Source organism: Haliotis rubra, unplaced genomic scaffold (assembly GCF_003918875.1).
Source record: "Haliotis rubra isolate DU_JTF1 unplaced genomic scaffold, ASM391887v1 Scf1229, whole genome shotgun sequence".
Lineage (NCBI taxonomy): Eukaryota > Metazoa > Mollusca > Gastropoda > Lepetellida > Haliotidae > Haliotis > Haliotis rubra.
Genome location: NW_025765147.1, coordinates 76,540 through 220,718, shown reverse-complemented (window position 1 = coordinate 220,718; position 144,179 = coordinate 76,540). Strand labels below are relative to the sequence as shown.

General features: G+C 39.6%; 7 protein-coding genes and 4 long non-coding RNA genes across 12 annotated transcripts in view; 8 read left to right on the top strand and 3 right to left on the bottom strand.

Moving 5' to 3' along the window:
* Positions 1–2,172, top strand: part of LOC124266043 (receptor-type tyrosine-protein phosphatase epsilon-like) — a 5,158-nt gene extending 2,986 nt beyond the window's left edge. Inside the window, exons 7-12 of the mRNA XM_046700853.1 lie at positions 495–630; positions 892–1,017; positions 1,187–1,259; positions 1,531–1,568; positions 1,718–1,834; positions 2,167–2,172. Coding sequence (XP_046556809.1) covers positions 495–630; positions 892–1,017; positions 1,187–1,259; positions 1,531–1,568; positions 1,718–1,834; positions 2,167–2,172 — 496 coding nt within the window. The remainder of the gene's footprint in view (positions 1–494; positions 631–891; positions 1,018–1,186; positions 1,260–1,530; positions 1,569–1,717; positions 1,835–2,166) is intronic.
* A 22-nt stretch (positions 2,173–2,194) lies between these two features.
* LOC124266033 lies at positions 2,195–4,496 on the top strand. Its single transcript, XM_046700846.1, has 4 exons — positions 2,195–2,337; positions 2,458–2,612; positions 2,990–3,125; positions 3,600–4,496. The coding sequence occupies exons 1-4, from the start codon at positions 2,206–2,208 to the stop codon at positions 3,669–3,671; spliced, it is 495 nt and encodes a 164-aa protein (XP_046556802.1). The 5' UTR covers positions 2,195–2,205; the 3' UTR covers positions 3,672–4,496.
* Positions 4,497–9,066: 4,570 nt separating this feature from the next.
* On the bottom strand, positions 9,067–21,051 carry LOC124266034. The gene is made up of 3 exons (XR_006895619.1): positions 20,856–21,051; positions 10,205–10,209; positions 9,067–9,076 (listed from the first exon to the last, which is right to left on the bottom strand). It is a non-coding gene; the product is annotated as an uncharacterized LOC124266034 (long non-coding RNA).
* Positions 21,052–31,921: 10,870 nt separating this feature from the next.
* Positions 31,922–33,175, top strand: LOC124266037. The gene is made up of 3 exons (XR_006895621.1): positions 31,922–32,318; positions 32,547–32,588; positions 33,121–33,175. It is a non-coding gene; the product is annotated as an uncharacterized LOC124266037 (long non-coding RNA).
* Positions 33,176–33,832: 657 nt separating this feature from the next.
* LOC124266032 (mucin-5AC-like) lies at positions 33,833–75,165 on the top strand. Of its 2 annotated transcripts, none has more exons than XM_046700844.1 (4): positions 33,833–33,905; positions 35,826–36,047; positions 55,827–55,926; positions 74,308–75,165. In XM_046700844.1, exons 1-4 carry the CDS (start codon positions 33,869–33,871, stop codon positions 74,684–74,686), a joined length of 738 nt encoding a protein of 245 aa, XP_046556800.1. In that variant the 5' UTR covers positions 33,833–33,868; the 3' UTR covers positions 74,687–75,165. The 2 variants fall into 2 exon arrangements, with proteins under 2 accessions (XP_046556800.1, XP_046556801.1); XM_046700845.1 differs by lacking the exons at positions 55,827–55,926; positions 74,308–75,165 and adding exons at positions 36,919–37,018; positions 37,391–37,721.
* A 13,154-nt stretch (positions 75,166–88,319) lies between these two features.
* LOC124266042 lies at positions 88,320–95,060 on the top strand. Its single transcript, XM_046700852.1, has 7 exons — positions 88,320–88,332; positions 88,814–88,999; positions 89,214–89,399; positions 91,703–91,894; positions 93,990–94,062; positions 94,292–94,338; positions 94,692–95,060. The coding sequence occupies exons 1-7, from the start codon at positions 88,320–88,322 to the stop codon at positions 94,970–94,972; spliced, it is 978 nt and encodes a 325-aa protein (XP_046556808.1). The 3' UTR covers positions 94,973–95,060.
* A 1,234-nt stretch (positions 95,061–96,294) lies between these two features.
* LOC124266035 lies at positions 96,295–97,358 on the top strand. The gene is made up of 3 exons (XR_006895620.1): positions 96,295–96,365; positions 96,756–96,792; positions 97,272–97,358. It is a non-coding gene; the product is annotated as an uncharacterized LOC124266035 (long non-coding RNA).
* A 707-nt stretch (positions 97,359–98,065) lies between these two features.
* On the top strand, positions 98,066–103,028 carry LOC124266031 (receptor-type tyrosine-protein phosphatase U-like). Its single transcript, XM_046700843.1, has 10 exons — positions 98,066–98,199; positions 99,036–99,171; positions 99,424–99,549; positions 99,718–99,790; positions 100,061–100,098; positions 100,249–100,365; positions 100,719–100,865; positions 100,986–101,140; positions 101,520–101,655; positions 102,134–103,028. Exons 2-10 carry the CDS (start codon positions 99,082–99,084, stop codon positions 102,203–102,205), a joined length of 954 nt encoding a protein of 317 aa, XP_046556799.1. The 5' UTR covers positions 98,066–98,199; positions 99,036–99,081; the 3' UTR covers positions 102,206–103,028.
* An 18,939-nt stretch (positions 103,029–121,967) lies between these two features.
* LOC124266038 lies at positions 121,968–122,914 on the top strand. Its single transcript, XR_006895622.1, has 3 exons — positions 121,968–122,055; positions 122,282–122,323; positions 122,860–122,914. It is a non-coding gene; the product is annotated as an uncharacterized LOC124266038 (long non-coding RNA).
* A 4,531-nt stretch (positions 122,915–127,445) lies between these two features.
* On the bottom strand, positions 127,446–128,546 carry LOC124266041. The gene has a single exon (XM_046700851.1). The coding sequence runs from the start codon at positions 128,544–128,546 to the stop codon at positions 127,446–127,448; it is 1,101 nt and encodes a 366-aa protein (XP_046556807.1).
* A 37-nt stretch (positions 128,547–128,583) lies between these two features.
* On the bottom strand, positions 128,584–130,494 carry LOC124266040. Its single transcript, XM_046700848.1, has one exon. The coding sequence runs from the start codon at positions 130,492–130,494 to the stop codon at positions 128,584–128,586; it is 1,911 nt and encodes a 636-aa protein (XP_046556804.1).
* Between the last annotated feature and the right edge of the window lie 13,685 nt (positions 130,495–144,179).

Genomic DNA, 144,179 nt, shown 5'->3' with positions numbered 1-144,179 from the left:
CTTTAATAGTGTGACAATAGTGGGAGAAAAGGCAGACAAAGCAGGCAATACGTTCCAAGAAGTATCGGCGAATCTTAAGGCTTCTATAATCGGTTCAACCCATGAGGACCAAATTTTATTGCAACAGATATTGTTAATATTCAAATCTAAATAAAAGTAAGTTCTTTAAACGGCATTTAGAAGTAATACACAAGGTAAAGATGTATGGATGTCACCTTCTCTGTTTTGAGGAACACTACATGTACGTTTCGGAATATATTCTTACTCCTACACCTGATGAAGGAGTAAAAACGTTAACATTCTCAGAAATGTCTTGTTCCTCAAAATAAAGAGGATGAGGTGAAGGAATAAGAATATACACCGAAACGTAAACATCCATAAATGTTTGCTTTCGCAAAACGTTACAAGAAGTAGTAATACTGCTGTTGGGTTAACACGTTGTCTAAAATAGGAACACAACCAGTGGTACAGAAATACGTTTGTTTGTCCACTAGTGCTGGAGTGGGTCGGACAGGTACTTTCATCGGTCTTGACATCTTGATGAATGAGGCGCTTGTGGAGGAGAAAGTGAACTTCTTCATCGTCGTCCTCAACATGAGGGACCAGAGGATGAACATGGTGCAGACACAGGTGTAGTAGGCATGACTTCTCCAGACAGGAACTGTGTAAACGAATTCTTCCATTCCATGTACTTCATGCTAAATGGAATTGGTTTCTGGGAATACTGGGTGTTCTTTTGCACTGACGTTCTATATCGTATGCCAACACACTGGCATAAACCATCTGATCCATATTAGTATATAATGTATTGCGAATGTTTGTGGGTGTTTCTAAATAAATAAAAGGTTCTCCTGGCACATGTAGTATTGTTGGTGTTGGTGTTTGTTCTAGGGACAGTATAAGTTCCTCCACTGGGCTGTCCTCGAGGCACTCTTCAGCAGGGATTCGCCGGTAGTGGCTAGAGAACTGCCAGCTATGTTGGAAGCAGGCAACATCGTAATCCAGGAGGAATACGAGGTGATTCTGGTGACGTTTTGGGATAAATCTATAGTGTTACGTGACGATTCTTTAAACAAATTTACTTATGTAAAGAAAAATAATTAACAAACCAAAGTATCTTACGGTAGGATCAAAGTTTAACGAATACTTGAATATGTTCTGAATGTGGATATTAATTTTATTCCAGAATTTGGAAGTTATGATGTCACTCCAGAGAGACCAGAAGACTGACGCAAAGCCAGATCCCACACAAGAAGATGGTACAACAAATTATGCCTTGCAGCTAAATTCTAAAGCCTTTAACACAATATTATCTTGGTAAACATATTTGTCAAAATCTAAAATGTATCAAGTGTGTCATCAAAAGTAACTTCTTACGGAATGACAATTTACTTGAAGAACGTTTATGTTAATATGTTGGTGTGGACTTTCATACAAAGTTTTCGGGGTTTATTGTTTCATTCCCTTCGTTCACACATATTCTACTAGTATGTCTTGAGGAAATATGTTAACATGGTTTTTCTTTTGTAGGTGATGATCTATTCAATTTCAATATAACACCTCTGCCGGTATGTATTGAGCGAATAATTTCTACAATCATTTTGTTTACTTTTCTTTGTTTTGTTTGTTATACATATTATCTACATAAATGCAGGACGAAATAAATCCAAATCTGCCAATTGTATGGATGAAGAAAATATATTATTTGCTTTCAAAGTCGTATTTCAACAAGAAGGGCTTCCTCAACATCGGAGTGGTTAAGGAGCCTTCTCTCGAAGAACTATGGCAGCTGGTATGCGGGAACAGTTCTGGTACCATCATCACCATCAGCCAGGTAACAATAATGTACATTTTAGGTCTCAAGGCATATCATGAGAAATGAAATTATCGGGTACCCTTTTATTGCTTATCAATACCAATATGTTCACTTGTTATGTCTGAGAGATTTGACAATGTGTCAATACTTTGGCCCTGAAAAACTCGATGGATATTCATACAACGAAGTCCTTTCAATAATTATTAGAAATCCTTACCACAGATAGCATCAAAATTACGCTTCCCACTGCGCACTGACATGATCAACATGAAATAACATGTTATAGCTTATATCTTAGTTTTGTAAGTGTTAGCCTAATGGACACTTGTGAATTACGGATCTCCTTGTAGATTTGATTTTACCTTCATCCTTAGAATCCTTCTGATGCCATGCCAAAGGACGTTGGCACGTCGTTGACATTTGGAGAGTTTCACGTGACCTTGAACTCCGTTGATGACGTTTCTGTAGGAGTGACGGGGATGAAACTAACCATCGAATCAAAGACGATGCAGACATTTTGGGTATGGACAATTCTTTAACACGGGTGTGTCGTTATTCTTGGCAACCCACAGCCACTAATATACTTTGTCCCACAGGACATGGTTGATTGATCATGTGTTGGTTTGGTTCCTTTGTTACAGGACAGCGGATCAGGTGTGGCGTCTATCGTCAACTACAACTTCAACTCCCCATCTACAGAACGTCACTTTGACAAAGCCAATCTCCTGATGCTCGTAGAGATCCTGACTGAACGTCAACACATCAGTGGGCCCCATCCCGTCATACTCCAGTGTCGGTAGGTCGCTGTTCTTGAATGTATGTCCGTTACACAAACGTTTCGAAAGCTCATAGGCCATCAGTTATGACAGGTGAAAGTGACTCCGTCTCTCAGGTATATTGAATAGTCAGTAGATGGTGTGCACGTAGCATATGCAGGCAACGTTTACACCTTCAGTGCATGTAGCCATTTGTTTCTGCATGACGCCATGAAAACAACACGAATTATAATTCATTATTCGACATCTGATACACAGATAGTTGTTTTCGATAAACTGTCTGCCTGATGACTGTCCAACATGCCAGGGCCCCAACAGGAAATATAAAGATTTACAGATAATGAATATGTTTGCGCCTATTATCAAATATACTGTTATCAAATATACTATACACCAGAGACGATCCCAGGAAGTGCAGCCTCTTTGCTGCTGCAGTCAGTGTGCTGACCAGCCTGAGACTGGACAAGGAAGTGGACATCTACTTGACAGTCAGGGAGATACAGTGTAGAAATGGGCAACCCATCACCTGTGTGGTGAGCATACTTTATATGTTCAGATGGAGATGTTGAACACAATATCAGTTAAACCATGGCGGTAGGTTTGACGTGAAAGAAAGCCCGAATTAAAACATATCATAGACGTTTAACAGGTTCCTGAAAACAAAAAACTGCAAATATCTGCTCAAAGCAGAATTTGTTATGCTGTTCAATATATATCCTAAGGAGATGTTAATAATTCACTATAAATTAACGACGATACCATGTACTCGAGAACAGTTGAAAGTATTCTGCACGTCGATCATATCAGCCACATGCCCATGCAAAGGTAAGTAAAGAACGCGTATGGTTTTGACAAGATCAGTGCGAAACGTGATTCAAGGACTCGATCAACTGCTTCGTGTTCCTTTAAAATCAATACTCTCATGTTTCTATGGATAGGTATAATAATTATAAATGCTGACATGGATTTGCAAACAATTCTCTTCGATCCTCTTGTTTGTTATTCAGGAGGACTACAGATACCTGTACGAGTTGGCCTGCCAGCAGGTGCAGTCTACAAACACATTCGCCACCAAATGATGGACACCACGATTCTCTTTATATGCTCATTCAGTGTTCAGTGTTACATGTGGAATTGAAGAGGAATTGGTCACACGCACCGATATATTGGAATATTTCTAAACGCGGTGTAATACCACATTCATTAAAATTATTGTTTTCCATCTAAATTATATAAAACACTGTTTGTTGTTCCAACCTTCGGTTTACTATTGCTTGTCCACTGTTATGTAACTTTCATCTTTTAGAAACATCCCAGTCATACAGGAAATACCTTCCTTGTTCAAAATTCTGTACATTCGAAATCTACTTCCAAACCTTTGACTGAAAATTGACCATGTGAATGGTAAGATAGTTTTAGCATGTGCAGGGAATAATAAAGGTATTATATTTATGTCAAAATATATTTCTGAAACATTTTCACAATGGTTATGCAAACACAGTATTTCAGATACGTAGTTGTTGTTGTATAGCGGTCAAGATATTCTTACATTTTCATAATAACATTTTACTACTTTTTATCAATTTTGTTTCACAAAATACGTTGTATACGTAAACTTTGTTTTCTGAAGCTTGTTTTAATACTGAACTGTTCACTGATACAGTCACCGCTTAAGAGGCAGTCTCCTAAAACTGAAGTTGGCTTCTTACGGTTAGTTTATAATATGATTCATTACATGTAACACATCCGTGCTTGGAGACAACGACTTCGAAAGTTAACAATATCTTTTCACCTTTAATGATTCAACGGTAACAGATGCTTTGAGATTATCTCATATATGTGTCTTTAAGTGAGTGAGTGAGCGAGTTTAGTTTTACGCCGCACTCAACAATTTTCCAGCTATATGGCAGCGGTCTGTAAATAATCGAGTCTGGACCAGCCAATCCAGGGATCAACAACATGAGAATCGATCTACGCAATCTACGCAACGTGTGTCAACCAGGTGAGCGAGCCTGACCACCCGATCCCGTTAGTCGCCTTCTTACGACAAGCATGGGTTGCTGCAAACCAATTTTAACCCGACCTTCACGGGTTTAAGCATGTAAGTACAGAAATATATGTTTGCTAAAAACCACAGAAATGTATAATGTCTTTGACCGATTGTTGTATCTTCTTTCAAATTGAGTGAGTGCCTTGGGCGCGAATGTTATTTTCCAGCAACTAATCTCATTTTTTTTTTCGTGTCATGTATGATTGCTTTGTAAACGAATAATCTGCAGATAAACTTGCGTTACAGAAAATTGTTGTTGTTTTTCCTTGTTTGCATTCATATTTTTTCATTACCCACTGCATTACCCTGAAGGTCGTTTTACGATAACATTTATGAACAAATACACAAATCGATCAATACGGATTGTCGCTATTGTAAATTATCATCTTCAGCATTTTGAAAATGCAAATAAGTGTTATCTGAAAATCACAAGTGCCTTAAATATCGAGTCCTCTCACTCACTTGAGGATGCCATTCTCGTTCAATACTATGAATCAAGTCTTGTGTCGTTCCTCAATGTTTGATTGCAGACGAGGCTTTCTGCCTCGCATTGTATACTAATAAAGATTCAGGAATTCCCTTTTGATTCAGTACAATGCATTGCGTTGTTTTCTCAGATTGTAGTTTTACAGCACCATACTCATGTTCGTTTGGTCATATCTACGTCACGTCTATGTCAGGGAAACCAGTGAAGATGCGGGTGAGATTAATCTTCAGTAACCCATGCTTGTCGTAAGAGCCGACTAACGGTAGGGTGGTCAGACTCGCTGACTTGGTTGACACATGTCATAATATCTCAATTGTGCAGATCGATGCTCATTATGTTGATCACTGGATTATCTGGTCCAGACTCGATAATTTACAGGCCGCCGCTATATAGCTTGAATATTGCTGAGTGCGGCGTTAAATAACAAACCAATCAGGGATGGCAGAAGTATGAGACTAACTTACTCTTGTTTAATACTGAGCAGAAAGGATACAAGGTGGTTCGATGTATGTACACCAAAACCTAACCCATCGACACGCGAAATCCTATCTAAATAGCGCATACAAATGCTTGTACGAATGTCTGAATCAAAAAAAAAAATTGGCATAATTGTTCTGGATGCAGCCCTTCCCTGTGTATTGTCTCTTTGCTGACAGTATGTAACCGCTAGTATCTGTCCTACCTCCTCGTAAACCCAATATCTCATTTACAAAAGAACAATATTTGCAGATCACAGAGCCTTGCATATTGTGTGGAAAAGGGTTGAGCTTAAGTGGCAGTTGATAATGTTTCACGCAGGGAATGAGTGTACTGGATTAAACGTCGTGTTGAACAACAGTTAGAGTTAATGTCTAGAGTCAAAGTGACCCCTGTACGGACTTTTTTCTAATATCTAGTCACAAAGTGATCCCTCTCAACTGCCTTAGCAGCCTCTCATATTTAGTCACAAAGTGATCCTCTGTACGGACTTTGCTCCGTCTAATATCTTGTCACAAAGTGATCCCTCACTACGGACCTTTCTACGTCTAATATCTAGTCCCAAAGTGATCCCTCTGCACGGACTTTTCTACGTCTAATATCTAGTCACAAAGTGATCCTCTGTACGGACCTTTCTACGTTAAATATCTAGTCATAAAGTGATCCTTCTGAACGGACTTTTCTACGTCTAATATCTTGTCACAAAGTGATCCCTCTGTACGGACTTTGCTGCGTCTAATATCTAGTCACAAAGTGATCCCTCGCAACTGCCTTAGTAGCGTCTCATATCTAGTCACTAAGTGATCCCTCTGTACGGACTTTGCTGCGTCTAATATCTTGTCACAAAGTGATCCCTCACTACGGACCTTTCTACGTCTAATATCTAGTCACAAAGTGATCCCTCTGTGCGGACCTTTCTACCTTAAATATCTTGCCATCAAGTGATCCTTCTGCACGGACTTTTCTACGTCTAATATCTTGTCACAAAGTGATCCTTCTGTACGGACTCCGCTGCCTCTCATATCTAGTCACAAAGCGATCCCTCTGTAGGGACTTTGCTGCCTCTCATATCTTGTCACAAAGTGATCCCTCTGTACGGAATTTGCTGCGTCTAACATCTAGTCACAAAGTGATCCCTCTGTACGGACGTTGCTGCGTCTAATATCTAGTCACAAAGTGATCCCTCTCAACTGCCTTAGCAGCGTCTCATATCTAGTCACTAAGTGATCCCTCTGTACGGACTTTGCTGCGTCTCATATCTTGTCACAAAGTGATCCCTCACTACGGACTTTTCTATGTCTAATATCTAGTCACTAAGTGATCCCTCCTTACGGACCCTTCTACGTAAAATATCTAGTCATAAAGTGATCCTTCTGCACGGACATTTATACGTCTAATATCTAGTCACAAAGTGATCTCTCTGTACGGACTTTGCTGCGTCTAATATCTAGTCACAAAATGATCCCTCTAAACTGCCTTAGCAGCGTCTCATATCTAGTCACTAAGCGATCCCTCTGTACGGACTTCGCTGCCTCTTATATCTAGTCACAAAGTGATCCCTCTTTAGGGCTGTTGCTGCGTCTAATATCTTGTCACAAAGTGATCCCTCTGTATGGCCTTCGCTGTGTCTAATATCTAGTCACAAAGTGATCCCTCTGCACGGACTTTTCTAGTCTAATATCTAGTCACAAAGTGATCCCTCTGTAGGGCCGTTGTTGCGTCTAATATCTAGTCACAAAGTGATCCCTCAGTATGGCCTCAGCTGCGTCAAACATTGAGCTGCATCTTACCTGATCTCTTGTAAAAGATATTAAAGAACTACTGTTTATGTCTGATACATATTGACCGTAACGCTATTGCTGAATGCGTTAACGCAACCTTTGTGATGGCAGATACACAACGCGGCTGTGACACTTCGAGGACTGCTGACGTCATGGAAAACAAAGGCAAGTAGAGGACAAATGGCCAAATCTGTCTCTGCAAACAACACGTTGTCCGTCCTAATCACCTCTTTGTGTCTACTACGTAAAGGGTATGTTGCAGTCAAACACCATTGTCTCTGAATTTTGATGTGACGAACGTACCATTGTCTCGAAGCAAAAGCTGGTATTTAGTCATTTGCCGCTGTGGCGTACCTAGAAAATACACAACAGTGTTCGACTGTATGTGAATCTTGTGTTTTTTTCCCAATCAACACCCCAAATCATTACTTGGAAATGCTGAAATCCTTAACAATATAACTAATTAACTAATTATAACTATAACCACAAATAGCATAATACTATGCTTAAAGGTTACCTACAGAATGTGTCGAGAAAGACAGCAAAATGTTTGTGATATCGTCCTCTTTCTTGTATGTATCTCAATGTTGTTCATTTTGTTAATTTATTTTAAAATGTAAAGCCCCAGAGTTTTTTAACATGGCCAGAAAACTTGAAAACCCGTGAACCTCCTTACATCTTACATCGGTCGTAGTGACAGGCCGTAAAGATAAGCTTACGCCAAGATATAACTTTGGTACTTAGGAGGAGACTAAGTTTGGGAACAACGAGTATATCTTTGTCGCCCGGAAAGTCATTTCGGAAAGTGTGTTAGTGAACAGTTCATAAAGTTCATCATGACCTCTGAGTTTATTACTATTGATCCTATGTATGCAATACGTGCATGTCTCATTTTGGTGCACTGGCGCGATTCATGAAATCATGTAATTACGAACATCGTTGCTGGAAGTGTAAATCAGTTGGCCAGTTCATGCGTCTGTATTGAACCAGGAGTACCCATTATCCTTATGAGCAGTGAATTAAACATCAGGTTTTCTTTACATATTGTCTGTTCCGTGGAATTTGATTGTAAGTCACAGATAGATATGTCACGGATTCGTGACAATCTACTCATAATGCTCATATGATACATACAGAGCGATGGGGTAGCCTAGTGAACTCGTCGTCCGCTTGTCACGCCGAAGACCCGGGTTCGATTCCCCACAGGAGTACAATGTGCGAAGTCCATTTCTGGTGTCCCCTGCCGTGATATTGCTGGAATAGTGCTAAAAGTGGCGTGAAATTAAAGGTTAACTCACGCATATGTTACACTCAGGGACTAATTCAGTCCCTTTTAGAAATACACAAAACATACTGCTGTTTGTGGACAGCTTTTGCCCAGTCGCCTGATGCCTCTCAATAAGCTATGCAGAGTAGTGTCTCTTTCACGAGTGGGATTCTCGTGATCGAATGCATTATAGATGATGATGTTTGTACCGATGTTTGCATGATTCGAGACTTGTACCGTGGTCATGGGTTTCACAAACCCCAAATAACTCTCTTCATAGTTACGCTCACATTTAGCTTACAAGGCGTAAATTACCTGATCTTCAGTTTAAGGACGCAATTCATCTCTGAAAATTCACTTGCTGCATCTGACAAACATGCAAGGTACACACATAATGTTTATTGTGATCTGATTAAGATATTCTCCTTGTCATCAGCTGCGTGGTGCTGGTTGTGGCCTTCTTGGTGTTCGTGTTCCTGGCAGTCACGCTCTACAGGTAAATTACATCTCAAAATATACCTTCAAGTGGCGTATCTGTTCTTTGTAATTATTCAAAATAAATGAAAACGATTCTGAAAATATATAGAGAACAATATGTGGAACACATGCAAGTACAAGTGTTCCTTTATTCATTTCCAGGTTCCTTCACAAGGTATGTATTGCAATGTGAGTGGAATTCTGGAAATATATAATAAAGGATCACTTGTACTTCCATGTGTTCCCTTATTTGTTCCTATGATGAGTATACATGTATTACATGTAGAGCAGAAGGAAGATCCAGAGATTATGTTGTTCGGCTCGGTGATTTGTTTTCTCTTCATTGACGTTTTATCGACATGACGACATGAATTCATGCTCATTGTCCCTGCTATTATGCACATGCATATGTCGAAAAGACGTAGTTGTACGTTTAAGCAAGAAGGGTAGATTTGTTATTGTGTGGGGTTTATCCGTGAAGATCCGGGTAAGAATTGGTCTTCAGCTTGACGTAAGAGGCGACTAACGGGGCTTGGTTGACACGTGATCATATCCAAAGTGCGTAGATCGATGCTCATGATGTTGACCACCGGATTGTGTGGTCCAGATTTGAATATTTACAGACCGTGGCCATACATATCTGGAATATTGATGAGGTTAGAAGTATCCAACTCACTCACTCACTACAGGCTGACCTTAGTGAGTGAGTGAGTGAGTTAGTATTTAACGTCACATCGGCAATATTTCAGCCATATCGTGACGAGAACATTTGACATTGAAATAGAATATATATAGTTATTATAAAAACCTGCCGACGAAGGACAGTAAAAATACTAGACAATCACATAGATAAATATAAAACTAGCAAACAAAGCTAAAAAATTCCAATTAAAGAAGACAATACAATGTAAAAATTGGCTATAGATCGCCAACAACTGAGGGTAGATCACCATACTAAGGCCCATGGGGACTTACATTACTTTGCTACCTGCATGGACCCTAGCTGATTTTTACACCATCCCTTCAGCCATTGGCGACAGAAGAGAAATCTAGCCAGAAATTAAAAAGCACACATATTCTACGATTAAAACCTGGTACACTTAAATTAACTTTGAAAGTTGTGGACTCTACGTACGTACTTCAGGGGACAATAATTTTACGCTACGTCAACCCCTTTGAGGGTACAGCCACTAACAATCTCAGTTACTAATATAAACTACCAACAATAAAATATTTAACTATTTACAAATCAGTCAACAAATCTAATTTTTTAAAAAATGCAATAATTAAATGAGAACTGACATTATTAAAAAGATCCTTCAGAGTTTTGATTTGAATAGATATCCCTTGTGATGGAATATTCAATGCAGTCAAGCAAGACATGCTTGACTGTGATTCTTTTCATCACAAGGGATACAAAACGGAGGATCTTCGCCTTTCAATAAATATTCATGAGTATATCTGGTATGGCCAATGCGACATCGTCGCATAATGACCTCCTCAAATGTGGGCTGACAACCCAAGTAGATGTAACCAATGTAGGGTTTTATTGCATGTAATTTATTAATACCTACTTGGGTGTCCTAACTTCTTTGCATTAGATCGCGGATGTATGTTCTAATGCTGGCTTTATAATCAGAGTATGGGATAAGAAGTGGTGTCACAGATTTGTTGAGTGCTGCCTTTAGCAGCAATATTAGCCATCGTGTTCCTGGTAGAAATGCCAACGTGGCTGGGTAACCAACAAAAGACGATGTCGCATTGGCCAGTAGCAAGTGTCATTGTACAATTCAATAATTTCTAATAAAAGTGGATGTTTGGAGTGAGTGAGTGAGTTAATATTTAACGTCACATCGGCAATATTTCAGCCATATCGTGACGAGAACATTTGATATTGAAAACAATATATATATATATATAGATATTATAAAACCTGCCGACGAAGGACAGTAAAGCAACTAGAGAATCACAGATATATATGTAAAACTAGTAATTGAATCTAAAACATTTTAATTATAGGGGACAACACAATCTAAAAATGGGCTATAGATCGCCAACAACTGAAGGTAGATCACCATACTAGGAACCATGGGGACTTACATTACTTTTGCTACCTGCATGGACCCTAGCTGGATTTACACCATCCCTTCAGCTGTTGGCGTTTATACCGAGAATTAGCCATACATTAAAATGACAAAAATACTACGATTAAAACACCTGGTATACTGAAATGCACTTGAAATGTTTTGGGACTTACGTACCCTCTCAGGAGGACAATAATTTTACAATACTTCAACCCCCTTTGAGGGTACAGCCATTAACAATCTAAGTTATTAATCAAGTCTACCAATAATTAAAATACAAATATGTACACAGCATATTATTCAAAATTCATTCATTAAGTCAATTTCTTTTAAAACCAAGAATTAAATGAGAATGAACAGTAGTAAAAAGATCCTTAACTGTTTTCACATTGAAGTATTTATCCCTTATGATGGAGAATTCAACACAGTCAAGCAGGACATGCTTGACCGTGGTTCTCTCATCACAAGGGATACAAAACGGAGGATCCTCACCTTTCAATAGGTACGCATGCGTGTATCTAGTGTGGCCAATACGACATCGTCGCATGATGACCTCTTCAAATCTGGACTGACAACCCAAGTGAGTGTAACCAATATAGGGTTTTATTGCATGTAACTTATTAATACCTACTTGGGCGTCCCACTTCTTCTGCATCAGATCACGGATGTAAGTTCTAATGCCAGCTTTATAATCAGAGTATGGAATAAGAAGTGGTGTCACAGATTTGTTGAGTGCTGCCTTGGCAGCAAGATCAGCCATGGTATTCCCAGAAATGCCAACGTGGCTGGGTAACCAACAAAAGACGATGTCGCACTGGCCAGTAGCAAGCTCATTATTCAATTCAATAATTTCTAATAAAAGTGGATGTTTGCAAGAAATATTTTTAATAGCCTGAAGACAAGAAAGAGAATCTGAAAAGATGATATATTGTTTATATTTACGGTGTTTATTAATATATTTAAGAGCTGTTAATATGGCGTTTGCTTCTGCTGTAAAAATAGAGCTGTTATCTGGTAAACGAGAAGATATTGTTCTGGATCCAATGACAGTGGCACATGCCACCGCGCCACCATCCTTGGACCCATCTGTAAATAAGGATTTGTATGTATTATAGTTATTCTTTAATTGATTATATTCTTGTTTATACTGTAATTCGTTTGTTTCTGATTTTTTAAACTTTGTCAGTGTTAGGTCAACTTGTGGCCTCACTAATTGCCAAGGAGGAGAAGAAAGAAGACGGGAAGGAGATATATTCTCCAACTCAATGCCAGCAGCAGAAATATATTGTTGGATTCTTATCCCTAGAGGTGGAACAAGTGAAGGTTTTTTATTATACAAGTCCTCATAAAGAGGATTAAAAACGCAAGTGTGAGCAGGATTGGATTCATTAGAATATAACTTTGTGATATATTGTAGGGACAATTTGATACGGCGAAGTTTTAAAGATGGCTCATCGGCCTCAACGTAGAGACTGTCAATGGGAGAGGTTCTGAAAGACCCAAGACAAAGTCTTAGACCCTGGTGATGGATAGAATCAAGTAGTTTGAGATTGCTTTTACAGGCCCCACCATATACGATAGAGCCGTAATCAAGTTTTGATCGGACCAGTGATCTATACAAATGAAGGAGGGTGGTTTGGTCCCTCCCCCACTTTGAACTGGAAACGACTTTCAACAAGTCGAGTGCTTTCAGGCATTTGGCTTTTAGATTTTGATATGTGGCAGAAAGGTTAAATGCGAATCAAAGATGAGACCAAGGAATTTAGCTTCCTTGACAACTTTGATGGGTGTGCCATTTAGAGATAATTCAGGATCTTTATGGGGTTTGTATTTCCTACAAAAATGTAGACAGTTGGTTTTGGATTTCGAAAATTTTAAACCCGTTTTCAAGACACCATTTATGAATTTTGTTGAGACAAATTTGTAATTGTCTCTCAATAGTTCTCATGTTTTTACCACGGCAAGAAATATTAAAATCATCCACGAAAAGAGATCCATCGATTGAATCACTTAAAACCTTTGACAGACTATTTATTTTAATACTAAAGAGTGTGACAGATAAAATACTGCCTTGTGGGACACCCTGATCCTGATTGTAATGATCAGACAGGGTAGAACCCACTCGAACTTGAAATTGCCTGTCCGTTAAAAACTGTGAGATAAAAAGAGGCAAACGGCCTCTCAATCCAAAATCGTGTAAATCTCTTAAAATACCATGTTTCCATGTGGTGTCATATGCTTTTTCTAAATCGAAAAAGATCGACACTGCATGTTGTTTTAATAATGGCATTTTAATAAAGGATTCTAAACGCACTAAATGATCGATAGTACTTCTGTTTTACGAAAACCACATTGAATGTCTGTTATAAGGTTATTAGTTTCCAAGCACCACACAAGTCGATTATTTATCATGCGCTCCATGGTCTTGCAAACGCAGCTAGTTAATGAGATTGGTCGATAATTCGAAGGATCAGTATGATCACGTCCAGGTTTAGGGATGGGTACAATAATAGCATCGTGCCATGAAGAAGGAAATTGTCCAGAAGTCCAAATATCATCAAAAATGTTTAAAAGGGTTTCTAAGCATGAATCCGGTAAGTGTTTCAGGAGCTGATAATGTATGTTATCAGCACCTGTAGCCGTATCATGAGCTTGATCAAGAGCTGTATGAAGCTCATGAATAGAAAACAGTTCATTGTAATCTTCCCCATTATCTGAATTGAAATTAATAGTTTTCCTTTCCTGTTGTTTTTTATAATTTTGGAATTGAGGTAAATAATTCGATGAGGAAGAGTGTTTGGCCAAAGTTTCTCCGAGTTTATTTGCAATATCAGATTGACTAGTTAATAATTCGTCTCCATCTTTCAGATGCTTAATGCTACATTTAGAACCCTTACCTTTTATTTTCTGGATCATATTCCATACTTTTGATATCGGCGTTCGTGAATTTATTTTTGAGACATAAGTTCGCCAGGATTGACGTTTACTTTGCTTGAAGGTACGCCGTGCCTTAGCATTTATAATTTTAAATTTATTCAAATTATGGACCATAGGATGGCGACGGAAATAATTCTCAGCTTTCTTCCGTGCCCTCCTAGCCTGTTTGCACTCATTGGTGAACCATGGTTTTCGTATGTGTGAAATTGCAGAGGATTTGGGGATACACTCATCAGCAATGTTAATAAGTTCATCAGAGAAATCTTTTATAGGATCAGTACATTCTATAAAGAGTTCGGGTTTAAGTCTGTTACAACACAGAGCTTGGTACAAAGGCCAGTTAGCTTTTTAAAGTTCCATCTCGAATATGGAGTAATATCAGATGGGTTTACAGGTTTTAGTATAGTCGGGAAATGGTCACTTCCACATAGGTCATCATGGACTGACCATTCAAATTCATTTAGTAATTCTGAATTCGTGATTGATAAGTCGAGAGTAGAATAGGTTCCTGTACCAGGGTGTAAATACGTGTTGGAACCATCATTATAAATACATAAATCATTGTCTAAACAAAACTCCTCCAGTAGTTTACCTTTAGCGTTTGTATTTATGCTACCCCACAGTGGGTTGTGGCCATTTAAGTCCCCCATAATAATACAGGGTTTAGGGAGTTGGTCATACAGAGTTTGAAGATCAGTCTTCTGAATGACTGAAGATGGTGAGATATACAAAGAGCATAATGTAAATGCAACGTGTAAAGTTAGTCGCACTGCAACTGCTTGAAGATTAGAAGTGAGTGTAATAGGGCTATGGATAACATTCTGTTTGACTAAGATTGAAGAACCTCCAGTGGCCCTGTCACCTGGAGGTGAGAAATAATGATAAGAATTGAAATGACGTAGGTCAAAAAGATCCGTCTGCTTTAAATAAGTCTCCTGCAGACAAAATGCTGACGGCATACAATCCTGGACTAATAACTGTAACTCATTGTAATTATGCCGTAGTCCTCTGCAATTCCACTGTACGATGGTGTTGGAATAAACTATCTTTTCGGGGGATTTACTGGGGATCTACCCCGCACTGTTTTGGAGGGCGACAAGCTTCGTGCCCTAGATTGGGACGTTTTCGGACACGTCCATATCCTCGAGTGATCCGTATTTGTTGTAAAGTTTGATTTTATTTTCAGACCCTTTTGGGGCTCTGCCACTTTGCTTTTGTGAAGAATCAGGCTTAGGTTTATTTTTTCCTCTAGGAACTTGTTTTACATTAGACAAAGATTGAGACTTTGTGGGTGGCTGTGATGATGAACTATGCACAGAAGCTGACCCTGACTGACTTAGTGAATTGGCAGGAAGTGGCTCAGCAGTCTGAGTAGATATTGCAGGTGAGAAAATCTGTGGAGAATCGGTGTTCACCCAAGTCAAGTTGGTTTGGGAACCTGAAGAAGATTTAGAAACTTTAGTGGATGGCTCAGACGGTGTTTTGGTTTTTGAAGCATATGTTTCCTGTGGGTCAGATCTTTGAACGTTGTTTTGCTTCGGCAAAACTAATATTTTCAGTAAACTTAATCCTGTTAATTTCCATCTGGTGCTTCCTTCCCAATTGACACTCTTTTAGAGAAAGAGGAATGATCTCCTGAACAATTGGTGCATTTCTTGTAATCACTGTCACAATCTTCTGTTGTGTGGGTCTTCACACCGCAGTGAGCACACACAACAGACAATGTGCAGGTACTTACACCATGACCATACTTTTGGCATTTGAAACATCTCAGTGGATTCTGGAATATACGTTTCCACTTTGATGACAGTAACCAGCGCTTGATTGACTTTGGAGCAGCTGAGAAAAAAATGAAAACAAGTAAGTGTTGGTTTGTTGAATCTGGTTGTATTTTCGGGTAGTGAAACGTTTGACGAATAACACACCTTGGTCTTCATCTCTCAGTAGAGGCAATATCAATTTCCATCATATCAGCAAAGTCTATCACGGTCTCACAATGCCTTTGCTGGTGTTAAGTGTTCGGTGGGCAGAGACTGATACTGGAATGCCGACAAAATGATTTAGTTGAAAGGAGGTTGTTTGCCTGGTGCCCTAGTGCATTCAATAAGTAAAGAACCAGAACGTAAAATCGCTTAACATTTCTCACATCTCCTGCAATGCCTTGTATGCCTTTAGATACGGCAAAAGGTTCAGCTTTAATGGAGTATTGTCAGTGGTCTAAATTACAATAAATCGTGGCCCAGTAATCAATAGAGGTGGACAGTCTTTGGTTGTTAACATCAGGATCCAGTAGTATCAAGAGGACGCTTTGATTGTTTGAGGGGGGTTCGTAAGCCATGGTAAGGTTATAGTGTTTCCGTCGTATTCTAGAAGATATTGTTCGGGATCCAATGACAGTGGCACATGCCACTGCGCCACCATCCTTGGACCCATCAGTAAATAAGGATTTGTATGTATTACATTTAGTTTTTAATTGATTATATTCTTGTTTATATTGTAATTCATTAGTTACAGATTTCTTAAACTTTGTCAGAGTTAGGTCAACTTCAGGCCTCACCCAGTTGCCAAGACGGAGAAGAAAGAAGACGGGAAGGAGCTATATTTTCAAGCTCAATGCCAGCAGCAGAAAGAAAGGGCTTAATTCTGTGCCCAAGAGGCGGAACAATAGAAGGTTTTTTGTTGTATATATCCTCATAGAGGGGATTAAAGACACAGTTAAATGCAGGGTTAGACTCGCTAGAATATAGTTTAGTAATGTATTGTAGAGATAATGTTATACGGCGTTGTGTAAGAGAAGCTCATCTGCTTCAACATATAGACTATCAATGGGAGAGGTTCTAAAGGACCCAAGACAAAGTCTTAGGCCGGTGGTGGACTGAATCTAAGAGTTTTAAATTGCTTTTACAGGCTCCACCATATACGATTGAGCCATAATCAAGCTTCGAGCGGACAAAGTGATCTGTAAAGGTGTAGGAGCGTAGCTTGATCCCTCCCACCTTGAATTAGACACGACTTTCAATAAATCGAGTGCCTTCTGGCATTTAGTTTTTAGAGATTTAATATGCGGAAGAAAGGTTAAATGGGAGTCCCAAATCAGACCCAAGAATTTGGCCTCTTTTACAACCTTGATGGGAGTGCCATTTAAAAAACAGTTCTGGTCTTTATGAGGCTTATATTTTCTACAGAAGTGTAGACAATTAGTTTTTTAATTTAGAAAATTTAAAGCCGTTTTCAAGACACCATTTATGAATTGTATTAAGACATAATTGTAACTGCCTCTCTATTGTATGCATTTTTACCACAACAAGAAACATTACAATCATCCACGAAAAGTGATCCATCAACTGCATCATTTAAAACTTTAGAAAGACTATTTATTTTAACACTGGTGACAGACAAAATACTGCCTTGTGGGACACACTGATCCTGATTATAATGATCAGACAGGGTTGAACCCACTCGGACTTGAAACTGCCTGTCTCTTAAAAACTGTGATATAAAAGGGTAAACGACCTCTCAAAATCCGAAATCATGTAAATCCTTGAAAATTCCGTGCCAAGTAGTATCATATGCTTTCTCCAGATCGAAGAAAATTGATGCTACGTGTTGTTTATTTACAAGAGCATTCTTAACATAGGATTCTAGTCGTACTAAATGATCAATAGTACTTCGGTTTTTTCGGAAACCACATTGAATATCTGTGATAAGATTATTCGTTTCCAAATACCAGACTAATCTATTGTTTACCAAACAAACGCAACTGGTTAACGATATAGGGCGGTAATTGAGGGATCTGTATGATCCCTGCCAGGCTTTGGTATGGGGATTATAATGGCATTGTGCCACGAAGGAGGAAAATTTCCTGAAATCCAAATATGGTCAAATATTCCCAAAAGTGTCAAAAGACATGAATCAGGCAAATGTTTCAGTAACTGGTAATGAATGTTGTCTTCACCAGTTGCAGTATCATGAGCTTGCTCGAGAGCAGTGCGTAGCTCATGCAATGAAAATATTTCATTATAATCTTCACCGTTGTTAGAGTCAAAATTAATTCTTTTTTTTTCTTGTCGATTTTTATATTTCTGAAATTCAGGGATATAATTTGATGATGAAGAATTTCTGGAAAGAGTTTCACCAATTTTATTGGCAATATCACACTTACCAGTTATCAATTTATCACCTTCTTTAAGATGTTTAACAGAAGACTTGAAGCCTTTGCCTTTTATTCGCTGGACCATATTCCACACCTTAGACATGGGTGTGCGCGAATTAATGTTGGAAACATATTTCCTCCAAGACTGGCGTTTGTTTTGTTTATAAGCTCGCCGTGCCTTGGCACTAGTAATTTTAACATTATTTAAGTTATGAACTGTAAGATGTCTGCGGAAGTATTTTTCTGCTTTCTTCCTACACTTTCTTGCTTGTTTACATTCATTGTTGAACCATGGTTTACGAATGTGAGGAATTACAGAGGACTTAGGAATTGACTGGTCAGCAATTTCATTTAACTGAGCTGAAAACAACTCTATCGGATCTGATACATTTATAAAATTTTCCGGCATTAATTTTTCCATACACAATGTTCCATACAAAGACCAATTGGCCTTATTAAAATTCCATCGTGATAAAGGTGGGTCATCATCTGGTGTGATTGATTTCAGGACAGTTGGGAAGTGGTCACTTCCGCAAAGGTCATCATGAACATACCATTCAAATTCGTTGTAGACATTTGAATCAGCAAGGGACAGATCAAGTGTAGAATAAGTTCCCGTACCAGGATGTAAATAAGTGTTTGAGTCGTCATTAAAAACACACAAGTTGTTATCAGATATAAAATCCTCAATAATCTTGCCTTTATTGTTTGTACTTGTACTTCCCCATAGAGGGTTGTGCCCGTTCAAATCGCCCATGATGATACAGGGCTTTGGTAGCTGATCATAGAGATTCTGACGATCAGTTTGTCGAAGGGCAGATGAGGGTGGAATGTACAAAGAGCATAGAGTAAACGCAATGTGCAGGCTGAGGCGAATAGCTATGGCTTGGAGATTGGTATTCAGGTGAACATCACTATGAATGATGTTATATCTAACCAATATAGTCGAACCCCCAGTCGCTCTATCTCCTGGAGGAGAAAATGAATGATAACAGCTATACTGCCGTAAATCAAATGTATCAGTATGTTTAAGATACGTCTCTTGGAGACATATTGCCGACGGTTTAAAGTCTTGAACTAACAACTGTAGTTCATTAAAGTTATTTTTAAGTCCTCTGCAATTCCATTGTACTAGATTAGGGGAATGGCTCATGGCGGTGTAATTATCTAAGGAGCAATAACAGGAGATAATGCTCTACCTTTCTTTTTCGGTGAGTGACCACGCGTATGGCCACCAGCGCTCACACATGTGGATACTTCAGTATCCATATCTTCAAGCAATCCATATTTATTATGGAATTGCACCGTGTCTTTCAATGCCTTTGGCAATCTGTCAGATTGAATCTGTTTTTTCTTTATGTCCACTTTAGTAGACGATTTGTTTTGATTTGACTCTGTTTGTGTTGAAGATGTTCCTCTTTGCTTTATTGGTGACTTATCTAGATCTGTGGCCGGTTTGGAACTTACTGTATTTAGTTCAATTTCTGAGAGGGATTTTGGATGTTCAGATTTCACCCAAGTAAGGTCCGTCTGACAGAGAATAGATGCAGTTGCTACCTTTTTGGCTGCTGAAGCATATGATGGACGTGTTGGATCAGGTGCAAGTAGTCTGGCTTCTTTCCTCGCATCGACATAACTGAGTCGTTTCTCAGTTTTTAATTTCTGTACAGTGGCTTCATATTTCCACACAGGACAGTCTGTTGAAGATGCCATATGTTCACCTTTGCAATGTAAGCACTTGATAGTGTTTGTACATATTTTGCCATCATGATCAGGTTCTCCACACCTGAAACAAGCTAACTTATTCCTACACGAATTTTGCCCATGGCCAAACTTTTGACAATTAAAACAACGAGTAGGGCGTGGGATAAAGAGATCCACCCTCATGGAAAAACATCCAACCTTAATAGAAGTTGGCAGAACCGGGGTGTCAAAAGTCAAAAGATATGTGTTGGACGGGAATACACGATCATCTTTACGATATGTAAATTGTTTGGCCTCAAGGACACCTTGACTTCTAAGCTGAGATACAATGTCTTCAACAGATTCATCTGCGAGACTTCGGTCTCTGTCACGGATGAGACCTTTGGAAAAGTTAAGGGTCTTGTGTGCTGAACATGTAATTGGAATGTCAGCTAATTTGGCTGACGTCATGAGGTTAATTGCCTGCGATTTCCTGACACATTCAACTAAAAGACCTCCAGACCGTAATTTGGTAACGTTTTTCAACTCACCTGCTTTACCTTGTAATCCCTTTTCTAACAAAAATGGTGAATAGGAAGCAAGTGTTCGGTCACCCTTTGCTTCCAGAACAAGAAAGCGTGGCCAAGTATCCCTTTCAGAATATAGCAGTTTAGTAACCACGTCATCTTCATCAGAGTCAAGCTCAGAATTAGGGCTTCCACGGGTACTCGAGTACTCGAGGACGAGTCGGGTGTAGCTGGACTCGAGTCCATTTTCAAGGACTCGAGGACTCGAAAAGGGGAGATAACTCGAATTATTGACGTTGACGGACTGTCTGCCATGTGCTAAGCATGAGCGGCCGTTAACGTCTATTATTACCCACGTGGTACTTCGTAAAGGGGTTTCATAACAAAGTGTTCTGACACATATGTGTCATAACACCTTCGATTGATTTGATTGGCTAATACGTGAACTTTGACATTACCGGTACTACTTTCATCACTCATTCCATTCATGTTTTTCATTCAGAAGTTTTCACACATTCTGAAAGCATGTAAAACGAGAACACTTCTATGAAATTAAATAAAAAAATTTATTTAGTGTAGTTACAAGTACAGGTGTTCAGTCCTTTAATAACCAAAATTTCTGTTCATAAAAACGAAAATAAAACAATCTAAATAAGTAAACAAATACGTCTGCTAGGACTATCGGGAGTGTAAACAAATATGGCGTCGCCCGTAAAAGTTAATGACTTGGTCAAAATTGACGGACAACTGGTTGGAAGAGTTGTGAATATTATCAGGCCATTGAATACATTCAACGTGTATGTTGTCAGGACAGCACAGGGAGAAAAGCAAGTACCTAGATACAGACTGAAAGTGTTGCCCGAGACTGTTTCGTTGGTCCCTCCCCCAAATTTGCCGATTGGCGATTATTCTGATCTGTCACAAGAACTGATTAATGAACTCTTTAGAGAAGATGAGAATGATGTAGATCTTGGCCTAGATGCTAATTTCGACACAAATGATGAAGTATGGAATAAAGAAATTGATCGACTTTCTGACCAAAAATGAAAATGAAAACACGGCAAAGAAAACAAAATATGACTTGAAAACGGTCTCATTTTATTTCCAAAATGTTCTGCAGGAACACAAATCTCTTGAAAAAATCCCCCCCACTCGAACTGAATCAATTACTTTGCAAATTTTTCATGGATGCCAAAAAAGCAAACGGGGACGAGTATGAGCCATCGTCACTCCGCGGATTTCGATCAAGTTTGGACCGCCATTTGAAGAGATTGAAATATCAAAAATCAATTCTACTTGACCCCGAATTTGCTCGATCTAGGGAGGTGTTTACGTGTAAATTAAAGCACGTGAAGGCGGAAGGGAAGGGGAACTTACCTAAAGCCGCCGAGGCCGTGTCACAATCCGAAATAAACAAACTTTGGGAAGTGGGTCAACTCGGAGAGGGGTGTCCCGATGCTATTCTTAACACATTGTGGTGGAATAATACCATGTTTTTTGGCTTAAGATCTGTCCGTCCACACAGAAATATGCTCTGGGGAGATGTCTCACTTCGAGTTGACAGTGAGGGTCAGGAGTATCTTGAGTACTGCGAGCGACAAACCAAGACCCGCACCGGTGCTAATCCGAACGACACAAGACGGATTCCCCCCCGAGAGTATGGGCTGTACCGAGTGACCCTGCCAGATGTCCGGTAGCACTGTACAAGAAGTATCGTAGCCTCCGTCCTCAGAATTTCTCTTCAAATGATCATCCATTCTACTTAGCTTCACACACAAAGGGTGTCCCTCGTGATGGCGAATCTTGGTTTAAGCGACAGCCAGTGGGGAAAAATAAACTTGGAAACATCATGAAATCCATGGCACAACACGCACACTTGTCAAGTGACAAACGCTTGACTAATCACAGTGCGAGAAAAAACCATGTTGCAAACTCTCAGTGAACATAACTTTGCACCTACACACATAATGCAGCTTTCAGGCCATAAAAATGTTGCTTCTGTGAATTCATATGCCAAAGTTTCGAATACACAACATCAAAAGATGAGCGGCACCTTGGTATCTCGATCACTGCCACTGTCAGCCGCGTCCACTTGTCCTCTCGCACAAAACGTGTGTTCTACTGCCACTGCCATGCCTCCCGTGGTTTCTCATCTAGAGGTTGATAACACTTCTCACAGTCAGAACACAATCGGCTTGAAATCCTCTTCATTCGAGGTTGTAGGCAGTGTGTTTTCAGGCCCAATTTACGGTGGAGTATTCAACATAAACATCGAATCTCGACAAGTGGGAATTCCAGGCCGAGACGAGCCAATGTCCTCCGCCAAGCGTCGCCGTATTATCTACAGTGACTCGTCCTCCGATGAAGAATAGCGTGTAAGCAATGACAACGACACTAACCACAACTATTTGAGACATACAGTTCCCTGTTATTTACATTTGGCTTCTTCAGTTGTGTGTGTCGCTCCTAATGCGTAACTTTTATCTGCTTGTTTGTGAACAATTTTCAACACGACTATCCCGACAGTGATGGCCGACTGACGTTCAGGCGATATTTAGGTCACGTAGTTAAATTGAAAAGGTTTACAGTTTACAAGTGTTTTGATGAATTACATTATTGTATTTGAAAGCAAAACCTCTAATGAAAAGAATTAAATTTTGATTACGACTTGATTCCGTCATAATTTATTTATTATCTAGACTAGTTAAAGGAACTACATTGCCTCTACGCAGCATACGTTTCCCTGGAGTGAAACGGTCGACATTCCAATCACCAATATGATATATTAATCCGCGCAGTGCGGTTCTATATAGGAAAGCAAGATATTGCTTTATTTTAACAATATTTTCATTTTAGAACGTGGGTAATAAATAGGATACAAAACTCGTTCCCCTTTCATATCAAGTTTATGTCCCTCGTGAAATAATTTTGCTTTGTCACTCGCTAAAGCTCGTGACAAACCAAAATTATTTCACTCGGGACATAAACTTGATATGAAAGGTGAAATAATTTTGCTTTGTCACTCGCTAAAGCTCGTGACAAACCAAAATTATTTCACTCGGGACATAAACTTGATATGAAAGGGGAAGCTCGTTTGATATCCTATAAATATTAAGAAAAAGATATAACTTTATTATCCCGGAGGAAATTCTCATACATCCAAACTGTCTCAAAATAAATATATACACAGTTCACAAAAATAAACACAATAATTACATGCTCAAAACGAATGCTATTTACAAATAAAACTGACATGATATAATTCAATTAACCACATAGGTAAAGAGGCTGAATAATTCTAGTTCTAAACACATCATGGTGATTCAAAATATTTGTTGCATTCACGAATACTTGATGGTATGAAAGACTGTCGCGCTCTGTTTTGAGGGAAGGTAATCTACAGCAGCGTCCAGAAGGAAGTAGTTCAAAATGGTGAGATCAAATATGTCAACTATCAAATCTAATTTTAGCTGTCTTTTTGACTATACTCGAAATACACTCCAGAAATTTTGCAAGCAGTATTAACAATTTTGAAAAGTCTGTTTTTGTTAAGATGAGACAGATCCCCATACCAACATAGAAAATTGTAGGTCAACACACTTTGAATAAAGGTTTGATAAAAAACTGTCATTACGGTTTTGTCAATACCTTGACGATAATAATGTTCAGAATCAGAAATTAGGCCATTAACAGTGGCGTCATCTGCAAATTTCACAGTAAACAAGTCATATATTGACAAGTAACAGTCATTGGTATACAAAACGAAGAGTACGGATGAAGGAACACAGCCATGTGGATCTCCAGTAGAGGTTGAGGGAAAAGAAGATTGATAGCCATTGACACTGACATACTGAGTTCTATGTACCCTGAATTCTTTAAGCCATCTGATAATGTTTTTATTAACACCTAGATTAAATAGTGTACTCCTAACACGGTGTGGCTGTATGGTATTAGTTGTTACAAGTCTGCAGATGAGAGTAAATATTATACATCGACTGAGATTTCACTTCTTAAAATGATTAGGTAACTATCTTGACAATTGATCGTTTGCTTGAAAGGTATGAATTTCGAGTACTCGGGTCCGAGTCGAGTCTCACCCCTCGAGTACTCGAGTCCCAAAAAATGGACTCGTTGAAGCCCTACTCAGAATCAGATTTGGAAAGTTGCCGTTTTGGTTTTTTTGGATTTTGTTTACCCATAGTGAATTGTATATTGGTTCATCAAATCTGGTCCCTGCCCACCATGGAGCGCCAACAAGAGCGATGTCATACGTATGCGGTGTTCCAGCAAACTGACACCAAAGGGTTACAGAAATGATATACTCTAGTTAATCCAGAGGATAAACCAGATTGGCCCATGAGCCACCGCCTTCTGGGCATGAGCTCTAGGCAAGAATATTAAATAACTTTATGAACACAGATAGTATTTAAAACAAGTGTACCGAGTCAAGACATAGCAAAAATGCATACCACAGGGCTCGGCGTGACCAGCCGATTGATTGAACCGGGCCAGTTCAACCACCCGTCTAGGTGAAGTAAGGGCCGAAGTGGTGTGTTGGGCAAAGGAACACTGTTCCTGGAGCCAGTGCCCTCAACCACCAGAATCCCTTCCTCCACCGACACAGGGGCGCAACCCACGGCAAACAGGTTGGTGGAGCTAATATCCCTCCCGGGTCCACAACGGGGGGTTGAAGGGCGCTTAGCGTTACCCAGCACCCACCACGAGGAGGTGGCCCTTCATGGGTGCCGGCTGACCTTAGTACTGTTATGCGTTGTGAGTTGTCAGGCGTTGCCAAGCAACAAACATGTACTATTAAAATGCAGATCATATGAGTGGTGATACAGTTAGGGCAGAACATGTTTACGCTTGCCTCGAAACTGGTGTCCTCACTCAGTGAATCTTTGCTATTAAATACACCATACAATATATGGAATGTGTGGTGGAACAATCGAGACTGGTGATATCTGGTGTTGTAATTTTACACTAACCCGTGAAGGTCCGGGTTAGAATGAACCTTCAGTAACCCATGCTTGTCGTAAGAGGCGACTAACGGGATCGGTTGGTCAGGCTCGCTGGCTTGGTTGACACATGTCATCGGTTCCCAACTGCGTAGATCGATGATCATGCTGTTGATCACTAGATTGTCTGGTCCGGACTAGATTAATTACAGACCGCCGCCATATAGCTGGAATATTGCTGAGTGCGGCGTAAAACTAAACTCACTCACTCACTCACTTATTTTACACTAAGATTACAATATCAATCACTGGAATGTATGGTACGACAATATTTACATACTGCCGTCATATAGAATTTATCATTGCCAGCACAGCGTTCAACAACAAACAGACATCGTCAGAGTTAAGGGTACCATCGCATGATGCTGATCTTCAGCTGTTTGTTCCAGGATGTTGTCATATTTTACCGCTGACAAGACGCAGGATGATGCGTACGCTTGTGCATTGGCAGAGACGAAAGACGATGGAGATTACGAGACCGTCATGGTCACCAACCGCCGCTCTGACCACGTTGGATTTTTCTCTGGAAATGATGATTCCCTTGATAATATTATTGAAAACACTACAACATCGTTTGACTTTAATATATCCTCGTAACAGGCCTTCGGTCGGTCAGACTCGATGTCTTAACCCAAAGAACATTCCAGCCATGTAGACAAAAGGTCATTATTAAACATTACTATGTAAAACATGTATGCATCACATGAACATTTAATACCAAGGAGAACTGCGCCTTTTCCGTACATATAAGCTTCACCTTACCGTCGCAAAAAGAGTGAAGAAAAAGCTTCGTCATGTCATTTTAGGCCACGAGGAATGACTTAAAATGATACTTTACTTTAAGTTATTGCACAGCGTTTCATGTCCATGCAATGGCTGATCACTTACCTAACATGCAACCACCAGTCAGCCTCACCGAATATACAGTATAATAACTAGCAGGTACACATAAGTTAACACTGTGTTCTTTAAGTTATGTAAGACAATTCAAAGTATCTATTATACACTGAGTGCCGCATCTGCTTCCTTGCCCCTTTCGCCGGCCGTACACTTACTTAAGCAGTAACATTAAGGATATCATAGACTTCTGGCGCTCACACGCTCTAGTCGTGGACAAAAGCACCGACAAAACAATTTAAGGAATTGCAGAAAAAATAGTTCATGCCACCAAAGTGGAAGCATTATTCGTACAGATATCTAATGCCAACTTACATTTTGCCCCAAACCATATATCATATGTATTTAATATGGCGCAGCAATCTATTACAGATGGAAATGAATATCTAGTGTTGGATAGATTTTGTGAATTGTTTGTGCATATTACAAACAGATATTTGTACTTTTATGTGAAACAGATAATATTTCACTTTTTATTAAAGTATTTGGTTCTGAAATTTGTAACCTGTTTGTACAGCAGCACCTATGGACCGTCTGCTTGCAAAAACATCTACAGCTTAAACCAACTTCCACAGATAATTGCTTGCCAGTTCCAATCAATAAAGCTAAAGGTGTTTGACTGGATATTTCTGAATGGTATTGTCGTATCCAGACTTTAGACATTTTGTTTCGTTGCTGTAAATTGTGGTTCCGTCAGCCTGGACTTGAAAATCCAGTCATTGAGATCATGAGCATCGATCTACGCAATTGGGACACTATGACAACCAGGTCAGCGAATCTACTTTGTGTTGCAGCAGCATATATTAATATACTTCCCAGAGTGTATTACCCATTAAAGCCGATGAACTGCGATATTGATAAGGAGGAGAGAGTGACTTCTGGCTTTACGCCGCTCTTAGCAATATTCCAGCAATATGACCAGAAATGGGCTTCACACATTGTACCCATGTGGGCTATCGAACCCGTGTCTTCGGCGTGTCGAGCGAACGCCATAACCACTAGGCTACCCCCTTGCTAAGGAGGTAGTCAATGCAGCTCTGCAACCTTTGTAAATTACATATATTTCGCTTTTAGTCTGTGCAATATTACTGTGATAACTTTAAAGCGACCATCCACGCCTCCATCTGGTGCAGCAGGTAAAGGAAGTGATGTATAGGTTTTGGGGGTTCTTCAAAAACGGACGAGTTAAAGACAATGAAAGAGTGCGAAATTCTTGCAGGTTGTAGTTACTGTCAATTGTAATTGCGCAATTAATAAACATTTTAAATCTCCCAATGATATTGTATTTATTGAAACAAGCAGGATTAGAGAAAGTTTATCTTTGCACGTGACATTTCAAAAGCAGGAGTTTGAGATGAATATTTATGCCATGAATTAAATATACATTTATATTGTATACTTGGCCAACACTATGATAACTGGCACTATGTCACTTCGAGTCTTTCACTCTTGTTAATCACTGCAGATGATCAAGGCCGATTTATATTGCTGACCTTTTGTGTTTGTATTGTATTGTGGGTATTATCTCACGTGCAAACCCGGCACGTATGTAATATATATATATTATACTCGCATGCACTCACATAAGAAGAAATATGTTCATCCAAAAGAAGCATGTCATTGTTGAAAAGGATATTAATGCGGCATAAAAGTGTCTATTTCACATACAAAAATTACCTGTTCAATGTATTAATGTGTAATGTGTTTTATTTCCTCGCTTGAATGTATCCTACACTTTCAGAGTCCCCCGATAGCAGGTTCCCGTTACTATACGTCATTGTCACGGGTGCTGTGGTTGCTGGTGTCGTCACTGTTGCGGTTGTTGCTGTTGTGTGTGTGAGGTATGGTGCAGCTATCAACAGCTCTAAAAGAAGTATGTTTCTGATACAAATGTGTATGTTAAGATAATATAGCATACATAAAATGCTTCGCTGGAAGATTAAAGTTCCCGAATTTACAACAGTAATAGGTTGATCTCAAATTTCCTCCCCTTTGTTATTGACAACAATAATGTCAAAACATCCTGACAAAAAGGACCTGATGCTTTTACTGGAATACTTCATGGTACTATACTTTATTTCGCTGCATATTTGGGCAGGGGAACATTTCTCAGAGACTTCGTCGACACATATAAATAACACCTATGTCAAGATGTGGAATATTTATGACATGAATACCTCTGTTCCATCAGAGGAATTTGGTTTGGTCGTTTCACCGGAACTGTTAATGGCAACGATAATGTCAAAACATCCGAACACAACGGTCCTCATGCTTTTACTGGAATAATTCATGGCGAAACTATACTTTTTTCCACTGCACATTTGGGCAGAGGCAACATTTCGTCGACACATTTAAATAACACCTCTGTCAAGATGTAGAATATTAATGACATGAGTACCTCTCTTCTATCAGCATCGGTGTGGTCCTTTCAACGGAACCGGATCTTTTAATATTGTTTGGGAGCACCATTGTAAGATCATATTCATAATTCGATGTTTCAGGAGACAGAAAGGAAAAAGGTCCCAAGCCAAGGACGCTAGAGAAGCAGTTACGCCATCTTATGAACTGTGTGTAGCTGAACCCTCTGATCACACTCAATACCAGGGCCCCGTTCCTCAAAGCGATCGTAGCGCTACGAATGTCGTAAGTCTATGTTAAAGTATGGGAGTTACGATCATCTTAGCGCTACGATCGCTTTGAGGAACAGGGCCCAGATCATACAAAGTCACAGAACACCAAGGGGATGGTCAAATCAGACATCCACTTATGTTAACACGACAGTTTCTACCAGCTATGAGAACATTAATGAAAACGAATACACCTATGTGAACAACGAATACTTTAATGATCAGAATGTGTCAACTGGAACATCATGCTATGTCAACGTTGGTTCTAATAATCAAGACATCGGTGAAGCAGCGGGAGAATCAAACATGTATGTTAATACTACTGATTTGAGTCTGTACGAAAATGCCCTAAATATCCGCACATAAGATTGCTCCCTGCTGTCATTCAGGTGAAACATAAATCGCATAGTGAGCTACTACTGTTGCAGTGTCTTCCATGAAGACCATCCTATTCTTGTACTTTGCCCATATGGGGGTTACGGAGGATGGCCAAATATGAAATGTCATAGTGACCACGTTTTCGAACACATAACATAATTCGTTGATGTATGTTTTTGGAAGTGGGATGTTTTTGTCTTTCGAATGCTCATCAACCAGTCATCTGTGACAACAACCAAGTCATTGTAATAACGTAAGGGTTGAATATTCAAATTTACAAACACCTCATAGTCAGTAGGGGTCAGATCTAGTGAGCCTTGACTAGAACACGTTTCCATATTCCGCTACAACAGCCATTACAATGTGACTGGAAGACTGGCCTGATGTAGGACACCATGTCGAAGACTGTCTCGTCGCTTATTTGAGCTTTTAATGCTACAAAACACACAGCGTTACTTTGCCCGAACTGTCCAGGAACTAGATTAGAGATCTCCGCCTGAAACCAATATTGCAAACATTGGATTGTGAACCATGATTGGCGACATTGATAAACTCCAGTTCTTTGGCTCTTTATGCAACACTAGTTGTGACATTCTCATAAAACATATATTCTTTGCTTCCATGGCTAGTACGCCCAGAAAATCGATGATCAAACTAAGGATAAGCTACAATTTTTTATCTCCCATAAATGACTCAACTGTCACAGCAGATCATGTAACAACTGATTACACCCTGGTAGCTGCTCTATAAATATCACAGGAGGATACTGGGTGAGTGAGTGAGTTAATTTTTTAAGTCACACAGGCCAAATCGTGACTAAAAACAAGTTATTACTTCATAATACACATAAATAGTAAAATAATTAGTTTATCACAGATTTCAATCTAAGACTAGTAATGATTCTAGGGACCATGAGGACACTAACAGACATGTTACACCAAGGCGTTGTTTGCAGGTCACAAATCGGTACTCATGTGCGTGGGCAGTTCGAGTCTAAATATGAGACGTCAATGTTAAAAAAATAACCAATCCTGGATATCAAACGAAACATATTCCACTGGGTGTAAACAGCAAAGTAGGAGTAACAAATATGATTAAATCACAGAGAATCAGTATAGGCATCAGGATTTCACGAATAGCACCACCACTAGCACAGGCTACTCTAACAATGTGACAGTTTTTTCCATGTTGTTGCAACTGTTACACTTCACTTGATCTTTGTGTCATAGCTACTCAACCCCGAATGGTAGTTGCATACTAATCTCGTACGTCACACGAGTGTCGTATCGCGTTGACCTGTGTCGTAACGACTTGACCTGAAATTCTAACGATTTGATTGGATAACCGATGACCTCTCAATTAGGTCACATTCTGACGTAACTATTTTTTCATTCATAACAAACATGTGAATTCATTCATTGTACAACTTAAATGCATTGTGGGAATGTAAACATTGCGAACGTTGCCGTGTCGCTGTTTAATTGTGAGTAGAACTGAGACATTATATCCGTCGAAAACCATAAATGCAATGTTTCCACCAGTGATGTTAGCCGAATAAAGCAACTGGAAACCAAGAAACGAGGTGGTACTGAGTAGTTTACTGTAGGAGGCTGTACAAGGCGATGGCAAATGACATGCATCGTGACGTCGGTTACCAAGGCAGTGACGTCATTGCACTCTGACGTCATGCACATATTGCACTACAGTACAAAACTCTTCCGCAACCTCTTTATGAAACCGGTTTCGGTTTGAAACCAAAACATAACTAAATTACGCTATGTTGTCAATTTAATGCATGTAAGACGTCGGTCAGATACCATAGGAAGGACACTCGTTTCATATAATTCGTATGAACTGAGACCTCGTGTAGTATTCTCTATATCCCTGGTCATAGGACACTATTGTACTTTCCGATATTTTGCCAACTCCCTGGGGATCATACAGCCATGCTGCCTGTTAGGCGCAATGAACTAAGCACTCACATTGCCAGCACATCCTCACGGATACCCATTTTACAGCTGGGTGAACTGAGACACTGTGGAACTAAGTATCTTGTTCAAGGATACTACGCAAATGTGCCCACCTCGGGACTCGAACCAAGGTGCCTCCACCGAAGATCGAACCCAGGCCTTCAGCGTGAAAGGCAGACATCCTACCACTGCACTATTGCGATCTACAAGCAGTGTCTACTTAATGTTTCATGCAGACATATTTATCAACAGAAGGAGAACATGATAGTAACAAATCCCCCAAAGTACCCTTTCTATTCAGAGTTGTCATATAGCTGAAATATTGCTGAATGCGGCGTAAAACTAAACTCACTCACGTACTATTGAGACATTTGACTTTGGACATTTTGTTTCGTTGCTGCAAATTTGTCGTTCCGTCAGCCTGGACTTGCGAATCCAGTCATTGATATCATGAGCATCGATCTACGCAATTGGGACACTATGACAACCAGGTCAGCGAATCTACTCTGTGGCCTTTTCTACTGAACATTTCTCATTGTGTACCCTAGGACATTGGACGCAATGTTCGATGACTGTGCACACCAGACTCTCTGTATTTGTTCCGTATGTGGGATTCGAATATATTTCCGTGAATATATCAATGCATATATGAATATCTGCCAGCAATGTGTTGAGCCATTACGCAAAAGGCTGCGAGGAAGTGAGCAGCAGGTTTGTGTAGCCCAAAGCAGGATAGAATAACTGTCACTGGTGTGGTTATAGATTCATTTCTGAACCAGCTTCTTCTCAATGGATTTACTTGTTTGGTCTCCAAGGATGAATTGATTTCATGTCACAATCAGCAAGTGTGTAGCCATGGTGACCAACAACGCCATTATTTACTTGATTGTGATGTTTGTATGGAGCCCGCAAGGTGAGACACACACACACTTGCCAAAGAAATACCTACATTCTTAGTAAATGGGGTCATATACATGTATTTTACATAAACCACAATAAACAGTTCGCAATAAACATACACTGTAACAATTGCATTGCGTTCACAGGCGTGTGCCTAGAAAACAAAGAGTTTCTGAGAATGACCATTTTATTGACTGCTTTATCAGCTAAAATTCACATCATAAGCCTGTGTGTGTTTCAGTGTCCAGCCAAGACGCCAACTGTCCCCAGGACTGTACCTTAGGTAACGTTGATTTCAATGTATTGATTACAGGTGCTACAGGTAGGACAGATCATGATTACAATTTACACCTGGTTTCAGTTATCTATTGATTTAATGTTTTGTCTATAACGATCAACAGGATATGTTTTTTGAATGATTCACAAGAAGACTTTATGTTCACTCGAATCGCGTCGCTATTATTTTAGGGTTTATATTCGCACATTATGTCTAGGCATTTACTACCTGTTACCCACAAGAGTGTAAGTAGCAGAGTTTGCTGTTGGCATTTGCAGGATGTCTTTCAACACAGCATAAACAATGTGATGCAGAATACAATATCATCAAATCTAAAGGAGACGAAGACATAACAGTCGACTAATGCTCAAAGCTGATGCAAGATATATATATTTTAAAGTTTGAAGCATCTCGTGATGACAAGCTGAAGTGAAACAACATATGCTAGATACTGCAGACAATACTTCCAGTAATCGCTACCTGAATCCCCATATTGAAATGGGTTACCCACAGATAATGACTATGTTTATTGTTAAAGTGAATATAGCACGAGAAGCAATTAGCAATCTGACAACTAGGTACAACATATATTAAAGTTTTAAGCAACTCGAGATGACACAACAAGTGAAAGAACACTTTCTGGATTGTACATACAGTACGTAAAGTAATTCCTACCTGAATTGGAATGTGATGCACTTTACCTCAGATAATGATACTGTTTATTATTACAGTGAATATAACAGCAAGTAACTTTACATTTGGGCAAAACAATGCTTACACCACCACCGGGCAGGCATCATGGGTTACTGATGGTGTGACGTCAGGGCCGTGTGCATCAGTCTCGTCCATATTACCAGCATGGGAGGCGGAGTTTACAGAGAACAGGACAGTTACCAGGATCAAGATATTCTGGGAAGGTACTGTGTGACCATAAACACAAGATAACGAATGCGTACTAATACTGACAAATAGTACTAATACTGACAAGGTCTTTGTATCAGACAAGTACTTTATATGAGACATCTTAAACATTAATTGACCAGCTTTGACATCTATAACGTTACAGCAACGCTAAAACACACCCGAATATGTATTTAGAGTAAGGTATTATGGTTCATTCTTCTCAACATATTCCAGATCAACAAGATGACGTATATGTGAAGGTAGATGGAAGAATATGTCACGCCCCGGACTCTTCCTACATGTGGGAACCAGAGTACACCCTGGAGTGTGATGTACTCCTAACGGGGTTCCATCTTCTGATATATCGCCAACCTACAGTAGGGATGCTGAATCTGAGTTTCTGCGAGGTGGAAATATACGGTACTAGAAATATAGGTATTAGCCTAAACCACTCAACGGTGTTACCAACGTTTGACTTGACTCTTAAACCTGAAGACATGTCCACTCCTCTTTTGTACTTGATTCCAAAACTACATAAAATTCTTTGCAAGGAGAGATATATTGCTGGTTCCAGCAAATGTACCACCAAATCCCTGTCTCAAAGATTATCCATAATCCTTAATACTATCAAGGAAGGACTTTCTCGATATTCACAGAAAGATTTTAAGATATGCCGAATTAATACCATGTCGATTCTCAAAAACTAGGAAACATTTCAGCGTTGTATATGACTAACTTAAGGGAAACATTCATTCCCTGATCCATGGGGTATAAACAAACGCGGTGAACAACGAAATACCTACACATCTATCTTCAGAGGTTCAGGACACTTTGTCGGGCGGTGGGGCAGCCTAGTGGTTAAAGCGTTTGCTCGTCACGCAGAAGACCCGGGTTCGATTCCCCACATTGATACAATGTGTGAAGCCCATTTCTGGTGTCCCCTGCCGTGATATTGCCGGAATATTGCTAAAGCGGCGTAAAACTAAACTCACTCACTTAGGGCACTTTGTCAATAATGAAAGCAAATGTCATTGGAAGTTTACAGAGAAAACAATGTGTGAAATATTTCTCCTTGATAACATCTTTGTAAAATGTAGGGTAAAATATTTGACCATGAAGTAGACATCCCCATGGGCACCAATTGTTTCATAGTAGACATGGGGAGGACATTTCCAAATTTGATGCATCAGTGACAAAAACAATGTCCGATGCAATTTTGACATATACCATACGTTCCCGAATTATACAACTGACTAGACTTAGCACGTGTTTATGACGGGTGCCACCGGTGGGGCACGATACGCTCATCTTTTCGTGAACACCTGGTATCACCACTATTTCATAGTGATTTATGGACACATGCTCTGTCATAGTATCGCATGGTAACAATCGCTGGATTGTCTGGGCCAGAATCGATTGTTTACGGCTGTAATACTGCTGATACAAGTATATACTCATGATTAAGTCACAATTGTACAAACGACTCTGCTTTTAGCAGAATTTTTTATGGATGTGGAAAGTGTTTTGTCGCTTCTATTGATGAATAGCAATATATAATATTGTCAAAAGATGCAAAATATTCATAAAATCAAGACTAAAGCTACACACGTCATACGGTCGTAGTCACGATATGGCTGAAATATTGCCGATGTGACTTTCACTCACTCACTCATGAAATCATGAGATCACTCACTCATGAGATCACTCATTCATGAGATCACTCATTCATGAAATCACTCATGAGATCGTCAAATGATAACATAGAACGTCAATGCAAAAGAATACCCAGTTTTGACTATTTTCAGAAACAAATTCCAAAAACAGAAAGTTACAAAATATCTGTTAAAATTATATAAGATGCTCGCATAAAGGATAATCATGTCCTGCTCTACCGGTAGCACCCGTCACTCACAATCTTGTAAACTATTTTGTTGTGTTACACTGCACAGCAGTAGTCATGCGCCTGTGAACAAACCAGACAAGCAAAACAGACCTCGACTTGGGTGTACCTAGTCTGAATACACGAGACGTTCACTAACACCACCAGGATGCTGGCTTTGATGGGACGTTATAGAAATGTGTTCTGGTCAAACTTGAGGATATATGACATCAACGTTAGATGAAATCCATCTGACTGTACTGTGTGCGGTTGTATATCTTCACGAAACTGATATCTGAATCAGTAACATTAGCCGAACGCTTAAGGTCTAGTTAAGTATATTGATATACTGTCGACTGCAGACACTTTACCGCTTCCAAATCAGACACATGTGTAGCATTAGAAATACCTTCCATTCAAGCTACGTATCAATATAGAAAGACATGTATGTGTTTCTTTAGCTGTACCGCTGGAAACGTCTTCTCCAATGTCTTCTTCCACAACTACTACCATGCCAACAACATCCAAGACATTGTCTACGACAAAAGTGACTACTTCACCAATAGGTACAGCGTTCTGGGTCACTGTGTCCACTACTGCACAAACATCCAACACAATGGCAACACCAACAACAGCGACAGCACACCCATCGGAAACATCCACGCCTCCATCTGGTGCAGCAGGTAAAGGAAGTGATGTATATGTTTGGGGGGTTCTTCAAAGACGAACGGGGTAAATTGTTGCAGGTTGTAGTTCTTGTCATAGCAGAGGTACGCGCAGTCAATAACCAGTTTAAATTGATATTGCATGTATTGAAATAGACTTGGAGAAGGATTATCGTTACACGTGACAATTCAACAGCAGAATTTGTAAGTGCATGTTCACATGTCATTAATGAAATATACAACAGTTAAATTGTATACTCGTCCAAAACTATGATAATATGTCCCTTCGAGTCTTATTGTTAATCACTGCAGATGATCAAGACCGATTTATATCGCTGACCTTTTGTGTTTGTATTACATCGTGGGTACTATCTCATGTGCAAACCCGGCACGCCTGTAAAACTTTTCACCATTACAAATAATATATACTATGTGGTTATATGATTAAGAATCAAGCAGGTCATATGTAAGGTGCTATTGCAAAGGGGAAGTCTTTTAGTATATAAAGTCAGATATATATCTCAGCAGGCGTAAAATACCTCTTTCAATTCTGAAGGAGCAGTATTCAATTACATTATGCTGCATTATGACGGGTGCAAAAGTCGTTTGTGTTCTAGCTAAAAGAAGCATGTCATTGTTGAAAAAGATATCAATACGTGGAAGTCTAGGCGTCTGACTTTGTGTGACTGTGACTGACTCTGAGGGTGCGGGTTCGAATCCCGGATGGGACTCAACCCCAAAAGTACTAGAATTTGTACTTTACTAAGAAAGTGTAATCCCAAATATAACATATGTTACAGATATCAATACGGCAAACAAATGTCTATTTCACGTTCAAAAAATTTAACTGTTCAATGTTCCACGCTTGAATGTATCTCTACACTTTCAGAGTCCCCCGATAGCAGGTTCCCGTTACTGTACGTCATTGTCGTGGGTGGTGTGGCTGCTGGTGTCGTCACTGTTGCGGTTGTTGCTGTTGTGTGTGTGAGGTATGGTGCAGCTATCAACAGTTGGTAAAGTATTATGTTCGTGATACAAATGTTGTCTAAGTTATGATAATAGAGCATAATAAAATGCTTCGTTGAAAGATTAACGGGGAAAGTCTGACCTAAAAATTCTGTTCAAATTTCCTCCCCTTTGCTATTGACAACGATAACGTCAAAACACCCTGACGTAAAGTCCCTCCTTAACGAGAAGAAACTATACTTTGCACATTTGGGCAGAGGAAACTATGTCTCTGAGGCTCTGTCGACACTTAGAATTAACACCTCTGTCAACAAGTAGAATATGAATGACATGAGTACCTCTGTTCTGTCAGAGGAATTTGGTTTGGTCGTTTCACCCATAATTCGATATTTCAGGAGACGGAAAGGAAAAAGGCCCCAAGCCAGAGACGCTGAAGAAGCAGTTGTCCCATCTTATGAAATGTGTGTGGCGGAACCCTCTGATTACACTCAGTACCAGATCATACAAAGCTACAGGACACCAAGGGGGGTGGTCAGAACAAGGATCCATTTATGTTAACACGACGTGAATGATCAGAATGTGTCAACTGGAACATCATGTTATGTCAACGTTGGTTCTAATAATGAAGACATCGAGAAAGCGGGAGAATCAAACACGTATGTTAATACTACTGATTTTAGTCTGTACGAAAATACCCTAAATATCCGCACTTAAGATTGATCCCTGCTGTTAGTCAGGTCAAAAAAAAAATCGCATGAAGCTATATATGTTGCAGTATCTTCCGTGCAGACCATCATATTCTAGTACTTTCCTCATATAGGCGCGGGTTTCGGTGGATGGTCAAATAAGAACTGTCGGAGTGACCACGTTTTCGAACAATTGAAATAATTCATTGACATGTTTTTGGAAGTGGAATGTTTTTTGTCTTTCGGATGCTAGTTCATCAACCAGCCCTCTGTATCAACAACCAAGTCATTGTATGGTTTCAAGGTTCAAATCTGCAAACACCTGATAGTCAGTAGGGGCCAGATCTGGTGAACCTGGACGTAGAGGCTCGTTTCCATATTCTGGTACAACAGCCATTTGTGTGACTGGAAGACTGGCCTGACATAGGACACCATGTCGAAGACGCCGCATCGATTGTTTGACCGTTTAAAGTCATTAACACCGCACATAAGTGTGACAACGTTCACGCTAATTCTGCTTTTGACACTCTTTCCATGTCATGTTCATGCACTCATATCTGTATAATACTTATAGCTGAATGAAATTAACGAGCATGTCACTGACATCGTTCAGTAAGAAATATTGCATGTGTATTCAGCGTTTCACGAATAAAATAATTGTATAACTCCACTATCGTTCATATTATATTTTCCTTGACCATAGTTTTGTTTATAGCTTGCTTGGTAACGGTGTTAGCATCCATCTACATCGAAACGTCGCACCCACTGCAATAAAGATGTTATCCATATTAAAAATCGGGCTTCTAAAAGATGTTTCATGAACAAGTAAAATCCAGATTCCCATCTTCTGCGAGTTTCATTTTAAAGAGTACGTGATAATGATTTATGGTATTACCTTTCTTGAGTATAAACCTATTTCTGTATGTCCTATTTCAACTGATCTTGTGTGATTATTTACTCATTTCAAAATTTAGTCCTATGCATTTCATAGTGGGAATACGAATAAAAGAAATGTTTAAAATGGTTTAGTACCTTTAGCTCTTAAGCCACATGAAATTCTTTTTGACCCCGCAAACTGTGGCCTCGTATCTCTATTTCGTTTTTTTACTTTAACACATTTCAGATAAACAGTTGTTGTCCTTAGTTTGATCATCGATGGTGATATACATATGCAGGTCATATGTGTTTGCTTGATCCAGTAACAGACCCGTGGCCGTTAATCTTTGACACCGCCTTTCAGATACTTTAAATATAGCGAGATCGTTTTAGAAAGGTGCTCATCATGCATATAAATGTGTATCGCGCCTTTTCCAAAGACTACAAATGAAACTGGTCCTCACAAAACAATATTTCACCCATTCTAAAGACTTTCGATGTCGAGCTGACCAACCGTCAGAAATGTAAGCAGTGGCGCCTAAAGATATGCACCTTAAACCACAGTTGGAACAGGTAACATATGTCTCCTAAATATGTTACGTCGTGGCTATTTTGTGTATGTATAAATACCTCTAAAACAGCCTCAAGACACACACACTCTCGCACACACACGCACGCACACGCACGCACGCACGCGCACGCACGCACACACACACACACACACACACACACACACACACACACACACACACACACACACACCAGCAACAACACATTTCAAAATTAGCCAGGAGTGTATAGCTTTGAAGTTCTTCGTTAGCATTGATATATTGTCAGGTTACTGTCTGCGTAAAAGGTAGTATATCGCCATCACTTCAGGCCCCGTTCCACAAGGCGATCGTAGCGCTAAGATGATCGTAACTCCCATACTTTAACATGGGCTTACGACAGTCGTAGCGCTATGATCGCTTTGAGGAACGGGGCCCAGGGTTGTGTAGATGTGACACTAAGGGCATGTGAAGTGTAACAGTTGCAACAACACGGAAAAAACCTGTCACATTGTTAGAGTAGTTGAGCTATTCGTGAAATCCTGACGTCTATACTGATTATCAGTGATTTACTCAAATTTGTTAACTCTAGTTTCCTCTACTTTCCACACCCAGTGGAATATGTTTCGTTTGATAATCGGAAGGGTTATATTGTCAGGTATTGTCGACGTCTCACGTTTATCATCGATCTGCCCAGGTGCTACTGCATTGTTAGGGGGTGCTGATTTGTGACCTCCAAACAACGCCCTGCTGTACCATGCTAGTAAGTGTCCTATCCTGATAGTAATGAGCAGCCACTGGGAGGTTATTAGTTGTTACAGTAGTTGCTGTGGCAGTTGAGTCATTTATGGAAGATGCCAAAAAATATAGTGATACCTCATTGCAGATCATACCGTTTATGACAACATCCGCGACACACATTACTTATCAAGGAGAAGTTATCACATTGTAGACCTACACACATTTTCCAGTAAACACGAAGGACAATTATTCAGATATCAATCGTTTGATAATCGAGACTGGTTATTATCAGGCATTGACGTTTCACGTTCATCATCGATCTGCCCACGTACTACTGCATTGTGTACCATGCTAGTCAGTGTCCTATACTGATATGTATTGAGTAGTCTCTGGGATGTTATCAGTTGTTGCAGTAGCTGCTGTGGCAGATATGGGAGATGCCCAAAGATGTAGTGATGCTTCACCTCTTTGCTGATCATACCGTTTGAGACATCTCTTCATATACTCTTTAATATACTCTTTAAAAAGGTAGGGGAACATAAACTGTCAATTTGGATAGAAAGTATAAGCGTTAACAAACTTTTCAAAGGCAGACATCCTATGAATGCACCACCATTTTCCTATTCATCACCGCTAGACACAACGCATGGGATGCACGCACACATCATAGTATCCCCATACACGTTCATGGAGTGTCATTCTTGATTTTTACGGTTTTCAAGAAGGACGATAAATCACTGCAGACCATTAATTTTGAGTCATCTTGCATCACAAAGTTGTAAGTGTTTGTTTCAAGCCGGTGCTTTTTGCCTGAAAATATAAATTGTACACAAGCAAATTTCACGTCATATAAATAATGTCGGAAGAAAACTAGATTATTTCCGATGATTGAGAGAACCCCTGGGTGTGAAAGCCATTCGTCAATCCATGACGATCACCAACAACCTGAGCACGATCGATGAAAACCAAACGCTGTTGGTGCGATTCCCCAACTTGGACGAGAGCGACGTCATCGTCCCCATGACTGCTCCCCTGTCTTTTCAGATCAGTTTGGAATCCAAAAATGACAAAAGAGAAATCGTGGCGAACCTGGGTCGCGCCATCGTGAAAAACAAGATGATCATAATCAGCTGGATCAAGATCCTCAGCATCTACGACAGCGACGTATTTTCCAGTTACACGGGCTCTGGATAACTGCGAGTGAACGGGAAAACATGAAATACCAAGGCATTTGTCCAGTCCATCGACTCGGTTGCGCGTGGGGTACACTTTTGAACAAGCTCATCTCGCCTCTATACCGAGGAAACAAAAGGCTATAGCCGAGGCGTTCAGGAAACGATTTGCATTCCGCTCGACTTCGAAATACTGGAGGGTCACATGCCATTTTATCAAGTCGCGCTGGGCGATAGGCTGCAATACGAACTGATGTTTAACGATTATAGCCAGGTTGTTTACGTTGAGAACGGTGAGGGCAGGTATGCCATTGACAATATTTCGATGGAGTTATACAAGGTCACGAATCCGGAATTGCCTTGACAAATTCGCAACCAGTATTCGGGAACGCTAGCCAGCCTGTATGATTCTGTGCTGCGGCAGATTGTCGTCAACAAAAGCGATACGTTGTGGAATATCAATCTGAACTTACCCGCTCGAATGATGAAGGGTATTTTGATCCTGACGGTGGAAGAATATTTTCCGTTTCAAAGAGTCAACGAAAAATATTTGAACCCCGAGATTATCAAAGCAGAAGTGACCATCGAGGGCGTGCCTAATCAACTGTTTAGCCAAGGCATGCGAGCTTACCAACAGTGGGACGAGATCCCAAAAATTACCGGCGATCAAGTGCCCATTGGCAATCAACATGATCGTGAAGGATCTCGGTCTCGCCTACGTAACACTAGGGCAATACACGACCAAGTACATGCTGTGGCTGGACATGCGATCAACATGCATTGGAGCAGACGTCGCATCGACACCGGCAGCGAGGGGATTACGAAGCAAGGGTATTAAGATCCAAATTACCAAAAAAAGCTCAAACCGCTGGTGCATTAAATTTATATTTGTACGTGATTATGGATGTGCAGCTTAATATAGGCAATGGAAGATTCGTGCAAGCCCTCTATTAAGATTGATATTGATCTGCCTCGCGATCCGCATTGCGCCATCGCGTGCGGTCAGACATGGTGCGGTAAAACGGCTTTCGTGCTGAACATGCTGGAAGGATACTATCGGGACGCGTTCAACATTCTCTGCCCGACTTTGCAAGTGAACAAGACATACACGGAGAGAGCGTGGGTGATGACGGCCCCGGACGTGCACAAAGTGGATCCGGGAACGCGTCTGCAAGACTGGTTAAAAGTTTACCACGACAAATTTAAAGGGGAGTCGACGCTGTTCATGAGAGATGACTGCAGCGCCAACAAGGAAATTGTTAAAAAACGAGACATGCTATCGTACCTGGCCTTCTCGAAAAACACAGCGTTTGGGTGCTGACGCAAAAATTAACTCGTGCTCAAAGACCTGTGGGAGCAGATGCTATGGGTGGCCCTGTTTCACTGCAAGGACAGGGATTCGTTCGAGGAATGCTTGCGTGAAAACAACGTGATTCCGAGCAAACAAGAATGCGACCACATGAAAAAATAGCTCGCCGAAACGAAACACGCCAGACTGCTATTGAAAATGGACCAACCAGTAGCTTATAAAATCCGCTAGCTTAATCAAAATTCTAGCATAATTTAAGCAAATTTTAGAAAATGTTAGCATACCTTAGCATAGCCTAAGCATGTTCGATATTTTCGTTGCGTGTCACTTGACTTTCTTATCACTGTGTTTCGCGTGCGTTGGATTTCATTTTATTAGATTCAAAAATAGTTTGCTATATATATTATTAAGATGGAGTCCAACGAACTGCTCGAGTAAATGATGGATAATAATAAAAAACACGACAAGCGGGAGAGACTGGAGGCGCTGGAGGTCGGTGGAAAAAGCCAAACAATAATTCGGTGGGGACTGCACTCCCTGCAAAATTAAAAAAATGCCTGTCGAAGAAATCGATGAGCTGTACGTGAGATACGAAGCCAGACTCGGCGCCAAAATGACGAAAACCATAGGATTGGCCATGATGCAAATCTACGTCGGCATCGCGTCGTATTTCCTTCCCACTCCACCAGAACATCGCCTGTACATGTGTGAAGACCTCGAGAAAGATCCGTTCATCGACCACGCCTTTAGCCCCGTCAGCTTGTACGGAATGCTACTGGCTCCTCTGACCGTGGCGATCATCACATTGAAGCATTTCCGATTTAAAGAAAAAAATTAATATAAACAATAATAATATACAAGATGGAGGAGACGGAAATTGTTCCCCAGGAGGAGACAGAAGAACCGGTGATTAATACCTTCACCAGACAAAAGAATACACAAAAGGTAGCCGCCGGTCGCAAAGGTAGGTTGGCTAAACAGCAGAAAAAAAGTCGTCAATGGGCCTCATATGCCATAGCAGTGGCATGCATCACCATCGTCACCACATTGCTGTACACATTCAAAACGGCACCAGCAGCACCAGCAACATCGGTAGCACCGGTAGTACCGGTACCACCGCAATTAGAACCTCATCCTCATATCATGTTATAATTTACAAAAATTATTCATCTTATATACACCTTGTCGACCCTGATGGAAAAACGTTTGTCAACGATGCGTATCACGCCACCGTGATCAGTGCAGTAGCCATAGGCTACGCCCGATTGAGCAAAATGATCACCAAACAACCGGCACCCAAACCAATTTTAACCTGCAAGACATGGGCATGCTCGTGTTTGACTTGGGACTCGTGTTTGACTTTGACTTGGTCGATATATTAATCAACCCAGATCAAATAGATTATGTTTTGTATGTAAAGATAACTTTATTGAAAATGAATTTCATTATATTTTGGTATGTAAATGATATCAAAATCTGAGATGTTTGTATTTACCACATAACTTTTATTCGAATCCCTCTATTCATAAGTTTAATATGCTCATGTCAACTGGCAATCCATATACTGTAAAAAAAACCCTAGCTATTTATATACACAATGCAATGAAATTCACTTCTATGCCAATAATATCATATTTCCTTTTGTATACTTTGTAAATTAACTTATTGTCCTTGAACTATATATGCACATATGAACCGATCTGAAATCCTGAAGTGTAGCCTGGGCCTATGGCCTCCACTACAAAGAAAATAAAGATTGATTGACTTGGGACTGGCGATGGCCACCAAAGAGATGCTCGTTAAGCAAGGCATCATTCCAGAAAACATATTGAAATAAAAAAAATTTGTAATACATAAAGCGATGATGGTCGGTGGGGCATTAGTCAACGCCCTGGCTTTTTCGGGGAGCAATTACCTTTTTTCTTACCTACGAACGTCGAACGCGGCCGAAATCGAAGTGGAACGGAAACGGCACGATTTAGCCGTAGAGAATTACAAGCCGCACAAGCCTACAACGTTAAAAAACACATGCAGAGAATCGATTTTATCCACGACCAGCTCCAGCGAGAAGGTCACGCCGTTCAAACGTTTAAGGACGTGGACGAAGCCATGCACATGTATTATCTCATCACCGGCAAACGGCTCGAACCTCTCGGCGAGGAACCCACCCTATCTCAGTATTATACACTTTCCCCGGGTAAAAAAGACCGGGAGCTGATCTTCGTCGCACTCGGTTTAGCCGCGACCGTGTTGATCGTTCATCAATTAGACTAAAATATATTTACGTGCATATAAAATATATTTATATGTGTATAAAGATGGGATGACGCGCACCATATCCTTGTCAATAAGTGTTTCTGGGAAAAAACGAAATCTGTGGCAGGAAATGCACCACCGACCATTGTGACATACATTTGATGTCCATCTGAAAAGGTATTGTCAATAATATGTGCGAAGTGTGTGGCATAGACGTGAAATGTCATTATCGCCGGACGTGGTCCGAGGTCATCTGATCTACTTGACGAAAAGAAATTATCTCAACGAACGCAACCGACTACTCAGAATAAAAATTTTAAAACAGATTTTATGTCCGCTTTATTTCAAAACTCGTCAAAGAGAAGGATGACGGATTATCTGCCCAAATTCAAACAATTAGAGATGTGATTTCACATTTGGTTATAGTGAGTCTATTAGAGATTCGACTTCGCATCTCAATATAAATATTTATTTTAGGGAAGCTTTTGTTCACACATTGATATAGTGACAATGTTTACCCTTCAAGCATTGAAAGCGATGGCCAAAGAATGTGGCGTGGTTGGTTACTCCCGATTGAAGAAAAACCAGCTATTGAAATTACTCGATGTTCAGAAACCTCCCACAGTCAAAGAGCTCAAACTCCAAGCTAAGGAACGGGGGTTGAGAGGTTATTCCAGACAGGAAAGCTGAGCTGATCGAACTCCTGGAAGACAATGAGCCGGTCGAATTATAATTCGTACCGACGGATCACGTGTTGGGGAAATATTTAAGAGGCTGACATATGACTGTCCAGTCTAATATCGATGTCAACGATGTTAAACCTCTGATCGCCAGAAAAAGTAACAAAGAGCTAGGTGATTTAAAAAGTATCAAATACCAGCTCACCCTTAAAATGTCACTCAGCAAACAGCAGACGGACGGAAGTACCGAGTACCTCGAACCTTAACAGGAAGTCGTTCTTTAATCCGACTTGATCCCTTTGACCCTCAATACCTCGTTGCAACAAATACAAGAATCGTTGGAAAAATTTACCCATAGAGGCTCCGGATTGGTGGTGGACACCATCCATACCACCTATCTGGATATAGCGATCTATAGGCCGTTTAAAGGCGGATCGTACCTAGATTTGCCTCGATATTACAAAACAAAACAAGCCATCATTAACGTTAAAAACAATGACGATAACTGCTTAAGATGGGCACTAAGGTCCGCCTTATTCCCCGCTGATTCTAAAGTGGCGAATAGACCTTCCAGCTATCCCCAGACGATGGGCTTAACTTCAAAGGTATAGACGCACCCAAACCATTTAGCCATCAACGTCTTCGGACATGATAAGGGCACGGTCGTGCACAGATTAAGCTCCGCTCCGGAAAACATACCCATGATCAATTTATTTCTTGTCGAAAAAGGGGGCAATTATCACTACACGTGGATTAAAATCTTAAGCCGACTGTTGAATGATCAATCCAACCACAAGGAAAACAAAAACCTCTGCGAACGCTGTCTGCACGGCTGGACGCGAGCTGAGCTGCTGGAAGCACAAAAGGAAGACTGCCGAGGCGTGGGACGAACCGCGATCAGGATTGACATGCCCGAACAAAAATAAAAATATGATCCAATTTAACCATTATAAAAAAAAAATGCCCATGCCTTACGTGATCTACGCCATCTTACAACTGCTCACAACAGTTATCCGCTGTCTCTCGGACGGTTAAAAGTGGACCAAGACTGGATGTCAGACTATCAGCGGGACTTGTTGGGCACGACGAAACCAGCTCAGGTGGAAAAACTCGTGCCCAGCTTGATGAATAAAACCAAGTACATCGTGCATTATAGGAATCTGCAACTGTATTTATCGCTAAAACAAGGTGCTCAAATTTAATCAAAGTCCGTGGATAGAACCTTACATTCGATTGAACACTGAGCCGAGAGAACAAGCCACGAGCGACTCTGAGGAAAAACTCTATAAATTGATGAATAATTCGGTGTTTGGCAAAACGATGGAAAACTTGAGAAAACGCATCCATGTGAAATGATATGTCCTCAAACCATGGTGTACAATACAATGAAGGTAAATGATCAATACGAACTTGTGATTCTTTCCCTCACTTTTAAAACTGACACCGTAAGTCCTCATGATGCCCAGTAAGGTGGTCTAACTTTGGTTGCTAGTGGTCTATAACATAGTTTTAACTTATCCTGAATCTTCTGTTTTTAAATACTGACCTGGTTTGTTTCATAATTGAACTGTGATATCTATCTTACAGTTTTAATGTCCTTTGTAGACATGAATCAAATAAAAACTAACCTTTCTCTCATTGATATATGGCTGCAGTTTTGTTCACTCTTGGATGTAAATATGTATACTTTGTCCATTTAACATACGTTGAGAAATTTATATTCAATATAAATCCTTTAATATGCAAACGTATACGCTCATTAAATGATTCGGCTTTCAAACGACGATAAACACATTGATAAAAAGTTATAATATTTGTATCACCACTCGATTCAGTGTAACTATGTCCCCTATACGAAGTTCAAGGGCAATAAAATTTAAATAAACCAACAGACTTTTAATTTCCTTGATCTACAATATAATTATATTAATTGTTCTTGTCACGATGTGGCTGAAACATTGCCGATGTGACGATAAATATTTACTCACTCACTCACTCAAGGGCAATAAACAGCGGTTTCAATGTCATACACAACTTTCGTGGTTACAAAAATATCTTTAGTGAACCAAAATATAGGCTGCATCTTGAATACAACTTCGGCCGATATGGTTTTGAAATACTTTTGCGTTTATAACAAATAGGACTAGATGCATGCTAACTAATGATCTGCGAACATGTGATGTAACTATATAGGCACTGTGACATATGTGTGATAATGACACACTCTAGATTTCTAGGATTTCGTTTCGCTCTATGATCAAGAGCATAAATTTTCGTGTAGCGGATATTTGGTAATCTTGATTATTTTAGAACTCACAAATAGTACCTTTCCTTACATCAAATGCAGATACAATTGTTTGCTGTACAAGAAAACCTCTTTTCCAGAGTATACCATTTTACGTCATCAATATGTCATGCAATAATACATGTATATTCAATACAGGTACAACCGATCGACGTCTGTTAAAAAATAAACCCAAATAACATTTAGTGAGATTTCAATGAAAGGTCACTTCTTCTCATATTTTAAGTAAACCCAAAAAATTAACAAACTGTTCATACACCAATAATAGCCGAAATGTTTCCTTTTCCGTAAAATCCTATCTCAAACAACGTTTTGACACGTTGATTGTCGCATTCTTTCAAATCGGACATAAAGGTAGATAAATAATATACACACCTGTATGCAAAGGTAAATGTTGATCAAGGCACACGATGACTACAATGGGGAAAATCCACAGAGAGTACCATCCATTCATCATGATCAGTCCCATCATTTAGAAACCTACATACCAGCACACAACCAGGGAGGTGAAATGTTATCTTTACAAAAGCTGACCAGAAAAAAAGCGTTATGACAACATGTATCGTATTTATCAGTGTGATATCGCGTGCAGCTGTAGTGTTACATATTGGTCGAACCATCATCGAGTCCATGTTGTCAGCGTCAGAGTCTAGATCGGGTTGTTTATATCATTCAGCCCGTCATCCCAGGGTGACTTAATCGACAGTAAAATTTGGTACGAATGCCCGATGATATGCATTTTATTGACGTATTTGATCATCCATACGTGTCCCTATCATCAATACGTTCCCGTATTTTGTCGTTGAACTTCCTCTGATTTAGCCTTTGTTGTGCCGAGAAGCATCAGCATGTTTATTCATTTGAATAATGATAAGTGATTTCTCATATACACTACTCTACGAGTGTTATAGATTTGTAAAAAAAGCTTTACAGATAAAGTTTCGATTTAATACTGTGCGCTGCCTCTTGTATATATCTAAGCCTTTTCAGACAAATTATTTCCCTTAGTGTCTGTCTTGTTTCTAACCGATACATTATACACATTTCTTTGAGTGGCATTTACACGATGGTATGATGAAGAGGAACGATTTTTGTATGAATGGACTTCTTTTTGCAATAGATGCGACGTTTCCACGTGGATGCTAAGACCGTTATCAAGCAAGTCACCTGCACTTGTACATACACTTGTGTTTCTACCTTGGCTTCTGACCCGTGAAGATCCGGGTTAGAATCGGCCTTCAGCAACCCATGCCTGTCGTGAGAGGCGGCTAACGGGATCGGTTGGTTAGGCTCGCTGACTTGTTTGACACATATTATCGTCGTATCCCAATTGCGTAGATCGATGCCCATGATGTTGATCACAGGAATGTCTGGCCAAGACTCGACTATTCACAGACATCCGCCACATAGCTGGAATATTGCTGATTGCGGCGTTAACGAAACATCCAACCAACCAAGCTTAGCATCTAATGCTGATAAGAGCACAGGGTTGCCTCCTTTAGACGTACCCGAACAGTACGTGACTTCGACCTGATAAAGATCATAGTTTTGCGCCATACTCATGCTCGTGTGGTGTCAGATGTATCATCTCAAGCTTTCCGGCACTAGGCATGACATGACATGACACGACATGACTGAAACACGACATGACTGAACCACGACATGACTGAAACATGCTTAAACTAATGTTGAACCGATCTCACTCTGTAAACACAGAAACGTTACCACGTAAAATAGTTTATCATAGAGAATAAACTGGATTGTGAATAAATGTTTGACATTATCTGCTTATCAAAATGTTCTGAAAACAGAGTAGCATTAGTTTTCCTGATGCAGGACTGCGCATGTATTGTGCCTTTCATACTGTGTCGTAGTTGTACAGTCCTTTATACGCCCCGTAAACCTCATTATAACATTGCTTGTCGAATAAATACAGCCACGTCAGTGTAGTGTAGTCGTTATTGGCAGACTGAAATAACTCTCACTGGTGAGGAAGTATGTTATCATTTGTGATCCAGTCCGATTTTAACGGACGCCATGGTATGGTCATCGTCACACATTATTTTCAATAACAAGATTACGTATGGAACCATGACTACTATCAACGCCATTGTATACCTGATTCTGATGCAGGCATGGGGTCAAGGTGAGACACATACATATACCAGATGAGGAATCATCTACATTCCAAGTAATTGGAGACATAAATGTACATCGATCTTACAAATTGTTTTAATTATGAATGCATATACATTGCACATTGAACAATCTTTCTTAGTTTTACCTTTGTTATTGGCTGATGTATCAGCTGATATTTATATCAACGCCAAGCCTATGTGTGTTACAGTGTCAAGTCAAGACCCCAACTGCCCCCAGAGCTGTACCGCAGGTAACGTTGTTGCTTATTTTATATTACGGCTGCTACAGGTAGGGCAGGTCAGGAGTTCTGTCGCATCCTGACAAGATCTTCTGCATACATGGTCTGTGGTATTTAGCCTCAACAGCACGAATGCCACCCGCTGTTGCACTCCTAGCCTTAATTTCTGTGGCTTTCTTATCAGATCTCTGATTACAAACTTGTAACAGTGTACCTTGTAAGATGTTTGTTTTTCCAATATTACGAAGACATTCAATACTGGTTACTGCAGAGGCCTGGCTAGGATAACGACGACCTTTAACAAAGTCAATTTCTTCAGCACAGATTAAACAGTGAGTATCAAAGTTAAAATTTGTGCCCAGTGTTCGCAAAACCCTTGTGGTTGCTAGACATGTGGAAGCTAACTGAGTGTTGACAACCAATCTCCTACCCAGATTTCCATTCGGCATGCCAGCATAGTACCTCTGCCACAGGCCAGAAAGATGTGACGATTCGTCACATCTTGCACCGTCCATTCAATATAATGTACATATGTCTTAACTCTTTTATTTTTGACGAGCCTAAACATCTAATTAAACATCTTTGATAGAATGGTTTAGTTTCACTGAGAAAATATCCTAAAACATGTAACACTATTTCGATTTGCGTAGCGATCCTTTGTTTACATAGGTTGTACGGCTCCACGTGCTGTCATCGAAGCCGACAGAGAGCAAACAATGCTGCTAGTTTGATATCTAAATATGTACTGTCATGAATGTTACCGTCGCAGTTGTGGAAGAAATATATGTAACAATGTAAAACATAGTGAAGAGCGCGCCGAAAAGCTTGCGTAAGGCCAGTCTCTTCTTGTTGTGAATATGCGCGTTTGTTTACAATGTAACAAGAGAAAAGTCCGGTCACGTGATATGCAAATTAGCCTGTGGCAGTGATGTTATGCTTAGTCATCACTGCGCAGGAGTGTGGTTGACAACTACTTAAGATGCAAAAAATGGCATTAATATCAAATTTCACAACTTTGCCAGAGGTTGATTTTGGTTGTTTTTTGGGGGGAAAGACATATGAACAAGGGAATACATTTGTCACAAATATTTGTCTGTTATCGAAAATGTGTAGGTCTAATTAAATTATGGGATTTTTCTACTGGCCTATTTACAAATACATTGCAGACCGCCTCCGTGTTGTACTGGTTAGAGCGTCCGCCCGGAGAGTGGATGGTCACGGGTTCGATCCCCGACCGCATCATACCAAAATACGTTAAAATATGGTACTTGTTGGTCCCTGCCTGGCGCTCGGCATTAATGGGTACATCAAGGATTGGTCGGCTCGGAGTCAGTATAATGTGTCTGAGTGGGGTATTCGTGCTTCACTGCGGCATGGTATCTCAGTGGGCTAGCACTATAAAACCAGTTTCAGTCTGGGCTAGTACAAGCAGCCGCACATACACATACACACGCATGCACACGCCATATGAGCGAAATATTCTCAAGCACGAGGTTAAACAGAATTTCATTTTACCTCACCTCACCTCACCTCACAAATACATAGTTTTACCTTTGTTAATGACTGATGTATAAACCGATATTGATATTAAATCAAAGTCTATGTGTGTGTAAGTGTCCGGTCAAGACTCCAACTGCCACCAGGACTGTACCTTAGGTAACGTTGATATCACTGTTTTGATTACAGGTGGTACAGGTAGGGCAGGTCGTGATTACAGTTTACATCTGAATTTCAGTTACTTGTTCATAAAATATTTTGCCTATAACAGCCAACAGAATATGTTTTGTCCGTGATTCACTAGAATACTTAATGTGCTCTCAAATGGCGTTGCTATGTATTTTACTATTTGTATCAGCACATTAAATTTACGCCTTGACATTTACTACTTGTTACCAACATGTAGCAGCTTTTGTATTCAGTATTTTTCCTGATGTCATTCAACAAATAGGGGAAGAATGTTGATATCGATGTTTTGTTCACGGTGCACATCTGGTTGTCAGTGATCCATTAATATAATTAACAGTATCACTTTGCCTATTGCAGCTAACGAATTCCATTTAGACAATGAATCAATATAAAATCTAATTCCCATTCAAATCGTCACTAGGTGTTATATTGCTTATATTTGCATATAGTCACTTCTTGTTGACAACGAGAGTACAAGTAGTAGACGTATTTGTATTTTACAGGGTGTCAGCACAAGATATGGGATGTAATGTATGATGACTCATGTCCGGAAAGCACAAAACAATAACAATATGGTAATGCTGAAAGGTTATGCATGTTAAAAGTATTACAACTGGAAAGGACAACCTGAAATGAAAGTCAGCTTAATATAAAATTGTATGACCAGTAAGTAAAATAATTCCTATCTGCCAAGCGATGGTGTTGTGTAATGTACATTAACATACCACAGATAATGATACTGTTTATTATTACAGTTAATATAGCGGCGTGTAACTTTACATCTGGGGACAACCATGCTTACGCCACCACCGGGCAGGCAGCCTGGGATACTGATGGTGTGACGTCAGGGCCGTGTGCATCAGTCTCGTCCCTATACCCAGCATGGGAGGCGGAGTTTACACAGAAAAGGACAGTTACTAGGATCAAGATATTCTCGGAAGGTACTGTGTCACCATAAACACAAGATAACGAATGCGTACTAATACGGACAAAATTAATAGTACTTATACTGACAAGGTCTTTACATCGGACAAGTATTTTATATGAGACATCTTAAACATTATTTGACCAGCTTTGAAATCTATTATGTTACAGCAATGCTAAAACACACCCGAATATGTATTTAGTGTAAGGTATTTTGTTCATTCTTCTCAACATATTCCAGATCAACAGGATGACGTATATGTGTCTGTCGATGGCTGAATATGTCACGCCCCGGACTCTTCCTACATATGGCAATCAGAGTACTACCTGGAGTGTGATGTACCCGTGACGGGGATCAATCTCATGATCTATCGCCAACCTACAGAAGATGCGAGAATGCTGAATCTGAGTTTCTGCGAGGTGGAAATATACGGTACTAGAAATATATTTGCCTAAACCACTCAACGGTGTTATCAACGTTTGGCTTGACTCTTAAACCTAAAGACATATCCACTCCTCTTTTGTAGTTGATTCCAAAACTACATAAAAATCTTTGCAAAGAGAGATATATTGCTGGTTCCAGCAAATATACCACCAAATCCCTGTCTCAAAGATTAGCCATAATCCTTATTACTATCAAGGAAGGACTTAGGACTTTCTCGATATTCACAGAAAGATTTTAAGACATGCGGAATTAATAGATGTGGATTCTCAAAACCTCAGAACCGTTTCAGCGTTGTATATGACCAACTTAAGGGAAACATTCATTCCCTGATCAATGGGGCATAAACAGACGCGGTGAACAACGAAATACCTACACACCTATCTTCAGAGGTTCAGGACACTTTGTGGGGCGGTGGGTTTAGCCTAGTGGTCAAAGCGTTTGCTCGTCACGCAGAATACCCGAGTTCGATTCCCCACATGAATACAATGTGTGAAGCCTATTTCTGGTGTCCCCTACCGTGATATTGCTAAAATTAAACTCACTCACTCAGGACACTTTGTCAATAATGAAAGCAAATGTCATTGGAATTTTACAGAGAAAATAATGTGTGAAATATTTCTCATTGATAACACTTTTGTAAAATTTATGGTAAAACATTTGGCCATGAAGTAGACATTCCCATGGGCACCAATTCTTTCATGGTAGAAATGGGGAGGACATTTCCAAATTTGATGCATCAGTGACAAAAACAATGTCCGATGCAATTTTGACATATACCATACGTTCCCGAATTATACAACTGACTAGACTTAGCATGTGTTTATGACGGGTGCCACCGGTGGGGCACGATACGCTCATCTTTTCGTGAACACCTGGTATCACCACTATTTCATAGTGATTTATGGACACATGCTCTGTCATAGTATCGCATGGTAACAATCGCTGGATTGTCTGGGCCAGAATCGATTGTTTACGGCTGTAATACTGCTGATACAAGTATATACTCATGATTAAGTCACAATTGTACAAACGACTCTGCTTTTAGCAGATTTTTTTATGGATGTGGAAAGTGTTTTGTCGCTTCTATTGATGAATAGCAATATATACTATTGTCAAAAGATGCAAAATATTCTTATTATCAAGACTAAAGCTATACACGTCATACGATCGTAGTCACGATATGGCTGAAATATTTCCGATGTGACTTTATATTTGTGAGTTTTCACTCACTCACTCATGTAATCATGAGATCACTCACTCATGAGATCACTCATGAGATCATCAAATGATAACATAGAACGTCAATGCAAAAGAATACCCAGTTTTGACTATTTTCAGAAACAAATTCCGAAAACAGAAAGTTACAAAATATCTGTTAAAATTATATAAGATGCTCGCTTAAAGGATAATCATGTCCTGTTCTACCAGTAGCACCCGTCACTCACAAACTTGTAAACTATTTTGTTGTGTTACACTGCACAGCTGTACTCATGCGCCTGTGAACAAACCAGACAAGCAAAACAGACCTCGACTTGGGTGTACCTAGTCTGAATACACGAGACGTTCACTAACACCACCAGGACGCTGGCTTTGATGGGACGTTATAGAAATGTGTTCTGGTCAAACTTGAGGATATATGACATCAACGTTAGATGAAATCCATCTGACTGTGTGTGCGGTTGTATATCTTCACGAAACTGATATCTGAATCAGTATCATTAGCCGAACGCTTAAGGTCTGGTTAAGTATATTGATATACTGTCGACTGCAGACACTTTACCGCTTCCAATCAGACACATGTGTAGCATTAGAAATACCTTCCATTCAAGCTACGTATCAATATAGAAAGATATGCATGTGTTTGTTTAGCTGTACCGCTGGAAACGTTTTCTTCAATGTCTTCTTTCAAAACTACTACCATGCCAACAACATCCAAGACATTGTCTACGACAAAAGTGACTACTTCACCAGCGTTGTGGGTCACTAAGTCCACTACTGCACAAACATCCAAAACAATGGCAACACCACCAACAGCGACAGCACACACATCGGAAACATCCACGCCACCATCTGGTGCAGCAGGTAAAGGAAGTGATGTATGTGTTTGGGGGGTTCTTCAAAGACGAACGGGTTACATTTTTGCAGCTTGTAGTTCTTGTCATAGCAGAGGTACGCGCAGTCAATAACCAGTTTAAATTGATATTGCATCTATTGAAACAGACTTGGAGAAGGATTATCGTTACACGTGACAATTCAACAGCAGAATTTGTAAGTGCATGTTCACATGTCATTAATGAAATAAACAACAGTTAAATTGTATACTCGGCCAAAACTATGGTAATATGTCCCTTCGAGTCTTTCACTATTGTTAATCACTGCAGATGATCAAGACCGATTTATATCGCTGACCTTTTGTGTTTGTATTACATTGTGGGTACTATCTCACGTGCAAACCCGACACGCCTGTAAAACATTTCACCATTACAAATAATATATACTATGAGCTTATATGATTAAGAATCAAGCAGGTCATATGTAAGGTGCTATTGCAAAGGAGAAGTCTTTTAGTATATAAAGTCAGATATATATCTCAGCAGGCGTAAAATACCACTTTCAATTCTGAAGGAGCAGTATTCAATTACATTATGCTGCATTATGACGGGTGCAAAAGTCGTTTGTGTTCTAGCTAAAAGAAGCATGTCATTGTTGAAAAAGATATCAATACGGCAAACAAATGTCTATTTTACGTACACAAATTTAACTGTTCAATGTGTTAATATTTAATGTGTTCGATTTCCACGCTTGAATGTATTGCTACACTTTCAGAGTCCCCCGATAGCAGGTTCCCGTTACTGTACGTCATTATCGTGGGTGCTGTGGCTGCTGGTGTCGTCACTGTTGCGGTTGTTGCTGTTGCGTGTGTGAGGTATGGTGCAGCTATCAACAGTTGGTGAAGTATTATGTTCGTGATACAAATGTTGTCTAGGTTATGATAATAGAGCAAAATAAAATGCTTCGCTGAAAGATTAATGGGGATAGGCTGACCTAAAAATTCTGTTCAAATTTCCTCCCCTTTGCTATTGACAACGATAACGTCAAAACACCCTGACACAAAGTCCCTCCTTAACGAGAAGAAACTATACTTTGCACATTTGGACAGAGGAAACTATTTCTCTGAGGTTCTGTTGACACTTAGAATTAACACATCTGTCAAGAAGTGGAATATGAATGAAATGAGTACATCTGTTCTATCAGAGGAATTTGGTTTGGTTATTTCACCCATAATTCAATGTTTCAGGAGACAGAAAGGCAAAAGGACCCAAGCCAGAGACGCTGAAGAAGCAGTTGTCCCATCTTATGAAATGTGTGTAGCGGAACCCTCTGATTCTACTCAGTACCAGATCATACAAAGCTACAGAACACCAAGGGGATGGTCAGAACAAGGGTCCATTTATGTTAACACGAAAACAACTACCAGTCTTGAGAACATTAATGAAAACGAATGCACCTATGTGAACAACGGATACGTGAATGATCAGAATGTGTCAACTGGAACATCATGTTATGTCAACGTTGGTTCTAATAATCAAGACATCGAGAAAGCGGGAGAATCAAACATTTATGTTGATACTACTGATTTTAGTCTGTACGAAAATACCCTAAATATCCGCACTTAAGTTTGATCCCTGCTGTTAGTCAGGTGAAACATAACTCGCATGAAGCTATTAATGTTGCAGTATCTTCCGTGTAGACAATCATATTCTAGTACTTTCCTCATAAAGGCGCGGGTTTCGGTGGATGGTCAAATAAGAACTGTCGGAGTGACCACGTTTTCGAACAATTGAAATAACTCATTGACATGTTTTTGGAAGTGGAATGGTTTTTGTCTTTCGAATGCTAGCTCATCAACCAGCCCTCTGTATCAACAACCAAGTCATTGTAAGGTTTTAGTGTTCAAATCTGCAAACACCTGATAGTCAGTAGGGGCCAGATCTGGTGAACCTGGACGTAGAGGCTCGTTTCCATATTCTGGTACAACAGCCATTTGTGTGACTGGAAGACTGGCCTGACATAGGACACCATGTCGAAGACGCCGCATCGCTTGTTTGACCGTTTAAAGTCATTAACACCGCACATAAGTGTGACAACGTTCACGCTAATTCTGCTTTCGACACTCTTTCCATGTCATGTTCATGCACTCATATCTGTATAATACTTATAGCTTAATGAAATTAACGAACATGTGACTGACATCGTTTAGTAAGAAATATTGCATGTGTATTCAGCGTTTCACGAATAAAATAATTGTATAACTCCACTATCGTTCATATTATATTTTCCTTGACCATAGTTTTGTGTATAGCTTGCTTGATAACGGTGTTAGCATCCATCTACATCGAAACGTCGCACCCACTGCAATAAATATGTTATCCATATTAAAAATCGGGCTTCTAAAAGATGTTTCATGAACAAGTAAAATCCAGATTCCCATCTTCTGCGAGTTTCATTTTAAAGAGTACGTGATACTGATTTATGGTATTCCCCTTCTTGAGTATAAACCTATTTCTGTATGTCCTATTTCAACTGATCTTGTGTGATTATTTACTCATTTCAAAATTTAGTCCTATGCATTTCATAGTGGGAATACGCATAAAAGAAATGTTTAAAATGGTTTGGTACCTTTAGCTCTTAAGCCACATGAAATTCTTTTTGACCCCGCAAACTGTGGCCTCGTATCTCTATTTCGTTTTTTTACTTTTACACATTTCAGATAAACAGTTGTTGTCCTTAGTTTGATCATCGATGGTGATATACATATACAGGTCATATGTGTTTGCTTGATCCAGTAACAGACCCGTGGCCGTAAATCTTTGACACCGCCTTTCAGATACTTTAAATACAGCGAGATCGTTTTAGAAAGGTGCTCATCATTTTTCCAAAGACTACAAATGAAACTGGTCCTCACAAAACAATATTTCACCCATTCTAAGACTTTCGATGTCGAGCTAACCAACCGTCAGAAATGTAAGCAGTGGCGCCTAAAGATATGCACCTTAAACCATAGTTGGAACAGGTAACATATGTCTCCTAAATATGTTACGTCGTGGCTATTTTGTGTATGTATAAATACCTCTAAAAAACACACACACGCGCACGCACACACCCCCACCTCCCCACCACACACACACACACACACTCCAGCAACAACACATTTCAAAATTAGCCAGGAGTGTATAGCTCTGAAGTTCTTCGTTAGCATTGATTTATTGTCAGGTTATTTTCTGCATAAAAGGTAGTCCAGGCTATATCGCCATCACTTCTGGGTTGTGTAGCTGTGATACTAAAAGGGCAAGTGAAGTATAACAGTTTCACAACACGGAAAAAACCTGTCACATTGTTAGAGCAGCTTGAGCTAATCGTGAAATCCTGATGCCTATACTGATTCTCAGTGATTTACTCAAATTTGTTACCTCTAGTTCCTCTACTTTCCACACCCAGTGGAATATGTTTCGATTGCTAATCGAGACGGGTTATATTGTCAGGTATTGTCGGCGTCTCGCGTTTATCATCGATCTGCCCAGGTGCTACTGCATTGTTAGGGGGTACATAATGATTTGTGACCTCCAAACATCGCCCTGCTGTACCATGCTAGCAAGTGTCCTATCCTGATAAGTATTGAGCAGCCACTGGGAGGTTATTAGTTGTTACAGTAGTTGCTGTGGCAGTTGAGTCATTTATGGGAAATGCCAAAAAAATATAGTGATACCTCATTGCAGATCATATGTTTATGACAACATCCGCAACACACATTACTTATCAAGAGGAAAGTTATCACATTGTAGACCTACACACATTTTCCAGTATACACGAAGGACAATTATTCAGATATCAATCGTTTGATAATCGACACTGGTTATTACCAGGCATTGACGTTTCACGTTCATCATCGATCTGCCCACGTACTACTGCATTGTGTACCATGCTAGTCAGTGTCCTATACTGATATGTATTGAGTAGTCTCTGGGATGTTATCAGTTGTTGCAGTAGCTGCAGATATGGGAGATGCCCAAAGATGTAATGATGCCTCACCTCTTTGCTGATCATACCGTTTGAGACATCTCTTCATATACTCTTTAATATACTCTTTAAAAAGGTAGGGGAACATAAACTGTCAATTTGGATAGAAAGTATAAGCGTTAACAAACTATTCAAAGGCAGACATCCTATGAATGCACCACAATTTTCCTTATCATCACCGCTAGACACAACGCATGGGATGCGGGCACACATCATAGTATCCCCATACACGTTCATGGAGTGTCATTCTTGAATTCGACGGTTTTTCAAGAAGGACGATAAATCACTGCAGACCATTAATTTTGAGTCATCTTGCATCACAAAGTTGTTAGTGTTTGTTTCAAGAAGGTGCTTTTTTGCTTGAAAATAAAAATTGTACACATGCAAATTTCACGTCATACACCAGTCATCTTTCAAGAACGATTACTGTACAAACATTGGTCATAAGGAAGTGCAAGCGGTGATGCACCCTCGAAACATTCATAATCATTATATCAACATTGATTGACTCCGATATATCTGCCAATTTTTTCAATCGTTAATTAAAACCACAGTTTTGAGGAGTACATTACTTATCACGAGGAAAGTTATCACACAGTAGACCGACATGCATTTTCCTGATAGACACGTATGACGATTATTCGGATATCAATCGTATCTCATTCAGTTTACAAATAATTGTACAAAAGGGACATACTCCATTTTATAGTCCGACTGCATCACAATCATGTGTTTATGAATCACCATCAAGCAGGGATCACCTCAGGTGTGAGCACGCTGACATTGAACGGCGGATTTAATATTCATTTTTCTGAAATAGGCAATTATTGTATTTATATACCATACCATAGCATACGGACGACCTGGCTTACTGTACCCTTTGTAGTACACATGCTGTATTGTACTGAACAGTACATAGCAAAATATATCTTCTGATTGATGTGTGACTATGTTTCACTCACATATATTTACCAGTTGAAGGAGTGAGCTTCACTGGTGTGGTTGTAGTGTCATTTCTGATCTCGCCCCGCCTTAATGAATTTAATTTAATGGCATGGTCTCCAAGGATGAATTCATTGCACGTCATACTCAACCATTGTGGAACCATGGTTACCCAGAACGCCATTGCTTACCTGATTCTGTTGCTTGTCTGGAGCCTGCAAGGTGAGATACATGCTTCTGTTACTCACACATAAATATGGTGTCAATGATGAAATACCTACATTCCTATAATCTGAAACATGAGCATACACAATGACACTTGCATTGGGTTCACAGACTAGTGCCCTGAAAGCAAGTGTTTCTAAGAATGACCATAATATTAATCATTTTAGCAGTCGATATTTATATTAACTCAAAACCTATGTTTGTTACAGCGTCCGGTCAAGACTCCAACTGTCCCCAGAACTGTACCGCAGGTAACGTTGATATCGATGCTTTGATTTGATGCTACAGGTAAAGCAGGTCGTGATTACAAATTTGCACCTGTTTTTCGCGGCCAACGGAATTTCTTTTGTCAATGATTCGCAAGAAACCTTATAGTACACTCGAATCGCGTTGCCATTACATTAGGGTTTATTTTTTCACATTAAGTTTACGTATAGACATTTACTACTTGTTGACCACAAGAGTGAAAATAGGAGGACGCGTTCAACCACATCGTCATTCTCTGCCCGACTTTGCAGGTGAACAAGACATACACGGAGAGAGCGTGGGTGATGACGGCCCCGGACGCACAAAGTGGATCCGGGAACGCGCCTGCAAGACTGGTTAAAAGCTTACTACAACAAATTTAAAGGGAGTCGACGCTGTTCATCCTGACGACTGCAGCGCCAACAAGGAAATGGTTAAAAACCGAGACATGCTGTCGTACCTGGCCTGTCAATCAAAAACACAGCGTTTGGGTGCTGACGCAAAAAATTTAACTCGGTGCTCAAAGACCTGCAGGAGCAGATGCGATGGGTCGCCCTGTTTCACTGCAAGGACAGGGATTCGTTCGAGGAACGCTTGCGTAGAAAACGACGTGATTCCGAGCAAACAAGAATGCGACCGCGTGAAAAAACAGCTCGCCGAAACGAAACAAAATTGAAATTGCTATTGAAAAACAGACCAACCTGTAGCATATAAAATTCGCTAGCTTAAGCAAAATTCTAGCAAATTCAAGCAAATTTTAGAAACTTTAGCAAATCTTAAGCATAACTTACATGTTCAAAATTTTCGTTGCATGTTCTTGACTTTTATCGCTGTGTTTCGCGTGCGTTGATTTTATTTTATTAGATTTAAAAATCGTTTGCTACATTATAAGATGGAGTGCAACGAACTGCTCGAGCAAATGATGGATAATAAAAAAAGCGACAACAAGCGGGAGAGACTGGTGGCGCTGGCTGTCGGTGGCAAAGCCAAACAATACTTCGATGGGGACCTCACTCCCTGCAAAAATGCCTGTGAAAGAAATCGATGAGCTGTACTTGAGGGAAGCCACCGAACAAAATGACGAAAACCATAGGATCGGCCATGACGCAAATCTACGTCGGCGTCGCGTCGTATTTCCTTCCCACCCACCGGAACGTCGCCTGTACATGTGCGAAGACCTCGAGAAAGATCCGTTCATCAACCATGGATTGAGCTCTGTCAGCTGCGACATGTTCCACTGATATGGCATGCTACTGGCTCTTCTGACCGCGGTGATCATCACGGCTAATCATTGCTGATTTAAATAAAAATAATATAAACAATAATAATAATGAGATGTTATCGACGATGGAGGAGATGGTTCCAGAACAACAACCGAGGAGGAGGCTGTTCCAGTGATTAATACCTTCACCAGAACAAAGAATCCTCAAAAGGTAGCTGGTCGCAAAGGCTGGCTAAACAGCAGAAAAAAATATTCGTCAATGGGCCCCATACGCCATAGCAGTGGCATGCATCACCGTCATCACCGCATTGCTGTAAAACTTAAAAACCGCACGAGCAGCACCATTACAAGCAACATCATGTTATAACCACGGTAGAACCGCGTAGCACCGAATCGAACTTCATCCAAGATCATGTTATAATACGATCACGCCATTCAAACGTTTAAGGACGTGGACGAAGCCATGCATGTATTATCTCATCACCGGCAAACGGCTCGAACCTCTCGGCGAGGAACCCACCCTATCTCAATATTACACGACTTTCCCCGGGTAAAAAGACCGGGAGCTGATCTTCGTCGCACTCTGTTTAGCCGCGACCGTTTTGATCGTCAATCAATTAGACTATAATATATTTATGTGCATATAAAATATATGTGTATATGTGTATAAAGATGGGATGGGACGACGCACCATATCATTTGTCAGTACGTGCTTCTGGGAAAAACCGAAACCTGTGGCAGGAAATGCACCACCGACTATTGTGTCCATCTGAAAAGGTATTGTCAATAATATGTGTGAAGTGTGTGGCATAGGCGTGAAATGTCATTATCGCCGGATGTGGTCCGAGGTCATCTGATCTACTTGACGAAAAGAAATTATCTCAACGAACGCAACCGAATACTCAGAATAAAAAAATTAAAAAAGATTTTATGTGCGCTTTATTTCAAAACTCGTCAAAGAGAAGAATGACGGATTATCTGCCCAAATTTAAACAATTAGAGATGTGATTTCACATGTGGTTATAGTGAGTCTATTAGAGATTCGACTTCCCATCTCAATATAATTATTTATTTTAGGAAAGCTTTTGTTCACACATTGATATAGTGACAATGTTTACCCTTCAAGCATTGAAAGCGATGGCCAAAGAATGTGGCGTGGTTGGTTACTCCCGATTGAAGAAAAAACAGCTATTGAAATTACTCGATGTTCAGAAACCTCCCACGGTCAAAGAGCTCAAACTCCGAGCTAAAGAACGGGGGTTGAGAGGTTATTCCAGACTGAGGAAAGCTGAGCTGATCGAACTCCTGGAAGACAATGAGCCGGTCGAATTACAATTCCTACCGACGGATCACGTGTTGGGGAAATATTTAAGAGGCTGACAGATGACTGTCCAGTCTAATATCGATGTCAACGATGTTAAACCTCTGATCGCCAGCGAAAGTAAGAAAGAGCTAGATGATTTAAAAAGTATCAAATACCAGCTCACCCTTAAAATGTCGCTCAGCAAACAGCAGACGGACGGAAGTACCGAGTACCTCGAACCTTAACAGGAAGTCGTTCTTCAATCCGACTTGATCCCTTTGACCCTCAATACCTCGTTGCAACAAATACAAGAATCGTTGGAAAAATTTACTCATAGAGGCTCCGGATTGGTGGTTGATACCATCTATCTGGATATAGCGATCTACAGGCCGTTTAAAGGCAGATCGTACCTAGATTTGCCTCCATATTACAAAAAAAACCAAGCCATCATTAACGTTAAAAACAATGACGATAACTGCTTAAGATGGGCACTGGCGAATAGACCTTCCAGCTATCCCACAGACGATGGGCTTAACTTCAAAGGTATAGACGCTCCCAAACCATTTAGCCATCAACGTCTTCGGACACGATAAGGACACGGTCATGCACAGATTAAGCTCCGCTCCGGAAAACATACCCAGGATCAATTTATTTCTTGTCGAAAAAGGGGCCAATTATCACTACACGTGGATTGAAATCTTAAGCCGACTGTTGAATGATCAATCCAACCACAAGGAAAAGAAACACCTCTGCGAAAGCTGTCTGCACGGCTGGACGCGAGCTGACCTGCTGGAAGCACAAAAGGAAGACTGCCGAGGCGTGGGACGAACCGCGATCAGGATTGACATGCCCGAACAAAAATAAAAATATGATCCAATTTAACTATTATAAAAAAATGCCCATGCCTTACGTGATCTACGCTGTCTTACAACTGCTCACAACAGTTATCCGCTGTCTCTCGGACGGTTAAAAGTGCACCAGGACTGGATGTCAGACTATCAGCGGGACTTGTTGGGCATGACGAAACCAGCTCAGGTGGAAAAACTCGCGCCCAACTTGATGAATAAAACCAAGTACATCGTGCATTATAGGAATCTGAAACTGTATTTATCGCTGGGTATGAAGCTGAAAAAAATACACCAGGTGCTCAAATTTAATCAAAGTCCGTGGATGGAACCCTACATTCGATTGAACACCGAGCTGAGAAAACAAGCCACGAGCGACTTTGAGACAAATCTCTATAAATTGATGAATAATTCGGTGTTTGGCAAAACGATGGAAAACTTGAGAAAACGCATCCATGTGAAATGATATGTCCTTAAACCATGATGTACAATACAATGACGGTAAATGATCAATACGTCCTTGTGATTCCATCCCTCACTTTTAAAACTGACACCGTAAGTCCTCATGATGCCCAATAAGGTGGTCTAACTTTGGTTGCTAGTGGTCTATAACATAGTTTTAACTTATCCTGAATCTTCTGTTTTTAAATACTGACCTGGTTTGTTTCATAATTGAACTGTGATATCTATCCTACAGTTTTAATGTCCTTTTGTAGACATGAATCAAATAAAAACTAACCTTTCTGTCATTGATATATGGCTGCAGTATTGTTCACTTTTGGATGTAAATATGTATACTTTGTCCATTTAACACACGTTGAGAAATTAATTTATATTCAATATATATCCTTTAATATGCAAACGTGTATGCTCATTAAATGATTCGGCTTTCAAACGACGATAAACACATTGATAAAAAGTTATAATATTTGTATCACCACTGATTCAATGTAACTATGTCCCCATACGAAGTTCAAGGGCAATAACATTTAAATATAATTATTTAACCGTAGAATATTTGTTATTTTACCATGGCTAAATTGTCTAAACTTGTGACAGCTGAAGGGATCCCCAGCTAGGGTACATGCAGGAAGCAAATGTACTGAAGTTCAAGGGCAACTATCTAGTATGGTGATCTACCTTCAAATGTTGGCAATCTAGAGCCTGTTTTTACATTGTCTTGTCATTTCTAGTTAACATGTTTTAGAATTAATTACTAGTTTTAAATGGATATCTGTGATATCAATTAGTAGTTTTACTTGTTCTTCGTTAACTGACTTTTATTTCCTTGATCTACAATATAATTATTAATTGTTCGTGTCACGATGTGGCTGAAACATTGCTGATGTGACGATAAATATTTACTCACTCACTCACTCAAGGGCAATAAACAGCGGTTTCAATGTCATACACAACTTTCGTGGTTACAAAAATATCTTTAGTGAACCCAAAAATAGGCTGCATCTTGAATACGACTTCGGCCGATATGGTTTTGAAATACTTTTGCGTTTATAACAAATAGGACTAGATGCATGCTGACTAATGATCTGCGAACATGTGATGTAACTATATAGGCACTGTGACATATGTGTGATAATGACACACTCTGGATTTCTAGGATTTCGTTTCACTCTATGATCAAGAGCATAAATTTTCGTGTAGCGGATATTTGGTAATCTTGATTATTTTAGAACTCACAAATAGTACCTTTCCTTACATCAAATGCAAATACAATTGTTTGCTGTACAAGAAAACCTCTCTTCCAGAGTATACCATTTTACGTCGTCAATATGCCATGCAATAATACATGTATATTCAATACAGGTACAACCGATCGACGTCTGTTAAAAAATAAACCCAAATAACATTTAGTGAGATTTCAATGAAAGGTCAATTCTTCTCATTTTTAAAGTAAACCAAAAACATTAACAAACTGTTCATACACCAATAATAGCCGAAATGTTTCCTTTTCCGTAAAATCCTATCTCAAACAACGTTTTGACACGTTGATTATCGCATTCTTTCAAATCGGACATAAAAGTAGATAAATAATATACACACCTGTATGCGGAGGTAAATGTTGATCAAGGCACACGATGACTACAATTGGGAAAATCCACAGAGAGTACCATACATTCATCAGTCCCATCATTTAGAAACCTAAATACCAGCAGACAACCAGGGAGGTGAAATGTTATCTTTACAAAAGCTGACCAGAAAGAAGCGTTATGACAACATGTATCGTATTTATCAGTGTGATATCGCGTGCAGCTGTAGCGTTACATATTGATCGAACCATCATCGAGTCTATGTTATCAGCGTCAGAGTCTAGATCGGGTTGTTTATATCATTCAGCCCGTCATCCCATGGTGACTTAATCGACAGTATTATTTGGTACGAATGCCCGATGATATGCATTTTATTGACGTATTTGATCATCCATACGTGTCCCTATCATCAATACCTTCCCGTATTTTGTCGTTGAACTTCCTCTGAATTAGCCTTTGTTGTGCCGAGAAGAATCAGGATGTTTATTGAATGATAAGCTATTTCTCATACACATTACTTTATGAGTGTTATAGAAGATAAGGTTCTGATTCAATATTGTGTGCTGCGTCTTGTATATATCTAAACCTTTTCAGACCAATTATTTCCTTTAGTGTCTTGTTTCTAACCGATACATTATACAAATTTCTTTGAGTGGCATTTACAAGCTGATATGATGAACAGGAACGATTTTTGTATGGATAGACTTCTATTTGCAATAGATGCGACGTTTCCACGTGGATGCTAAGACCGTTATCAAGCAAGTCACCTGCACTTGTACATACACTTGTGTTTCTACCTTCGCTTCTGACCCGTGAAGATCCGGGTTAGAATCGGTCTTCAGCAACCCAAGCCTGTCGTAAAAGGCGGCTAACGGGATCGGTTGGTTAGGCTCGCTGACTTGTTTGACACATATTATCATCGTATCCCAATTGCGTAGATCGATGCGCATGATGTTGATCACAGGAATGTCTGGCCAAGACTCGATTATTCACAGACAGCCGCCACATAGCTGGAATATTGCTGCTTGCGGCGTTAACGAAACATCCAACCAACCAAGCTTAGCATCTAATGCTGACAAGACCACAGAGTTGCCTCTTTTAGACGTACCCGAACAGTACGTGACTTCGACCTGATAAAGATCATAGTTTTGCACCGTGTGGTGTCATATGTATCATCTCAAGCTTTCCGGCACTAGGCATGACATGACACGACACGACATGACATGACATGACATGACTGAAACACGACACGACATGACTGAAACACGACATGACATGACTGAACCACGAGATGACTGAAACATGCGTAAACTGATGTTGAACCGATCTCACTCTGTAAACACAGAAACGTTAACACGTAAAATAGTTTATCATACAGAATAAACTGGATTGTGAATAAATGTTTGACATTATCTGCTTATCAAAATGTTCTGAAAACAGAGTAGCATTAGTTTTCCTGATGCAGGACTGCGCATGTTTTGTGCCTTTCATACTGTGTCGTAGTTGTACAGTCCTTTATACGCCCTGCAAACCTCATTATAACATTGCTTGTCGAATAAATACAGCCACGTCAGTGTAGTGTAGTCGTTATTGGCAGACTGAAATAACTCTCACTGGTGAGGAAGTATGTAATCATTTGTGATCCAGTCCGATTTTAACGGACGCCATGGTATGGTCATAGTCACACATTATTTTCAATAACAAAGATTACGTATGGAACCATGACTACTATCAACGCCATTGTATACCTGATTCTGATGCAGGCATGGAGTCAAGGTGAGACACATACATATACCAGATGAGGAATCATCTACATTCCAAGTAATTGGAGACATAAATGTACATAGATCTTACAAATTGTTTTAATTATGAATGCATATAAATTGCACATTCAAACAATCTTTCTTAGTTTTACCTTTGTTATTGGCTGATGTATCAGCTGATATTCATATCAACGCCGAGCCTATGTGTGTTACAGTGTCCGGTCAAGACCCCAACTGCCCCCAGAACTGTACCCGCAGGTAACGTTGTTGCTTATTTTATATTACGGCTGCTTCAGTTAGGGCAGGTCAGGAGTTCTGTCGCATCCTGACAAGATCTTCTGCATACATGGTCTGTGGTATTTAGCCTCAACAGCACGAATGCCACCCGCTGTTGCCGCTAGCCTTAATTTCTGTGGCTTTCTTTATCAGATCTTATTACAAACTTGTAACAGTGTACCTTGTAAGATGTTTTTGTTTTCCAATATTACGAACACATTCACATAGGATAACGACGACCTTTAACAAAATCAATTCTTCAGAACAGATTAATCAGTGAGTATCAAAGTTAAAATTTGCGTCCAGTGTTCGCTAAACCCTTGTGGTTGCTAGACATGTGGAAACTAACTGAGTGTTGGCAACCAATCTCCTACCCAGATTTCCATTCGGCAAGCCAGCATAGTACCTCTGCCATTAGGCCAGAAAAGATGTGACGATTCGTCACATCTTGCACCGTCCATTCAATATAATGTACATATGTCTTAACTCTTTTATTTTTGACGAGTCTAAACATCTAATTAAACATCTTTGATAGAATGGTTTAGTTTCACTGAGAAAATATCCTAAAACATGTAAGACTATTTCGATTTGCGTAGCGATCCTTTGTTTACATAGGTTGTACGGCTCCACGTGCTGTCATCGAATCCGACAGAGAGCAAACGATGCAACCAGTTTGATATCTAAATATGTACTGTCATGAATGTTACTGTCGCAGTTGAGGAAGAATATATATGTAACTATGTAAAACATAGTGAAGAGCGCGCCGAAAAGGTTGCGTAAGACCAGTCTCTTCTTATTATGAATATGCGCGTTTGTTTACAATGTAACAAGAGAAAAGTCAGGTCACGTGATTTGCAAATTAGCCTGTGGCAGTGATGTTATGCTTAGTCGTCACTGCGCAGGAGTGTGGTTGACAACTACTTAAGATGCAAAAAATGGCATTAAGCAAATTTGACAGGAAATCAAAATCAAATTTAACAACTTTGCCAGAGGTTGATTTTGGTTGTTTTTTGGGGGGGAAAGACATATGAACAAGAGAATACAGTTGGCACAAATATTTGCCCGTTATCGAAAATGTGTAGGTCTAATTAAATTATGGGATTTTTCTACTGGCCTATTTACAAATACATTGCAGACCGCCTCCGTGGTGTACTGGTTAGAGCGTCCGCCTGGAGAGTGGAAGGTCGCGGGTTCGATCCCCGACCGCGTCATACCAAAAGACGTTAAAATATGGTACTTGATGGTCCCTGCCTGGCGCTCGGCATTAATGGGTACAACAATGACTGGTCGGCTCGGAGTCAGTAAAATGTGTCTGAGTGGGGTATTCATGCTTCACTGCGGCATGGTATCTCAGTGGGCTAGCACTGTACAACCAGCTTCAGTCTGGGCTAGTACAAGCAGCCGCACATACACATACACACGCATGCACGTCGCCATATGAGCGAAATATTCTCAAGTACGACGTTAAACAGAATTTCATTTTACCCCACCTCACCTCACCTCACAAATACATTGCACATTGAAACGATGTTTCATAGTTTTACCTTTGCTAATGACTGATGTATAAGCCGATATTCATATTAAATCAAAGTCTGTGTGTGTTACAGTGTCCGGTCAAGACTCCAACTGCCACCAGGACTGTACTTTAGGTAACGTTGATATCATTGTTTTGATTACAGGTGGTAGGGCAGGTCGTGATTACAGTTTACATCTGAATTTCAGTTACCTGTTCATAAAATATTTTGCCTATAACAGCAAACAGAATATGTTTTGTCAATGATTCACTAGAATACTTAATGTGCTCTCAAATGGCGTTGCTATGTATTTCACTATTTGTATCAGCACATTAAATTTACGCCTTGACATTTACTACTTCTTACCAACATGTAGCAGCTTTTGTATTCAGTATTTTTCCTGATGTCATTCAACAAATAGGGGAAGAATGTTGATATCGATGTTTTGTTCACGGCGCACATCTGGTCTTCAGTGATCCATTCATATAATTGACAGTATCACTTTGCCTATTGCAGCTAAAGAATTCCATTTAGTCAATGAATCAATATAAAACCTAATTCCCATTCAAATCGTCACTAGTGTTATATTGTTTATATTTGCACATAAGTTAAAACAGTCACTTCTTGTTGACAACAAGAGTACAACTAGTAGACGTATTTGTAAACAAGGTGTCATTCAGCACAAGATATGACATGTATAAACGACTTTACGTTTTTATCATGAGTGAGTGAGTTAAGTTTTACGCCGCACTCAGCAATATTCCAGCTATATGGTGGCGGTCTGTAAATAATCGAGTTTGGACCAGACAATCCAGTGATCAACAGCATGAGCATCGGTCTGCGCAATTGGGAACCGATGACATGTGTCAACCAAGTCAGCGAGCCTGAGCACCCGACCCGTTAATCGCCTCTTACGACAAACATAGTCGCCTTTGGTGGCAAGCATGGGTCGCTGAAGACCTATTCTACCCCCATCTTCACGGGTCTCGTTTTTATCATGCCTCATGTCCGGAAAGCATAAAACAATAGCAATATGCTAATGCTGAAAGGTTATGCATGTTAAAGGCATTTCAACTGGAAAGGAAAACCTGAAGAAACGGCATAATATAAAATTCTACGACCAGTAAGTAAAATAATTCCTATCTGCCATGCGATGGTGTTGTGTAATGTACATTAACATACTACAGATAATGACACTGTTTATTATTACAGTGAATATAGCAGCTAGTAACTTTACATCTGGGGACAACATTACTTACACCACCACCGGGCAGGCATCCTTGGTTACTGATGGTGTGACGTCAGGGCCGTGTGCATCAGTCTCGTCCATATTCCCAGCATGGGAGGCGGAGTTTACACAGAGCAGGACAATAACCAGGATAAAGATATTCACGGAGGGTACTGCGTCATCAGAAACACAAAATAACGAATGCGTACTAATACGGACAAAATTAATAGTACTTATACTGACAAGGTCTTTATATCAGACAAGTACTTTATATGAGACATCTGAAACATTAATTGACCAGCTATTATGTTACAGCAATGCTAAAAAAACACCCGAATCTGTGTTTAATGTAAGGTATTTGGTTCATTCTTCTCAACATATTCCAGATCAACAGGATGACGTAGATGTGTCTGTAGATGGAAGAATATGTCACACTGCGAACTCTTCCTACATGTGGGAACCAGAGTACACCCTGGAGTGTGATGTACCCGTGACGGGGATCCATCTCCGGATATATCGCCAACCTACAGCTAGGATGCTGAATCTGAGTTTCTGCGAGGTGGAAATATACGGTACTAGAAATATATGTATTTGCTTAAACCACTCAACGGTGTTATCAACGTTTGACTTGATTCTGAATAACGAAATACCTACACACCTATCTTCAGAGGTTCAGGACACTTTGTGGGGCGGTAGGGTAGCCTAGTGGTTAAAGCGTTTGCTCGTCACGCAGAAGACCCGGGCTCGATTCCCCACATGGATACAATGTGTGAAGCCCATTTCTGGTGTCCCCCGCCATGATATTGCCGGAATATTGCTAAAGCGACGTAAAACTAAACTCACTCACTCAGGACACTTTGTCAATAATGAAAGCAAATGTCATTGGAAGTTTACAGAGAAAACAATGTATGAAATATTTCACATTGATAACACCTTTGTAAAATTTAGGGTAAAACATTTGGCCATGAAGTAGACATCCCCATGGGCACCAATTGTTTCATGGTAGACAGGGGGAGGAAATCTCCAAATTTGATGCATCAGTGAAAAAAACAATGTCCGATGCAATTTTGACATATACCATACGTTCCCGAATTATGCAACTGACTAGGCTTAGCATGTGTTTATGACGGGTGCCACCGGTGGGGCACGATACGCTCATCTTTTTACGTGAACACCTTGTATAACCACTATTTCATAGTGATTCATGGACACATGCTCTGTCATAGTATCGCATGGCAACAATCGCTGGATTGTCTGGGCCAGAGTCGATTGTTTACGGCTGTGATACTGCTGATACAAGTATATACTCTTGATTTAGTCACATTTGTACAAACGACTCTTCTTTAGCAGAGACCTTTTGTGAATGTGAAAAGGTTTTGTCGCTTCTATTGATGAATAGCAATATATAATATTGTCAAAAGATGCAGAATATTCTTAATATCAAGACTAAAGCTATACACGTCATACGATCGTAGTCACGATATGGCTGAAATATTGCCGATGTGAATTTTATTCGTGATTTTTCACTCTTTCACTCATGAAATCATGAGATCACTCACTTATGACATCACTCATGAGATCATCAAATGATAACATAAAACGTCAATGCAAAAGAATACCCAGTTTTGACTATTGTCAGAAACAAATTCCGAAAACAGAAAGTTACAAAATATCTGTTAAAATTATATAAGATGCTCGCATAAAGGATAATCATGTCCTGCTCTACCGGTAGCACCCGCCACTCACAAACCTGTAAACTATTTTGTTGTGTTACACTGCACAGCAGTACTCATGCGCCTGTGAACAAACCAGACAAACAAAACAGACCTCGACTTGGGTGTACCTAGTCTGAATATACGAGACGTTCACCAACACCACCAGGACGCTGGCTTTAATGGGGTGTTATAGAAATGTGTTCTGGTCAAACTTGAGGATATCTGACACCAACGTTAGATGAAATCCATCTGACTGTGTGTGCGGTTGTATATCTTCACGATATCTGAATCAGTATCATTAGCCAACGCTTAAGGTCTGGTTAAGTATATTGATGTACTGTCGACTGCAGACACTTTACTGCTTCCAAATCAGACACATGTGTAGCATTAGAAATACCTTCCATTCAAGCTACGTATCAATATAGAAAGATATGCATGTTTCTTTAGCTGTGCCGCTGGAAACGCCCTCTTCAATGTCTTCTTCCACAACTACTACCATGCCAACAACATCCAAGACATTGTCTACGACAAAAGTGACTACTTCACCAATAGGTACAGCGTTCACTGTACTACTGCACTAACACCCAACACAATGGCAACACCAACAACAACAACATCACACCCATCCGGAAACATCCACGCCTACATCTGGCGCAGCGGGTAAAGGAAGGATGTATATGTTTGGGTGTGTTCTTCAAAGACGAACGGGTTAAATTCTTGCAGGTTGTAGTTCTTGTCAAAGCAGAGGTACGAGCAGTCAATAAGCAGTTTAAATCTCACATTGATATTGCATGTATTGAATCAGACTTGGAGAAGGATTATCGTTACACGTGACAATTCAACAGCAGAATTTGTAAGTGCATGTTCACATGTCATTAATGAAATAAACATCAGTTAAATTGTATACTCGGCCAAAACTATGATAATATGTCTCTTCGAGTCTTTCACTATTGTTATTCACTGCAGATGATCAAGACTGATTTATATCGCTGGCCTGTTGTGTTTGTATTACATTGTGGGTACCACATCACGCTTGTAATTATAATATGTATATCATACTCGCAGGTACGCACATAAGAAGAAAACACTTTTCACCATTTACTAATTATGTATACTTTGAGGTTATATGATTAAGAATCACGCTGTTCATATGTAAGGTGCTATTGCAAAGGGGAAGTCATTTTAGTATATAAAGTCAGATATATTTCTCAGCAGGCGTAAAATACCTCTTTCGATTCTGGAGGAGCAGTAATCAATCACATTATGCTGCATGGTAACGGGTGCAAAAGTTGTTTGTGTTCTAGCTAAAAGAAGCATGTCATTGTTGAAAGGATATCAATGCGGCATAGACATGTCTGTTTCACATATAAACATTTAAATGTTATATGTATTAATATCTAATGGGTTTGATTTCCTCGCTTGAATGTATCTCTACATTTTCAGAGTCCCCTGATAACAGGTTCCCGTTACTATACGTCATTGTCGTTGGTGTGGTGGTTGCTGGTGTCGTCACTGTTGCAGTTGTTGCTATTGTGTGTGTGAGGTATGGTGCAACTATCAACAGTTCGTAAACTATTATGCTCTTGATACAAATGTTGTATAAGTTATGATAACAGAGCATACTAAAAGGCTTCGCTGAAATATTAACCGGGATAGGCTAATCTCAAAAATCTGTTTTCATTTGCTCCCCTTGACAATGATAACATCAAAACATCCTGACGCAAAAGTCTTCCTGAACTGGAAATAACTATACTTTCACTGCACATTTAGGCAGAGGAAACAATGGCATAAGTACCTCTGTTCTATCAGAGGAATTTGGTTTGGTCGTTTCACCTGAACCGGGTTTTCAAATATTGTTTGGAAGCACCATTGTAAAGTCATATTCATAATTCGATGTTTCAGGAGACGGAAAGGGAAAAGGCCCCAAGACAAGAACGCTGAAGAAGCAGTTGTGCCATCTTATGAAGAGTGCATAGCGGAACCCGTCGATCATACTCGGTACCAGAACATACAAAGCCACAGAACACTTAGAGGATGGTCAGATCAAGGATCCATTTATGTTAACACGACAACAACTACCAGTCTTGAGAACATTTCTGAAAACGAATGCACCTATGTCAACAACGAATACGTTAATGATCAGAATGTGTCAACAGGAACATCATGCTATGTCAACGTTGGTTCTAATAATCAAGACATCGGTGAAGCGGGAGAATCAATCATGTATGTTAATACTAATGATTTTAGTCTGTACAAAAATACCCCAAATATCCTCACTTAAGATTGGTGCCTGCTGTCGTTCAGGTGAAAAATAACTCGCATGGAGCTATTAACGTTGCGGTATCTTCCGTTAAGACCATCATATTCTAGTACTTTGCCCATATGGGCGAGGGTTATGGAAGGACAAATTAGAAGTGATCACATTTTCGAACACTTAAAATAATTCATTGACATAATGTTTTTGGAAGTGGGATGTTTTGGTTTTTCGAATCCTAATCCAGCCCTCTGTGACAACCACCAATAATAACTTAATGATTCAATATTCAAAGTTCAAAACACCTTAGAGTCAGTAGAGGCCAGATCTGGTGAACCTCGACGAAGAGGTTCGTTCCAACAACACCGCACATAAGTGTGACAACGTCCCGCTAATTCTGTTTTAGAACTCCTTTCCATCACATGTTCATGCACTCATATAATACTTATAAAGCTTAATAAAATGGTAAAAGTGGTGCGTTTGTACACGGTACCATTTAACGAAAATGTAACATGAGAGCGTTCAATAAGACATATTGCACGTGTAATGAGCGTTTTATGAATAAAATCATTGTTCAACTCCAATATCCTTCATATTCTATCTTCCTTGTCCATAGTGTTGTTTATCACTGGCTTGAAACGTCGCACCCACTGCAATAAAGATGTTATCCATAAAATAATTGTTCCTGTTCGGCTTCCAAAAGATGTTAAATGAACATGGAAAATCCAGAGTCTCGCCTTATTCCTATTTCATTTTAAAGAGTACGTGATACCGGTTTATGGTATTATCTTTCTTGAGTGTAAACCTAATTCCGTATGTCCCAAAATAACTTGTGAACATCCACTGATGTTATGTGATTATTTACTCATTTCAAAATGTAGCATAAAACAAATACTTAAAAGGTTTTGGTACTTAACATTTTAGCCCTTAAAGGCACACTATCACGTCACACTTCTCTAAAAATCAATATTGCATTTCTCTCATTAATAACTGTAACTATCAGCCCCCAGCGAAACTACTATATACTTTATTCCGAAAAATATTACGTTTTACAATTTGAAATTTAAAAGTTCAAATGAATTAATGCAACATTGCATTAGATCGACTCTCGCGCCCTCTACCGACCGACCGTTTTTTCAAGCGAACCTCATAAAGTTATGTCCCTTGGAACGCTCGTTACGATTATCCTAGTAAGCAACATGTGATTGCGGAAAAAACACCGACAACACCGCGTGCGACAGTTTTCGGCAGTGCGACAGTTTTCGATATGTCTAAAGTTCTAGCACTGATATCGACGCACTTGACTGCCATTCACGCTTTCAGGTCATTGCCAAGTAAGGGGTAGTCTAGGCTCTATGGTTATCATATCAGGGTTGGGTAGCTCTGACACAAAGGTCAAGTGAAGTGTAACAGTTGCAACAACACGGAAAAACCTGTCACATTGTAGCTTGTGCTTGACGTGCGTCAGGAGGCATTCAGGCTATTCGTGAACTCATGATGCCTATACTGATACTCAGTGATTTACTCTACTTTGCTGTTAACACCAAGTGGAATATATTCCGTTTGATACCCGAGACTGGTTATTGTCAGGCATTGACGTCACACGTTCATCATCCATCTGCCCATGTACTACTGCATTGTGAAGGAGTGCGTACTGATTTGTGACCTGCAAACAACGCCCGTTGTACCATGCTTGTCAGTGTCCTCCTCTAACAGTTATTAAGTATTCTCTGGGATGTTATCAGTTGTTACAGTAGCTGGTGTGGCAGTTGAGGCAGTTATGGGAGATGCCCCAAACTGTAGTGACACCTCTTTGCAGATCATGCCGTTAGTGACAACATCTCATGTGGTAAATACCCGATGCACTTATTTACAAATATCAGAGTTATAAAATACTGGTTAAAATTACTGAAGATGCCTTCTTATAGGCTACCAAAGAAATGTTACAATATGATGATGCTATTCGATAAAAATGGACACACAAATTGGGTTTCTGCTGTTAGACATTTTCTATTCTCGAAAGGGTTTGGTTTTGTATGGAACGATCAGTATGTTGATTCTGAGGGTAAGTTTATTTTAGAACTAACACAAAGATTAAAAGATATCTACTTGCAAGAATGGTTTGAAAAGATATCACTTTCCAGTAAATATCTGTATTATAAGGTGTTTAAATGTACTTTTGACTCCGAAACTTATCTTTCATGTCTAAACGTAAAAAAAGTATAGGATAGCGTTAAGCAGATTGAGATGTTCTTCACATGATTTATCTATCGAAAGTGGAAGATTTAAAAATGTCAAAAGAAAATAGAACTTGCAAACTATGTGATCTTAACCAAATAGAAGATGAATATCATTTTCTTTTAATTTGCCCTGCTTATAATTCCATCAGAAAGTTGTATATTAAGAAATATTATTGTGCCCATCCAAACCTTTATAAATTCTCAGCATTGTTGAATAACAAAACCCATACTATACTTTAAAACTTGTCCATGTTTGTTTACTATGCCATGTTGTTTAGGACAGAATATATCTCAGAACACAATGTAACCTAAAGTTGATTATTTTCCCTTCTTCATGTATATTATCCGTGCGTGTAAATATTGATTTATAAATGCATTGTACTACAGGCCTGTGGCCTTTCAGTACCGAAATAAATATATATATATATATATACGACAACATCTCTTCATATACTCATGCCACATACTTTTTAAAAAGTAGGGGAACCTGAAGTATCAATTTGGATTGGAAGTATAAACTTACAAGACATACGTCTTATGAAAGCACCACAATTTTCCTTATCACCACCCATGGGATGCACGTGACATGCACAACGCAGTAGCCCGATGCACGTCCATTGGGTGGCATACTTGATTTTGACGGTTTTCAAGCGGGTCAATAAATCTCTGTAGACCATTAATTTTGACAATCATGTTGCATCACAAATTTGTTAGTGTTTCATCCAGCCTGTATGTTTTGTTTGAAGATGAAAATTGTACACATGCAAATTTCATGTCATGCACCAATATTTTTTTCAAGAGCGATTACTGTACAAACATTCCTCATAAGGAAGTGCAAGTGGTGATACACCCTCAAAACATCCATAATAATAATATAATCATTGATTGACTCCGATATATCTCCCACTTTCTTCAATAGTTAATTAAAACTGAAGTTCCCCGACTTTGTTTTGAGGAGTACATTACTTATCACGAGGAATGTTATCACAGTAGACCCGCACGCATTTTCCTGTAGACACAAAGGACGATTATTCAGATATCAATCATATCTCAGTCAGTTTAGAAATAATTGTATAAAAGCGACATACTCCATTCTATAATGCACCGACTACATCACAATCATCTGTTTAAGAATCACCATCAAGCAGGGATCACACTTCTGAACACTCTGTCATTGAACGGCGGATTTAATATTCATTTTTCTGAACTAGGCAATTATTGTATTTATACACCATATCATAGCATATACCCGACCTGGCTTAATGTACCTTTTGTAGTACACATAATGTGTACAGTATATTAACAGTATATAGCAAAATTTATCTTCTGAATGATGTGTGACTATGTTTCACGCACATATATTTACCAACAGAAAGAGTGAGCTTCACTGGTGAGGTTGTAGTGTCATTTCTGATCTCGTCTCCTCTTAATGAACTTAATGGTATGGTCTCTAAGGATGAATTCATTTCATGTCATACTCAACCAATGTGGAACCATGGTTACCCAGAACGCCATTGCTTACCTGATTCTGACGCTTGTCTGGAGCCTGCAAGGTGAGCTGTATACATCTGCTACACACATAAATCTGGTGCCAATGATGAAATACCTACATTCCTAGAACCTGAAACATGGCCATACACAAACAATTTAGAATAAACATGTGCAGTGACAATTGCATTGGATTCACAGAGGAATGCTTTGAAAGCAAATGTTTCTGAGAATGACCATTATATTAACCATTTAATCATCAGATATTCATATTGACCCAAAGCCTCTGTACGTTACAGTGTCCGGTCAAGTCTCCAACTGCCCCCGGGACTGTACCTTAGGTAACGTTGATATCGAAGTTTTCATTAATTGTTATAAGAACTTTCTCACTTGCTTTTCACGGCCAACGGAATATGTTTTGTCGCTAAACCACTCGAAAACTTATCTCGTTGCCAATATACTAGGGTTTATAGTTCACAATTATGTTTTCGTATAGACAAGAGTGTAAGTAGGAGAGTTAGTATTTAGTATTTAACAAGATGTCTTTCAACAAAAGGGGCAACACACTGTAACGAAGATGATGTTGGAAACAATACAATACTTCTTCGATCTAATGGACAGATGCTGAAAGGTGACGCAACATATTTTAAAGATTTAAACAACTTTGATGACAAATCAAAGAGAAAGAACATTCTCTGGATTCTACAGACAGTAACTGGAATCCCCATATTGGAATGTGATGAATTTAACATACAACAGATAATGATACTGTTTATTATTACAGTGAATATAGCAGCGAGTAAACAGTACTTACACTATCACGGGGCTGGCATCCTGGGTTACTGATGGTGTGACGTGAGGGCAGTGTGCATCAGTCTCGCCCATATTCCCAGCATGGGAGGCGGAGTTTACACAGAACAGGACAGTTACCAGGATCAAGATATTCTGCAGAAGTTCTGTATCATCAGAAACACAAAATAACGAATGCGTACTAATACTGACAAATAGTACTAATACTGATATATGAGTATCTTTATATGAGGCAAGTACTTTATATGAGACATCTTAAATATTATTTGACCAGCTTTGAAATCTTTTATGTTACCAGTAATTCAGTGTGAGGTATTTTGTTTTTTCTTCTCAAAACATATTCCAGATCAACAGGATGACGTATATGTGTCTGTAGGTGATCGAATCTGTCACCCCCCCGCAAAACTCTTCCTACAGATGGGGACCACAGTACAGCCTGGAGTGTGATGTACCCGTGACGGGGGACCATCTCCTGATACATCGACAACCTACAGAAGATGCGAGAATGCTAAATCTGGGTTTCTGCGAGGTGGAAGTATACGGTAGAAGATATATGTATTTAGTCAATAATGATACATAATTTTGCCCAATCATTGGGATTATTTGTTTGGCACCATTTAGACATAATGGAACCTCGACTTGGCAAAAACGGCTACATATCTTATGGCGAAAACGGCACCAACTAAAATATTATATGGAAAACTAGTTTGTTATTAGATATTTAAATTCAGATAGCAAATACATCTACTGTACCGACAGTGATTCGAGGGAAGTTCACTAACACCACCAGGACGCTGGATCTGACGGGACGTTTCACAAATTGACCGTTGAACATTACTGAAGATATATGAGATCATCCATAGACTGTTTGAGCGGTTGTATATCTTCACAAAACATATAACTGAATCAGCGCAATGCTTACGGTCTGGTTAAATATACTCATGGAAACAAATAAGGGAACACATGAAAGTACAAATGTTCCGTTATTTATTTCCTGATTTTCACCCACAGTGCAACCTTGAGAAGAAACCTGGAAAAGAACAAAGGAACTTTTGAACTTTCATGTGTAAATTGTCGACTATGAATACAAAATGAGATTAGAAAGTCGTCAAATGTAACGTATATTGTATTTGAGATTTCACTGTCTTAGTAAAGTACAGATTCTAGTACTTTTGTTGGGTTGAGTCCTATCACAGCAAAAAGAACAAGGTACAAGGTTCCATTTTTCCGGAAACCTACATGAAACTGGGTAATGTCAGAATCACGTAGGTTTCCGCTCACGGAAACTATGATTGTTGGTGTCCGGCTAACAAGGTTAGTTTCAGCGACTGGAACCTGCCGGAAACCAACAAGGTTAGCTTCAGCGACTGGAAACTGCCGGATACTAACAAAGTTAGTTTCCAGAAATGGAAACTTGCAGTAAAGTATCACTGGTAATTTCCATTGCATAAAGCAACTGGAAACCATCATTGATGAGAACTTGAATGAAACGAACGTAGAGGAAATTAATTTGACTCCATATATACCAGTATATACAGCATATATCCAGAAACCTGTTAAACTGCCCATATATTACATGTATATAGGTTTCAGTTTAGTGATCTCAATGCTTCTGTACACCAGAATTCAAATAAAAGATATTGTCACATAAAATTAATTTCAGGAAAACTTAAACCTAATTGAAAGAATATGGAAACTTAAGATTCTACTTTGTCTCCTTTACGTTTCGTTTGGTAAACTTAATTACAGATAATTTAAACTTATAGATTACTGAGAAACCGGTAAGGCTTCATTAGGTTTCAGTTATCCTGATTTACGAAACTTTGCATTGGGTTTCAGTTACAAAAAGACAAAATACAGATATCAAACCAACTAACGTTATAGCAAACTATTGGGCTATTACATGTACCTTGTTTGAGAAATGTATCCATCAGTATCCACATAATGGAACAATATACCATTGATCTGCAGTTGCCAAAAACCTGTTCCATGTCACGTGACCTTGTTTCATTAGACACCAAAGATAATACACCTGACAAGTTTTTACATAATGTCCACAATTCTTCTAAAAAATGAAATATTGTCGTTAATCCTTGAAGGGAGGTTGCTGTGTCTACACGACAGAATGTAGGTGTATGTGTAGGTGTAGACCGGATGTGTACTATATGTTGTGAATTGTTTTTATCACGATGGTGATTAAAATAATTTGTGCTAAGATTTTCAATTGAAATCAATGAATTATATTTTTGAAATGATATTTTCTTTTCATGCCAGACCACGAATAAAGTAAAATATTCTCTAAAATCTGGTATATTTTACGTATATCACTTGGTTGTACAATATGTTTTATTTTCAAGTTACGAATTTAGTGTTACCCGCATGCTTATCATCACACCTGGGATTCGAACCCACAGACTCAGAGTCAGGCACCTAATCAGCAGCACACAATGGCAGACGCCTAGCCTGCTTAGGCACCACGGCTTCCACAATGTCCGTGGTCCAGACCACCAGTACTAGAATCTGTACTTTGCTAAGAAAGAATAATCCAAAATATGACATGTTGAATTGTCAAATGCCAAATCAGTCCGCTACCAAATCAGATACATTGTATCATATACCTTCCATTCAAGCTACATTGAAATTAAGAAAGACATGTATGTGTTTCTTTAGTTGATACGTCTTCTTCAGTGTCTTCTTCCACAACTACTACTATGCCAACAACATCCACGACATTGTCTACGAGAAAAGTGACTACTTCACCAATAGCATCCTCGACAATAAGTACAGAGTTCTGGGTCAGCATGGATAAGAGTACAACGTCCTTACGTCCATTCCAACACCGATGACATCGGCAGTTGTATCCACTACGGCAGAAACATCAAACCCACCGACTGCGACAGCACACCCATCGGAAACATCCACGCTTCCATCCGGTGCAGGTAAAGGAAGTGATATATATGTTTTGAGGGTTCGTCAAAGACGAACGGGTTAAAGACAATGACAGAGTGCAAACTTCTTGCAGGTTGTAGTTATTGTCACCTCGGAGGTGAGGTGAGGTGAAATTGGGTTTAACGTCGTGCTTACCTCGGAGGTAAGCGCAATTAATAAACAGTTTAACTCTCAGATTGATATTGCATTTATTCAAACAAACAGACTTGGATATAGGTTATCGTTGCACGTGACATTTCAACAGCAGAATTTTGAAGTGTATATTAATGCCATGAATAATACACAGTTGAATTGTTTACTCGGCCAACACAGTGATAACCTCGAGTCTTTCATTGCTGATAATCAAGATCGATTTATGTCGCTGACCTTTTGTGTTTGTAATGCATGTAATATATGCATATAATTCACTCGCATGCACACATACAAGAAGAAAATACACCTCATCATTACTAATTACATTTACTATGAGGTTATATAATTAAGAATCAAGCAGGTCATATGTAAGGACTATGAGAGTTGGTGCTAAGGGGAAGTCTTTTTAGTGTATGTAGTCAGAGATATTTCTCACCAGGCGTAAAATACCTCTTTCAATTCTGAAGGCGCCGTAATCAATCACATACATTGCATGGTGACGGGTGAAAACGTCTTTTGTGTCTTGCCTGAAAAAATATTTTCATCCAAAAGAAGCAAGGCATTGTTGAAAAGGATATCAATACCGCTTACAAATGTGTATTTCACCTAAAAAAAATAACTGTTCAAACTGATAATGTGTAATGTGTTTGATTTCCTCGCTTGAATGCATCGCTACGTTTTCAGGGTCCCCCGATAGCACGTTCCCACTACTGTACGTCATTGTCGTGGGTGTTGTGGTTGCTGGTGTCATCGCTGTTGCGGTTGTTGCTGTTGTGTGTATGAGGTATGGTGCATCTATCAAGAGATGGTAAAGTATTATGTTCTATAGGTTATGATGATAGAGCATAATTTAATGCTTCGCTGGAAGATTAACGGGGACGAATATTCCGTAACAATAGGCTGATCTCAAATTCCCCTTTGTTATTGACAACGATAATGTCAAAACATCCTGACACTAAGGTCCTCATGCTTTTACAGTAATAATTCATGGCAAAACTACTGCATTATTACACTGCACATTTGGGCAGAGGGAACATTTCTGTGAGACTCCGTCGACACATATAAATAACACCTCTGTCAAGATGTATAATATTAATGACGTAGGTACCTCTCTTCTATCAGAGGAATATGGTTTGGTTGTTTCACCGGAACTGTTAATTTCAACGATAATGTCAAAACACTTAGGTCCTCATGCTTTTACTGGAATAATTCATGGTGAAATTGTACTGGATTCCACTGCACATTTGGGCAGTGGGAACATTTCGTCTACACTTGTAAATAACACCTCTGTCAAGATGTAGAATATTAATGACATGAGTACAGCTTGTTCAGCTTGACCTGAGCTCCATTAAATAGGGGAGCAGAGAATGTTATTAATGTTCGTGCGAAACATGCATACGTGGATTCGTTACAGTACTTGTCCCAGAAAAAAACACTTTTGACAAAAAACATAATTTCATGTTTTACTTGAAGTGTTTTTACAGTCAAGCTTGATTTACTAACTTTACAATGTCAGTTACTTTCACAATCCGATTCACTCTCGCTATATCACTCTCTTGACCCAGTTCAATTATCACATTTTCTAAATTTTGAATCATTTTAGGAAGCACCATTGTAATATCATATTCATAATTCGATGTTTCAGGGGGCAGACAGGACAAAGGCCCCAAGCCAGGGACGCTGAAGAAGCAGTCATGCCATCTTATGAACTGTGTGTAGCGGAACCCGTCGATCATACTCGGTACCAGAGCATACAAAGCCACAAAACACCAAGGGGATGGTCAGATCAAGGATCCATTTATGTTAACACGACAGCTTCTACCAGTTGTGAAAACACAAGGGAAAACAAATACACATATGTCTACAACGAATACGTTAATGATCAGAATGTGTCAACTGGCACGTCATGTTATGTCAACGTTGGTCTCTATCAAGACATCGGGGAAGCAGCGGGAGAATCAAACATGTATCTTAGTACTAATCACTTTAGTTTGTACGAAAATACCTTAAATATCTGCACTTGATTGATCCCTGCTGTCATTCAGGTGAAACCTAACTCGCATGAAGCTATTAATGCTGTAATATTTTCCATATAGGCCATCATATTCAATTACTTTCATCATATATGCGCTGGTTAGGCTGGATGGCCAAATAAAAACTGTGTGACCGCGTTTTCGAACACATAAACTGATTGACATATGTTTTCATAAGTGGAATGGTTTTGTCTTTCAAGTGCTAGTTCATCTACCAGCAATCTGTGACAACCACCAAGTCATAATATTAACGTAAGGGCTCGGTGTTCAAAACACCTGATAGTCAGTAGGTGAACCTGGACATAGAGGCTAATTTCCATATTCCGGTACAACAGCCATTGCCACGTGACTGCAAGGCTAGCCTCATGAAGGACACCATGTTGCAGACTGCCGCACCGCTTTTTTACCTTTGAAAGTCATTAACACTGCCCATAACTGTCACAATGTTCACGTTAATTCTGCTTAATATATGTATAATACTGTATAAAGCTTCAAAAGCTTCGAATGGTTGCGTTTCTACACGGCACCAATTAACGAAATGTAACTGACATTCTTCAAAAAGATATGTTGCATGTGTATTCAGCGTTTCATGAATAGAATAATTGTATAACTCCAATATCGTCCATGTATATAATCCCCTTGTCCATAATGTTGTATATCACTTGCTTGATAACGGTGTTAGCATCTACATCGAAACGATGCCTCAATTGCAATAACAAACTTGTCCATAAAAAGTACCTGTTCATCATACCGGCTTCTCAAAGTTGTTAAATGAATAAATATAAAGAGTCTCATCTTCTGCGGATTTTACTATGGTATTCCCTTTCGTGATTGTAAACCTAATTTCTTTTGGCCCAGTATAACTTGTGTAACCTCCACTGATCTGTTTGATTATTTACTCATTTCAAAATTTAGCCTTACGCCTTTCATAGTTGGAATATTCCCCCCAAAATACACAAATAATTAAACGGTTTCGTTTACCGTCCCTTTTAGTCTTTCAGCCAAACAAATTCTACCTTTTGACCCCGCAAACTGTAGCCTCATACCTGCATTTGGTGACTTTTACACACTTCAGATACACAGCTGTTTATCCTTTGATCATCAATGGTGACTGTTTTCCTATACATATTGGCATAAGTGTTTGTTTGATACCAGTAACAAACCTGTGACCGTAACTCTTTAGCAAGACCATTCAGATCCTTTAAATACAGCGAAATCGTTTTAAAAAGGTGTGCATCATGCATGTATATATGTATCACACCTTTTCAAAGGACTACAAATGAATGCGGTCGTCACAAAACAATATTTCACCCAGGCAAGGCTTTCAATGTCGACCTTACCAACAGTCAGAAATTTTAAGCAATGACGCCTGAAGATGTGTCTGAAACCATAGTTGGAATAGGTAAAATACCTCCTAATATACATTGTGGCTATTTTGTACATGTATAACTACCTCTAAAACGGCCTCGAAACAGTGCACACACGACACACACACGCGCGCCAGCAACAACACATTTCGAAATTAGCCGGGAGTGCATAGCTCTGAAGCTCACGCTCTCTGACATTGCCAAGTAAGGGGTAGTCCAGGCTACACCGTTATCATATCAGGGTTGGGTAGCTCTGTCCCAAAGGCAAGTGAAGTGTAACAGTTCCAACAACACGGAAAAACCTGTCACATTGTTAGATTAGCCTGTGCTAGTGGTGGTGCAGGGGGCATTTGCATTATTCGTGAAATCCTGATGCCCATACTGATTCTCAGTGATTTACCCAAATTTGTTAGCTTTACTTTCCTGTTTACACCCTAAGTGGAATATGTTTTGTTTGATAATCGCGACTGGCTATTGTCAGGCATTGACGTATCACGCTCATCATCCTGTACGTTCACCGTGAGGAGGTGAATACTGATTTGTGACCAGCAAACAACGCCCTGCTGTACCATGTTAGTCAGTGTCCTATCCTGATAGTATTGAGCAGCCACTGGGAGGTTATTAGTTGTTACAGTAGTTGCTGTGGCAGTTGAGTCATTTATGGGAGATGCCCAAAATATAGTGATACCTCATTGCAGATCATACCGTTTATGACAACATCCGTGACACATATTGCTTATCACGAGGAAAGTTATCACACAAAAGACCTACACACATTTTCCTGTAAACACGAAGCACGATTATTCAGATATCAATCGTATCATAATTCTTTTACAAATATTTGTATAAGGCGACAACCTCCATTCTATAATGAATAGTCTGACTACATCAGAATCATGTGCTTATGAATCACCATCAAACAGGGATCACCTCAGGTGTGAGCACTCTCAATGAGATGCTGCGTTTATTTTCGTGTTCCTGAAATGGCCACATGTTGTATTTGCATGACATGTCACAGCCTACAGATCACCTGGTTTACCGTTCACTTTGTAGTACACATGATGTGTAAATATCAACATCTTCATCAGTGCAATGTCATGTCTTCTAAATGGAGTGGGACTGTGTTTCATACAGATATATTTGCCAACCGAAGAAGAACCCGGGTGTAACAAATCCCTCAAATTACCTTTTCTATTCAGACATTTGACTTTGGACATTTTGTTTCGAATTCGTTACTGTAAATTTATCGTTCTGTAGGTCTGGACTTGAGAACCCTGTCATTGACGCCATGATCATCGATTTACGCAATTGGGACACTATGGCAACCACGCCAGCGAGTTTACCTTGTGTTGCAGCATGTATTAATATCATTCCCAGAGTCTGGAGATATATGTGTTCATCACACAACAATATATTATCCATGCAAGCCGATGAACAGCAGTATTGATAAGGAGGCCTGGGAATGAGTGAGTTTAATTTTACGCCGCTCTTAGTAATATTTCAGCAATATCAGGGTGAGGAACACCAGAAATGGGCTTCACACATTGTACCCACGTGGTGAATCGAACCAGGGTCTCGGCGTGACGGGCAAACGCTTTGACCACTAGGCTACCCCCTTGATAAGGAGGAAGTGAATGCAGCTTTGCAACCATTGTAACCTGCATATATGGCGTTTTTAGTTTGTGCAATTTTACAGTGATAACTCTGATACTTTATCACAGGTACACGTGATGAGAACAGTCTGGTCACATATTGCTTATCAGGAGGAAAATGATCACAATCTTGACGCACTGGCGTTTTCCAATACACTGCATATGATCCTTTAATCCACTACATGTCCTCTTAGTAAGAACATTGAAGCAGGCCTTTTCACTGAACATTTCTCATTGTGTACTCTAGGACATGGGACGCAGTTTTCGATGACTGTTCACACCATGCTCGTTTTATTGAATGTGTCCTATCTCTGTGAATATATTTCCGTGAATATATCAACGCATATATGAATATCTACCGGCAATGTGTCGAGCCAAATGCGCAAAAGGCTGTGAGGAAGTGAGCTGGTTGGAGTACCTCATTGCATGCTTGAATAACTGTCACGGGTGTGGTTGTAGTTTCATTTCTGAACTAGTTGCTTCTTAATGGATGTACTTGTGTGGCCTCAAGGGATGAATTAATTTCATGTCTCAATCAGCAAGTGTGGAATCATGATTACCCAGAACGCCATTGTTTACTTGATTTTGATGGCTGTATGGATCCCGCAAGGTGAGACACTCATTTACATCTGATGCCAACGAGGAAATACCTACGTTCCTTGTGAAAGGAAACATAAATGATCATAAACCACAACAAGTAATTCTAATAACACATAGACAAACATACATCTGATGAGAATGAGGAAATATCTACGTTTCTGGTCAACGGAAACATAAATGTGCATAAACCACAACAAATAATGCACAATAAACATACACTGTACGTTCACCGACGTGCCTTGAAATCAATGAATGACCATTTTATGGACTGATGTACCATTCCATATTCACATGTTAACCCAAAGCCTATGTGTGTTACAGTGCCCGGCCAAGACCCCAGCTGCACCCAGAACTGTACCGCAGGTAACGTTGATATCGATGTTTTGATTATGGCTGTTACAGGTAAGGCAGGTCAGGATTACAATTTACACCTGCTTTTCAGTTACCTATTTATTTAATATGTTGCCCATAACTGCGAACGGAATATGTTTGTCAATGATGCACAATAAGACATCATGTACATTTAAATCGCATTGCAATTAGTTTAGTGTTTATGTTAGCACATTAGGTTCATGTGTAGATATTACGTTTTTACTTTAAATTAAATTAAGTGTAAGTAGTAGCAACACAATATAAAGAATGTAGTGCAGAAAACGATACAATAGTGTCCAATCTGATTGAGATGAAGATATAACAATAGACTAATGCTGAAAGCTGATGCAAGATACTGGAACGTTTTAAACAACTCGTGATGACAAGCCGAAGTAAAAGAACATTTTCTGGATTCTACATGCAGTACGTACAGTTATTCCAACCTGAATCACCATATTGGAATGTGATGAACTTATCATACCACGGATAATGATACTGTTTATTATTACAGATAATATAGCAGCGAGTAACTTTACATCTGGGGACAACAAGTCTTACACCATCACTGGACAGGCATCCTGGGTTACTGATGGTGTGACGTCAGGACCGTGTGCATCAGTCTCGTCCTTATACCCAGCATGGGAGGCGGAGTTTACACAGAGCAGGACAGTTACCAGGATCAAGATATTCTGGGAAGGTATCGTGTCATCAGAAACACAAAATAACGAATGCGTACTAATACGGACAAAATTAATAGTACTAATACTGACAAGGTCTTTATATCAGACAAGTACTTTATATGAGACATCTTAAACATTAATTGACCAGCTATTATGTTACAGCAATGCTAAAAACACCCGAATCTGTATTTAGTGTAAGGTATTTGGTTCATTCTTCTCAACATATTCCAGATCAACAGGATGACATACATGTGTCTGTAGATGGAAGAATATGTCACATCGCGAACTCTTCCTACATGTGGGAAGCAGAGTACACCCTGGAGTGTGATGTACCCCTGACGGGGATCCATCTCCGGATATATCGCCAACCTACAGCTAGCATGCTGAATCTGAGTTTCTGCGAGGTGGAAATATACGGTACTAGAAATATATGTATTTGCCTAAACCATTCATCAGCGCTATCAGCGTTTGTCTTGACTATTACACCTGAAGACATGCCCATTCCTCTTTTGTACTTGATTCCAAAACTACAAAATAATCTTGACAAGGAGAGATATATTGCTGATTCCAGCAAATGTACCACCAAATCGCCAACCTACAGAAGGTGCGATGATGCTGAATCTATGGAAATATACGGTAGAAGTTTTATGTACATGTATTTAGTCAATGACGATACATTATTTTGTTCATATTTTTCAATCACAAAGGATATATATTTCATTGTAAAAACAGTGAAGGATCTTTTCCATAATGTCAATTCTCATTTAATTATTGGATTGTTATAAGAAATTGAATTGTTTCATAAAATTTGAAACCTGTTTTTTAAACAAGTATATGCTTTATAGTTTGTAGTTTATATTAATACCTGATATTGTTAGTGGCTGTATCCACACAGAGTTTGAAGCATTGTAAAATTATGGTCCTCTTTCAGCCTACGTATAAGTCTATCAGCATTCATAACGTAGAATAGTTTTGATTTCAATTTATGTGTCAACGGCTTAAGGGAACGTGTAAATCTGTCAGTACTGTACTTCCCCATGGTCCCTAGTATGGTGATTTACCTTCAGTTTCTGGCGATGCATAGAACGTTTGTAATTTGTATTGTTCTAAATATAACTTAAATTGTAGAGATATTTAGAGATTTTCAATACTGTTTCTGTGATTTTCTAGTTACTTATACTGGCCTTTGTCGACAGGTTTGTATAATTAAAATGTATATCACTTATAACTTGTTTAGTCAGGATGGTGCTGAAATAAAGTCAATGTGACTATACGTTGTAACTCCTTCGCTCACTTTACTCATTTCGTTCTTCGATACCATTAGAATTCATAATATAAAGCATAGCACAGGCCTACGATGCCGTGACTACACGAAATACCTTCACCTTCATATGCACGTTTGTATCTTCAACGGAACTAATGTCTAAATCAGTACCCGTATGCGTAACGGCGTAACGTATCGTTCGCGTTTAACTATACACATGGTAAAAGTACCGCAACACCTGTGATTTTTAACTCCCATATGTCAATTTATATTCATATCATAATTATGTTTGTTTGAATGAGTATTTTGACTCATCGGGCGTACAATACATTAATTTAGTTATGCACGTGTTCCAGTCTAAGGCGAGCATTACGCGCATCACCTGTCATTAAGTAAATGTCAAGTTTCAGTAAACTGTTGTTACACCTGGAAAATGAATTGATGCCATTGTTGATAAACACATATAGGGCCTCCTTAACAGACAACTTCTCACAGATGGCAAGTTACTGGTATACTGAATGCTAACATGTCGTTCAGGGCTTGTCAGTAGATGATGGTTAAGTTGTCATCAGCCGACTGGCCAGAAAACATCAGCAAACTAAGGATGTTATGTTCCGTCAGCTTTCACGACGACCGCGAGTCACAACTCATAGGGAGGATACAGGCATTCTCAGAATCCCAAGACATTACCCGTTTTGTCAAGTGGCGTAGTTAAATCAGAGTGGCTTCCACATCGTCGTTTGTCCATCAGATTGGTCCAAAACTACCTAACTTCGGCAGGGTATAGAGCCAGACAACCTATCAGACGCACGTTGTTATCCCCAGAGCTCACAGCAGTTATGACTAACTTGGTGTAAGCTCGATGCCACTGACGTCAGGGGGGAAGGATCCACTGGTGAGACGAAAGTGGATTTCGTCGTTCATGACTGATGGTCGAGCTCGTGACTAACACCGCAGAAACACTTTAAACTTGCACAACGGAGTATCTTGGAGCAAGTAATCCTTGGATTCATTTTATGGTGTAGTGTTTCCCATCATATGACTGTAAACTTGACCGTTTCACGTTCACACAAAATCTGAATGGGCGACGGTACATCACTGACATTCAAGACAATGTTCTTGTACCACATTTCGATGGCTCTCGGAGATATTTAAGAGGAAATCCATCAAACTTCTGTGCGGTTGTCATCTTCAACTGACTTGGGGCCCGTTCCACAAAGCGATCGTAGCGGTACGACTGTCGTAAGTCTATGTTAAAGCATAGGAGTTACGATCACCTTAACGCTACGATTGCTTTGAGGAACGGTACCCTGATATTTAAATCAAAGGCGAAGCGTTTCGTTTCTGTTTTGATGCAATTACGTTTCATTTCAGATACATTTGTGGTATTAAGATATCCTTACGTCCAATTCAAGGTTCATACAACATATGGAAATGCATTTCTGGTTTTCTTTAGCTGACCCGATAGTAACGTCCTCTACCATGTCTACTATGTCCAATACAGGAGAGTCAACAACCACCACCACGTCCATAACAACGACCAAGCCCACGACATCATCCCAAACAAGCACCGCTGCACCAGTTCCAACAGAGACCTCAACAACGTCGCAAACAAAACCAACGACACAACCTGCTGTTGCAGATACAGGTAAATGAAATACTGATAGGCAAAATGCAAACTGAGTGAATAATTTGGGCGGGCACAACATGTCGCATCCAAAATATATGATCTCATGAGTTGAAATTTGACATTGCATCTGTCAATGAAAATATGCTGTCTTGGAGAATCTATTTGCTCATGACATGTCTACTAAGACTGCACGAGGATGTTGTTTATTAGTAGCGTGGCGCTTAGTGTTTCTTCCACTTTGTTAATGTTACTTAATTATAACATGGAACTTAATTAAATAGTGTACATATTCATGAAGTTCTTAAGTTGCATGTGCCACCCCTGCTTTTGTCCTGAAAGTTTATTAAATGACCCGTGAAAACGGGTGAAAATGAAGTGTGCACCCTCCCTTTTCTCAAGAGTGTGCACCCTCCCCTTCCCCTTTCCCAAAAAGTTGTATCCGCCCCTGCGGGTGGAGGTGTGAGTGAGTAAGTGAGTTAATATTTAACGTCACATCGGCAATATTTCAGCCATATCGTGACAAAAACAATGCATACAATATAAAAATGTTGTGAAGAGTTAAACCTGTCGAAGATGGACAGTAAAAATCCTAGAGTATCACAGATATGAATATAAAACTAGAATGTAAATCTAAAGCATTTTAATTGAAGAAGACTGTACAATTTAAAACACGGGCTATAGATCGCCAGCATCTGAAGGTAGTTGATCATACTAGGGTCCACGGGGACTTACAGTACCTTTGCTACCTGCATGGACCTTAGTTGGACTTACACCATCTCTTCAGCCGCTGGCGATTGTAGGAAAAGTTTAGCCGAATTTTAAAGGAACAAATATACTACGATTAAAAAGTATGGTTGAGCAAGATTGACTTTGACAATTTTGGGACTTACGTACCCTCTCAGGAGGACAATAATTTTACGCTACTTCAACTCCCTTTGAGGATACAGCCACCAACAATCTAAGTTGATAATCTGAACTACCAATTGAATAACTTTCTCTATTTACAAAACATATATCAAAATTCATGTAACAAATCTATCTCTTTTAAAAAATCAATGATTAAATGATAATTAACTTTATTAAAAAGGTCCTTTACTGTTTTGATATTGAAATATGTATCCCTTATGATGGAGAATTCAACACAGTCAAGCAGGGGGTGGAGGTGTAAAGTACTCACGGAAGTAGAAATAAAATTGTTTCGGGAGTTTCTTTGTTTATTACTTCATTAAAATAGGTCGTTTTAACAAATATGAAAACAACTATGTTTTGTCCCAACTAGGTCTTTTAAGTTGATCCGCTATTCATCATTCAAAATACCATTTTACAGGTAAAAAGATTGTATATTTTCAATAAAATAGAAACATGCTATAACTTACGTCACTATCAAGAAGTGGGTGGTAACAACTACCTGCAGCACTGTTTTGACGGGAAGCGATTGTGTTGCTATAGCGATTGTGTTGCCATAGCGATTGTGCAATTGACAATCCAAGCTATCAACTCGTAAAAATAAAAATAGTCAACTTTCAATAAGTGTCATTGTTAAATATATGAAACATGTAATGAGGAAATCCCTAAATCAATTATTTTGTGTGTCAATTAAGATTTATTAGAAATGAAGGATGAATGGTATATAACATTATGCATAAAATATCTTATTTACGCGAACCTATGGAGATTACATCTCATTTGCATACCATAGCTTGCATCAGAAATGTACATTTTAACTTTGACGAAATTTCAAGGGGTACAAATGACACCATTTGCTCTCCTGTAAAACTCATCTATTTCGGATGATTTTACGAAAAGTGTTGAAAACAAAAAAATGTGAAAAACGATAGTCAGAGAATATTTAACAATGAAACTTTAGTTGTGTTCAAAACTACGAAATAAACTCCAAAAAACATTATATTTCCGTGAGGACGTTTGTAATTTAAGATATACCCAAACAGCTTACTAAACATTTCAACGAGCAGATCAATTTACATCCATGCAAGAGGTAGGAAGCAAAGTGTTTTAATCAATATGTATGAGCGATGTCAGTAAAGTAAGTCACGTAATAGTTGTTTCATGTCACCCAGTTGCTTTCAAGAACTTCCAGTTTGGTGAATTTCAGGGACGATGATTGGTGCAGTAGTGGGAGTGGTCGTGCTGCTGCTGATTATCGTCGTAGTGGCAGTTGTCTGCAGGTAAACCCATCTGTGTCTACTGATAACACCATCACGTCGTATTCACATTTTGTTTTGTCACAGGCAAGGACAAGTTAATATGACACCGCTGTTTCAATTTCACGAGTGTCATTAAAATTCGTATTTATCGTATTCTAATTTGTCTGTAAATATTGACACAAGGGTTCACCCAAAACTGTTAGTCATTTGGAGCACTTGTGTATGCATTACCGATCTCTATACTTTTCAGAAATGGAATTAAAAAAAGGTATAACCCAAAGGATGCAGAAGCCAGAGGTAACCGAGCAATGTATTACATACCGAGTGAGTGTGTTGGTTGTCGAGTGAGCGAGCATGATCGGTGGGTGGGTGCGTGAGTGAGTGAGTGAGTGCGTGCGTGCGTGTGTGCATGAGTTTGGGTGAGTGAGTGCCAAGGGCACGAGAAGGGACCTGATATAACTAAAATCATAAGTATAGCATACAAAATGGTATTGGCATATTGGCATCATCAACGACAAACTGTTGTGGCTAATATGGGTCAACATGTGCATATTGGCTCGTAAAAATACATAATATATAACATCTACTGATAGTTGGTTGAGAGTTGTACGAGAACTTGATATTCATGTAATGCATGAATGATCAATCAGCTGCCGTGAGGAATCAAGCAATTAAGATGGATGAAGTCGAACAGCCGAACTCAACAGTGTTTGATCTTAATGAGTTCAAAAGTGTGGCACTACCTACTTACCCGGAGGAAAAATCTGCGTCTCTTAACGGATCCCTCCAGAGCCACATCCCTAGTGCTGTTAGTGTGGCGAATCTCCCCAGCTACATCAGAGAGAAGCTGGATGCTAACAACGCCACGGAGTACGCGGCAAGTACCTTCCCAGTTTCATCTTATGGATACACAAGGCAATTTAGATATTGATCAAACGTAACAGGTGTTAAATATAGGATTACACTTTCTCAGCAAAATACAGATTCTAGTACCTTTGATGGGTTGAGTCCCATCCGGGATTCGAACCCACACTCTCAGAGTAAGGCACGTAATCGCCAGCACACAAAGTCAGCCATCTAATCCATTCTGTCAGACAGTGTGGGTATAAATCCCAGATTGGACTCAACTAAACAAATGTAGTAGGATCTGTATTCTCTGGAGTCTGGAAAAACAAATTTCCAGTGGAGTGAGTGAGTTCAAATTTATAGTCACATCGGCAATATTTCAGCCATATTGTGACTTAAAAAGTTATAAATTAACAATAAACACAATTACATTATAAAACACCTGTCGACAAAGGACAGTAAAACTACTAGATTATCAGAGGGAAAAATTTAAGACTAGTAATAAAATCTAAAATATGTTACTTTTAAATGGCAATACAATATATAAACCGGCTATAGATTGCCAACAACTGAAGGTAGATCACCATACTAGCGACCATGGGGACTTACAGTACATTTGCTTCCTGCATGGACCCTAATTTCCAGTGGAAGTAGCATTACGTCAAGATGCCATACGCTGCTGCAGAATGTAAACACTTATCGTTTATGCTTAAAAACGTAATACTATTTATATGACTGCCGCTCTCTTTCAGATGTTACCGGCCGGCCTGAGGAACACTCATACATATGAGACGGCAGCGAGAGAGGAAAATCTCCACAAGAACCGCTACAACAAACTATTTGCATGTAACATCATTTGTCTTAAGTTCTTAAGAAACAGCAGGGATCGGTTATATCGTGTTGGATTCTCTAACATAAAAGATATATATGCATGGATGTAATGATGATATATTGTAAAACAAAATCGTCATATGACTTGGCGAATGCTTGACTTGCCTTTTCAAGTGTTTGTGATGGCCCAACCGTTGGGACAGCATACCTAAGATTTTCATACACATCTTGTATATCATTTGGGAGGTATTCATAAGCATATGCGTATGATGAATAGTTAGATAATCGTCAATCGTTTTGACAACACATTCCTACGGGTATGGGGACGGTGGGGTAGCCAAGTGGATAAAGCGTTCGCTCGTCACGCTGAAGAGGCGGGTTGATTCCCCTCATGAGTGCAATGTCTGAAGCACATTACCGGTGTCCCCTGCCATGACATTGCTGGAAAAACCAAAGTAACTCACTCACCCTTTCCATTCGGCCAAAGTGACTGTGGTACAGTACATGTTAATACATAACATACGTTACAATGTTATCATTCGTATGCACCACTTTCGATTTGTCACGTATCATCAACAGATGACGATACTCGGGTGCACTTACAGAGCGAAAGTGGGGCAGATTATATCAACGCATCGTACATACACGTATGTAGAGAGAGGCAAGAGCATAAATATGATATAACAAAAACATGATTATATTACGTTTATACGTATTATATATCCGCCATTTAAACCAAGCTCATAAGCTTTCATTGTGTTTCATTCATAAACAAGCCGTGACGATCCCAGTTAGAATCCACTGAATCGGGTAGTCAGACTCGCTGACTTGGTTGACACATGTCATCGTATCCCAAATGCGTTCTCCAGTTCCCATGCTGTTGATCACTGGATTGTCTGTCCCAGACTCGATTATTTATAGACTGTCGCCATTTCGATGGAATATTGTTATAGTATATTGAATAGTGCGGCGTTAAACAACAAACAAACAGACAGAAATCATGAACTTTGATAGAATACATTGGGGTTTTTTTCCAGGGCTTTAAAAGTCCTCTGAAATTCATAGCTGCGCAAGGTAAGTATAAAGTTCTATTTGCCATATGTGTTGTCAAAGTTAAAATAATTAGTCATCCACATCACATAGGATACAGGAGACACAGCAGTCTGACACGCTACAATATCCATCCCTGAAGACTCACAGACTTATTTTCCTGGTTTCAACTTCAAGATTGATCCTAAACCCCGGGCCTGCTCGAATCATACCCATGCTGGTGGTTTTGCTTGCTTCTTACTTGAATCTGAAATACTGTGTGACCGATGTGTAACCCAAACACCTGTATGCCCACGCATTGGATGTCATCTAAAATATAGTTTCTTTTAACTTGGAAATGTTGTGTATAGACATACAGTTTCATGTAAATTATGATGAGACGGTTGGATATCCATGTGGTGTTGCAGAAGACCATTTCTTGTGTCCACCGTTTTGGTATTACTGGAATGTTGGTAAGAACGATATATAACGACACACACTCACATACCAACAATGATTCACAGGTCCCCTGAACTCGACGGCTGTAGACTTTTGGAGTATGGTCTGGCAGGAGGGATCTCGGGAGATCGTCATGGTCACCAATCTACTGGAAGATGGCCAGGTGCGTGGAGAAATTATGCGTTACGTTCAAGGAAGAGGCAATTAACAATATGTTTCAACAAAGAACAGCCATCAAAACAATTCTGATACGTATCCAAACGCTATTAGTTCTACAACTACTATGATTTGATACCCTCATTAAATACAGTCAATAATAATATACTATGTGGTGCAATTGGATATCTTTGAATGAAGTGTTACTTTCGTTTCAGCACAAGTGCCACATGTATTGGCTAGGAAAGGAGAACGTGGTAGTTATGGAAACATCACTGTGACACAGGAGAAGTCTATAGAACGTGCACTACTACACAGTTCGCATCTTCTTGCTGCATCACCGTAAGGTACGTTTGATAGTCAAAGTCCAAATCTCTCTGGTAAGGGAGAGTCTAATGTCACGTGTAGACATAACCAGGGTGGTACCCATGCTAAAGAGACGTACGTCTGAGACGTTTGAATATTTCGGTCAAATCAAAGAACACTGGTATGCTGTCGACAAACCATGAATTATTATCAGTTCGTTCGTCGACTGACTCAGGATGCCCCTGAGAAAATTAGTATAAACTCAGCTGTTCATAGATGTTCAATACCTTGAAGGGATTACAACAGATTGAGTTATCGCCATTGCGTCACCTTTCCTATTGTCATCTTTCAGTTTTTATAAGTGGCATATTTTCAGGAGGACACTCGGCGTGAAGTGACCCAGTACCACTACACCTCGTGGCCAGACCATGGAGTTCCCACGGCGCCCTCTCTCGTCAATTTCTGGAGACATGTCAACATATGCAGCAAGCAAAATGACGGACAAGCAGGACCAATAATTGTCCACTGCAGGTATCACTGTATCGTATTTGCTTTTTACAATGTGTTTGCCATGTCGAAATAAAAGAAATTGCATGCAGTTTGACAAATTCCAAAACACCAAAAATAATTTATCTGAAATATGTGAAAGATAAACGTTGATCCATCAAGGTTGTTGGTAGTGTTAATGCATATGGTCTTGGTGCTGGTTGTTAAGACCAGAAATTGACTCAACTTGATTATATAAAGTCCTTAAATTCCTTCTAATATTCACTGAATAAGGATCCTATTAATACATCACAAAGCTCGGCAACATGGACATCTTGTAACCTCATTAGTTGAGATATAGGGTGAGTTAGGCTAATCTTCCGATTCCTTTAATAGTGTGACAATAGTGGGAGAAAAGGCAGACAAAGCAGGCAATACGTTCCAAGAAGTATCGGCGAATCTTAAGGCTTCTATAATCGGTTCAACCCATGAGGACCAAATTTTATTGCAACAGATATTGTTAATATTCAAATCTAAATAAAAGTAAGTTCTTTAAACGGCATTTAGAAGTAATACACAAGGTAAAGATGTATGGATGTCACCTTCTCTGTTTTGAGGAACACTACATGTACGTTTCGGAATATATTCTTACTCCTACACCTGATGAAGGAGTACAAACGTTAACATTCTCTGAAATGTCTTGTTCCTCAAAATAAAGAGGATGAGGTGAAGGAATAAGAATATACACCGAAACGTAAACATCCATAAATGTTTGCTTTCGCAAAACGTTACAAGAAGGAGTAATACTGCTGTTGGGTTAACACGTTGTCTAAAATAGGAACACAACCAGTGGTACAGAAATACGTTTGTTTGTCCACTAGTGCTGGAGTGGGTCGGACAGGTACTTTCATCGGTCTTGACATCTTGATGAATGAGGCGCTTGTGGAGGAGAAAGTGAACTTCTTCATCGTCGTCCTCAACATGAGGGACCAGAGGATGAACATGGTGCAGACACAGGTGTAGTAGGCATGACTTCTCCAGACAGGAACTGAGTAAACGAATTCTTCCATTCCATGTACTTCATGCTAAATGGAATTGGTTTCTGGGGAATACTGGGTGTTCTTTTGCACTGATGTTCTATACACACTGGGCATAAACCATCTGATCCATATTAGTATATAATGTATTGCGAATGTTTGTGGGTGTTTCTAAATAAATAAAAGGTTCTCCTGGCACATGTAGTATTGTTGGTGTTGGTGTTTGTTCTAGGGACAGTATAAGTTCCTCCACTGGGCTGTCCTCGAGGCACTCTTCAGCAGGGATTCGCCGGTAGTGGCTAGAGAACTGCCAGCTATGTTGGAAGCAGGCAACATCGTAATCCAGGAGGAATACGAGGTGATTCTGGTGACGTTTTGGGATAAATCTATAGTGTTACGTGACGATTCTTTAAACAAATTTACTTATGTAAAGAAAATAATTAACAAACCAAAGTATCTTACGGTAGGATCAAAGTTTAACGAATACTTGAATATGTCCTGAATGTGGATATTAATTTTATTCCAGAATTTGGAAGTTATGATGTCACTCCAGAGAGACCAGAAGACTGACGCAAAGCCAGATCCCACACAAGAAGATGGTACAACAAATTATGCCTTGCAGCTAAATTCTAAAGCCTTTAACACAATATTATCTTGGTAAACATATTTGTCAAAATCTAAAATGTATCAAGTGTGTCATCAAAAGTAACTTCTTACGGAATGACAATTTACTTGAAGAACGATTATGTTAATATGTTGGTGTGGACTTTCATACAAAGTTTTCGGGGTTTATTGTTTCATTCCCTTCGTTCACACATATTCTACTAGTATGTCTTGAGGAAATATGTTAACATGGTTTTCTTTTGTAGGTGATGATCTATTCAATTTCAATATAACACCTCTGCCGGTATGTATTGAGCGAATAATTTCTACAATCATTTTGTTTACTTTTCTTTGTTTTGTTTGTTATACATATTATCTACAGCAAATGCAGGACGAAATAAATCCAAATCTGCCAATTGTATGGATGAAGAAAATATATTATTTGCTTTCAAAGTCGTATTTCAACAAGAAGGGCTTCCTCAACATCGGAGTGGTTAAGGAGCCTTCTCCCGAAGAACTATGGCAGCTGGTATGCGGGAACAGTTCTGGTACCATCATCACCATCAGCCAGGTAACAATAATGTACATTTTAGGTCTCAAGGCATATCATGAGAAATGAAATTATCGGGTACCCTTATTGCTTATCAATACCAATATGTTCACTTGTTATGTCTGAGAGATTTGACAATGTGTCAATACTTTGGCCCTGAAAAACTCGATGGATATTCATACAACGAAGTCCTTTCAATAATTATTAGAAATCCTTGCCACAGATGGCATCAAAATTACGCTTCCCACTGCGCACTGACATGATCAACATGAAATAACATGTTATAGCTATATCTTAGTTTTGTAAGTGTTAGCCTAATGGACACTTGTGAATTACGGATCTCCTTGTAGATTTGATTTTACCTTCATCCTTAGAATCCTTCTGATGCCATGCCAAAGGACGTTGGCACGTCGTTGACATTTGGAGAGTTTCACGTGACCTTGAACTCCGTTGATGACGTTTCTGTAGGAGTGACGGGGATGAAACTAACCATCGAATCAAAGACGATGCAGACATTTTGGGTATGGACAATTCTTTAACACGGGTGTGTCGTTATTCTTGGCAACCCACAGCCACTAATATACTTTGTCCCACAGGACATGGTTGATTGATCATGTGTTGGTTTGGTTCCTTTGTTACAGGACAGCGGATCAGGTGTGGCGTCTATCGTCAACTACAACTTCAACTCCCCATCTACAGAACGTCACTTTGACAAAGCCAATCTCCTGATGCTCGTAGAGATCCTGACTGAACGTCAACACATCAGTGGGCCCCATCCCGTCATACTCCAGTGTCGGTAGGTCGCTGTTCTTGAATGTATGTCCGTTACACAAACGTTTCGAAAGCTCATAGGCCATCAGTTATGACAGGTGAAAGTGACTCCGTCTCTCAGGTATATTGAATAGTCAGTAGATGGTGTGCACGTAGCATATGCAGGCAACGTTTACACCTTCAGTGCATGTAGCCATTTGTTTCTGCATGACGCCATGAAAACAACACGAATTATAATTCATTATTGGACATCTGATACACCGAGATAGTTGTTTTCGATAAACTGTCTGCCTGATGACTGTCCAACATGCCAGGGCCCCAACAGGAAATATAAAGATTTACAGATAATGAATATGTTTGCGCCCATTATCAAATATACTGTTATCAAATATACTATACACCAGAGACGATCCCAGGAAGTGCAGCCTCTTTGCTGCTGCAGTCAGTGTGCTGACCAGCCTGAGACTGGACAAGGAAGTGGACATCTACTTGACAGTCAGGGAGATACAGTGTAGAAATGGGCAACCCATCACCTGTGTGGTGAGCATACTTTATATGTTCAGATGGAGATGTTGAACACAATGTCAGTTAAACCATGGCGGTAGGTTTGACGTGAAAGAAAGCCCGAATTAAAACATATCATAGACGTTTAACAGGTTCCTGAAAACAAAAACTGCAAATATCTGCTCAAAGCAGAATTTGTTATGCTGTTCAATATATATCCTAAGGAGATGTTAATAATTCACTATAAATTAACGACGATACCATGTACTCGAGAACAGTTGAAAGTATTCTGCACGTCGATCATATCAGCCACATGCCCATGCAAAGGTAAGTAAAGAACGCGTATGGTTTTGACAAAGCACAGATCAGTGCGAAACGTGATTCAAGGACTCGATCAACTGCTTCGTGTTCCTTTAAAATCAATACTCTCATGTTTCTATGGATAGGTATAATAATTATAAATGCTGACATGGATTGCAAACAATTCTCTTCGATCCTCTTGTTTGTTATTCAGGAGGACTACAGATACCTGTACGAGTTGGCCTGCCAGCAGGTGCAGTCTACAAACACATTCGCCACCAAATGATGGACACCACGATTCTCTTTATATGCTCATTCAGTGTTCAGTGTTACATGTGGAATTGAAGAGGAATTGGTCACACGCACCGATATATTGGAATATTTCTAAACGCGGTGTAATACCACATTCATTAAAAGTATTGTTTTCCATCTAAATTATATAAAACACTGTTTGTTGTTCCAACCTTCGGTTTACTATTGCTTGTCCACTGTTATGTAACTTTCATCTTTTAGAAACATCCCAGTCATACAGGAAATACCTTCCTTGTTCACAATTCTGTACATTCGAAATCTACTTCCAAACCTTTGACTGAAAATTGACCATGTGAATGGTAAGATAGTTTTAGCATGTGCAGGGAATAATAAAGGTATTATATTTATGTCAAAATATTTCTGAAACATTTTCACAATGGTTATGCATACACAGTATTTCAGATACGTAGTTGTTGATGTATAGCGGTCAAGATATTCTTACATTTTCATAATAACATTTTACTACTTTTTATCAATTTTGTTTCACAAAATACGTTGTATACGTAAACTTTGTTTTCTGAAGCTTGTTTTAATACTGAACTGTTCACTGATACAGTCACCGCTTAAGAGGCAGTCTCCTAAAACTGAAGTTGGCTTCTTACGGTTAGTTTATAATATGATTCATAACATGTAACACATCCGTGCTTGGATACAACGACCTCGAAAGTTAACAATATCTTTTCACCTTTAATGATTCAACGGTAACAGATGCTTTGAGATTATCTCATATATGTGTCTTTAAGTGAGTGAGTGAGCGAGTTTAGTTTTACGCCGCACTCAACAATTTTCCAGCTATATGGCAGCGGTCTGTAAATAATCGAGTCTGGACCAGCCAATCCAGGGATCAACAACATGAGAATCGATCTACGCAATCTACGCAACGTGTGTCAACCAGGTGAGCGAGCCTGACCACCCGATCCCGTTAGTCGCCTCTTACGACAAGCATGGGTTGCTGCAAACCAATTTTAACCCGGACCTTCACGGGTTTAAGTATGTAAGTACAGAAATATATGTTTGCTAAAAACCACAGAAATGTATAATGTCTTTGACCGATTGTTGTATCTTCTTTCAAATTGAGTGAGTGCCTTGGGCGCGAATGTTATTTTCCAGCAACTAATCTCATTTATTTTCTCGTGTCATGTATGATTGCTTTGTAAACGAATAATCTGCAGATAAACTTGCGTTACAGAAAATTGTTGTTGTTTTTCCTTGTTTGCATTCATATTTTTTCATTACCCCCTGCATTACCCTGAAGGTCGTTTTACGATAACATTTATGAACAAATACACAAATCGATCAATACGGATTGTCGCTATTGTAAATTATCATCTTCAGCATTTTGAAAATGCAAATAAGTGTTATCTGAAAATCACAAGTGCCTTAAATATCGAGTCCTCTCAGTCACTTGAGGATGCCATTCTCGTTCAATACTATGAATCAAGTCTTGTGTCGTTCCTCAATGTTTGATTGCAGACGAGGCTTTCTGCCTCGCATTGTATACTAATAAAGATTCAGGAATTCCCTTTTGATTCAGTACAATGCATTGCGTTGTTTTCTCAGATTGTAGTTTTACAGCACCATACTCATGTTCGTTTGGTCATATCTACGTCACGTCTATGTCAGGGAAACCCGTGAAGATGCGGGTTAGAATTAATCTTCAGTAACCCATGCTTGTCGTAAGAGCCGACTAACGGTAGGGTGGTCAGACTCGCTGACTTGGTTGACACATGTCATAATATCTCAATTGTGCAGATCGATGCTCATTATGTTGATCACTGGATTATCTGGTCCAGACTCGATAATTTACAGGCCGCCGCTATATAGCTTGAATATTGCTGAGTGCGGCGTTAAATAACAAACCAATCAGGGATGGCAGAAGTATGAGACTAACTTACTCTTGTTTAATACTGAGCAGAAAGGATACAAGGTGGTTCGATGTATGTACACCAAAACCTAACCCATCGACACGCGAAATCCTATCTAAATAGCACATACAAATGCTTGTACGAATGTCTGAATCAAAAAAAAAATTGGCATAATTGTTCTGGATGCAGCCCTTCCCTGTGTATTTGTCTCTTTGCTGACAGTATGTAACCGCTAGTATCTGTCCTACCTCCTCGTAAACCCAATATCACATTTACAAAAGAACAATATTTGCAGATCACAGAGCCTTGCATATTGTGTGGAAAAGGGTTGAGCTAAGTGGCAGTTGATAATGTTTCACGCAGGGAATGAGTGTACTGGATTAAACGTCGTGTTGAACAACAGTTAGAGTTAATGTCTAGAGTCAAAGTGACCCCCCTGTACGGACTTTTTCTAATATCTAGTCACAAAGTGATCCCTCTCAACTGCCTTAGCAGCCTCTCATATCTAGTCACAAAGTGATCCCTCTGTACGGACTTTGCTGCGTCTAATATCTTGTCACAAAGTGATCCCTCACTACGGACCTTTCTACGTCTAATATCTAGTCCCAAAGTGATCCCTCTGCACGGACTTTTCTACGTCTAATATCTAGTCACAAAGTGATCCCTCTGTACGGACCTTTCTACGTTAAATATCTAGTCATAAAGTGATCCTTCTGAACGGACTTTTCTACGTCTAATATCTTGTCACAAAGTGATCCCTCTGTACGGACTTTGCTGCGTCTAATATCTAGTCACAAAGTGATCCCTCGCAACTGCCTTAGTAGCGTCTCATATCTAGTCACTAAGTGATCCCTCTGTACGGACTTTGCTGCGTCTAATATCTTGTCACAAAGTGATCCCTCACTACGGACCTTTCTACGTCTAATATCTAGTCACAAAGTGATCCCTCTGTACGGACCTTTCTACCTTAAATATCTTGCCATCAAGTGATCCTTCTGCACGGACTTTTCTACGTCTAATATCTTGTCACAAAGTGATCCTTCTGTACGGACTCCGCTGCCTCTCATATCTAGTCACAAAGCGATCCCTCTGTAGGGACTTTGCTGCCTCTCATATCTTGTCACAAAGTGATCCCTCTGTACGGAATTTGCTGCGTCTAACATCTAGTCACAAAGTGATCCCTCTGTACGGACGTTGCTGCGTCTAATATCTAGTCACAAAGTGATCCCTCTCAACTGCCTTAGCAGCCTCTCATATCTAGTCACTAAGTGATCCCTCTGTACGGACTTTGCTGCGTCTCATATCTTGTCACAAAGTGATCCCTCACTACGGACTTTTCTATGTCTAATATCTAGTCACTAAGTGATCCCTCCTTACGGACCCTTCTACGTAAAATATCTAGTCATAAAGTGATCCTTCTGCACGGACATTTCTACGTCTAATATCTAGTCACAAAGTGATCTAATATCTAGTCACAAAGTGATCCCTCTTTACGGGCCTTCGCACGCGTCTCATCTAATATCTTGTCACAAAGTGATCCCTCTGTACGGACTTTTGCTTTGCGCATCTAATATCTAGTCACAAAGTGATCCCTCTGTACGGACTTTTCTATCTTAAATATCTTTCTGCACGGACTTGTCTACATCTAATATCTTGTCACAAAGTGATCCCTCTGTACGGACTTCTTTTGCCTCTCATATCTAGTCACAAAGATCCCTCTGTACGGACTTTGCTGCCTCTCATATCTTGTCACAAAGTGATCCCTGTCGTACGGAATTTGCTGCGTTTAATATCTTGTCACAAAGTGATCCCTCTGTACGGACTTTGCTGCGTCTAATATCTAGTCACAAAGTGATCCCTCTCAACTGCCTTAGCAGCGTCTCATATATAGTCACTAAGTGATCCCTCTGTACGGATTTTGCTGCGTCTAATATCTTGTCACAAAGTGATCCCTCACTACGGACCTTTATACGTCTAATATCTAGTCACAAAGTGATCCCCTCTGAACGGACCCTTCTACGTAAAATATCTAGTCATAAAGTGATCCTTCTGCACGGACATTTATATGTCTAATATCTAGTCACAAAGTGATCTCTCTGTACGGACTTTGCTGCGTCTAATATCTAGTCACAAAATGATCCCTCTCAACTGCCTTAGCAGCGTCTCATATCTAGTCATTAAGCGATCCCTCTTTAGGGCTGTTGCTGCGTCTAATATCTTGTCACAAAGTGATCCCTCTGTATGGCCTTCGCTGTGTCTAATATCTAGTCACAAAGTGATCCCTCTGCACGGACTTTTCTAGTCTAATATCTAGTCACAAAGTGATCCCTCTGTAGGGCCGTTGTTGCGTCTAATATCTAGTCACAAAGTGATCCCTCAGTATGGCCTCAGCTGCGTCAAACATTGAGCTGCATCTTACCTGATCTCTTGTAAAAAGATATTAAAGAACTACTGTTTATGTCTGATACATATTGACCGTAACGCTATTGCTGAATGCGTTAACGCAACCTTTGTGATGGCAGATACACAACGCGGCTGTGACACTTCGAGGACTGCTGACGTCATGGAAAACAAAGGCAAGTAGAGGACAAATGGCCAAATCTGTCTCGCAAACAACACGTTGTCCGTCCTAATCACCTCTTGTGTCTACTACGTAAAGGGTATGTTGCAGTCAAACACCATTGTCTCGAATTTTGATGTGACGAACGTACCATTGTCTCGAAGCAAAAGCTGGTATTTAGTCATTTGCCGCTGTGGCGTACCTAGAAAATACACAACAGTGTTCGACTGTATGTGAATCTTGTGTTTTTTTCCCAATCAACACCCCAAATCATTACTTGGAAATGCTGAAATCCTTAACAATATAACTAATTAACTAATTATAACTATAACCACAAATAGCATAATACTATGCTTAAAGGTTACCTACAGAATGTGTCGAGAAAGACAGCAAAATGTTTGTGATATCGTCCTCTTTCTTGTATGTATCTCAATGTTGTTCATTTTTGTTAATTTATTTTAAATGTAAAGCCCCAGAGTTTTTTTTAACGTGGCCAGAAAACTTGGAAACCCGTGAACCTCCTTACATCTTACATCGGTCGTAGTGACAGGCCGTAAAGATAAGCTTACGCCAAGATATAACTTTGGTACTTAGGAGGAGACTAAGTTTGGGAACAACGAGTATATCTTTGTCGCCCGGAAAGTCATTTCGGAAAGTGTGTTAGTGAACAGTTCATAAAGGTCATCATGACCTCTGAGTTTATTACTATTGATCCTATGTATGCAATACGTGCATGTCTCATTTTGGTGCACTGGCGCGATTCATGTAATCATGTAATTACGAACATCGTTGCTGGAAGTGTAAATCAGTTGGCCAGTTCATGCGTCTGTATTGAACCAGAGTACCCATTATCCTTATGAGCAGTGAATTAAACATCAGGTTTTCTTTACATATTGTCTGTTCCGTGGGAATTTGATTGTAAGTCACAGATAGATATGTCACGGATTCGTGACAATCTACTCATAATGCTCATATGATACACAGAGCGATGGGGTAGCCTAGTGAACTCGTCCGCTTGTCACGCCGAAGACCCGGGTTCGATTCCCCACAGGAGTACAATGTGCGAAGTCCATTTCTGGTGTCCCCTGCCGTGATATTGCTGGAATAGTGCTAAAAGTGGCGTGAAATTAAAGGTTAACTCACGCATATGCTACACTCAGGGACTAATTCAGTCCCTTTTAGAAATACACAAAACATACTGCTGTTTGTGGACAGCTTTTGCCCAGTCGCCTGACGCCTCTCAATAAGCTATGCAGAGTAGTGTCCCTTTTCACGAGTGGGATTCTCGTGATCGAATGCATTATAGATGATGATGTTTGTACCGATGTTTGCATGATTCGAGGCTTGTACCGTGGTCATGGGTTTCACAAACCCCAAATAACTCTCTTCATAGTTACGCTCACATTTAGCTTACAAGGCGTAAATTACCTGATCTTCAGTTTAAGGACGCAATTCATCTCTGAAAATTCACTTGCTGCATCTGACAAACATGCAAGGTACACACATAATGTTTATTGTGATCTGATTCAGATATTCTCCTTGTCATCAGCTGCGTGGTGCTGGTTGTGGCCTTCTTGGTGTTCGTGTTCCTGGCAGTCACGCTCTACAGGTAAATTACATCTCAAAATATACCTTCAAGTGGCGTATCTGTCTTTGTAATTATTCAAAATAAATGAAAACGATTCTGGAAAATATACTCATAGAAACAAATAAGGGAACACATGAAAGTACAAGTGTTCCTTTATTCATTTCCAGGTTCCTTCACAAGGTATGTATTGCAATGTGAGTGGAATTCTGGAAATATATAATAAAGGATCACTTGTACTTCCATGTGTTCCCTTATTTGTTCCTATGAGTATACATGTATTACATGTAGAGCAGAAGGAAGATCCAGAGATTATGTTGTTCGGCTCGGTGATTTGTTTTCTCTTCATTGACGTTTTATCGACATGACGACATGAATTCATGCTCATTGTCCCTGCTAGTATGCACATGCATATGTCGAAAAGACGTAGTTGTACGTTTAAGCAAGAAGGGTAGATTTGTTATTGTGTGGGGTTTATCCGTGAAGATCCGGGTAAGAATTGGTCTTCAGCTTGACGTAAGAGGCGACTAACGGGGCTTGGTTGACACGTGATCATATCCAAAGTGCGTAGATCGATGCTCATGATGTTGACCACCGGATTGTGTTGTCCAGATTTGAATATTTACAGACCGTGGCCACATATCTGGAATATTGATGAGGCTAGCGTAAAACTAACTCACTCACTCACTACAGGCTGACCTTAGTGAGTGAGTGAGTGAGTTAGTATTTAACGTCACATCGGCAATATTTCAGCTATATCGTGACGAGAACATTTGACATTGAAATAGAATATATATAGTTATTATAAAAACCTGCCGACGAAGGACAGTAAAAATACTAGACAATCACAGAGATAAATATAAAACTAGCAAACAAAGCTAAAAAATTCCAATTAAAGAAGACAATACAATGTAAAAATTGGCTATAGATCGCCAACAACTGAGGGTAGATCACCATACTAAGGCCCATGGGGACTTACATTACTTTTGCTACCTGCATGGACCCTAGCTGGATTTACACCATCCCTTCAGCCATTGGCGACAGAAGAGAAATCTAGCCAGAAATTAAAAGCACACATATTCTACGATTAAAAACCTGGTACACTTAAATTAACTTTGAAAGTTGTGGGACTTACGTACCCCACCAGGGGGACAATAATTTTACGCTACGTCAACCCCCTTTGAGGGTACAGCCACTAACAATCTCAGTTACTAATATAAACTACCAACAATAAAATATTTAACTATTTACAAATCAGTCAACAAATCTAATTTTTTTTAAAAATGCAATAATTAAATGAGAACTGACATTATTAAAAAGATCCTTCAGAGTTTTGGATTTGAAATAGATATCCCTTGTGATGGAATATTCAATGCAGTCAAGCAAGACATGCTTGACTGTGATTCTTTCATCACAAGGGATACAAAACGGAGGATCTTCGCCTTTCAATAAATATTCATGAGTATATCTGGTATGGCCAATGCGACATCGTCGCATAATGACCTCAAATCTGGGCTGACAACCCAAGTAGATGTAACCAATGTAGGGTTTTATTGCATGTAATTTATTAATACCTGCTTGGGTGTCCCACTTCTTTTGCATTAGATCGCGGATGTATGTTCTAATGCTGGCTTTATAATCAGAGTTTGGGATAAGAAGTGGTGTCACAGATTTGTTGAGTGCTGCCTTAGCAGCAATATTAGCCATCGTGTTCCCAGAAATGCCAACGTGGCTGGGTAACCAACAAAAGACGATGTCGCATTGGCCAGTAGCAAGTTCATTGTACAATTCAATAATTTCTAATAAAAGTGGATGTTTGCAAGAAAGAATTTTAATAGCCTGAAGACACGAAAGAGAATCTGAAAAGATGATATATTGTTTATATTTACGGTGTTTATTAATATATTTAAGAGCTGTTAAGATGGCGTTTGCTTCTGCTGTAAAAATAGAGCTGTTATCCGGTATTCTAGAAGATATTGTTCGGGATCCAATGACAGTGGCACATGCCACTGCGCCACCATCCTTGGACCCATCAGTAAATAAGGATTTGTATGTATTATATTTAGTTTTTAATTGATTATATTCTTGTTTATATTGTAATTCATTAGTTACAGATTTCTTAAACTTTGTCAGAGTTAGGTCAACTTCAGGCCTCACCAGTTGCCAAGGCGGAGAAGAAAGAAGACGGGAAGGAGCTATATTTTCAAGCTCAATGCCAGCAGCAGAAAGAAAGGGCTTAATTCTGTGCCCAAGAGGCGGAACAATAGAAGGTTTTTTGTTGTATATATCCTCATAGAGGGGATTAAAGACACAGTTAAATGCAGGGTTAGACTCGCTAGAATATAGTTTAGTAATGTATTGTAGAGATAATGTTATACGGCGTTGTGTAAGAGAAGGCTCATCTGCTTCAACATATAGACTATCAATGGGAGAGGTTCTAAAGGACCCAAGACAAAGTCTTAGGACGTGGTGGTGGACTGAATCTAAGAGTTTTAAATTGCTTTTACAGGCTCCACCATATACGATTGAGCCATAATCAAGCTTCGAGCGGACAAGTGATCTGTAAAGGTGTAGGAGCGTAGCTTGATCCCTTCCCCACCTTGAATTAGACACGACTTTCAATAAATCGAGTGCCTTCTGGCATTTAGTTTTTAGGGATTTAATATGCGGAAGAAAGGTTAAATGGGAGTCCCAAATCAGACCCAAGAATTTGGCCTCTTTTACAACTTTGATGGGAGTGCCATTTAAAAACAGTTCTGGGTCTTAATGAGGCTTATATTTTCTACAGAAGTGTAGACAATTAGTTTTTTAATTTAGAAAATTTAAAGCCGTTTTCAAGACACCATTTATGAATTGTATTAAGACATAATTGTAACTGCCTCTCTATTGTATGCATATTTTTACCACAACAAGAAACATTACAATCATCCACGAAAAGTGATCCATCAACTGCATCATTTAAAACTTTAGAAAGACTATTTATTTTAACACTAAATAAAGTGACAGACGAAATACTGCCTTGTGGGACACCCTGATCCTGATTATAATGATCAGACAGGGTTGAACCCACTCGGACTTGAGGTAAGAGGTAAACGACCTCTCAAACCGAAATCATGTAAATCCTTGAAAATTCCGTGTTTCCAAGTAGTATCATATGCTTTCTCCAGATCGAAGAAAATTGATACTACGTGTTGTTTATTTACAAGAGCATTCTTAACATAGGATTCTAGTCGTACTAAATGATCAATAGTACTTCGGTATTTTCGGAAACCACATTGAATATCTGTGATAAGATTATTCGTTTCCAAATACCAGACTAATCTATTGTTTACCATTCGTTCCATGGTTTTACAAACGCAACTGGTTAACGATATAGGGCGGTAATTGGAGGGATCTGTATGATCCCTGCCAGGCTTTGGTATGGGGATTATAATGGCATTGTGCCACGAAGGAGGAAAATTTCCTGAAATCCAAATATGGTCAAATATTCCCAAAAGTGTCAAAAGACATGAATCAGGCAAATGTTTCAGTAACTGGTAATGAATGTTGTCTTCACCAGTTGCAGTATCATGAGCTTGCTCGAGAGCAGTGCGTAGCTCATGCAATGAAAATATTTCATTATAATCTTCACCGTTATTAGAGTCAAAATTAATTCTTTTTTTTTCTTGTCGATTTTTATATTTCTGAAATTCAGGGATATAATTTGATGATGAAGAATTTCTGGAAAGAGTTTCACCAATTTTATTGGCAATATCACACTTACCAGTTATCAATTTATCACCTTCTTTAAGATGTTTAACAGAAGACGTGAAGCCTTTGCCTTTTATTCGCTGGACCATATTCCACACCTTAGACATGGGTGTGCGCGAATTAATTCGAATTAATGTTGGAAACATATTTCCTCCAAGACTGGCGTTTTTTTTGTTTATAAGCTCGCCGTGCCTTGGCACTAGTAATTTTAACATTATTTACGTTATGAACTGTAAGATGTCTGCGGAAGTATTTTTCTGCTTTCTTCCTACACTTTCTTGCTTGTTTACATTCATTGTTGAACCATGGTTTACGAATGTGAGGAATTACAGAGGACTTAGGAATTGACTGGTCAGCAATTGCATTTAACTGAGCTGAAAACAACTCTATCGGATCTGATACATTTATAAAATTTTCCGGCATTAATTTTTCCATACACAATGTTCCATACAAAGACCAATTGGCCTTATTGAAATTCCATCGTGATAAAGGTGGGTCATCATCTGGTGTGATTGATTTTAGGACAGTTGGGAAGTGGTCACTTCCGCAAAGGTCATCATGAACATACCATTCAAATTCGTTGTAGACATTTGAATCAGCAAGGGACAGATCAAGTGTAGAATAAGTTCCCGTACCAGGATGTAAATAAGTGTTTGAGTCGTCATTAAAAACACACAAGTTGTTATCAGATATAAAATCCTCAATAATCTTGCCTTTATTGTTTGTACTTGTACTTCCCCATAGAGGGTTGTGCCCGTTCAAATCGCCCATGATGATACAGGGCTTTGGTAGCTGATCATAGAGATTCTGAAGATCAGTTTGTCGAAGGGCAGATGAGGGTGGAATGTACAAAGAGCATAGAGTAAACGCAATGTGCAGGCTGAGGCGAATAGCTATGGCTTGGAGATTGGTATTCAGGTGAACATCACTATGAATGATGTTATATCTAACCAATATAGTCGAACCCCCAGTCGCTCTATCTCCTGGAGGAGAAAATGAATGATAACAGCTATACTGCCGTAAATCAAATGTATCAGTATGTTTAAGATACGTCTCTTGGAGACATATTGCCGACGGTTTAAAGTCTTGAACTAACAACTGTAGTTCATTAAAGTTATTTTTAAGTCTTCTGCAATTCCATTGTACTAGATTAGGGGAATGGCTCATGGCGGTGTAATTATCTAAGGAGCAATAACAGGAGATAATGCTCTACCTTTCTTTTTGGGTGAGTGACCACGCGTATGGCCACCAGCGCTCACACATGTGGTTACTTCAGTATCCATATCTTCAAGCAATCCATATTTATTATGGAATTGCACCGTGTCTTTCAATGCCTTTGGCAATCTGTCAGATTGAATCTGTTTTTTCTTTATGTCCACTTTAGTAGATTTTGACGATTTGTTTTGATTTGACTCTGTTTGTGTTGAAGATGTTCCTCTTTGCTTTATTGGTGAATTATCTAGATCTGTGGCCGGTTTGGAACTTACTGTATTTAGTTCAATTTCTGAGAGGGATTTTGGATGTTCAGATTTCACCCAAGTAAGGTCCGTCTGACAGAGAATAGATGCAGTTGCTACCTTTTTGGCTGCTGAAGCATATGATGGACGTGTTGGATCAGGTGCAAGTAGTCTGGCTTCTTTCCTCGCATCGACATAACTGAGTCGTTTCTCAGTTTTTAATTTCTGTACAGTGGCTTCATATTTCCACACAGGACAGTCTGTTGAAGATGCCATATGTTCACCTTTGCAATGTAAGCACTTGATAGTGTTTGTACATATTTTGCCATCATGATCAGGTTCTCCACACCTGAAACAAGCTAACTTATTCCTACACGAATTTTGCCCATGGCCAAACTTTTGACAATTAAAACAACGAGTAGGGCGTGGGATAAAGAGATCCACCCTCATGGAAAAACATCCAACCTTAATAGAAGTTGGCAGAACCGGGGTGTCAAAAGTGAAAAGATATGTGTTGGACGGGAATACACGATCATCTTTACGATATGTAAATTGTTTGGCCTCAAGGACACCTTGACTTCTAAGCTGAGATACAATGTCTTCAACAGATTCATCTGCGAGACTTCGGTCTCTGTCACGGATGAGACCTTTGGAAAAGTTAAGGGTCTTGTGTGCTGAACATGTAATTGGAATGTCAGCTAATTTGGCTGACGTCATGAGGTTAATTGCCTGCGATTTCCTGACACATTCAACTAAAAGACCTCCAGACCGTAATTTGGTAACGTTTTTCAACTCACCTGCTTTACCTTGTAATCCCTTTTCTAACAAAAATGGTGAATAGGAAGCAAGTGTTCGGTCACCCTTTGCTTCCAGAACAAGAAAGCGTGGCCAAGTATCCCTTTCAGAATATAGCAGTTTAGTAACCACATCATCTTCATCAGAGTCAAGCTCAGAATCAGATTCGGAAAGTTGCCGTTTTGGTTTTTTTTTTATTTTGTTAATAGTGAATTGTATATTGGTTCATCAAATCTGGTCCCTGCCCACCATGGAGCGCCAACAAGAGCGATGTCATACGTATGCGGTGTTCCAGCAAACTGACACCAAAGGGTTACAGAAATGATATACTCTAGTTAATCCAGAGGATAAACCAGATTGGCCCATGAGCCACCGCCTTCTGGGCATGAGCTCTAGGCAAGAATATTAAATAACTTTATGAACACAGATAGTATTTAAAACAAGTGTACCGAGTCAAGACATAGCAAAAAATGCATACCACAGGGCTCGGCGTGACCAGCCGATTGATTGAACCGGGCCAGTTCAACCACCCGTCTAGGTGAAGTAAGGGCCGAAGTGGTGTGTTGGGCAAAGGAACACTGTTCCTGGAGCCAGTGCCCTCAACCACCAGAATCCCTTCCTCCACCGACACAGGGGCGCAACCCACGGCAAACAGGTTGGTGGACCTAATATCCCCGGGTCCACAACGGGGGGTTGAAGGGCGCTTAGCGTTACCCAGCACCCACCACGAGGAGGTGGCCCTTCATGGGTGCCGGCTGACCTTAGTACTGTTATGCGTTGTGAGTTGTCAGGCGTTGCCAAGCAACAAACATGTACTATTAAAATGCAGATCATATGAGTGGTGATACAGTTAGGGCAGAACATGTTTACGCTTGCCTCGAAAACTGGTGTCATCACTCAGTGAATCTTTGCTATTAAATACACCATACAATATATGGAATGTGTGGTGGAACAATCGAGACTGGTGATATCTGGTGTTGTAATTTTACACTAACCCGTGAAGGTCCGGGTTAGAATGAACCTTCAGTAACCCATGCTTGTCGTAAGAGGCGACTAACGGGATCGGTTGGTCAGGCTCGCTGGCTTGGTTGACACATGTCATCGGTTCCCAACTGCGTAGATCGATGATCATGCTGTTGATCACTAGATTGTCTGGTCCAGACTCGATTAATTACAGACCGTCGCCATATAGCTGGAATATTGCTGAGTGCGGCGTAAAACTAAACTCACTCACTCACTCACTTATTTTACACTAAGATTACAATATCAATCACTGGAATGTATGGTACGACAATATTTACATACTGCCGTCATATAGAATTTATCATTGCCAGCACAGCGTTCAACAACAAACAGACATCGTCAGAGTTAAGGGTACCATCGCATGGTGCTGATCTTCAGCTGTTTGTTCCAGGATGTTGTCATATTTTACCGCTGACAAGACGCAGGATGATGCGTACGCTTGTGCATTGGCAGAGACGAAAGACGATGGAGATTATGAGACCGTCATGGTCACCAACCGCCGCTCTGACCACGTTGGATTTTTTCTCTGGAAATGATGATTCCCTTGATAATATTATTGAAAAACATTACAACATCGTTTGACTTTAATATATCCTCGTAACAGGCCTTCGGTCGGTCAGACTCGATGTCTTAACCCAAAGAACATTCCAGCCATGTAGACAAAAGGTCATTATTAAACATTACTATGTAAAACATGTATGCATCACATGAACATTTAATACCAAGGAGAACTGCGCCTTTTCCGTACATATAAGCTTCACCTTACCGTCGCAAAAAGAGTGAAGAAAAAGCTTCGTCATGTCATTTTAGGCCACGAGGAATGACTTAAAATGATACTTTACTTTAAGTTATTGCACAGCGTTTCATGTCCATGCAATGGCTGATCACTTACCTAACATGCAACCACCAGTCAGCCTCACCGAATATACAGTATAATAACTAGCAGGTACACATAAGTTAACACTGTGTTCTTTAAGTTATGTAAGACAATTCAAAGTATCTATTATACACTGAGTGCCGCATCTGCTTCCTTGCCCCTTTCGCCGGCCGTACACTTACTTAAGCAGTAACATTAAGGATATCATAGACTTCTGGCGCTCACACGCTCTAGTCGTGGACAAAAGCACCGACAAAACAATTTAAGGAATTGCAGAAAAAATAGTTCATGCCACCAAAGTGGAAGCATTATTCGTACAGATATCTAATGCCAACTTACATTTTGCCCCAAACCATATATCATATGTATTTAATATGGCGCAGCAATCTATTACAGATGGAAATGAATATCTAGTGTTGGATAGATTTTGTGAATTGTTTGTGCATATTACAAACAGATATTTGTACTTTTATGTGAAACAGATAATATTTCACTTTTTATTAAAGTATTTGGTTCTGAAATTTGTAACCTGTTTGTACAGCAGCACCTATGGACCGTCTGCTTGCAAAAACATCTACAGCTTAAAGCAACTTCCACAGATAATTGCTTGCCAGTTCCAATCAATAAAGCTAAAGGTGTTTGACTGGATATTTCTGAATGGTATTGTCGTATCCAGACTTTAGACATTTTGTTTCGTTGCTGTAAATTGTGGTTCCGTCAGCCTGGACTTGAAAATCCAGTCATTGAGATCATGAGCATCGATCTACGCAATTGGGACACTATGACAACCAGGTCAGCGAATCTACTTTGTGTTGCAGCATCATATATTAATATACTTCCCAGAGTGTATTACCCATTAAAGCCGATGAACTGCGATATTGATAAGGAGGAGAGAGTGACTTCTGGCTTTACGCCGCTCTTAGCAATATTCCAGCAATATGACCAGAAATGGGCTTCACACATTGTACCCATGTGGGCAATCGAACCCGTGTCTTCGGCGTGTCGAGCGAACGCCATAACCACTAGGCTACCCCCTTGCTAAGGAGGTAGTCAATGCAGCTCTGCAACCTTTGTAAATTACATATATTTCGCTTTTAGTCTGTGCAATATTACTGTGATAACTTTAAAGCGACCATCCACGCCTCCATCTGGTGCAGCAGGTAAAGGAAGTGATGTATAGGTTTTGGGGGTTCTTCAAAAACGGACGAGTTAAAGACAATGAAAGAGTGCGAAATTCTTGCAGGTTGTAGTTACTGTCAATTGTAATTGCGCAATTAATAAACATTTTAAATCTCCCAATGATATTGTATTTATTGAAACAAGCAGGATTAGAGAAAGTTTATCTTTGCACGTGACATTTCAAAAGCAGGAGTTTGAGATGAATATTTATGCCATGAATTAAATATACATTTATATTGTATACTTGGCCAACACTATGATAACTGGCACTATGTCACTTCGAGTCTTTCACTCTTGTTAATCACTGCAGATGATCAAGGCCGATTTATATTGCTGACCTTTTGTGTTTGTATTGTATTGTGGTACTATCTCACGTGCAAACCCGGCACGTATGTAATATATATATATTATACTCGCATGCACTCACATAAGAAGAAATATGTTCATCCAAAAGAAGCATGTCATTGTTGAAAAGGATATTAATGCGGCATAAAAGTGTCTATTTCACATACAAAAATTACCTGTTCAATGTATTAATGTGTAATGTGTTTTATTTCCTCGCTTGAATGTATCCTACACTTTCAGAGTCCCCCGATAGCAGGTTCCCGTTACTATACGTCATTGTCACGGGTGCTGTGGTTGCTGGTGTCGTCACTGTTGCGGTTGTTGCTGTTGTGTGTGTGAGGTATGGTGCAGCTATCAACAACTCTAAAAGAAGTATGTTTCTGATACAAATGTGTATGTTAAGATAATATAGCATACATAAAATGCTTCGCTGGAAGATTAAAGGGGACGAATTTACAATAGTAATAGGTTGATCTCAAATTTCCTCCCCTTTGTTATTGACAACAATAATGTCAAAACATCCTGACAAAAAGGACCTCATGCTTTTACTGGAATACTTCATGGTACTATACTTTATTTCGCTGCATATTTGGGCAGAGGGAACATTTCTCAGAGACTTCGTCGACACATATAAATAACACCTATGTCAAGATGTGGAATATTTATGACATGAGTACCTCTGTTCCATCAGAGGAATTTGGTTTGGTCGTTTCACCGGAACTGTTAATGGCAACGATAATGTCAAAACATCCGAACACAACGGTCCTCATGCTTTTACTGGAATAATTCATGGCGAAACTATACTTTTTTCCACTGCACATTTGGGCAGAGGCAACATTTCGTCGACACATTTAAATAACACCTCTGTCAAGATGTAGAATATTAATGAAATGAGTACCTCTCTTCTATCAGCATCGGTGTGGTCCTTTCAACGGAACCGGATCTTTTAATATTGTTTGGGAGCACCATTGTAAGATCATATTCATAATTCGATGTTTCAGGAGACAGAAAGGAAAAAGGTCCCAAGCCAAGGACGCTAGAGAAGCAGTTACGCCATCTTATGAACTGTGTGTAGCTGAACCCTCTGATCACACTCAATACCAGGGCAACGTTCCTCAAAGCGATCGTAGCGCTACGACTGTCGTAAGTCTATGTTAAAGAATGGGAGTTACGATCATCTTAGCGCTACGATCGCTTTGAGGAACAGGGCCCAGATCATACAAAGTCACAGAACACCACGGGGATGGTCAAATCAGACATCCACTAATGTTAACACGACAGTTTCTACCAGCTATGAGAACATTAATGAAAACGAATACACCTATGTGAACAACGAATACTTTAATGATCAGAATGTGTCAACTGGAACATCATGCTATGTCAACGTTGGTCTAATAATCAAGACATCGGTGAAGCAGCGGGAGAATCAAACATGTATGTTAATACTACTGATTTGAGTCTGTACGAAAATGCCCTAAATATCCGCACATAAGATTGCTCCCTGCCGTCATTCAGGTGAAACATAAATCGCATAGTGAGCTACTACTGTTGCAGTGTCTTCCATGAAGACCATCCTATTCTTGTACTTTGCCCATATGGGGGTTACGGAGGATGGCCAAATATGAAATGTCATAGTGACCACGTTTTCGAACACATAACATAATTCGTTGACGTATGTTTTTGGAAGTGGGATGTTTTTGTCTTTCGAATGCTCATCAACCAGTCATCTGTGACAACAACCAAGTCATTGTAATAACGTATGGGTTGAATATTCAAATTTACAAACACCTCATAGTCAGTAGGGGTCAGATCTAGTGAGCCTTGACTAGAACACGTTTCCATATTCCGCTACAACAGCCATTACAATGTGACTGGAAGACTGGCCTGATGTAGGACACCATGTCGAAGACTGTCTCGTCGCTTATTTGACCTTTAATGCTACAAAACACACAGCGTTACTTTGCCCGAACTGTCCAGGAACTAGATTAGAGATCTCCGCCTGAAACCAATATTGCAAACATTGGATTGTGAACCATGATTGGCGACATTGATAAACTCCAGTTCTTTGGCTCTTTATGCAACACTAGTTGTGACATTCTCATAAAACATATATTCTTTGCTTCCATGGCTAGTACGCCCAGAAAATCGATGATCAAACTAAGGATAAGCTACAATTTTTTATCTCCCATAAATGACTCAACTGTCACAGCAGATCATGTAACAACTGATTACACCCTGGTAGCTGCTCTATAAATATCACAGGAGGATACTGGGTGAGTGAGTGAGTTAATATTTTAAGTCACACAGGCCAAATCGTGACTAAAAACAAGTTATTACTTCATAATACACATAAATAGTAAAATAATTAGTTTATCACAGATTTCAATCTAAGACTAGTAATGATTCTAGGGACCATGAGGACACTAACAGACATGTTACACCAAGGCGTTGTTTGCAGGTCACAAATCGGTACTCATGTGCGTGGGCAGTTCGAGTCTAAATATGAGACGTCAATGTTAAAAAAATAACCAATCCTGGATATCAAACGAAACATATTCCACTGGGTGTAAACAGCAAAGTAGGAGTAACAAATATGATTAAATCACAGAGAATCAGTATAGGCATCAGGATTTCACGAATAGCACCATCACTAGCACAGGCTACTCTAACAATGTGACAGTTTTTTCCATGTTGTTGCAACTGTTACACTTCACTTGATCTTTGTGTCATAGCTACTCAACCCCGAAATGGTAGTTGCATACTAATCTCGTACGTCACACGAGTGTCGTATCGCGTTGACCTGTGTCGTAACGACTTGACCTGAAATTCTAACGATTTGATTGGATAACCGATGACCTCTCAATTAGGTCACATTCTGACGTAACTATTTTTTCATTCATAACAAACATGTGAATTCATTCATTCTACAACTTAAATGCATTGTGGGAATGTAAACATTGCGAACGTTGCCGTGTCGCTGTTTAATTGTGAGTAGAACTGAGACATTATATCCGTCGAAAACCATAAATGCAATGTTTCCACCAGTGATGTTAGCCGAATAAAGCAACTGGAAACCAAGAAACGAGGTGGTACTGAGTAGTTTACTGTAGGAGGCTGTACAAGGCGATGGCAAATGACATGCATCGTGACGTCGGTTACCAAGGCAGTGACGTCATTGCACTCTGACGTCATGCACATATTGCACTACAGTACAAAACTCTTCCGCAACCTCTTTATGAAACCGGTTTCGGTTTGAAACCAAAACATAACTAAATTACGCTATGTTGTCAATTTAATGCATGTAAGACGTCGGTCAGATACCATAGGAAGGACACTCGTTTCATATAATTCGTATGAACTGAGACCTCGTGTAGTATTCTCTATATCCCTGGTCATAGGACACTATTGTACTTTCCGATATTTTGCCAACTCCCTGGGGATCATACAGCCACGCTGCCTGTTAGGCGCAATGAACTAAGCACTCACATTGCCAGCACATCCTCACGGATACCCATTTTACAGCTGGGTGAAATGAGACACTGTGGAACTAAGTATCTTGTTCAAGGATACTACGCAAATGTGCCCACCTCGGGACTCGAACCAAGGTGCCTCCACCGAAGATCGAACCCAGGCCTTCAGCGTGAAAGGCAGACATCCTACCGCTGCACTATTGCGATCTACAAGCAGTGTCTACTTAATGTTTCATGCAGACATATTTATCAACAGAAGGAGAACATGATAGTAACAAATCCCCCAAAGTACCCTTTCTATTCAGAGTTGTCATATAGCTGAAATATTGCTGAATGCGGCGTAAAACTAAACTCACTCACGTACTATTGAGACATTTGACTTTGGACATTTTGTTTCGTTGCTGCAAATTTGTCGTTCCGTCAGCCTGGACTTGCGAATCCAGTCATTGATATCATGAGCATCGATCTACGCAATTGGGACACTATGACAACCAGGTCAGCGAATCTACTCTGTGGCCTTTTCTACTGAACATTTCTCATTGTGTACCCTAGGACATTGGACGCAATGTTCGATGACTGTGCACACCAGACTCTCTGTATTTGTTCCGTATTCGGGATTCGAATATATTTCCGTGAATATATCAATGCATATATGAATATCTGCCAGCAATGTGTTGAGCCATTACGCAAAAAGGCTGCGAGGAAGTGAGCAGCAGGTTTGTGTAGCCCAAAGCAGGATAGAATAACTGTCACTGGTGTGGTTATAGATTCATTTCTGAACCAGCTTCTTCTCAATGGATTTACTTGTTTGGTCTCCAAGGATGAAGTGATTTCATGTCACAATCAGCAAGTGTGTAGCCATGGTGACCAACACTGCCATTATTTACTTGATTGTGATGCTTGTATGGAGCCCGCAAGGTGAGACACACACACACATGCCAAAGAAATACCTACATTCTTAGCAAATGGGGTCATATACATGTATTTACATAAACCACAATAAACAGTTCGCAATAAACATACGCTGTAACAATTGCATTGCGTTCACATGCGTGTGCCTTGAAACAAAGAGTTTCTGAGAATGACCATTTTATTGACTGCTTTATCAGCTAAAATTCACATCATAAGCCTGTGTGTGTTTCAGTGTCCAGCCAAGACGCCAACTGTCCCCAGGACTGTACCTTAGGTAACGTTGATTTCAATGTATTGATTACAGGTGCTACAGGTAGGACAGATCATGATTGCAATTTACACCTGGTTTCAGTTATCTATTGATTTAATATTTTGTCTATAACGGCCAACAGGATATGTTTTTTGAATGATTCACAAGAAGACTTTATGTGCACTCGAATAGCGTCGCTATTATTTTAGGGTTTATATTAGCATTTATGTTTATGTCTAGGCATTTACTACCTGTTACCCACAAGAGTGTAAGTTGCAGAGTTGCTGTTGGTATTTGCAAGATGTCTTTCAACACAGCATAAACAATGTGATGCAGAATACAATATCATCAAATCTAAAGGAGACGAAGACATAACAGTCGACTAATGCTCGAAGCTGATCCAAGATATATATATTTTAAAATTTGAAGCATCTCGTGATGACAAGCTGAAGTGAAAAAACATATGCTAGATACTGCAGACAATACTTCTAGTAATCGCTACCTGAATCCCCATATTGAAATGGGTTATTTACAGATAATGACTATGTTTATTGTTAAAGTGAATATAGCACGAGAAGCAATTAGCAATCTGACAACTAGGTACAACATATATTAAAGTTTTAAGCAACTCGAGATGACACACCAAGTGAAAGAACACTTTCTGGATTCTACATACAGTACGTAAAGTAATTCCTACCTGAATCCCCATATTGGAATGTGATGCACTTTACCTCAGATAATGATACTGTTTATTATTACAGTTAATATAGCAGCGAGTAACTTTAAATCTGTGGACAACAATACTTACACGATCATGGGGCAGGCATCCTTGGTTACTGATGGTGTGACGTCAGGGCCGTGTGCATCAGTCTCGTCCATATACCCAGCATGGGAGGCGGAGTTTACACAGAACAGGACAGTTACCAGGATCAAGATATTCTAGGAAGGTACTGTGTGACCATAAACACAAGATAACGAATGCGTACTAATACTGACAAATAGTACTAATACTGACAAGGTCTTTATATCGGACAAGTACTTTATATGAGACATCTTAAACATTAATTGACCAGCTTTGAAATCTATTACGTTACAGCAACGCTAAAACACACCCGAATATGTATTTAGAGTAAGGTATTAGGTTCATTCTTCTCAACATATTCCAGATCAACAGGATGACGTATTTGTGAAGGTAGATGGAAGAATATGTCACATCCCGGACTCTTCCTACATGTAGGAACCAGAGTACACCCTGGAGTGTGATGTACCCGTGACGGGGTTCCATCTCCCGATATATCGCCAACCTACAGTAGGGGTGCTGAATCTGAGTTTCTGCGAGGTGGAAATATACGATACTAGAAATATAGGTATTAGCCTAAACCACTCAACGGTGTTATCAACGTTTGACTTGACTCTTAAACCTGAAGACATATCCACTCCTCTTTTGTACTTGATTCCAAAACTACATACAATTCTTTGCAAGGAGAGATATATTGCTGGTTCCAGCAAATGTACCACCAAATCCCTGTCTCAAAGATTATCCATAATCCTTAATACTATCGAGGAAGGACTTAGGACTTTCTCGATATTCACAGAAAGATTTTAAGACATGCGGAATTAATAGCATGTGGATTCTCAAAACCTCAGAAACATTTCAGCGTTGTATATGACTAACTTAAGGGAAAACATTCATTCCCTGATCAATGGGGCATAAACAAACGCGGTGAACAATGAAATACCTACACACCTATCTTCATAGGTTCAGGACACTTTGTGGGGCGGTGGGGTAGCCTAGTGGTTAAAGCGTTTGCTCGTCACGCAGAAGACCCGGGTTTGATTCCCCACATGGACACAATGTGTGAAGCCCATTTCTGGTGTCCCCCGCCGTGATATTGCTGGAATATTGCTAAAGCGGCGTAAAACTAAACTCACTCACTCAGGACACTTTGTCAATAATGAGAGCAAATGCCATTGGAAGTTTACAGAGAAAACGATGAGTGAAATATTTCTCATTGATAACACCTTTGTAAAATTTAGGGTAAAACATTTGGCCATGAAGTAGACATCCCCATGGGCAATAATTGTTTCATGGTAGACATGGGGAGGAAATTTGATGGTTCAGTGACAAAAACAATGTCCGATGCAATTTTGACATATACCATACGTTCCCGAATTATACAACTGAGTAGACTAAGCATGTGTTTATGACGGGTGCCTCCGGTGGGGAACGATACGCTCATCTTTTCGTGAACACCTGCTATCACCACTATTTCATAGTGATTCACTGACACATGCTCTGTCATAGTATCGCTTGGCAACAATCGCTGGATTGTCTGGGCCAGAGTCGATTGTTTACGGCTGTAATACTGCTGATACAAGTATATACTCATGATTAGTCACAATTTTACAAACGACTCTGCTTTGAGCAGATATTTTTTATGGATGTGGAAAGGGTTTTGTCGCTTCTATTGATGAATAGCAATATATAATATTGTCAAAAGATGCAAAATATTCTTAAAGGTCACATGCAACGTAAAACACAACTTTGCAGATTCTGATACCTTTCGGTATGGACAAATCGTCAAAAAATGCAAATTCAACTTATAAAGTTGAAAAATAACGCGATGAAAAAAATGCGCGAAATCGGAGTTCAAACGATTCACTAATTTTCCCCAGACTTTTCTGGGGAAAACGGGTTTCAACAGCTGGGCTGCGCTCATAGCACGTGCGCAAGTAAATAGGTTCGCACAGCTTGGAAGCGGGTTGTCGGGTGAATACTCGGTGAAGGCTTTGGTGTGAGCTATTTTCAGAATGTTTTGTTGATATCTCACAGGCGCGAGCTTTTCATATGTTATGACAGTAAATTAACTGTTTATATAATTTCATTTGTCTATTTCACCATACGTTCTTCTTACCGAGACACTTTCTCAGTTCGATACTTAAAAGCAATGTCATTATTTAGCGTTGACAGAATTTCTAACTGTGATATAGATATGTCGTTGTCACAGACAAAACTCAATGTCTTGTTTTATTGACACCTGTGTGTCTGCCTGCCTGTCTGCTAATGACAATATTCAATACACAGCTGCTATCACTGACCACATGCAATTTGAACTTAACACCAATCAGGCTATACACCATAAACAAAATGCATGATTTATGGCCCGAGTTCGGTCTCTGTCACATTATGTAATTACACAGACAGGCAGGTGTGATACTTGAACACATGACATGTTATGATGTCTGTTGATTGTAAAATGTTATACACAAAAAATGAGCATGTATTTACAAAACACAACATCTCTATATATATATACACACACAATTAGCCGTGAAGGCATCTGCAAATGAACCAGCCGTTACACTTGAGTGCACACCCACCCGCTGTGACTGGGTTCGGTATCCCGGTTGCTTCGTTTCTTGGGAAGTAAACCGAAGTACACAATTTTGCACTTTCGATTTGCGATTGTACGCTTATAATTTTGTTTATACATTTTTTCGTAACCAGCAATGTATATTATATGTCATGAAGAAGTGATAATTGTGTTTTAATTATGTTTGATTTTTTGGTTGCATGTGACCTTCAATATCAAGACTAAAGCTATACACGTCTGTAGTTTCCAAATCCTTTGCTCCTCTCTAATGAGTCTATATTCAATTCAAATTCAATTCAACTTCAAAGTCACATGTCATGCACTTCTTCAACAAAAAATGCCAATACCTTCAATACAGTTGACTTGACTTTTATTCTTCATCAGTCCTTGAATGATTGACATTAATATATATGATGATGCAGGTCCTCAAATCCTTAAACATATAGAGCCAACACTCCAAATCCAAATCCACACCTAACACCACTACATGGAGTCCCTCTGACCATGTGCTCACATCTCTAGTCCTGTCTCAACTCATAGGATTACTTCCCTTGGCCCCCGGCTGGAGCTAACTGTCCCAAAATGTAGACCAATTTAGTTTCGCACAAAAATTAAAGTTTTGACATAAAAATAATTCAAACTCATAATTTTGGCCATAACATACCAGCCCCTTAATTGCGTCATACTCAAATGGAAGCAATTACACATGATAAAAACCAAAAAACGGTCAAAATTTAAATAAACCTTTTGCATGAAATTCCCACAAAATTAATTAAATACTTCTGGAGTAGTTGAAGTTTGGTATTAAAACCTTAAATCGCAAACTTCCGACAAATATATATAATTTGCTGAATAGCGATAAAATGTGTAAAAGATAACCTTTCTGTATGCAAAGCAATATATGACATAAAATGAAAAAAGTTCATGTCAGTTCATCAGATATCTTCAGTCTTGAAATGGTGATATTCAACATTAATAATTAAAGTTCACCACATTCACTGAAGAACAGGGGAGACAATCTTGTCTTCAGTCATTTTCTAGCAGCATGCACAGCTTATGCACTGGTCGAATGTACTCGCCTGACCGAGTTTTGACTCGAACAGCACGAACGAGCCCTTTCCCATCAGACATAACATCTAGGACCCGGGCCATAGCCCAGGAGTTCCTTGGAGTGTTATCAACTATGAGCACAACGTCTCCGACTTGTACGTTTCTTTTCGGAAAACACCACTTCTGTCTCTGATTTAACAGTACTATATACTCTTTCTGCCACCTTTTCCAAAATATGTCTGAAAGGTACTGGATTTGCTTCCAGCGACGTTTCCCATAACTGTCATCTTTGACAAAGATACCAGGGGGAAAGTTTTCACCAGGTCTAAGCAGCAGGAGGTGATTTGGAGTTAAAGGGGTCAGGTCACTGGGATCTGATGATAATTCTGTAACTGGGCGATTGTTGAGAATTGCTTCGATCTCACAAAACAGAGTTTGTAGCCCTTCATCATCCAAATGAATAGTTTGCTCTTGCATGAGAGAATAAAGAATCTTTCTTACTGATCTAATGAGTCTCTCCCAAATTCCACCAAAATGTGAGCCACTAGGTGGGTTGAAGCACCATTCAATGTGCTTTTGTTGGAGTTCTTTTGTGATTTTATGTCGATTCCAATTCTGAATTTCCAGTTTTAATTCCTTCTGAGAGCCAACCAAGTTGGTTCCATTGTCTGAGTAAATGGATTTCACATGGCCTCGTCTCGCAATAAAGCGGCGAATAGCATTTATACATGAATCTGTGTCGAGGCTGTGCGCCACTTCCTGGCTAAACAGGTGAAAACTACACCATAACGTTTGACACAGACTCTCCCACGTTTCACCAATATTGGTCCGAAGAAATCCATTCCTGTGTTGGTAAATGGCGGTTCATCAGTTGACAATCTTCTTTGCGGCAAGTCACCCATCTTCTGTCCCAGAGTTTGACCCTGATATTTTCTGCATGTTATGCATTTAGACACGACACTTTTGATTACATTTCCTGCTCCTACAATCCAAAACTTTTGACGAAGTTCAGACAGCATTGTGTTTTTCCCTAAATGGCCAACCCGTTTGTGACCATCTCTCACGATGACTTCAGTGATAGGAGAGTTCTTTGGCAGTATGATAGGATGTTTAGAATCATAAGAAAGTTCTGCTTTGTCAATTCGACCTCCAACTCGAAGTATGCCTCTTGAAAGAATGGGATCAAGTTTGCGCAGGGATGAATAGTGCTTGATTTGTCTGGAATTCCGTTTCTGCTGCAGATCACATATTTCAGCTGAATAATGTTGTGACTGCACATATTGTACAATGGACTCTTCTGCTTCATCTATCATCTTGGTTGACAGTTCTTTCGCAACTCTTGTTTTAATCTTCATTTTTTGTGACTGTTCATCTTTCTTTTTCTTGTTCTTTTCTTGGAAATCTGTGACTGTTTGTTTTTTTATCTTCACTCGTCGCGCAAGTTCTTCTTTCACTGCAAGAATCCATGCAACAGATCTCTTTAAGTTCATCCAGTCTGAAAAATGGAGGAATAGTTTGTCTATCACATCACATGTTTCAGTCATTGTGCTATTGACATTGCACTTAACTTCTGGATCATCAATCCCAATTTTCAAGTCCTCTTGATCTTGGTTTCCAGTTTTGATTGGTCCATTCCACCAAATACTTGAGTTTATCAGTCTCTTCATCTTGATACCTCTTGACGCCATGTCCGCTGGGTTAGACTTTGAGTCTATGTAGTTCCACTGTTCAACATCTGTAGCTTCTCTGATCAACGCAACCCTGTTTGCAACAAAAGTGTGAAATCTGGTAGTTTCATTACATATGTACCGTATAACGGACATGCTGTCAGTCCAAAAGTAGACATGTTGCAGTGGATATTCAAGTTCTCTTGTCAGCACTTTGCTTAGTCGTACAGAGAACTGCAGCTGTGAGCTCGAGTCGTGGAATTGTGATCTTTTTTAGAGGAACCACTCTTGACTTTCCAAGAACTAGGGCGCAATGGATTTCATCTTGACAGTTTGTGATGCAAATATAGGCAGCGACACCGTAGCCTGCATCACTGGCATCAGAAAACATGTGTAGATCACAAGCGCTAACTTCTCCAAAATCAGGTGGTTTGTAACATCTTGGGATTTCAAGTTCACTTACTAACTTCAGATCTTCAATCCAAGCTTGCCACTTCCTTTTCATTTTGTCACCAATGTCGTCGTCCCAGTTGATATTCAATCTGCATAGATTTTGCAGCAGTATTCTTGAAGTTAACGTAAATGGTGCTAACAATCCAAGAGGGTCGAAGACAGACCTTGCTACAGACAGAATACCTCTTCTTGTTTCTGGCTTGGGTTTGATGTTCACATCAAATCTGATTGTATCTTCTTCTACATTCCAATGAACACCAAGTGCTCGTTCAGATGGAAGTTGGTCTTTGTCAAGGCTTGGGTCCATGGTACCTTTAGCACGCTCTTTGATGGGTACTGAGTTCATGACACTATGGCTGTTACTAATCCACTTGTTCAAATGGAAGCCTCCATTAGAACATAGCCAAGTTACTTCTTGGATAAGTGCTTTTGCCTTCTCATCTGTTGACGTTGACTTTAGGAAATCATCCACATAGAAGGTTTTCTGTATCAGGTCTGTGACTTCTTCTGGAAAGGAAGGTTCATTGTCAACAGCAGTTTGTCTGAGAGCAATGTTCGCACAGGTCGGTGAGGAGATGGCTCCAAACAAGTGAACAGTCATGCGGTAGGTCAAGGGATCTTTTGACAAGTCGCCACCAGGCCACCAGAAGAATCGTAGGAAATCTTGATCATCTTTAGGAACCTTCACCTGGTAATACATTGCCTCTATATCCCCCATTATGGCAACTCTTTCTTCTCTAAACCTCAACAGTATACCAAGCAGACTGTTGGTTAGGTCAGGTCCTTGTAATAGCTGGTTGTTCAGAGAGATGCCCTGGTGTAACGCGGAGCAATCAAATACTACTCGGATCTTTTGCTTCTGGGGATGGTAGACGCCATGGTGTGGAATGTACCATTCTCGTCCGTCACCTCTGTAAAACTCATTGCTTGGCACCTGTTCCGCATAACCCTTGTCGATAATTTTGGCCATGAAATCTGTGTAGTCGGAATAAAAGTCTGCATCCTTCTTCATCTTACTCTTTAGATTTCCAAGGCGTTGTAGTGCTTGACTTGAGTTGTTTGGTAACTTGACATTGTCACTTCGAAAAGGTAATCCAATGGTGTAATGTCCACCTTTGAAATCTAATGACTGTGTCACCTTGTTGAGGAACATCAAATCTTCCTGTGAATGTTCTTTTCTATCATCTATTGTCCGTTCTGGGAAATCATAATTCATCGAGTCTTTCAACATCTTGTTGATACTTTTCATTTCTTCCTCTTCTGTTACAGCAGCTACTTCTATTCTGTTGGCATATTGCATGCTGTCGACATCAGTCACAGAATCTCGAAGAAGGTTCCATACTACCCAGCCAAGGATTGTCTTTGTTGCATGTGGTGCATGGATTGGTCCTGTTCTCACTTCTTGGGGTGTGTATGCGCTTGGTACATTGTTGCCGATCAATAATTGTATTTCCATTTTCTTCTTGCTTAAGTTGATGTCAGATAGGTGTGGCCATTTTGAAACATCATCTTGTTGTGGAATGTGGTTTCTTGATACAGGTAAGTTTTCCTTGGAATAAACCTTCGGCAACTCAATTGTAGATTTCATTTCCAGGTCACAGACTCTAAGACCGCTGATTTCATATGTCGATATAATGTGCGGCTTACCCATAGTTTCGAGAGAGATATCATCTTCTTTCTTCCTTCACAACCTAGCCTTTTCATCAGTGCCTCTGTGCAAAAGCATGCGCTACTCCCTGGATCGAGGAATGCATAAGTTTCATTGTACTTCAAACTGTCCTTGTATCTCACCTTGACTGGGATAATAGCCATAGTGCACTGTACTTTACCAGCCCCTGTGTCATCTTCCTGTGTGAAGTTCGGCGCAAGCACTCAATGGACTTTTGTTGTCTCCGACCTGCCTTGTCACAACCTTGTCCTGCCTGTCAACCTTTTCATCAATCTTGTCCTTGTGAAGAATGCTTAGGTGTTGACCCTTACAACTCTTACATAGTGCAGCTTCCTTCTGGGGGCAAGACTTACTGACATGTCCATGTCTCAAGCACCTGAAGCAAAGACCTTTGTACTCAGTATGTTGATCTTGGCGATATGTTGTAGAGATCTCCATTGTTCACACCTTTCAACGCCACGTTGGTTTGACTGGCAGCAAATACACGGTGCAAGATAAGCTTGTGCTCTTGTCAGAGACTGTAACTCTTCACTCTGACTGTACTGCTTGGTGGGAAGATCAGTAGCAAAGGAGATTTGCTTGTCTTTATATACTAGATTCTTATTGCTGTGTTGTGTCTTCTGAACTGGTTTGTGTTCAATCCTTAGTGCCAACTTGCCATAGATTGGGTCGTTTGCTTTTCTGGCTTCCAGCTTGACAAAGTCTACAAGGTGATGAAATCTTACCAGCTGTTTTTCACTTCTTCGTCTCTCCACATAGCCTCTCCACTTGTCATGATAGTAGTAAGGCAGCTTCATGACTAGCCTTTTGATATTGTCGAGGTATTCTAACACCTTCATAGCTTCAATGCTTTCTACTGCATTCATGCATTCTGTGAGGAAAATTGAGAATTCATCAAGCTCTTTTACACTGTCATTCTTGATGGGGTTCCAGGCTAGAGCCTTCTTGATGAACGCTGATGCAATTGTTTCTGTATCGCCATAGCGACTTTCTAGTTCTCTCATCGCAGCTTTATAGCCTCTTCGTGAGTCCAAGTAGCTAAAGCTAGATGCAATTTTGTGAGCTTCTCCAGTTGTAAACTGTTCTAAGAAGTTCATAGTTTCATCTGTATCTTCTGCATAGGCAACTACCTTTGTCCGGAATTGACGAATAAATTTGTTGTACTCCAACGGATTACCGCTGAACTTGATGATTTCTGGAACTGGTTTACGGAGCTGATTGACGACGCTTGAGATTGCTTCCTCGGGATTCATAGAGTGCTGTTTGGGGGTTGGTCTACTAGGTGTTTGTGTCTCCGCTGTGACAAATTGCAGTGGTTGAAGCATTTCATGTGGATGTGGATTAGTTTCATAGTTCAACTCTTCCCACTCTGACTCTATCCTCCTGTTCAGGTTGAGAGCGTCTCCCATGTAACCACCTTGAAAACATGGCTGTTCCTCTTCATAGAATCTTTCTCTTCTATTGTCTCTATAGTGCTTATAATTAACCTCCCTGTGATTTGGTTTCTGTTCAGTGAAGCACTGTTTTCTAAACATGCCTTGTGTTAATCGCAGTCTCTCATCAACTGTTTGTTTACTGTCCTCTTCATGTATGTATGGTCTGGTATCTACTTCTTTCTTCATGGTTTCACTAATGACACTACTGTCTGCAGACTTGTGTCTCTCTTGATATATTGGTGAATGAATACCAGTTCTATCTTCTGTATTGATACCTTTGTTACGACTTGGTCTCATTCTTTGGGACCTACAAGTACTTGCTACACTTGAATTTTCATAATCTTCTAAAACCTTTGTTCTAGCTTCTGCTATTGCCATTTCTCTTTTTAGGTACATCCTCTCTTCTTCCATTTTAAGTTTCATCTTGGAGATTTCTAAATCCTGCAATTTCTTCAAAGCCTTTATTTTAACCAAGACTTCAGCTTTTTTTTGCTCCTCTCTAATGCGAGCAGCTGTCACCGATGTCACCTGTGATAAACTAGTTTTATTTGACTTTGTCTGGGACACGCTATCATGGGGTCCAATTCTTCTTGTATTGTTGACCAGTTTTCTAGCTCCGTTCTCAATAAAACTGTCAACTTGAGCTTTTAAGAGCATGAACTCATTTCTTTTGCTATCAGTTTTATCATTATACTCTTGTCTTTCTTGTTCATTTGCTAGCCTGAAATATTCCTCTTCATCACAAAACAATTCCTCAAATACAAGAAGAAAGCTACTGTATTCAGTTCTGACGACTTCATAATCTGCACCCTCTGATATAAGTTCATCCACACACTTCAAATTGTTCATAACTTTCCTCAAAGTCAGTTTCAAGTTATCATATTTCACCTTCTTTTGATATTCTAAACCTGTGTCAGAAAATTTAGCTGACGTTTTGGTCTAACACTTTCAAGATAGCTCATGCTGAGTTATGGCTTGTTTTCCACATTCAAAATTTATCCTCTTCTAGTATTCAATTCTAGAAAGTCATAACCATATTAATGTCAATGAAATGTAGTTTCCAAATCCTTTGCTCCTCTCTAATGAGTCTATACTCAATTCAAATTCAATTCAACTTCAAAGTCACATGTCATGCACTTCTTCAACAAAAAATGCCAATACCTTCAATACAGTTGACTTGACTTTTATTCTTCATCAGTCCTTGAATGATTGACATTAATATATATGATGATGCAGGTCCTCAAATCCTTAAACATATAGAGCCAACACTCCAAATCCAAATCCACACCTAACACCACTAAGAGTCCCTCTGACCATGTGCTCACATCTCTAGTCCTGTCTCAACTCATAGGATTACTTCCCTTGGCCCCTGGCTGGAGCTAACTATCCCAAAATGTAGACCAATTTAGTTTCGCACAAAAATTAAAGTTTTGACATAAAAATAATTCCAACTCATAACTTTGGCCATAACATACCAGCCCCTTAATTGCGTCATACTCAAATGGAAGCAATTACACATGATAAAAAACAAAAAACGGTCAAAATTTAAATAAACCTTTTGCATGAAATTCCCACAAAATTAAATAAATACTTCTGGAGTATAATTTCATAATTTTGGCCATAACAACGTCATACGATCGTAGTCACGATATGGCTGAAATATTGCCGATGTGACTTTTTATTCGTGATTTTTCACTCACTCACTCATGGAATCATGAGATCATTCACTCATAAGATCACTCATGAGATCATCAAATGATAACATAGAACGTCAATGCAAAAGAATGACCAGAGTTATGCGCCCCTAGAGACGAGTCACGGAAAAAGAGCAGTCAGGGAAAATATCGGGTAAATAATAACCAGAATCTAAAACTATATCGTATACATCCATAAGGGATCAGTGAAGAGTTTCATGTGAAAAATGATAGATATAGTGCTCTACAGAGCAAGGATTGGGACTTTTTCACACCCTAGTGGTACCCGACACATCAGCCATGTTGACAGGTATACACCGTTCACGGCTGGCTCTGACATGCCGCTCCGACTCAACGCATGTTTTGTGTTCTTGTCTGTGCATCTCATCTTATCATTCTCCCTGATTCGATATATTGAACAGTGTGCGAGCTACAAAGACTACCCGAGTGAGTTTTGCCATCCAGAAACTGTTTGTTTACATTTGTGTCCAAGCAGTGACGTCACGGATAGCACACCCCGGCTCAGTATCGATCGTACTCGTCTGTTCCTACCCCCACCCCTCCCTGCGAATAGTGTCAAGATCACCCATTATTCTTCTCTCTGGAGATGTCGAGACAAACCCGGGACCTACCACCGATTTAGACGAGGTACAGAGGGTAATCCTCCGGCAGATAAAGGACTCGGAAAATAGACTTTCTAAAGATATTTGTTCGGTTAAAGAGGACATAAAATCTATAAAATTAGACATCAATGAACTAAGAGATGAAATCTACACTAATAAACAAGAACAAGATGTGATTAGCATGGATATTGACACTTTAAATGATAAAACAACAGATATAGAGACACAATTAGACAATCTAGACACACGTCTAGAGGAACAGCGTAGCAGGAGGAATAACATGGTGTTGTATAATGTCCAGGAAACTGGTGATAATTAGACCTACACAGAAAGCAAGAACAAAGTGATCGATATTCTCAATAAAGCGAGAGTGACTAATGATCTCCCACCCCTTACACCTAGAGACACTGAGAGAGCCCATAGGATCGGCAAAAAGAGCGATAAGACAAGACCGATTATCGTCCGTATGAACCACTGGGAGGATAAGTGGCATTCTGTCAAATTGAGGAGTGTACTTAAAGAGCAGGGTGTTGGTATAGCCAATGATCTCACCACCTATCAGCGAAAAGAACTCAACCGCCTGAGAGATGCACACCCCGACACCCGCTTCTACTATAAGGGGGGCAAGATAATGCAGGACCCTAAGGAAGACCAAGGTAGATCTGGGGACACTCGGAGTAAACCGAGGTCGGACAATCGCGGAGACCGAGACCGCGGGGGCACGAGACAGGGTCTGAGATCGTCATCGCGACCCACTGACAGAGACCACACCCGCTAGGGAGGTGGCCAGGGCCAGGATCATGTGAGACGTTCTTTGACGCATCAAAGTGTTATGAATGAGACTAACGACTGTGAAAATGCTTGTGAAACGGTTAATTTTATTTTCTGGAACATTTCAGGTATCGTGCAAAAACTTTCAGACGCTTGTTTCGTAGATTATATCAAATCACTTGATATAATTGGTATTACTGAAACTTGGTCGCTTGACTTAGACATAGAAAATATTTTCAGTGATTTTGAGTTAATTGAAAAAAATGCACAAAAAATATCTAATAAGGGGAGACCTTCCGGGGGTATCGTTGTACTGATAAAGAAAGAGTTTTATGATTACATGAAATGGTCTAAAGTTACAGAAAACGCTATATTTATCATGTTTGACCATACACTGTTTCACCTCGACAAGGATATTTTGTACTCCTGTGTATATGTACAGCCTGAAGTATCCACTTGGTATGATAAATACCCACCTCTATGTAATAATGGTGTAAATTTATTTCAGGATAACCTATTATCAATTGTTTCGTCTGTACCAGACCGCTATATCTTGTGTGGCGGAGATTTCAATGCGCGTACCGGAATAGACCCCGATTTTATCGAGGATGATCTGCTGGAATACACTGAAACCCAAAACAATTCGTACTGGGACTTTCTTATAGACTATTTCCATCTTAAACGGTTCTCCGCCGACAAGGTTATAAACAGGGTTGGTAAAACACTTCTTGACATGTGCTCCGTTTTTAATATTCATATTATGAATGGTCGTTGTGGCAGTGATGCACAACTCGGAGATTTTACTTACATAGGTCTGAATGGTACCAGTGTTATTGATTATGTTATTTCGTCAGCAGCATTATTTGACTATGTAAATGATTTCAGCATACAATCACGCATAGAATCAGACCATCTTCTCATTATATTACGAATAACATCAAATCATAATAGAAAAGCTGATACACATGATAAAAGATCTGAAATTACGTACAGGTTTACTTGGGATAATGATAAGTCTGGACAGTTCAGGGAAAATTTGCTATCTGAAAACGTTCAGGAATTGCTAGATAAATCTGTTGATTGTGCTTTCACTAGTATAGATGAAAGTATATGATATATGATAGATGCGATCTGTTCAGCGGCTTCTTGTATAAGAAAAAAAGTTGGTCAATCAAAAGCATACTTGAAAAGTTGGTTTGACTTAGATTGCGAAAAACTAAAAACCGAAAGATGCAAATTTCTCAATAAGTTCCGGAAATGTAAAGACAAGCATTCATTTGATCAATATTGCATCGTAAGAAACCAATATAATGCACTTTGCAAGAAAAAACGTATTGACTATTTTAGAGAAAAACGAATAACAATAGAAAATAGCATATCTAACTCCAAACATTTCTGGTCTGAACTAATATTCTCAAGCACGACGTTAAACCCAATTTCACCTGGTCTGAACTTAAACGTTTAAATAACCATCAAATAAGGCAAAACAATATTCAGATACACGATTGGTTGGCACACTTTGGGCAACTCTTTTGTGGTGTTCATACAGTAGATAATAAAAATGACCATAATTATCATGACAATACAGAGCAGACCAACCTGAGCCGGCAAAATTCAGAACTTACGGCAGATATACTTGATTCACCAATCACTAGAGAAGAGATTTTTGAAAGTATTGACAATCTCAAATCAAACAAATCACCAGGATTTGATGGCATGATATCAGAATTCTTTAAACACTCGTCCGACCTTATCGCTCCATACCTAGAACTACTATTTAATATCATATTGGAAAATGGTATTTTCCCAAAATGTTGGACGACTGGTATCATTGTTCCGATCCGGGGCTGTGGGGTAGCCTACTGGTTAAAGCGTTGGCTCGTCACGCCGAAGACTCGGGTTCGATTCCCCACATGGGCACAATATGTTAAGCCCATTTCTGGTGTCCCCCGCCGTGATATTGCTGGAATATTGCTAAAAGCGGCGTAAAACTAAACTCAGTCAGTCAGTCAGTCAGTTGTTCCGATCCATAAACATGGTGATGCAAATAACCCAAATAACTATAGAGGAATAACATTACTTAGTATATTTAGTAAAATGTTCACTTTTATAGTTAATAAGCGACTTGTAAGCTGGGGAGATACAATGGATAAGATAAATGAATCGCAAGCTGGATTTAGACATGCATATACCACTATTGATAACATGTTTATTTTACAAAGTATAATACAGAGATATTTGAATTTAAAAGGAGGAAAAGTATATGCCCTATTTGTAGATTTTGCGAAAGCCTTTGACTCTGTCCAACGCAACAAACTTTGGTCTCTATTCCAATATCATGGTCTCAGTAATAAAATGAGTAAACTTTTGACTAATATGTATGAGAACGTGAAGGCATGTGTTAAAAATAATCAAGAATTTTCGGAAACGTTCGAATTAAAACTTGGTGTAAGGCAGGGATGCATACATAGTCCTTTCCTGTTTTCATTTTTCATCAATGAGCTTGCTGTTCAAATCGAAACTAATTGTTCAAGTGGCATACAACTTCACCCAGAAATATTTAAAATCTTCCTTCTGTTGTTTGCAGACGACATTGTGTTGTTCTCCAAAATCAAATAAATGAACTCGAACATTACTGCGATAAATGGAAATTAACAGTAAACAGAGAGAAAACAAAAATCATAGTCTTTAAAAAGGGAGGTAAACGTTCTAAAAAAGAAAAGTGGTTGTTTTATGGTATACATCTAGCTATTATAAATATTTGGGATTGTATTTTACCAATGGTTTGTCTTGGAACATGCATGTCAAATATGCTTCGCTCCAAGCGCAAAAGGCGCTTATTGGTATTATGAAGACAGTAAGTACACTTGGAGATATTAGTTACAAGACCTTTTTTAAGATTTTTGATGCAAAGATAAACCCAATTTTGACGTACGGAGCAGAAATCTGGGGATTAGCAGACTTTCATCAAATAGAAAGAATACACTTGTATGCATGCAAGAAATATCTTGGTGTTAAATTGAATACAGTTAATGCAGTAGTTTACGGTGAATGTGGCAGATATCCAATGCACTTGTTTACAAGCATAAAAGTTGTCAAATATTGGTTAAAACTGTTAAATATGCCTTCATATCGGTTACCGAAAAAATGTTATAATATGATGTTATTGTATGATGAAAATGGACAAAGAAATTGGACATCTCATGTTAAGAACTTCTTATTCTCTATTGGCTTCGGAAACGTTTGGAATGCACAATATGTAGAATCACATACGTCATTCATTCAGTCGTTAACCATAAGACTTAAAGACATATATCTTCAAACATGGTGTGAGAAAATATCTTTGTCAAGTAAATGTTTTTACTATTCAAAATTTAAAAAAGATTTATTTAATGAAGTATATTTATCATGTGTTAATATAAAGAAATTTAGGCGATCACTAGCAAGATTCCGATGTTCATCTCACGATTTGTTGATTGAAAGCGGCAGATATAAAAATGTTAAAAGAGAAGAGAGAATATGTTCACTTTGTCGTTTAAATGAAATTGAAGATGAATATCACTTTCTCCTCATCTGTCCATCATATACTTCAATACGATGTAAATACATTAAAAAATATTACTATATCCATCCAAGCATCATAAAGTTCTCTACCCTTATAAGCAGTAAAAATCAAAATATATTACAAAATCTTGCCATGTTCATCCACACTGCAATGTTGTATAGAACAAAAGTTTTATCACTGTAATGTAAATATATTTATTTATGTAATTCCCCATTATATATGTATATGTACTAAAGGCCTGTGGCCTCTTCAGTACGAAATAAAGAACTATATTAGTATATTGATACGCAAAAGAATATCCAGTTTTGACTATTTTCAGAAACAAATTCCGAAAACAGAAAGTTACAAAATATCTGTTAAACTTATATAAGATGATCGCATAAAGGATAATCATGTCCTGTTGTACCGGTAGCACCCGTCACTCACAAACTTGTAAACTATTTTGTAGTGTTACACTGCGCAGCAGTACTCATGCGGGGGTCTTCTCGTTTATCCACCACCTATTGTTCTAGGTGGACAAGTCACTGAAGCGGAATAATCCTCAAGACAATAGATGTCCCTGAAATTTTGTTCCCTGTGAAATAAGATCCCCCCTTGAATGTAGTAGTAAAAAAGTAAGTCTTTCTACATTTTTTTTTATTTCAACAATACATACAATATCAAAATTAACAATACATTCAATATCTATGACAATCCTCAATAGCCTGTTAAATGGGATACTGCATCCCAATATGCATATACATCCATATGGCCAGCCAAGAATTGCTGTTTGATGTTACATAATCTGTTTGTAAATTGACATATTTAACTTTCTTGCGAGGAGGTTTGGCACCTCCTCTTAATTGCATACATGATGCCTCTACGTAAGATTGTTCTTTTTTCAAGAATTCAATAATCTTGAAGATATTGGGATGGTTTTCTAAACAGGAAAGCTTCCTGTGCCAGCCCTGAACATGATTAGTAGTGCGGGGGCCTTCGGTGGCGAAGTGGTTCCATATGGTCCTGCCATGGTCACCCTCCACCCAGTACGATGTCATATAGTCTGTAAACTGTTCCACCCCAGGAGGTGCATCTTCCAGGGCCTGCCACCACACATCACTCACACAGTCCACTGGTACCAGGGGCAAAGCAATCGCTCGTCTTACAAGACGACCTATGTCCGGGTTGTCCTTATATTCAGTTACCATTCCAAGCTTCTGAACTTTTCTCCAAACACTCTGGCTAAAGTGAAAGTAGCAACCCTTTAATATGGCATTTTGAACAGTCATCTTGATGGCGTTTTGAGCAGCTGACTCAAAATCAGTGAACACACTCACTGGATCCAATACAATGTTCTTAGAGGCCGCTACATTCTTCACATTTTCAAAGAAACGTTCATATGTCGACTGCTTTTATCTGGGAGCAGACCATACACCAAAGGGCACATCTTATTTTGCACAAATGCATGAATGGTGTAAAGCTGGGTGAACACACCAGGGCACTTGTCAAATGTTCCGTCACAGTAGTACACATCTGCTTCGGAGAGAAGTCGCAGGTTCTCGTCAGTCGCGAAGGTCAGGATCTTGTCATGGTCGCCGTGAGAAAAAGCAGGAAGTTGTCATTGGCATGCGTCTTAGTATATGCATCGGGAAGATCTATTGCTGATCTAGTTGCTGGCAGATGGGGATGTCTTTGGCTCGGGAGCGGTATAGAGCAGGACGTACACTGTCAAAGATGGGCACTTCTGCAATGATGTCAGGATTCATCACTCTCAGACCTAGAACAGAGAAACACAATGTTAAATTCAAAGAAAACTGTTGTAGTATTTTAGTATTTAATAGTAATTAAAAAGTTGCCAAGCATTTATGTTAATATTTACCTGATAACTCCTCCTGATAAAGAGATGGAATTGGTTTGGAATCTTTTCGGACAAGGTCCTTAAGATTGGCCAAGAAAGAATCTACAGCGATTCTATTCTCCACAGATGCATGGTTATGCTGGTCTCTGTAGGACGTGAGAATATTATCTTTGGTGTTAACCGTGGCATGGCAGTTCTTCTGGGCGCAGTTCCAATGGACAGATGTTCCTCGTCTTCTTTTAACTACAAACTTGTGATTTTGGAACACTAAGTACTGACCACCTCTACCATTAGGAATAAACTGGACATTAACCTGTTGGTTAGCCATCGTGACTGACCTTAAAGAACCTCATGTACCATTTTATAATCGTGTAATAGTGAAAAGTGTTCACTGAATTAAAAAAACACAAATAGCATAATCGACACAATTTAATTAAAGTTCACGAACACTGTTCACTGTAACAGGGCAAATCAGCTAATTAGTGTCACCCACCAGGACCAAATTTCAGAGTGAGCAGTGTAATCACTAACCCGTGTCAACTAATCCCATCTAATCCCTTGTCAAAACTAAAGGGTGGTGGATAAGTGAGAATGAACCCTCATGCGCCTGTGAACAAACCAGAAAAGCAAAACAGACCTCGACTTGGGTGTACCTAGTCTGAATTCACGAGACGTTCACTAACACCACCAGGACGCCGGCTTTGATGGGGCGTTATAGAAATGTGTTCTGGTCAAACTTGAGGATATATGACATCAACGTTAGATGAAATCCATCTGACTGTGTGTGCGGTTGTATATCTTCATGAAACTGATATCTGAATCAGTATCATTAGCCCAACGCTTAAGGTCTGGTTAAGTATATTGATATACTGTCGACTGCAGACACTTTACCGCTTCCAAATCAGACACATGTGTAGCATTAGAAATACCTTCCATTCAAGCTACGTATCAGTATAGAAAGATATGCATGTGTTTGTTTAGCTGTACCGCTGGAAACGTCTTCTTCAATGTCTTCTTCCACAACTACTACCATACCAACAACATCCAAGACATTGTCAACGACAAAAGTGACTACTTCACCAATAGGTACAACGTTGTGGGTCACTATGTCCACTACTGCACAAACATCCAACACAATTGCAACACCAACAACAGCGACAGCACACCCATCCGAAACATCCACGCCTCCATCTGGTGCAGCAGGTAAAGGAAGTGATGTATATGTTTGGGGGGTTCTTCACAGACGAACGGGTTAAATTCTTGCAGGTTGTAGTTCTTATCATAGCAGAGGTACGCGCAGTCAATAACCAGTTTAAATTGATATTGCATGTATTGAAACAGACTTGGAGAAGGATTATCGTTACACGTAACAATTCAACAGCAGAATTTGTAAGTGCATGTTCACATGTCATTAATGAAATAAACAACAGTTAAATTGTATACTCGGCCAAAACTATGATAATATGTCCCTTCGAGTCTTTCACTATTGTAAATCACTGCAGGTGTTCAAGACCGATTTATATCGCTGACCTTTTGTGTTTGTATTACATTGTGGGTACTATCTCATGTGCAAATCCGGCACGCCTGTAAAACTTTTCACCATTACAAGTAATATATACTATGTGGTTATATGATTAAGAATCAAGCAGGTCATATGTAAGGTGCTATTGCAAAGGAGAAGTCTTGTAGTATATAAAGTAAGATATATATCTCAGCAGGCGTAAAATACCTCTTTCAATTCTGAAGGAGCAGTATTCAATTACATTATGCTGCATTATGACGGGTGCAAAAGTCGTTTGTGTTCTAGCTAAAAGAAGCATGTCATTGTTGAAAAAGATATCAATACGCCATACAAATGTCTATTTCATGTACAAAAATTTAACTGTTCAATGTGTTAATATGTAATGTGTTCGATTTCCACGCTTGAATGTATCTCTACACTTTCAGAGTCCCCCGATAGCAGGTTCCCGTTACAGTACGCCATTGTCGTGGGTGCTGTGGCTTCTGGTGTCGTCACTGTTGCGGTTGTTGCTGTTGTGTGTGTGAGGTATGGTGCAGCTATCAACAGTTGGTAAAGTATTATGTTCGTGATACAAATGTTGTCTAGGTTATGATAATAGAGCATAATAAAATGCTTCGCTGAAAGATTAACAGGGATAGGCTGACCTAAACATTCTGTTCAAATTTCCTCCCCTTTGCTATTGACAACGATAACGTCAAAACACCCTGACGTAAAGTCCCTCCTTAACGAGAAGAAACTATACTTTGCACATTTGGGCAGAGGAAACTATTTCTCTGAGGCTCTGTTGACACACTTAGAATTAACACCTCTGTCAAGAAGTAGAATATGAATGACATGAGTACCTCTGTTCTGTCAGAGGAATTTGGTTTGGTCGTTTCAACCATAATTCGATATTTCAGGAGACGGAAAGGAAAAAGGCCCCAAACCAGAGACGCTGAAGAAGCAGTTGTCCCATCTTATGAAGAGTGCATAGCGGAAGCCTGCGATCATACTCGGTACCAGATCATACAAAGCAACAGAATACCAAGGGGATGGTCAGAACAAGGATCCATTTATGTTAACACGACAACAACTACCAGTCATGAGAACATTAATGAAAACGAATACCCACATGTCAACAACGAATACGTTAATGATCAGAATGTGTCAACTGGAACATCATGTTATGTCAACGTTGGTTCTAATATTGAAGACATCGAGAAAGCGGGAGAATCAAACACGAATGTGAATACTACTGATTTTAGTCTGTACGAAAATACCCTAAATATCCGCACTTAAGATTGATCCCTGCTGTTAGTCAGGTGAAACATAACTCGCATGAAGCTATTAATGTTGCAGTATCTTCCGTGAAGACCATCATATTCTAGTACTTTCCTCATATAGTCGCAGGTTACGGTGGATGGTCAAATAAGAACTGTCGGAGTGACCACGTTTTCGAACAATTGAAATAACTCATTGACATGTTTTTGGAAGTGGAATGGTTTTTGTCTTTCGAATGCTATTTCATCAACCAGCCCTCTGTAACAACAACCAAGTCATTGTAAGGTTTCAATGTTCAAATCTGCAAACACCTGATAGTCAGTAGGGGCCAGATCTGGTGAACCTGGACGTAGAGGCTCGTTTCCATATTCTGGTACAACAGCCATTTGTGTGACTGGAAGACTGGCCTGACATAGGACACCATGTCGAAGACGCCGCATCGCTTGTTTGACCGTTTAAAGTCATTAACACCTCACATAAGTGTGACAACGTTCACGCTAATTCTGCTTTTGACACTCTTTCCATTTCATGTTCATGCACTCATATCTGTATAATACTTATAGCTTAATGAAATTAACGAACATGTGACAGACATCGTTCAGTAAGAAATATTGCATGTGTATTCAGCGTTTCACGAATAAAATAATTGTATAACTCCACTATCGTTCATATTATATTTTCCTTGACCATAGTTTTGTTTATAGCTTGCTTGATAACGGTGTTAGCATCCATCTACATCGAAACGTCGCACCCACTGCAATAAAGATGTTATCCATCTTAAAAATCGTTCCTGTTCAAGATACGGGCTTCTAAAAGATGTTTCATGCACAAGTAAAATCCAGATTCCCATCTTCTGCGGGTTTCATTTTAAAGAGTACGTGATACTGATTTATGGTATTCCCCTTCTTGAGTATAAACCTAATTCTGTATGTCCTATTTCAACTGATCTTGTGTGATTA

Coding starts and splice junctions, on each gene's coding strand:
- LOC124266040 (XM_046700848.1), bottom strand. CDS start 130,494: ATGGGTAAGCCGCACATTATATCGACATATGAAATCAGCGGTCTTAGA.
- LOC124266032 (XM_046700844.1), top strand. CDS start 33,869: ATGCTGAATCTGAGTTTCTGCGAGGTGGAAATATACG. Junction 33,906..35,825: donor CTGCGAGGTGGAAATATACG/GTACTAGAAATA, acceptor GTGTTTCTTTAG/CTGTACCGCTGGAAACGTCT. Junction 36,048..55,826: donor GCCTCCATCTGGTGCAGCAG/GTAAAGGAAGTG, acceptor CTACACTTTCAG/AGTCCCCCGATAGCAGGTTC.
- LOC124266033 (XM_046700846.1), top strand. CDS start 2,206: ATGCCAAAGGACGTTGGCACGTCGTTGACATTTGGAGAGTTTCACGTG. Junction 2,338..2,457: donor AGACGATGCAGACATTTTGG/GTATGGACAATT, acceptor CCTTTGTTACAG/GACAGCGGATCAGGTGTGGC. Junction 2,613..2,989: donor CCCGTCATACTCCAGTGTCG/GTAGGTCGCTGT, acceptor ACTATACACCAG/AGACGATCCCAGGAAGTGCA.
- LOC124266041 (XM_046700851.1), bottom strand. CDS start 128,546: ATGTCCGTTATACGGTACATATGTAATGAAACTACCAGATTTCACACT.
- LOC124266042 (XM_046700852.1), top strand. Junction 91,895..93,989: donor ACCTGCTGTTGCAGATACAG/GTAAATGAAATA, acceptor GGTGAATTTCAG/GGACGATGATTGGTGCAGTA. Junction 94,063..94,291: donor GTAGTGGCAGTTGTCTGCAG/GTAAACCCATCT, acceptor TATACTTTTCAG/AAATGGAATTAAAAAAAGGT.
- LOC124266031 (XM_046700843.1), top strand. CDS start 99,082: ATGAATGAGGCGCTTGTGGAGGAGAAAGTGAACTTCTTCATCGTCGTC. Junction 99,172..99,423: donor TGAACATGGTGCAGACACAG/GTGTAGTAGGCA, acceptor TGTTTGTTCTAG/GGACAGTATAAGTTCCTCCA. Junction 100,099..100,248: donor TCAATATAACACCTCTGCCG/GTATGTATTGAG, acceptor TTGCTTTCAAAG/TCGTATTTCAACAAGAAGGG.